Source organism: Hypanus sabinus, chromosome 5, assembly GCF_030144855.1.
Source record: "Hypanus sabinus isolate sHypSab1 chromosome 5, sHypSab1.hap1, whole genome shotgun sequence".
Classification (NCBI taxonomy): domain Eukaryota; kingdom Metazoa; phylum Chordata; class Chondrichthyes; order Myliobatiformes; family Dasyatidae; genus Hypanus; species Hypanus sabinus.
In genome coordinates, this window is record NC_082710.1 from 91,240,189 (window position 1) to 91,384,367 (window position 144,179).

Here is a 144,179-nt window from a genome sequence, read left to right on the forward strand (position 1 = left end):
GTGAGCAGGTGCTCATGTTGACATTTAAAAGGTATTTGGACAGGCATGTGGATTGAAAGGTTTAGAGGGATATGGGTTACACATAGGCAAATAGGCCAAGCCTAGATGGAAATATTGGCCAGCATGGACTAGTTGGGGCAAAGAGCCTGTTGCTGTGCTGTACGACCCATTCCTGTTGAAGTATGAGTCATCTTGTTGACATGATATGAGAAGCAAATAGATTATCCATTACTCAGTTGAATGCCGTTTTACTGGATATAATCTTTTTCTATATCTTATGTGTTTATAACTGATAAAAGGACTCAAAGAAAATGAGGGTGGGATAAAGTTTCTGCTAGGTGTTCAAGGCATTGAAGGAATCAACTTTAATTACTGTTGATATCAGGATAATGCTGGAAGGTTGACAACCCTGTATTATCTGCTGTGTTTAAAATGAAAATATAAAATCAATAACTTAAAGATCAATGCTGAAGCTCATCCATTTACATTTCTGTATGGGTTTTCCCTCTGTCTCAAAGCCTTTCAATGGAATTGCCAAAGAAACAGCTTAAACCACCATTCCACCTGAGCCTTCATTTACTAAAATATAAAGCTAAACAAAATCATCGAGTTTTATTTTGTATGTATGATTAGTAACATACAAAAATAAATCATGCATAATCATAACAGTATTTTAATGCTGAGATTATGGTGTGAAATGGGGAAACCCCATAGAAATCCTTCATCAAGATTACTTCAAATCTTAGTGTTTTGATTTTATGACAATGAAATTGTGTCTGAGTTTGATTCCAGTTGTCTTGATTTTCTAGTTTTCAGAATTTGATATGCAAAGATAACCAATAAAACAACAGCGATTATTGAAACAACAAACAAAGCATACAGAGCACTTGCTGCGTCCACACTAGAGATTTCTAATCCCAGGAAATAAACTTGCCCTCCTTCGGTATTTGTTGTCAGGGTTGGTGTGGTTTTCACTGTTGGAGGTTCTACGGTGGTGGCTAACAAAAAAAAACAAGCAATTTATACACGAAGAGCTATTCCCAAGCTTTTTCCCCATTTACTAATACTAAAAAGTGCTGAATTTTGCTTTGCATTTATTGAATTATGACTGGAAACAACTAATAAGTATGGAATCCAAAAAAAATGTAGTCGGAATTTTAAAGAGAGTTTAAAAAGATTATTTGTTCAGACACCAAGGAAACAATATAAAGTGGTGCTCAGATATTTAAGTGAGTTTCACTTGTCACACATTCCTCTAGACAGCTAGTAAAGTCTACTTGGAAATACTACACCCAGTTTCAGAAGTGCACCGGTGTTTGTTGTGTAGTTCCAATTACAAAGACATTGGCCAGCAGCACAAACTGAAAAGCTGTGCTGAGGAGAAACTGCAAAGTGATGAGTTTTTGATGTATTATCACAAGTATATTTAAAGTGAAGGTTTATAGATTTGATTAGTAAAGGCATGATGGGACAAATGCCCTAATTAGGTTCCTGTGTCGATTGTCTTATGGAAGGGCTATTTAGGTCCATGGATGGTAGTAAAGGAAGAGATGTCAGACCAAGTGTGGCACATCTAAAGGCTGCAGGGGACATTACCAATGGATGGAAAAGTGTGGGTGGGGACGACAGATGAGTGAAGAGAGTCGTCTCTGCAGTAAGAAGAAGGTGGTGCAGAAGCAGTGGCTGGCAGAAATGATGAACCCTACCACTTGGGTTGGGATCCTCGGCTGTGATTTTATTGAATGGCAATGTATATGTGAAGATTGACATAGCTAATTACTGCTTCTGTTCTTTTGGGCACATCTGCCAGAATATGAAGGAGCAGGAAGGATTGCAGCAGAGCAAAGAGAGGACTCACTGCCATGTTCTCAATAAACAGTGTGGGTGATCCCATCAGTGGCACCCTCCACTACAGCACAAATAAAAATGAAAGATTACCCTTTATTTAATCTCTACCAGTTTAGATTGTCAGATCTTGCAACCTTTTCAAGAACTGTTGTCTCAATACCAACTTCTTCAGTAAATCAATCCTTACTTTATGAAGTCCAAGTGTAAGGTTTGTCAGCCGTACGAAGCCGGTTAATAAAACAACCTTCGCAGTTAACCAATGTTGGTAGATATTAGAAAATGATCACAAACATTACAAATGTATTTCCTTCAAATGTTATTATGCAGAAAGATATTGACCTACCTTCTGACTGCAGGCACTTGTGTGGCCCTAAAGCAGGATCAGGAAAGCCATTGCAGCGAATAATTGTAGAATAAAACTTGGCTGAAGCTTTGGGAATGCGAGGCAAAGAAGGGTCTGTGTGATTTACATAGAATAATCCAAATCTGTCAGCGTATCCCACAGCCCATTCAAAGTTGTCCATCAGTGACCATGCTGTGTAGCCACGGATATCAACTCCATCGAGTTTGATAGCTATGGGGTCACAATAAAAGATAGTTTGAATTTTATTACACCCCTGTAAGTATCATTCAACAAGGTCTAACTGAAAAGTAATAACAAGTAATAAGAATCTGTAATTGGCCACACATAGGACAGAGAGAGGATGTGAGTGCAAGGGACCAGCATTGGCCTGGGTCTTTTGTAGAGTTAGTGTCATCAGCTCCTGCATGTAAATTCCAAATATTGAATCACTTGGTCTGCTGCCTGTAATTCAGAGAGAAATCCAAGGAATGGATTTAGAGTGAACAATGGGTGTAAGAGGTAGCTTAAAATATATTTTAAATCATCCTATTATATCCTAGTATTTTAATATGTCACTAACAAGTCACAATATTCCAATGAATAAACATCTGTCATTACCACTGTGGCCACTAGACTCAAGAATGTTTTCCACTCCACTGTTATCGGACTCCTGAAAGGATCTTTCATGTGTTAAAAGATGAAGTCTTGATCTCCCAGTCTACCCTGTTGTGGACTTTGCACTTTAGTTGTCTATCTACACTGCACAATCTTTCTAAAGGCAAGACAATATTCTTTTTACTTTGGTGTAATGATGTATGGAATGATCCGTCTGGGTATCATACAAAGCTTCTCACTGTATCTCAGTACACCTGAAAATAAAGATCAAATAATAATAAATCAACTTGGAATTTATTCTACTAGCTGCAATCAAACAGTTCAGTGAAGATTGTTAACAAATATGAATGTATTAATTTCTTAAAATGGGATAAAATCAGAACAAACGATGATGGTTATTTAACTGCAATGCATGTGCTGAAAAAATAATCTTTGAAACTTGCAGATATGAAAGCAAAGGCAATAATTCACATTGAGTGTGAAGCAGAAATAACAAATACATTCAATCTGCCAGGAATGTGCTAATGAAGTATGGTATTTAAAACGTAGAGCCAGAACATTGATTCAGAGAGAGCGAAAAGAAAGGAAATGTTGAAACATGCAAGGAACCATTGTGCAGTTGTTTTGGCAGTGTTTGCGTGCTTAGAGATATGGGCAAGAGGCTTGGACTATTTTGAAGAGTGAGGGCATGGTGGAACATGTGAATATTAGATATTAGTGTTGGATATTAGTGTGGGGAGGGTTTTATCTATGATGGACTGGGCCGTATCCACTACTTATTGTATGATCTTCCATTCAAAGGCATTGGTGTTTCCATACCAGACTGTGATGCAGCCCGTCAATAGGCTTTCCACCACACGTCTGTAAAGTTTGTCTAAGTTTCTGTTGACATGCTGAATCTTCGCGAATCCCTAAGGAAGTAGAGGTGCTGCTGTACTTTCTTTGTAATTGTACCTATGTGCTGGGCCCAGGACAGGTCCTCTGAAATAATAACACGGAGGAATTTAAAGTTGCTGACCCACTCCACCTCTGAGCCTCTGATGAAGACTGGCTCATGGACCTCCAGTTTACTCTTCCTGAAGTCAATAGTAAGCTTCTTGGCCTTGCTGATATTGAATAAGAGGTTGTTGTTATAGCACCACAAAGCTAGATTTTCAGTCTCCCTCTTATGTGCTGAATCATCCCCTCTTTTAGACCATAAGGCATAGGAACAGAGTCAGGCCATTCAGCCCATTGAGTCTGCTCCAGCTGATCCCATATCCCAGTCAACCCTATGCACCTTCCCTCTCCCCCTTGATGTCCCGACCAATCAGGACTCTATCAACCTCCGTTTTGTTTATATCCATGACTTGGCCTCCACAGCAGTCTGTGGCAGAGCATTCCACAGATTCACCACTCTTTGGCTAAAAAAGTTCCTCCTTACTTCTGTTTTAAAAGGTCACCCCTCAAATTTGAGGCTGTGCCCTCTAGTTCTGGATACCCCCACCAACGAAAACATGCTCTCCACATTTCCCCTATCTAGTCCTTTCAACATTTGGTAGGTTTCAATGAGATCCCCCCCACATTCTTCTAAATTGCAGTGAGTACAGGCCCAAAGCTGCCAAATGCTCCTCGTATGTTAACCCCTTCGTTCCCAGAATCCTCCTTGTGAACTTCCTCCGGACTCTCTCCAATATCCTTTCAAAGATAAGGGGCCCCAAACTGTTGACAATACTCCAAGTGCAGCCTGACTAGTGTCTTATAAAGCTTCAGCATTATCTTCTTGCTTTTATATTCTATTCCCCTTGAAATAAATGCCAGCATTGCACTTACCACAAACTCAACCTTCTGGGAGTCTTGCACAAGGACTCCTAAGTCCCTTTGCATATCTGATGTTTAATTTTTCTCCCCATTTAGATAATAGTCTGCACTATTGTTCCTTTTACCAAAATGCATTATCATACATTTCCCAACACTATATTCCATTTGCCACATTTTTGCCCATTCTTCCAATTTATCCAAGTCCTGCTGGCATCTCATTGCTTCCTCAGAACTACCTACCCCTCCACCTATCCTCATATCATTCACAAACTGCCACAAAACCATCAATTCCACTAAATAAATCAATGTGGAAAGTAGCAATCCCAATACTGACTGCTTAGGAACACCACTAGTCACCGATAGCCAACCAGAAAAGTTCCCCTTTATTCCCACTCACTGCCATCTGCCTGTCATCCAATCCACTATCCATGCCAGTATCTTTACTGTAACACCATAGGATTTCATCTTGTGTGTGGCACCTTATCAAATGCCTTCTGAAAATCCAAGTACATGGCATCCGCTATCTCTCCTTTGTCCACCCTGCTTATTACATCCTCAAAGACGTTACTCCCAGAAACTTCAGTCACCTCTGCTCTGCCGTCATCCCCACCAGTATCTTGCTCCAATCCACCTGGGCAAGCTCCTCTCTCATGCCTCTGGAATTCTGTTTATTCCATTGCAATACTGATGTGACTTGTGCTTCTCCCTGTAAAATTACAGTATGTATTCAATCATATTATGATCACTTTCTCCCAAGGGTTCCTTTACATTAAGCTCCCTAATAAGATCTGAGTTATTACACAACACCCAATCTAAGATAGCTTTTCCACGAGTAGGTTCGAGCACAAGCTTCTCTGAAAAGCTATCTCATAGTCATTCAACAAATTCCCCCTCTTGTGAAATGGAGTACCTGTTGTTGAAGTGGATGGCCACTATCTGACGTTCTCCCTTCCCTCTCCTGACAGTCACCCATTTATCTGTCTCCTGTGGCCCCAGGGTGACTGCCTCCCTGTAGCTTCTGTCTATCACTGCTTCACTTTCTCTAACCAGCTGATGGTCATCGAGTTGCAGCTCCAGTTCCTGAACACGGTCTCTAAGGAGCTGCATCTCTGATTCAGCCTATGGCAGTGGTGGCATCAGCAAACTTGTGCATGGCATTAGAGCTGTGCTTAGGCACACAGTCATAAGTATAAGGCCAGTTAACAGGGGGCTAAGCACGCAGCCTTGTGGTGCATCTGTGCTGATGGAGATTGTGGAAGAGTTGTTGTTGCCAATCCAAACTGACTGGGGTCTGCAAGCTAGGAAATTGAGGCCAAGATCTTGAAGCTTATTGATTAGTTTTGAGGGGATGATGGTACCTGTACTAAATTCCAAGCTGTAGTCAATAAAGAGCATCTTGATGTTTGCATCTTTGCTGTCCAGATATTCCAAAGTTGAGGTGGTATCTGCTGTGGACCTGTTGTGCCAATAGGCAAATTGGCGTGGATTTAAGTCCCTTCTCAGGCAGGGGTTGATATGTTTCATCACCAGCTTCATAAAATACTTCATCACTGTGGATGTAAGTGCTACTGGATGATAGACATTGACGCAGTTACCTCATTCTTCTTAGGCTCCGGTATAAGTGAAGCCTGCTTGAAGCAGCTGGGTACCTCACACTGCCAAAGCGAGAGGTTAAAGATCTCATTGAGCATTCCACCCAGCTGACCAGCACAGGTCTTTTGCATTCGGCCAGTTACCCTGCTTGGGCAGGTTACTTTTTGAGGATTTACACTCTTGAAGGATGCTCGCATGGCTGACCTCAGAGGATCATTGGGACACGTCCAGAAGCATGATTGAAAATCTGAAGTTGCTCACATCAGTAATCAGTAATGGGCAATGAACACCTTTTATTTAATTTGCGCAGCATGTATTCAGCTACCTGTTCACGAAACTGTATCTCTGTACTGTTGTCGTCCACCGTCTGCAGAAGTGGTCACAATGTGGTGCAGGCATTCCATTTGTCTGTGTTCTCTACTGGAACAAATGGTTATTTATGCACTGCTGTCACAGAATCTGCTTTTGCACTTCCCTCTGTCTCCTCTTATCCACAAAGGGGAACTAGTATGGAGTACACAGGTACACAAAGTGTGTGAACAGACTGTACAATAAACACCAACATCCAGCATCAGATAGTTTGGAAACTCTGTGTTTGGCATCTGGCCGGCTCTTAGTGGGGCTCCAGAATGCAAATGAGGCATACAGCCAGGGTCAGTATTCATCAGTCTCACTGTAAGTGGATTATATCACTGCATGGCATGTGAAAATAGTGAACTATTATATTTAGTCAGAGAATGATCCATTGTCCAGAATATTTGCTAGTCAAATATGATGTAGTTTACATATGATATGAACATAGGTAGGTCAAGTAGAGTTGAGGAAGCAGGGAATCTCCAGAAGGGCTTAGAAAGAATTGGGCAAAGAAGTTGCAGATGTAGGAAATGTATGATCATATACATTGGTCGAAGACTATTGGTGTAGACTATTTTCTAAATGCGGAACAAATTCAAAATTAAAGGTGCAGAGGGACTGGTGAGTCCTTGTGTAGGATTCCGTACAAGTTAACTTGCAGGTTGAGTCGGAGGTAAGGAAGGTAAGATGCAATGTTAGCATGCATTTCAAGAGGACTATTATATAAAAGCAAGGAGGTGATGCCGAGGCTTGATAAGGATTTGGACAGTCCACACGTGGTGTTGTGAGCAGTTTTGGGCCCCTTACCTCGGGAAGGATGTGCTGGCATTGGAGAAGGACCAACAGAGGGTCATGAGAATGATTCTGGAAATGAAAGTTTTAATGTATGAAAAGCATTGGATGGCTCTGAACTGGAGTTTAGAGAATGAGACGGGTGAGGGGGTGAAGTATCTCATTGAATATTGAAAGATAGAGTGGAGGTGGAGAGGAAGGCTTCCAAAAGTGGGAGATTCTGGGACAAGGTGGCACAGCCCAAGAATAAAAAGATGTCCCTTTAGAACAGAGATGAGGATGAATTTCCTAGCAAGAGGGCAGCAGACCTGTGGAATTCATTGCCACAAGTGGCTGTGAAGGCAAAATAATTGGATTATGGTGGCTGATCGGCTCTTGATTAGTAAGTGTGTCAAAGATTACAGGGAGAAGGCAGGAGAATGGGGTTGAAAGGGATAATAAATCAGCCACGATGGAATGGAGCAAATGTCCCAATTCTACTCCTATGTTTTTTGGTCTTCGGGTCTTAGATGTGTTCAAAATTATCAAAATTTTACTGTGTATAGATGTGAGTTAGTTTTAAATCCAGATCTTCATTTTGTATTATCCTCTAGCAATAAAGGTTCTTATATGAGGCATGGCTGACTTGAATTGATATGCAGGATATTTCTTTTAATATATGAAAACGTTCATCCCATTTTGCCTGAGAATTCTTTTGGCTGGTTTAAAAGTGCAATGGCTGTTGATAAACAGGGAAGCCCAGTGGATCAGCAGGCTCTGATTTTGAAGAGTTTATTATGCTAATCAGCAGTGATTTACAATAAAGAGTGGATTAGAGTTTGGGTTAGTGGACTCTACGGGGTGTGGCAAAGGGCTTTGTTATCATCCAGACTTCACTTACAATTAAGATGTTGTTGCCAACCAAGTCTATTTGTCACTATTATGAAACTGCAACAAGTCCGCAAAATTAGCAGAAAAATTAGAAATAGGAGCCATCTACCTTTTAAAACTTCATTAATGTAACCCCGATAATAATTGATCCTCCAGGTATCATTGAGACCTTGATATCCATGCTCTGAAATACCATTTTCTGTTAGGTAAATTGGAGGATTGTTGAACTCTTTTTTGATCCAGTTAAGAATTTTCCGATAGCCCCATGGGGTTACTTTCAGCCAAAAAGACCCAGAGCTAAGCCAAGTGCGGTCGACAGTTGTCCCAGTTCCCCTAAAAATAGAGAAGGAATTATTTCATAAAATAGACATTTTTGGCAGAAATTGTTAGAAGAGAAATCTAACTTTGAATATATTTTCTAATCTATCTGTCACTACATATTACAGTCAAACCCAATTTAAAATTTACTGTCTTTACTCTTTTGGGATAAATGAACTGGGTCCTCTGAGGCTCTGTGCTCATTTATATGGAAATGTCCTGATGTAATTGCCATGAATTATGCTAACTCAAGGTATTGTACTAACAGCAAAGATCAATATAATGAAGACTGCCAAGAAAGGTCAAAGCCCTCTCAGTAAGAAAAGTACTGGAAGAACTCGGTCAGTCATGCAGCATCTGTGGAAAAAGGAAAAAGTTTAGGTTGCAGTGTAATGCAGGGTCTCAGATATGAAATGTTCACTGATTTCCCTTTTGACAGCAAATAAAATCTGTCATTTTATTTATTTTGCCAGATGGAAGCCCTGCATGAGAGCAGCTGATAACATTGCCCTCAACTGCAAAAAATCTCCAAAGTAGTTACAGCAATTTCAATATGCAACATTGACACAGATTCCAGAAAGTTCAAATTGACGTTTATAAATGCTGTCTTCTTTCCTGAAGGAAATTATTAAAATATGTTTTTCTACTTTGCAAAGGAAACATAGACTTTTACTTCCAATATTTCTCCAGGATATCAGCTGTAGTTTCAGCAAGACGTATCTAGAAAACCTAATATAAATTACTCCAATATTTCATGCATCTATATAGATAATTTAAAAGGTCTTTATAAATATGAGATTCCCAACGGGTCATCAAGAAACTCAGGAGTGCTCATTGAAGTATTCAACAAAGGGAACGTTTTGTGGAGTTCAGGAAGAGATGTTAGAAAATCTAGATGACTGGAAGTCTATTGTTGATGGAATTACGGAGCCAAGAGAACAGCTTGATTGAAACCTGGACAGGAAGTAAGATGGGGTAAAGGAGGATCAGAAGTTTGAATTTTGTACTTTGCAAATGGAGCCAATATAAATCAATGAGGATTAAAAGGCGATATGAAAGCTAGCAACCCAGATTCAATTCCATCGCTGTCTGTAAGTAGCTTATACCCTGTGACCATGTGGGTTTCCTCCGGCTGCTCCGGTTTCCTCCCACATTCCAAAGGCCAGTAGGTTATTTGTTTAGAGATACAGCACAGAACAGGCCCTTCTGGCTCTTCGAACAGCACTGTCCAGCAACCCACCCATTTAACCCTAGTCTAATCATGGGACGATTTACAATGATCAATGAACCTGCTAACTGGTATGACTTTGGACTGTGGGAGAACACCAGAGCACCCAGAGGAAACCCACGTGGTCGTGGGGAGAACATACGAACTCCTCAGAGTAGATGCTGGAAATGAAGTCTGTTGGTCAAGGGGGGTAACCTGGGTGGTGTGGTTCATTGAGCCGAGGGACCTGTTATCATACTGTATCTCCAAATAAAAGAAAATACAAAAAAGGCAAAAAAGTTTTAGTTGAATGAAGCCAATCAATAGTGAATGAGTGGAGTTTGTGCTGGTTATGACCATGGTGTCTTGGATTCAGGGACGGAGGAGTTTATTATTGACTCTCCACTGACAAGACAGAGAAAACAAGACCAAATAATTGACATGACTGATTGTGGGTGGAGGCAAGTATTGGTGATGCATGATTGATAATAAAAGCCAAGTTTTGCATTGACAGCATGTAGATAAAAGGAGGGGAGGGCAAAGGTTGCTGAGGGAGACCAAAGGGTAGAGTTAGGGCAGGCAAAAGCAGCCAGTGATGTAGATTCACCAAATGGATATGTAGCAGGAAAAGCATGTGAGGACTGTTCATTAGGAATTAGTGATGGAGTAGAGGCATTGGACGTGGTATTGTAAAGTAACTACAGTCTAGCAAATATTTAACTCAAATAACATTATGTACTATTTTTTTATTTAAAATCTTACCTGTCAGCATCATACAGTGGGATAAGGTTTCCAAGATTGGCATTGAAAGCCAAAACGGTGGTGTAGTGATTAAATCCCATATAATCGTAGGTTCCTTTAATTCTTCTTTTTTCAGATTCTGAAAACTCTGGGAGCCTGAGAATGTTATTTGATAGACAGTCAAGTACCTCAAACAACATTTTTCTTGCCAAGTTCTACCACTCATGCCTGCTATCCTCAGATTTCTTTCTGACAGATGTTTAAAATGATTTTGGTTTGTTTAAGTAAGCAAAAATGACTCACATCCTGTTAATGGTTCCAAGTGGACCAGGATCAGGGTTATTAGCACAGACATACGTCATGAAATTTGTTGCTTTGAGGCAGCAATACCATGTCAGACTTAAAATTTACTATGAGTTACATTTTTAAAAAGTGCAAATGAGGAAAAGTGAGGTTGTGTTCATGCGTTCATGGACCTGAAAAAGGCAGTAACTTCCAAGTAGACAAGGCAAGCTAAACCCGTTCTGTAGTCATGTGATGCTATCCTGACATCAAAAGCAACTTTGGAACTCCACTCTTTTCCTGGCTCTTCAAATGCTCTTCCTTACTAAACCTTTTTTCAAGCAATTGTACAAAATAATGGATTTTGGACTTGTATTCTATTTTTTAAATTGTTGGCAATGTTGTTAATATATTGCTGTTGTAGTATCAATGATAAACTAGTGGAGTTCCTCCCCAGAGGACACCCAGCAGGTGGCATTGCATAGTGATGAGAGAAAAGAGCCAATTCCTGCAAAATGAGGCAAAAACCGAGGAATATTTATTCATGGCTTCAAAATTACTAAACAATTACCATATATAATATGTGTGTGTGTTTGCGTGTGTGCGCGTGTGCATGCGTGCTTATCTTGTATAATGCAGTTAGAATTATTGGTCATGGATGTATTTCCAGGCAATAAGCACCTTTGTCTAAGTGACTTTATTTTTTTTCAATACTCACATTGAATCATTTTATTGATTCAATGTGTAATTACAGCCATGGCAATACATGCTCAAAGCAACTTTAATCCTTATTACAGGCTTTGGGTTGTTTTCCAAAGCCCAGATTAATACAACACTGCAGATCACAGGAAAAATGAGTGTCAATACCTAGCAGTATATCACACTTTATATAATTTCAATCATTAAAATGGCTTACTTCTTACCGGGACTTGGGCAATCCTTGAGCCAAGCTCTTCTCCCTCACACGAGTTTTCATTATCTCATTGTAGTCACCATCTTTAAAGATTGGATATGCAAACCAACCACCATAAAACTAAAGGAGAAAAATATTAGATTACACATTGGCAGTGGCCAGATTATTTCTGGGGGCTAGCCTTTTTGAAAATTAATTATGGAATCACAATTGCTCTGTTCCCATTCTTTCTAAAGCAGATTGCAAACATTTCCATGTGTTGAAGATCTGTTGTTATGATTATTCCTGTCACTGTAATTAATGCATGCCTTTTCTTCCAGTTCTTGTCATTAATGTCTGAAGTTGCCAGCATTTGAGGGGACATTTCAGAATACACAGAGTAGAACATATTTCAACAAGAAAGGAAAATTCAAAGTAGTTAACATCTGTGGTTAACATAAAAACAACAATACTTTAAGAAAAAGAATGTATAAATATGCACAGGCACATAGCAGATCCCAAGATGGAAAATAAAACAAAGCAGTAAGAAAGCACAAGCTTACAAAACTAAGAGATTAATATGGAAGAAACATTTAGAGTATCAGGTGCAGCTACCTGAATAAAAGGTAGTAAGAGTTTCTATAGCTATTTTTAAAAATAAAATAGTTAACAAAATGAACATTGGCCCAATAGAACATGAGAAAGCAATAGGCCACTGGTTTCTTCAGTCCTGCTCTAAAACACTGTCATTTTCCTGCTATCTCAGGCAGAGAATTTCACTCATTTGTTACCCTCACATGTTATGAAATTTCTCCATATTTCAGTCCTAAACTTATTCTGAGAGTATGAGCTCTCAGAGGAAGCATCCTCCCTGAACTCAGCATGTAGAAATCTTGCTTCAATGAGATTCTTTGTCTAAGTAAAATATGGATCTGGTCTCGTTCATCTTTCATTGTGTAGTAAAGCAGCCATTCTTTAAACTAGCCCAATGAACCTTGGTGCATTCCCTCTGACAAGTATACTCACTACTAAGTTGAGACCAGCTGTTTATGCCCTACTACCAGGTACGAGTTCACCTGGACCTTGTATCATTGAATCAGGGAATTAGTAATGAAATGAAGGAGACTACTGATAAATTAAACAAGTGCTTTCAGCTGCCTTCTCAAGAGAATGTAGAGAGGGAGGAGCTCTGGAGAGCTATGTTCTCTAGTTAAGCAAATTGATGAAGCTACAACTGATGAATTCCTGGATTTTGATGAGGTTCATCCTAGAGTCTTAAAAAATGTGGCTAGTGAGAAAGCTAGTCCCAGTCCTGAAGCAACTCGAGTGATTCTGCAGATGCTGGAAATAAATAAAAACACAAAATGCTAGCAGAACTCAGCAGGCCAGACAGCATCTAAGGGAGGAAGTAGTGACGACGTTTCGGCCTGTCTGGGACTACCTCCTCCCATAGATGCTGTCTGGTCTGCTGAGTTCTGCCAGCATTTTGTGTTTTTATCCCAGTCCTGAAGGTGGGTCTCGGCTCAAAACGTCAACTGTTTATTCATTTCCATAGATGCTGCCTGACCTGCTGAGCTCCTCCAGCATTTTGTGTGCATTACTCCAGATTTCCAGCAACTACAGAATCTCCTGTGTTAGTGAGAAAGCTGACGTGTTGGGTTTAACTTTTCAAACTTCCTTAGATTTGGGCAAAAGTACTATTAGATTGGAAAATTTTTTAAATGGCAAAATTAAACTCAGTAATCAAAAAATGATGGAGATGGAAAGCAGGAAGGAAGTACTTTTCTAACTACATATCAAGAAGAAATTGTTAGAAGCTACTAAAAGGTGTTACAGAGCAACGTTTAGGAAAATCAGTTGGGCATAGTTAATATGGTTTTGTGAAAGGAAAATCACATGTGATTAATATTCTTTGAAGAAAGATGCATTGTAGACAAAGTGGATGCATTTGATAAGATACCACATTAAGGATTATTGCAGAAAATAAAATTTCACAGTGTAGGAGATAGTATGGATAAAAGAAATAGAAGACATAATAGAAGACATTTTACAGATTGGTTGGTTAGGATTGGGATTGGGCAAAGGTGGCACCAGTGAACAATGCAGCCAAGGGCAACATCCTCCAGACAGTTCACAAAACTACCTCCTTCACTTCTTTTTCTTTCAGATGTGTTTCTGCTGCTGTTGGAGACTGATCGACATGTGATCGGTATGTTTTCGGGTCAATTGAGCAATCTGGCACTTGGTTGTCGCTGAGAGGGTTCCATGAGGTTTCGAGTGAGGTGTGCAACCTGGAGAGGCCATGATTGATGCCATTTCTCACCGATCTTGGCGATTAAAGCATTGAGAACGATTGAAATCATTGAGGCAAGAGCAGAAGGTGTGCAAGTGTTCAGTGGTGTCTACCAGCCTCTCGCTCATTGCTACAGGAGGAAGTGTCTGGGTGTGAGTGGTCTCTCTCTTCCTCTCGTCCACTGCTCCCAGAGGAAGGTCCCTTCAATCGAATGCTCTCTCTCTCTCTCTCTCTCTCTCTGTCCCCCTCACTCGATACTGCTGGAGTCCTGGGTCTTGGGTAAGGTTTAATCAACATGGTTTGTGTATTGGACTCTACAGTTCACATTATGGTGTGTTTGTGGTCGCTCCTTTTTTGTTGCTATTTTGTGCGATTTTGCTCAGGCGGACTGGCTCCTTGGCCTGAAGTTAATGAACGACACAGAGCTAGATTGAACTGAACTGAGTGGAAGTGAATAAGCCAGGACTGGTTCAATGATTTGTGGTCTGGTGTTTGTATTCTGTGCTTTTCACTTTTTTGTTGTTGTTAGCAGAATTTGTTCTTTTTTTGTGCATTCGCGGTTTGATGTTTTTCTTTGAATGGGTTCCATGCTGTTACTTTGTCTTGAGGCTGTCTGTGGGAAAATGAATCTCAGGGCTATATACTGCATACAGACTTTGATGATAAATGTTACTTGAAATTTTGAACTTTTTAACAATTTATGTAAATGACTGATGAAAAGGACAGAAGTTATGGTTGTAAAATATGCTGAGAGCGACCACAAAGTTAACTGGGAAATTAGGTTTTGAAGAGGAGGTAAGGACGTATTTCAAAAGGAGTGAACAGAGGTCAGGCAAATGGAGTTATAATGTTGGAAAACATGGAATTGATTTTGTCAAGAAACATTAAAGAGCATATCATCCAAAAGCTGAGAATTAGCACGTAATAAGGAAGCTAACAATGTCATTGTTTGCTGTGGGAAATTAAAGTATCCTTGTAACCTCTCAGGGCAGGTTCCAGTCATTCATGAAGGCAGCTTACATCTGCCTTTAGAAATTCTGGTCCTGCCAGCATCACCCATATTGTATAATTGAAATGGGGGGCGGGGAAGTTGTGACACATCTCCTTCCTTCAATTTCCATTACTGTTAGAGATTTGTTAAGCCAACATTTATATGTTTTTCATTTTCTTTTTATCTAATTTTTTCTTACGATCCCATACTTTGGTTTCCGTACCTAATTTTACCTTAAATTTGTTCTGCGCCAACCCAACCTCCCTGGTTTAGACACTGCTGCTCTTTGACCCTTCTTATGACTGGTCAAGCAGATACACTATTGCTGACATGGGCTCCAAACCCCTCGGTCAAGGATCTGTTACTTTCTGCGTAGCTGAATTTTAGAAGCAAAGGCTCATAAATGCCTGAGGATGATCACAAGCATTTGACCCAAACATGTGGTCCATCACTCAACAGTGATTAGGAACAGAAGGAGTTTATTTCCTCCTGTTAATTAAGTCCAACGTATTTATCTGCAAGTAAGAGGCAAACAAATAGTATTCTTGCTTTCTCACCATCAGATGTCTATTTGCTGCATCCACATCTTCTTGTTTGTACGGATTTCTTGGTTCAACCCAGTCAGAGTTTATTGTTATGGAAATGAGACCATGCTGCTGCGATCTGTAAGTGTCATTGTACAAATGCCAAACTTCAGCATGAGCTTTGATTAGATTGTGAGCAACAACATACGGAGCTGTGCCCAGTCTTGTGGCAATACCTACAAGCATAAGAAAGAATGATTTATTAAACCAAAGTCACTTAATACTTTTAGGAATAATTAGGAAAGAGATTAATGTCTGTTAATAACTGCATGTTGTACTGACTAGAAATTTAGTTCTATTGACTTAAGAGGGTTGAATTACAGAAGCAGAATATATTTTATTCCCAATCCAAAATACTGTATGTTCATTATGTGATGATGAATTTGAGACTGAAACTGCATGTGATGGGGTTTGAGAATCATTAACAGAATTTTTATATTTAAAATGACTATTGTAATTAAGGCAGTTGGTAATGTTACAGAAAATTAAAAACACAGCATTTGCTTACTGAAGTTTTAAAAGCAATCAAATCGGTGAGAGCTCAAGTGTTGCCTTTACACCCCTCCTAATTTTATTTGTACTGAGGTCAATAAGAAATGAAATTTAGTATGTAGGTGTGAAAATTCTATGGGTTTCATACATGAGGAGTGAAGTTCAAGCTGCCTTATTAGATTTAGAGATATAGTGTGGTTACAGGCCCTTACAGCCAAATGAGCCCGTACCTTCCAATTACACCCATGTGACCAATTAAGCTGCTAACCCATGTGTATTTGGAATGTGGGAGGAAACCAGAGCACCTGGAGGAAACCCAAGTGGTCATGGGGAGAAACCCCTTAAAAAACAGGGACAGAATCAAACCTGAGTCACTGGTACTGTAATAGTTTTGCCCCTAACTTCTATAACTTTTTATTTAGAATCATGTTGCTGGTAAGGCTAGCATTTTTATTGCCAGTCCCAATTACCATTACCATTGACAATGTGGTAGGGAGCTACTCCCTTCAGGTTTTTCCATTTCTCTGTTGGAGCACTGGTACTTGAGCATGGCACAATTGAAGGCCATTCCAGAAGCTCCCACATTGAGCCTGGAGTTAGACTGGGTTAATAAAGCAGATGGCTGTTTCCAACCCTGATGTACCTTAGTATACATAAGTTCAAAGTAAATTTATTATCCAAGTACATTTGTGTCATCATATACAATCCTGAGATTCATTTTCTTGCAGGCATACTCAATAAATCCATAATAACCATAGTAGAATCAATGAAAGACCGCATTAACTTGAGTGTTCAACCAGTGTGCAAAATACAACAAACTGTAAATAACAAAAAGAAAGAGAAAAAAGAAATAATAATAATCATCATCATAAATAAATAAACAATAAATATCAAGAACATGAGATGAGAATTCCTTGAAAGTGAGACCACAGGATGTGGGAACATTTCAATGATGGGGTAAATGAAGTTGAGTGAAGTTATTTCCTTTGGCTCAGGAGCCTGGTGGCTGACTGGCAATAACTGTTCCTGAACCCGGTGTTGTGTGTCATGAGGCTCCTGTACCTTCTTCCTGATGGCAGCAGTGAGAAGAGAACATGTCCAGTGTGGTGGAGATCGTTGATGACGGATGCTGCTTTCCCGTGACAACGTTCCATGTAGCTGTGCTCAATGGTGGGAGGGCTTTAGCCGTGATGGACTGGGCGTATCCATTATTTTTTGTATGATTTTCTGTTCAAGGGCATTGTTGTTTCCATACCATGCTGAGATGCAGCCATTGAATATACTTTCCATCACGCATCTATAGAAGTTTGTCAAAGTATTAGATGCCATGCCAAATCTTTGCAGTCTCCTAAGGAAGTAGAGGTGCTAACCCTCTCCACCTCTGATGAGAACTTGTGGATGGAAGTCTGGTTTCTTCCTCCTGAATTCAATAATCAGCTCCTTTGTTTTGCTGACAATGAATAAGAATGCCTGGCACCACTCAGCCAGAATTTCAGTCTCCTTCCTGTATGCTGATTCGACACCATCTTTGATTCAGCCTACGCCATTTTCAAACTTGAATATGGCACTGAAGCTGTGCTCAGCCACACAGTCATAGGTGTGAAGTGAGTAGAGCAGGGGGTGAAGCACTCAGCCTTGTGGTTCTCCTGTGCTAATGGAGATCGTGGAGGAGATGTTGTTGCATATCTGAACTGTCTGGGGAGTGAGGAAATTGAGGGTCCAATTGTATTGAGGCCAAGGTCTTGATGATTATTGATTAGCTTTGAGGGGATGATGGTATTGAATGCCGCACTGTAGTCGATAAGGAGCACCCTGATGTTCAGATGTTCCAGTGTTTAGTGAAGAGCCAATGAGACCTGCTTTGCCGGTAGCCAAATTGGAGTGGATCTAAGTCACTCCTCATGCAGGAGTTGATATGTTTCATCACCAACCTCTCAAAACACTTCATCATAGTGGATGTAGGTACTACTGGATGACTGTCATTGGGGCAGGTTAACCAGTTCTTCTTAGGCATCTGTTTGAAGCAGGTGGGCACCTCAGACTGCTGAAGCGAGAGGTTAAAGATCTCAGTGAACACTCCAGAAAGCTGATCAGCACAGGTCTTTAGTACCTGGCCAGGTGCCCCGTCTAGGCTGGATGTTTCTCATGGGTTTTCCCTCCTGAAGGGTGCTTGCATATCGGCCTTGGAGAGCGATATCACAGGATTGTCGGGGGGCTGTGGCAGTTCATGGTTTTGATGGTCCACGTTTTGATGGTCAAAGTGAGCATAGAAGGCATTGAACTCATCTGGAAGCGAAGCCCTAGTGTTGCCTACGTTGCTTGATTTTGTTTTATAAGAGGTGACGGTATTCAAGCACTGCCACAACTGTTCAGCATCCTTCATTGATTCCAGAATTGCCACTTCACTTGTGACATACATTCCGGAGATGGTACCTGGATCTCTTGTAACTTTCTTAGTCACCAGACTTAAATGCCTCAGATCTGGCCCTCAGCAGATTGCAAATCTCATGGTTGTGGGAGACTGAATGATTTAATGGCAACCCATGAATGATGTACTTAATCAGATCCCCAGTTGAGTCCTTCAACACAACCCAGCTCACCATCTTGAAGCAATCCCATAGCTGCTTCGTTGCCTCCCCTGACCGCCTCTTTGTTGGCCTAATCTCTACAGTTGGGTTTCTTCCAAATCCAGTTGCTTCTGAAGTCATTAGTAATAAGATATGTTGTACTTAAAAAGGTCCATGGATTGTTAGTCCTGGTCTATGGATTGCTAAATACCTGCTAAGTTCTTTAAAGTCTAACTTTATGTATAAAATTGCTTTGGGAGATTTGATTTTCCAGTGGTGTCAGGTATGATGCAATCAAAATGAATGAACTATTAAGTATTCATTAGCTACACTGTCTGTTCTGGAGAAATTAAGTAAACTACTTAGTTATTTGGAAATTTGAGTTGACATGAGAATTTGACTCTTTTAGATGTGTATTTTCCTTTTACTCAGCTCCATCTATCAGTGTTTTTGTTATTACTGTTTCAGGTGGGCACCTCGATAGAGCTAATTACATTAACGTCATCCACATGAATCACAACCACGATCTCCATAAACTCAGAGATAACAAATCTCCCAGCTCATTACTCTGTATCTGGAAATCCTGTGTAGAAATGTGTCCCAAGTCCTTTAAAAAAAACTCATCAGCACCAAACTGAAACAAACTGTAGAACTATTTGAACTTAACCTGCTATAGCTTCAATTAAAATATACACTTGTGCCAATGTTGCTTAATATGCAAATGAGAAATGGGGAAGTCTGCAGAGTTTCTGTAACAACCCTGATCAATCGAAGCATTAGATTCCACAACAATATTCTACTCTTCTATAAACGTGAGGGTGGCAGAACAGGGAAACACTTCAGTTTTTTTCCAACAGCTTTAGAACGATTAGTGAATTGTACACTGAATAACTGAGCAATGAGTCAGGGAGTTCGGGAAGAGGCTGAGGAGCAGGATCTCCAAGGTAGCAATCTCTGGATTACTCCTAGTGCCACATGCTAGACAGGGCAGGAATAGGATGATGGTACAGATGGATGAGTGGCTGAGGAAGTGGTGCAGGAGGCAGGGTTTCAGATTCCTGGATCATTGGGAACTCTTCTGGGGAAAATATGACCTGTACAGAAAGGACAAGTTAGAGCTGAATATTGTAGTGGGGGACAATATCCTTGCAGGCAGGTCTTTACTAGATACGTTGGGGAGGGATTAAACCAGTGGTTCCCAAACTTTTCTATGCCCCACACCCCTAGGAAATGTTTGATTAATGTTCACACCCCCTACAAAAGTAATATCACATTTGAAGATGAAGTCTAATTTCTAATTTTTGAACCACAAATTGAACCACATACAATACTGCGGGTGAACAAATTGAACTTAAAAAAATAAGCTTTTAACTCAGTGCATAAAATGCAAATATAAATTGAGCAATTAGATTCTAATTTATTCAGAAAAAATTGTAAACAGTAAAATCAATCCCAATTGTGAACATAAAATTCAATGACTTCTTTGCTCCTGCTTCTCATTCATGATTTTGTCAAAACGTGGAACTTTCTTGCTGACTGCGATCCACAGGTCTGCCTGTGGATTCAGGCAATTCCTAGATTTTGTCTTGATTGACAAAAGAGAACTGAATCCAGATTCACACAAGTAGGTTGTTGAAAAAAGATTGAGGACACGGAGTGCTTTTCCACCAGGTCTTGGGAACATAACCAGTGCTGCACACCAAAACTCCTCCAAAGTCTTGCTTTCAAATTGCATTTCAAGAGCTTGATTTGTCCACAAGTCAATAAGATCTTCCTTCAGCTCTTCATCATCTGACATTATCTCCAAATTGTAGGAATATGGATTCATGATCCATTCTTCTGAAATCTTCAGGTCTCCAGCAGCAAAATATCCATCAAACGATTCTGACAGCATTTCCAAATGAGCCACAATTTCTTCACGCACAGTAGGAGTTATGGATCCAGCATCATCAACCATCTCTTCTAGTGAAGGAAAATTTGAGAGACTGCCCCTTTCCATCTTTTGATGTCAAAGACGTAACTCTTCTTTGAAGGCATTCAACTTTTCACAAGCCTTCAATATGTTTATCCCTTTTCCTTGAAGAGAAACACTCAGGTCATTCATACGAGTGAAAATATCAGCTAAGCCAGCATTTGGGTGAATTCCATTGCCCCAACTAGATCACATTCACGCTCCTTCAGAAAAACTTTGATTTCTTCCCGCAGCTCAGAGAAGTGGGTTAAAGCTTGTCCTTGTGACAACCAACGGACTTCTGTGTGGAAAAGCAAAACTGAATGCTCACTTCCCAGATCCTCACAAAATGATTTGAAGATGCGATGGTTCAAAGCAAGCCCCCGATCCAGTTGATGATCTTCACACAAGTATCAAGGATTTTCTTCAAATTTGGAGGCAATGTTTTTAATGCCAAAGCATGTGGATGAAGAAAACAATGGGTAACTTGCAGGTCTGGAATCTCCTTTTTCATCAACACAAAAAAGCCAGATTTATTTCCAAACATTGCAGGTGCCCTGTCAGTGCACACAGAACCAATGACTTTGATATCTAAATCATATTTGGCAAAGAAGTCTTTCACCAGCTGCTTCACATCCTTTGCAGTTGTGTTTGTTTATCTTAAAAAAACAGGTGATCTTCCTTCACAGCACCATCATTGACATACCTCACTAATGTGATGAGTTGGAGTGTGCTTGGGACAAACTTTACTACCACTTCTCAAGGCACACTGGCAGCTGGCTGAGTGATGACTCGTGACTCGTCACTCAAGCACACAAGCCACTCTTTGTCGTACCCCCTGAAATTTCATCTCGCACCCCAGGTTGGGAACCCCTGGTTTAAACAAATTTGGGGAGGGGGTGGGAAATGGAGTGATAGGGCTGAAGATGGGACAATTGGTATACGAGGCGGTGCAGTGTGTGGCGAGACTGTGAGGAAGGACAGGCAGATGATGGGGCAAAGCTGCAGTCAGTGGGATGAGTTGAAGAGTAAGATGGGGCAAGATTGAAACAGGTGACGTAGACAGCTCTGTAGATGTTATATCGGAATGCACGCGATGTACGGAATAAGGTCAATGATCTTGCAGAGCAGTTAGAGATGGGCAGGTGATGTGTGGGCATTACTGAGCTGAAAGAAGATCATAGCTTTACATCCAAGGGTACACCTTGTACCAATAGGACAGGCAGGTAGGCAGAGAAGGTGGCGTGGGTCAGTTAGTAAAAATTGAAGTAAAATTCTTAGAAAGTGGTGACATAGGATCAAAAGATGTAAAATCCCTGTGGATAGAGATAAGAAACTGTTAAGGAAAAGCACCTTGAAGGGAGTTACATTCAGGCACCCAAACAGTAAGATATGAGAAAGAGGATTTGGCCAAAGTTGATTGGAAGGGGACAATAGCAGGGATGATGGCAGAACAGCAATGAGTTTCTGGCAGTAATTTGGAAGGCAAGATAAGGATACATAGAGTTGGGGGTGATTCATTAGCATAGATAGAAGATTGGTTAACCAGTAGAAAGCAGAGAGTGAGGATACATGGTTGTTTCTCTGGTCATCAATCAACGGTGAACAGTGTGCCCCAGGAGTCAGTGCTGGGCCTGCAACTGTTCACGATATACATTAACAATCTGGAATAGGGGACCGAGTGTAGAGTATCTAAGTTTGCTGATGACACTGAGTGGAAAAGCAAATTGTGCAGAGGATACAGAGTCTGCAGAAGGATATAGATAGGTTAAGTGAACGGATAAGGGTCTAGCAGATGGAGTACAATGTTGGTAAATACAATGTTATCCACTTTGGAAGGAAAGATGGAAGATCAGATTATTATTTAAATGGTAAAAGATTGCAGCATGCTGCTGTGCAGAAGGACTTGGGAGTGTTTGTGCATGAACTGCAAAAGGTTGGCTTGCAGATGGAGCAGGCCATCATTGCTAGATTTCTGAATCATTGGGAACTCTTCTGGGGAAGATATGACCTGTACAAAAAGGACAAGTTAGAGCTGAATTTGAGGGGGACCTTCACCAGATTGAATTTAAGAGCAGGGAGGTTATGCTGCAACTATACAGGGTACTGGTGAGGCCGCACCTGGAGTACTGTGTGGGGTTCTGGTCTCCTTACTTGAGGAAGGATATACTGGCTTTGGAGGCGGTGCAGAGGAGGCCCACCAGGTTGATCCCAGAGATGAGGGGTTTAGATGATGAGGAGAGATTGAGTTGCCTGGGTTTGTACTCACCGGAATTCAGAAGAACGAGAGGAGATCTTATAGAAATATATAAAATTATGAAAAGTGTAGGTAAGTTAAAGGCAGGAAAGTTGTTTCCACTGGTAGGTGAGACTAGAATGAGGGGACATAGCCTCAAGATTCAGGGGAGTAGATTTAGGATGGAGATGAGGAGGAACTGCTTTTCACAAAGGATGGTGAATCTGTGGAATTCTCTGCCCAATGAAGCAGTGGAGGCTACCTCGGTAAATGTATTTAAGACAAGGTTGGACAGATTTTTTGCGTAGAAGGTGAATTAAGGGTTATGGGGAAAAGGCAGATAGGTGGAGAGGAGTCCATGGAAAGATCATATTGTATGGTGGAGCACCCTCAACGGGCCAGATGGCTCCTGTTTCTTATGTTCTTATGTAAGGTGAGAGATAGACATATCCCAAAGGTGAAAAAGTGTTCTTAAGGGAGGATGAGGCAACTGTGGATGACAAGGCAAGTCAAAGAGAGCATAAAAGCAAAAGAAAGGGCATGTAGTATTGGAAAATTAGTGGGAGGTTAGTGATCGGGAAGCTGTCTGGTATAGGGGTTGTGGGGTTGGAGGTTTGGCTACTGCTCAGGACTGAAAGAAGCTACAGTAAGTTGTAGAATTTGTCAGCTCCATCTTTGTAGTACCAAAGACATTTCCAAGGAACGGTGCCTCAGAAAAGTGGCATCCATTATTAAGGACCCCAATCACCTGGGACATGCCCTCTTCTCACTGTTACCATCAGGAAACCTGAAGGCACATACTCAGCGAATGAGGAACAGCAACTATTTAATATACATATATATGCTTACTGTAATTGATTCACTTATTGATTTATTCTTTCTATAGTATCATCGTACTGCAGCAGCTAAGTTAACAACTTTCACAGCACATGCTGGTGATAATAAACCTGGTTCTGATTCTTTTAAAAACCAACAGAAGGCAACTAAAAACAAGGAGGTAGAGAAAAGATTAAATCTAAAGGTAAGCTGGTCAATAATATCACAGAGGATACCAAAACTTCTCAGAAATAAAATGAGTAAAGGGAGATGAGAACAGACATAGGACTGCTGGAAAATGACACTGGAGAGGTAATAGTAGACAGCAGCTGTCAATCCCAGGGGATCATGGGTTTGTGCCTCTGGTGGACTGTGTCCTCTCCAGGGTGCAAGCCTGGACGGGAAGATTTGAAGAACCGGCTGTTGCCCATGCAGCGGGCTCCCCCTCTCATGTCACTAATGTAGTCCAAGGGAAGGGCAAGCGCCGATACAGCTTGGCACCAGTGTTGTCGCAGAGGTTGCCAGAGTGAAATTGTAAACACATCAAACTGCCTTAGGGACCCCAGCCCTGGATTTCTTTCTCGGGGTTTACTCCTGAAGTCTTTCCCATGGGTGCGTATGGCTGCAAGGCAGCAGAGATTTAAAATCAGAGATTTCCTTCTCTTAGGTGGGCTGCCAGCTAAGGCTGATGAGCCCCACCTGTCCAAGGAGAGAGGTAGTAATGGGGTCAAAAAACTGATGGATAAACTGAATAAGTATTTTACATCTGTCGTCACTGTGGAAGACACGACCAGCATGCCAGAAATTTGAGACTGTCAAGGAGCAGATTGAGTGTAGTTGCTGTTACTAAGGAGAAGGTCTGAAGGTAGATAAGTTACCTCAGTCAGATGGACTACACCCCAGGGTTCTGAAAGAGGTGGCTGAAGAGATTGTGGAGGCATTAGTAATGATTTTCAAGAATAACTAGATTGTGGAATGGTTCCAGAGAATGGTAAGAATTCCAACTCTCACTCCACTCTTTAAGAAGGGTGGAAGGCAGAAGAAATTAAACTATAGGCCAGTTAGCCTGACTTCAGTGGTTGGGAAGATGTTGGAGTCAATTATTAAGGATGAGGTGTCAGGCGACTGAAGGCACATGTTAAAATAGGCCTTAGTCAACATGGTTTCCTCAGGGGAAAATCTTGCCTGACAGATTCGTTGGAATTCTCTGACGACGTGACAGAAAGGATAGACAAAAGGAAGTCAATGGAGGTCTCTTACTTGAATTTTCAGAAGACCTTTGACAATATGCCATGCAAGAGGCTGCTTAACAGCAATTCATAGAAGGTATAAAGGTGTTGACTATTTTCTAAATGGCAATAAAATTCAAAAATCACAGGTGCAAAGGAACTTGAGAATCCTCCTGCAGGATTCCCTAAAGGTTAGTTTGCAGGTTGAGTAGGTGGAAAGGAAGGCACTGATCAGACCACACTTGGAGTATTGTGAGCAGGTTCAGGCCCCTTTTCTAAAAAAAAACATGCTAGCTTTGGAGAGAGTTAAGAAGACATTTACAAGAATAATTCTGGGAATGAAAGGATTAACTAATGAGGAGCATTTGATGGCTCTGGGCCTGTACTCACTGGAATTTGGAAGAATTAGGATGGTGGTAGGGGGAAGGAATCTCATTGAAACCCATTGAATATTGAAAGGCCTAGATAGATTGGATGTGGAGAGGACATTTCCTATAGTGGGGGAGCCTAGGACCAGAGGGCATGTCCTCCGAATAGAGGGACGTTGATTTAGAACAGAGATGAGAAGTATTTTTTTAGCTACAGGGTTGGGAATCTGGAATTTATTGCACAGGTGGCTGTGGAGACCCAGACATTGAGTATATTTAAAGCGGAGGTTGAGAGTTAGTTATGGCATCAAGGTTCATGGGGAGAAGGCAGGAGAATGGGGTTGAGAGGGATAATAAATCAGCCATGATGGAATGGAAGAGCAGATTTGATGGGCTGGGTGGCCTAATTTTGTTCCTATATTTTATAGTCTAATGGTCTTAAGGAATAATTATACTTCAAAATTAACAATCATAAAGGTAGTAGATAATATCTATTAGAAATAAATACTTTAAATAACCCCACAATGGTGCTTGCAATCTTGCTACTTGAACTGTCTAACACAGTCTAAATGTTGTTGTGTTTGGATATATAAAACCCATATCCTACGTGGTTTAGAAGTGAATTATTCAAGAGGATTACTAGGTTCCCACACAATATGCCCAATGACATTATTGGCTACTGGCATCAATTGGAGACAAGAGTATTCAAAAACAGAAATACAGTTTGAGAAATTTATTGCTTAAGCTTATTTTTTTTGAGAAAGTGTGGTGTTTAGGCAGTAATGTGCATGTGTGTTTGTAAACACATTACCTGGCGCTGCAGTACCATAGCCATATCCCATAAGTGCTGTATTATATGGCTCATTTAATGTTATCCAAAACTTCACTTTATCGCCTAATCTTTGAAAACAGAAATCAGCATATTCGACAAATCGATCAATTGTGCTGCTATTTTCCCAACCACCAACATCTTGCAGTGCTTGGGGCAAATCCCAGTGATAAAGTGTAACCTGTGGATAAAAAAGGCAAATATCAGATTGAGTACCATTGTCTTTAACATTTTAACAGTCTTAAGCTAAATTTTATGTTGTCATTTTACTGCTAAAAATTTTCTCCATATTTTGTCATTATGAGTCAGGAGCAAACCATTATCACATACTGACAAACCCAGCAAATAAAATAACTTCTTTTGAGTAAGTTATTGAAATCAGATGATATTAATAGTCATTAGTATTGTTAGATTTTACTGAAACAAGGTTCTGTATATTAAAGGTCATCATTCATATCATAAAATAAATTTTTAAATTTGATTTTCTGTTTTATGCTTGTGTACCATGTTGTCAGTATGACTGAGTCACTCGACAGAGAATAATCACTTCGTATTTCACTTAAATGTCCATCCATTGCAGAGACAAGAAAAATGCACAGTTGCATCATTTACCAAGCAGCAATCAGTGGTTACATTCAACAGGACAGCACAGGAACAACCCATTCAGCCCACAATACTGTGCCGAGCTAGCTAAAGATCCAAATCACCTAAATACAAGTCCTGCCTACCTACACAATGTCCGTATCCCTCCATCTTCCTCACCTTCATGTGCTTACCTAAACCTCTTTTAAAAGCCTCAAATGTATTTGCCTCTACCACCACACCGGGCGTCCATCATTCTCTGAGTAAAAAACTTACCCCTCACATCCCCTTTGAACCTACCAGCTCTCACCTTCAATGCATGCCATCTGATATTAGACACTTTAACCCCGGGAAACAGCTACGCCCTGTCTACTCTCTACTCTACCAATAGATCACAAGATATACAAGAGCAGAATTAGGCCATTTGGCCCATCAAGTCTGCTTCGCCATTTCATCATGGCCAATCCAATTTTCCTCTCAGCCCCAAACTCCTGTCTTCCCCCCACAAATCCCTTCATGCCCTGACCGATCAAGAATCTATCAACCTCTGTCTTAAATATACATAGAGACTTGGCCTCCACAGGTACCTGTGGCAAAGAATTCCACAGATTTACTATTCTCTGGCGAAAGGAATTCCTCCTCATTTCCATCCTAAAAGGACCCCCCCCCCTATTCTGAGGATGTATCTCTGGTCATAGAACCCCTCCCTCCCCCCCTCCATCATCTAAACATCCACTGTATTGAGGCTTTTCATTTTAATAGGTTTCAATGAGGTCACCCCTCATTCTTCTGAATTCCAGAGAATGCAGACCCAAAGCGTTCCCACGTCCCACCAGAGGAGCATTACGCTATCCTGCCTGTCATCTTTAGCTGAGCAGAGAAAGAAAAGGGTTGAGTTTTTCTTTCCTTTGCTTTCTCCAAGTGAAGCCTCTCTTCACTGAAGCCTCGAAGATCTAAAGCCACTCTGACTCTGTCCACTCAGATGATGGCCATTGTGCATGCCCTTGCCTTCCTTTAATTTGCTCAGGCTAATCAGTCCCATACGGTGAATGGCCACTGGCCAAAGCTCTATTTCACTGCAGCGAACTGCTCCTGCTTTTTATCCTTGGGCAGTGGACCTGATTGAAGTCCCCTCCTCTCCAAACTTCCAGTATCCAGATTGGCCACTGGTCAAAGCTCTATGCCTCTCCATCATCCTATAAACCTCTATCAGATCTCCCTTCTGCCTCTGCCATTCCAAAGAAAACAACCCACGTTTAACCAGCTTCTCACAATAGAGCATGCTCTCTCAACAAAGCAGCATGCTGGTAAACCACTTCTGCATCCTCTCCAAAGCCTCAATGTCCTTCCTATTATGAGAGGATCAGGACTGTATGTTGCATTCAGTTTTATTTCTGTGAAACCAAAATGTGTTTTTCTTAGAATTAAATAAATGTTGCTCACTTTTCTTAATATGACCCAAATCATTGACTGTATATTCCTTTTGCTGCCTGATCTATTGAGTTCCTCCAGCATTTTGTATGTGGTTTTAAAGCAAAAATTGTCTATTCTGTTCCCAACAGAAACCCTTGTCTAGATTCTTCATGTGTGAGTCTAAATGGTAACCATTGGCAGACAGTTCTTGCTGGAATCCATACAGATGTAGTACACACCAGCTGTGTGGTGAAAAAAGCACAGCAGTGCCTCTTTCACCTCAGATGGTTGAAGAAGTTTGGTTTGGGCCCCCAAATCTTAAGAACTTTCTACAGGGGCACAATTGAGAGCATCCTGACTGGCTGCATCATTGCCTGGTATGGGGACTGTGCTTCCCTGAACCGCAGGACTCTGCAGAGAGTGGTGCAGACAGCTCAGTACACCTGTAGATGTGAACTTCCCACTATTCAGGACATTTACAAAGACAGGTGTGTAAAAAGAGCCTGAAGGATCATTGGGGATCTGAGTCACCCCAAACACAAACTGTCCCAGTTGCTAAAATCTGGGAAATGGTACCACAGCAATATAGCCAAGACCAACAGGCTCTGGGACAGCTTCTTCCACCAGGCCATCAGACTGATTAATTCATGCTGATACAATTGTATTTCCATGCTATATTGACTGACCTGTTGTACAGACTATTTATCAAAGGTCAACCACCTTTTTTTTTGCACCGCAGACCGGTTTAATATTGACAGTATTCTTATGGACCGTCTGACGGGGGTGGGGGTGGGGGTGGGGGAGGTGTTGATCTCGACCAGAATATAGGTGGTAAGTCAACCATAAATCACTTATAAATGGCTAATACACTCAATTTAGTTTCTAAAAGGGTTTATCGAACTAATTTAATATTAAACGTACAGCACATATTTTCCTTGCATGAACATAGTGATAAGTCAATTATAACTCACTTATAAGTTAATAGCATAACATTTTAAGTAATGTTTGGATATTAAACACACAGCGCATATTTTCCTCGTATGAACATGTAAAATCATTGCAACACACCAGTGAGAGGACGAGGTAAGAACCGGAGGACACCGTGCCAGGGCCACAGCGGTCACAGTCCGGAGAGAGGGGCCGACCGAGCGAGGGGTGCGACAGGACGTGTGCCCGCCATCCTTGTAGGATCTATCGGCAGACTAATGTTTGGCTCGAGGGATGACTTACAGTAGATCGCAGCGAGGTAGCTGCTCTGCTACTTATGAAACCCTGAGCCCAAATTAGGTTGTCTGCGAATATTTTAGCACCGGGTTCCCCATGAACATTCGGTGTGCTAAACAGGTTTAGAGGCGGCGCTGATCTGTCCGCGCTCCAGGCCAGTGGCAACGGCACTTCTCACCAACCGGTTACCCCAGGCCAGCCAGTGATCCCTGGCGCGAGGGTGTCACTGCATTTCGGCGACCGATGACCTCCCGTGGGTTCAAGTTCAACAGTGGGCGTGACAGGCAATGAGGAAAGGTGCAGCTGACTCATATCGTTTCCTCGTGGTCTGATGGTTGGGGATCACTGCTATTTATTATAAATTGCACATTTAGACAGAGACGTAATGTAAAGAGTTTTACTCCTCATGTATGTGAAGGATGTAAGAAATAAAGTCAATTCATTCAATTCAATTACTTAAGCTGGGGTACGGAGGTCACCACTTCTTCAGCCAGGTTTTGATCACTCAAACAAGAGCTTGAACCTGATGCTTTCTTGGTTTGAATAGCGATTCAGCTTAAAATGGTGAGCCCTAGCAAAACTTTCTTTCAGTCCCTTTTTTGGCTGAGCAAAGATCTCAGTATTTTTAGATTCCAGTAAGGGAGACAGCAAGATAAAAATATGAAACCGTATCAAAAACATAAGATGCTTTGATTTTGATATCCACAAGTAATGTTTAGCTCCATTTTTACAAGCCAGCCACGAAGGTTTTGTTAATTAGTGGTGCTTACCTGAGGTTTAATGTTAGCTTTAAGGAGGGCATCAATAAACTTTATATAGTAGCTTAATCCAGCCTCATTAACAAAACGTGTGGTACCATCTGGGAGAATACGAGCCCATGATAGGGAGAAACGGTAATGGTCAACTTTCAGCTCTTTAAGAATGGCCAAGTCTTCTTCAATCTTGTGATAGCTGTCACATGCAATATCCCCTGTATCACTGTTGCCAATTTTAAGGGGAGTATGAGAAAACGTGTCCCATATGCTTAATCCTTTGCCATCAGCTCTCCAACCTCCTTCAATCTGTAGATAACAGTAAAAATACATCTAACAGTTTTATCCACATTTATATCTCCTCTTTTTATCCTTCACAAATAAAAATGAAAACTGTATTTACTCAATCTATAGTTTTACAAATCCCTTTTTGATTCTTTACAAATCACCATTGAAAAGTGCATTTAAAAAATACTATCAAATAAACTACACCAAAGGGGAGCTGACACGATTTCTCACACTTGTTTCACACTTCCAATTCAGATTCATCTAGGTTACTTCCCCTCCCAAACATCTATGGTACATTTATTGGCAGATACAACCTGTTGGGACATGGCAACAGTTTCATGTACAGTAAAACTGCTGTAGTTAGCAGATATGGGACAGCAAGCACTGACATCCGGAATTGGACTCCACATAGCATTCATTCAGCAACAAATCATGAATTGTTGAATTTCATATTACTCAAGGAGCTGAATTTTCCCACTGAAGTTTTGCCAGATTAAATCTTAAACCAAAATATCAAACCCATTTATCTGAATGGAGAGAAAGGCTGCGAGGATATGTTAAAAATATAGGTGATCCCTGCGTTACAAGAAGTAGGGGGAGAGGTTGTGTTCCTAGAAAAGTGTCCATTTCATGATTGTCCATAACACTGTTCATCTGTCAAGAAATACAAGTTTAAAAAAAAATTTTCACATAACTTTTCGCATAAATTTTGTAAGAGTGAAATTTTATTCCAGGTTTCAGATTTTTAGTAGTGCATTATGAATTTCTTAATGGCAAATTACCATTACCTAAACTGCTGTAATGGGTAAGGCAAGTGATGAATATGATTAATGTCCCCAGATTAAGCTTTTGAGGTGTGTGTTCTAATTAATGAAAGTGGCCTTGCTAATGTGAGCTTGGATTATAATGAGATGCAAACATAAAGAAGCTTTCCCCACTATTTCTCGTCAAATGTTCATTTATAAAATATCCTCCCAAGATTACTATCCTCCCAGCAAATAACTATAGGTGTACATGCATTGAAGTGTACAGACAGTGAAAGAAATTTTACTTGTTTTGAAGGATTGTTTCAAAATGAAATTTAAAAAAAAATCTAAATTGAATCTACTCTTCTTGAGGGGTAATTGATAGAATGAAAAGGATTCAGAAACAAAGATACTAGGCATAAAGGAACAATGGCCATAAGATGCCTGAACCACCCTTATAAAGCAATAGCAAAATATCTGGCATGCAAATAATTATCAGATGCTTGATCAGTGGTTGTGAAAGTTACTCTTACACTTTATCACTAAAGTTTACATCCTTCCTCTCATGTCATTAAATGTGATACTTGTTGAAAGCATACCATACACATATGGGTCAATGTAAAACCAGGGAAAAAATCTAATTGAGGTGTGAAGGAAGTTATCTCAAGCTTCTAACTCAGATTCAACGAGGTTTCTTCAGTGCCAAATGAGTGACGTGATGCTGTAAAAGAACAAAGGGGAGAAATTGGATTGCTCAAACTACAGAGGTACCTTGCTCTCCACTGCTGGGAAGATCCTCGCCAGAATTCTCTTGGGACAGAATCATCCCTACCATTGCCGAAGGCAAACTCACAGAGAGTCAGTGCGGATTCCGAGTGAACAGAGGCACATCTGGCAGGATGTTCATCCTGCGCCAGATACTGGAGCAGTGTCTTGAACAGAACAGCGTTCACTGACCTGACTGAGGCTTTTGACACAGCCAGCTGTGATGATCTCTGGAAGATTCTGTCGAAGCTCCGCTCTTGCCCAGCATTCCTCGCCATCGTGCAGCAGCTCCATAAAGGCCAAAGTGGTCAGTTTAAATACAGTGGTGACCTGTCTGTCCCATTCCCCATCAGTACTGGTGTGAAACAAGGCTGTGTTTTAGCACCAACACTCTTTGCCATCTTTTTCAGCACGATGCAACAGGAAGTGAGAGCATCTTCTATTGGTTCTGCACTGACAGAACCTCCGCCGCCTTCTCGCCCAAACAAAAACTATGCAAAAGTCCATTCTCATGCTGCTACAGAGGACATGCTACAGGCTCCAGTTGCTCAATTCACCAAAGCTGCAAGGGCTTTTGGGTTAACGGTCAGTTTGAAGCAAACAATGATCTTCCATAAGTCCCCTCGTGACATTTACATCCCACCTCAGATCACTGTTGGCAACCACCCTCTCACCACGGTTGAACAGTTCACCTACCTGGGCAGTGTCATCTCCAACAACACTATGGTAGTAAAGGACGTTGACATTTGACTTGCCAGAGCCGGCAGTGCCTTTGCCCGCCTCCAGAAATGAGGTTGGACAAACTACCTGCTGCATCTCTGCACAAAAATCCAGGTGTACAGAGCTGCCATTGTCACAACACTGCCAGCCGGCTCCGAAGCCGGGGTCTTTTACCGCAAGCAAATCCGGTTACTCAGGTACTTTCATCAGCGCTGCCTCTGCTCCATCACGGGTATCAGCTGGCAGGATCGTGTCTCCAACAATGAGGTCCTGGAAAACGCTCAACTGCCAAGCATTGAAGCCACTTCACTGCTCAGGCAGCTCCACTGGCCAGGCCACGTGTCTCTCTTGGACAACTCCAAGTTAATGGAAGCAGTATTATATGGAGAACTCTCTCAGGGCACGAGAGATTGTGGTGCCCTGCGCAAGAGATACAAAGACCAACTTAAACAGCAGCTCACAGGCAAATACTGAGGTCAATGAGTGGCACAGCTGGCTTGTGACAGAGACTGCAGGAGAACCTGATCCATGGGGCAGCTAAGAAATCTGTGGAATTCAGAAGGGCGACTGCTGAAGAAAAGAGGAGGCAGAGGAAGGATCTTACTACCCAAGCACCCATATCCCGGCAGTTCCTGTGTCCGTATTGGCCTCAACAGTCACCAGCAATCTTGTCGTCGCTCCTGAGGAATCTTCCTCCCCCTTGATCTTTGCAAGTGAAGAACCAGCCAGCAAAGTTGACATCGGATTAATGCATGGAAAGGATATCATAGAACCTAAAGGTAAAGAATGCTCTTGACATTTTCTGTACCTATAAAGGAAAGTATTCATTCATCTATAACTTGCCTATGAATTGACTTCCTTTAATTTCCTGATTACTCTTTGTCCTTTTCTTCAGCCATGGTAATTGTTTATAATTCCCGTATAACTGTTTGTATCTTCCAATAAGACTTTGGTGTATTCAGTTGCAGCGGCCACTCCGGTCCAATCAAAGGTGGATTTGTTTGTCTTGTAAGTCTTCTTTACAATTGTAAGTCACAGCTGGACACTAAGAACACCAAGTACTGCAGGACGATCCATCAGCGAGTCGCTGGGTAAGACAGAGCTGGACTCATTGCCTACCGTTGCTGGGCTTATTGCAGACCATTGTGCAGTGTACAGTGCGAGTGAGTGGTTGTCTTGGATGTTCTTATTGTGATTACAAGACCCCGTTGGACTTGACTTAACTGATGCATAACAAGACATGTGGCATTTTAGAAGAAAGAAGGAGTCACAGGGTAATTTGTGCTTTTTTTCTGTTAGTAGAATACTGTTTTTATTGTCTAGCTTCCTAATTGTGCCACATGTTTCCAGAGAAATTGTGGCCACTTTATGACGCATAAAAATCAATGCTATAAACACTTAGAACTCCTCAGATTCAGAATCAGGTTTAACATCACTGGCACATGGTATGTGATATACAGGGGGCCACACCAAAGGTCTCTTCATCATTGCTTCCATTTCAGATGTGTCTGCTCTCATCTCATCCTCCCACCATCCCATCAGGGAAAAGGTTCCTCTTGTCCTCACCTACCATTCCACCAGCCTCTGCCTAGCACATAATTCTCAGAAACTTCCACCATCTCCAACACGATCCCACCACCAAGCACATCTTCCCCTCCCCCCCCCCCCCCCACTTTATGCTCTCCACAGGGATCGCTCCCTTGTCCATTCGTTCCTCCCCACTGATCTCCCTCCTGGCAGTAATCTCCTTGCAAATGGAACAAGTGCTATGCTTGCCGCTTCACCTCCTCGCTCACTACCATTAAAGGCCCCAATCAGAGGCGGCTCTTTACCTGTGAGTCTGTTGGGGTTATCTGCTGTATCCAGTGTGGACCACTTTGCTGAGCACCTATGCTCCAGCTTCCAGAAAAAGCGGAACCTCCCTGTGGTTACCCATTTTACTTACATTCCCATTCTCATTCTGACATGTCAATCCACGGCCTCCTCTACTGATACGATGAGGCCACGCTCAGGTTGGAGGAGCAACGCCTTATATTCTGTCTGGGTAGCCTCCAACCTGATGGCATGACCATCGATTTCTTGAACTTCCAGTAATGCCCCTGCCCCCCACCACCATTCCCATTTCTCACTTTCAACTTATCTCCTCACCTGCCATCAGCTCCCTCTGGTGTTCCTTCCCTTCCCTTTCTTCCATGGTCTTCTACCCTCTCCTATCAGATTCCCCTTTCTCCAGCCCTTTATCTCTTTCACCAATCGACTTCCCAGCTCTTTACTTCACCCCTCCCCCTCCCTATCACCTACTACCTTGTAATTCTTCCTCCCCTCCCCCCACCTTCTTGCTCTAATTTCTTATCCTTTATCTCCAGTCCTGATGAAGGGTCTCGGCCTGAAACGTCAGCTGTTTACTCTTTTCTATAGATGCTGCCTGGCCTGCTAAATTCCTCTGGCATTTAGTGTGTGTTGTGAAATTTGTTATTTTGTGGCAGCAGTACATTGCAATACGTAATAATATAATATAAATTGAATTAAGTAAGTAGTGCAAAGAGAGAGTAAAGAAAATGAAGAAAAGAAATATTGAGGTTCATGGGTTCATTGTCCATTCGGAAGTCTGATGTTGGAGGTGAAGAAGCTGTTCCTGAAATGTTGAGCGTATGTCTTCAGGCTCTTGTACTTCTTCCTTGTTGGTAGCAATGAGAAGTGGGCATGTCCTGGGTAATGGACGTCCTTAATGATGGATTTCACCAATGTTGATTGGGATGCACTAATGTTGATTGTCAGTGAAGGAGAGTTATTAATTCCAATCTTGTGAGGAAGTCAAGCATCCAGTTGCAGAGGGAGGTACAGAGGCCTGTGTTTTGGACCTAGTTGATTGGAATTGAGAATTTCATTATGTTGAACATTGAGCTGTTCAACAGCAGCCTGATGTAGGTATTGCTATTGTCCAGGAGATCCTGAACCAAGTGGAGAGCCAGTGAGATTGCATCAGCTCTAGACTTATTGTGGTAATAGGGAAATAGCAGCAGGTCCTGGTCTTTGCTTAGGCAAGAGTTGATTCTGGCCATGACCAATCCTTCAAAGCACTTCACAGTAGATGTGAGGGCAAATGGGCGATAGTCATTGAGGAATCTCACCCTGCTCTTCTTGGGCACTGATATGAATTTCAAGCAGGTGGGAATCTCCCTCTGCGCTAGTCAGAGATTGCAGATGTCCTTGATCAGTTGGTTGGCACAGCTTACCTTGCTCTTCCTGGGCAGTGGAATGATTGTCACCCTTTGAAGCTGTTGGAAACCTCTGACTGCAGAAGGAAGAGATTGAACATGTCCTTGAACATTTGGCTGGCACATGTTTTCAATGCCCTACCATCAGGGCTTGACAACTTGCGAGGGTTTAGCCTTTACAAAGATGTTCTGACATTGGCCTCCAAGATAGTGATCACAGGTATATCAGATGCTGGAGGATTTGTACAAGTGTAGTTTTATTCTCCCATTCAAAATATGCACAAAAGATGGTCAACTCATCAGGGCGTGAAGCTCACAGTCTTTATGATGTTAGGTTTTGCCTGGACTTCGTGTATAGCTCTGGATTGGTGTTGAATGCCACAGATCTAGCCCTTAACAGACTACAAATTTCCTGGTTGATCCATAGCTTTAGGTTTGGGTATGTCCAGTATGTTCTCAAAGACACATCCTCATCTACAAAGGTCTTGGTGAAATTGGTGACAACTGTGGAGACTTCATTCAGATTCAAAGTGAATCCCTGAATATTGAACAGTCCACTGTGTCAGAATAGTCCTATAAATGCTCATCTGCCTCCCTTTACTAGACCTTCTTGGTCCTTACCACTGGTGTTGCGGTCTTTAGTCTCTGCCTGTATGCCGTGAGTAGAAGTACAGTGAGGAGATTGGACTTTGTATGTGTGGGTGTGGGATGGCATGGTAAGCATTCTGATGGTGGTATAACAGTGGTCAAGTGTGTTGACTCCTCTGGTTCCACAGCTGATATGCTTGTACTTCTTCAAGCTGGCTGGCTTGAAATCCCCTGCAGTGATAGGAAAGGCATCTGGATGTGCCATTAAGAGACGGTGCTCAGCTCCTCCAGTGCCTGCCTGACATTGGCCTGAGGTGGAATGTACACCGCTATCAGGATAATGGTGGAAAATTCCCTCGGCAGATAAAAAAGGACATTTGACCAATTGATGTTCCAGGTCAGGTGAGCAGGATTGCGAAAGAACTACAATGTCTGTGCACAACGATGAATCAATGATAAAACATTCTCCAACTCTTCTAACATTAAAAGATTCAGTTGTCTTGTCTTTGCAAAGAATGGCAAAGCCACCTGGCTGCACTGCTGCATCTGAAATGCATTCGTGAGCCATGTTTCTATGAAGCAAAGTACTCAATGGTCCCTGATATCCCTCTGATACTGCAATCTTATTCTGAGATCTGTTATTTCCACAGGGGACCAATATATTTCATTAGGAGTTAGAGGGGACTTGAACATTTCTAGAGATGTTCTGTGGGGATGTTCTAACTGGTTGCATCTCTGTCTGGTGTAAAGGCACCAGTGCACAGGATTGTAAAGAGTTGCAGATGGTTGTAAACTCAGCCAACATGAGTGCCAGCCTCCTCACCATCGAGATCATCTTCAAAGGTGGCATTCATTATTAAGGACTGCCATCACCCAGGATGTGGCTTCTTGTTACATGGAGAAAACATTGATTATATGCCACAGAACTGTATACTCACCAAAAGCTATTCAATTAAAGACAAACCTGATAGGCAGCAGTAGCAGCACTCCATGCAAAGTTCTTTGGAAATTCACCATAGAAGAACTCATCATCTTTGTGTTGTGGGAAGCCATTGTCACGAATTATTTCTGCATAGTAGTGTGCTGACCGCTTAGGAGTTCTTTGCCTGTTAAGGTCTTTGAAGTTTACATGATGCAGTCCATATTGTGTGCTATATCCACTGATCCATTCAAAGCTATCCACGAGGGACCTCACACCATAACCTTTAAGATTAACGTGGTCCAGTTTGTAAGCTGCAAATATTTTTTAAAAAGCAAGTAATTAATTTCAGGTAATTCAAAATGTTCACTCACTGCATATTTAGCACACCATCAAGTAATTAAAATTTTATTGTTACAGACATTTTAAAAAGAGTAAATTCTAAGTCTACTAATCTATATGTATGTTCTGTATCAAACTGTATGTTCTACTGTTCATTAGAACATAAGAAATAGGAGCAATCTGGTCCATTGAGGCCACTCCGCCATTCAATAAGATCTTGGCTGATCTGACCATGGACTCACCTCCAGCTACTTGCCTTTCCCCAATAACCCTTAATCCTCCAACTGTGCAAAAATCCATTCAATCCTGTCTGAAATATATTTACTGAGGTATCCACCACTGCTTCATTGGGCAGAGAATTCCATAGATTTACCACTCATCTTCCATGAGGAGGAAGCAGTTCCTCCTCATCTCTGTCCTAAATTTACTCCCCCAAAACTCCCCTAGTTCTAGTCTCACCTACCAGTGAAAACCACTTTCTTGCCTCTTTCTTATCTGTCCCTTTCATAATTTTATATGTCTCTATACAATCTCTCTCATTCTTCTGAATTCCAGCAAGTACAGTCCCAGGCAATTCAATCTCTCCTCATAGTCTAACCCCTCATCTCTGGAATCAACCTGGTGAGCCTCTTCTGTACTGTCTCCAAAGCTAGTATACCCTTCCTCAAGTAAGGAGACCAGAACCCCACACAGTACTCCAGATGCAGGTTCACCAGTACCCTGTATAGTTGCAGCATGACCTGCCTGCTCTTAGATTCGATCCCTCGAGCAATGAAGGCCAACATTCCATTTGCCTGATTGATAGCCTGCTGCACCTGCAAACCAATCTTTTGTGATTCATGCACAAGCACTCCCATCCTTTTGCACAGCAGCATGCTGCAATCTCTTACTATGTAAATAATAATCTAATCTTCCATTTTTCCTTCCAAAATGAATGACCTCACATTTACCAACATCATACTCCATCTGCAAGACCATTACCCACTTAACCTATCTATATCTCTCTGCAGACTCTCCACATCCTCTGTACAATTTACTTTTCCACAAATTAGTGTCATGAGCAAACTTAGATACACTACGCTTGGTCCCCTCTTCCAAATTGTTAATGTATATTGTGAACCCAGCACCGACCCCTGTGGCACACCGCTCACCACTGATTGCCAACCAGAGAAACACCCTTGTAACCCAACCCTCTGCTTTTGATTAGTTAACCATGCTAATACATCACCCCCAGCTCTATGCATCGGATAAGTCTTTTATGTGGCACCTTATCGAAGCCTTCTGGAAATCCAAGTAAATAACGTCCATCTGTTCCCCTCTACCTACTGCGCACATTATATCCTCAAAGATCTCCAATAAATTTGTCAAACAGGACCTGCCTTTGCAGAATCCATGCTGGGTCTGCCTTACGGATCCATTTCTTTCCAGATGCCTCACTATTTCTTCTTTAATGATAGCTTCAAGCATTTTCCCAACTACAGATGATAAACATACTGGCCTATAATTACCCTGCCTTTTGCCACATCCTTTTTGGAACAGTGGCATGACATTTGCCTTCTTCCAATCCACCGGGACCTGCCCAGAGTCCAGAGCATTTTGGTAAATCATCACCAAAGCCTCTACTATAACAGGTGACTTGTCTATCTTTAGGCCCACAAGTTTGCTCAGCACTACCTCTTTAGTGACAGCTATTGTATCGAGGTCCTCACCTCTCATCACATTTATATAATCTCTTTTTGGCATGCTAGACATGTCCTCCACTGTGAAGACTGACACAAAATAGTCATTCAAAGCCTCAGTCATTTCCTCATTACCCAATGTCAACCTCCAAGGGATGTACATTCACTTTGGCTGCCCTTTTCCACTTTACACAATTATAAAAGCTTTTATTATCTGTTTTTATATTTTGTGCTAGTTTATTTTCATTATCTATCTTCCCTTTCTTTATTGCTCACTTAGTGGTTCTTCGTTGCTTTTTAAAGTTTTCCCAGCCTTCCAGTTTCATGCTACTCTCGGCACGAGGTTTTAGTTTGATTTAGTTTGTTTTATTCCTTTGGTTATCCAAGGCTGGCTCTCCGCACCCTTACTGTTCGGATGTTTCTCTTTTTTTTTTGCTTTCTGCAGTTTATGGTTCCATAATCTGTATAATTCACTCAGAATATATGAAGGGATTTTAATTAAATTTTAGAAGAACTTTGAGAGAATCAAATTATGTAGAACAGCAATTGCTTGCTATATACTGTAGACACACACGCACATGCACACATATTGCATATAGTTAGACAGTTAAGAAACTAGAAGCAATCAGTATAAAAATTGGAACTTGCTCCACACATGCCAAATGTCATATGGCCAAAAGCATCCATTACTGTATTTAGCAGAGAAGCAGAAACTAAGTAACCTTTCAGTGCTTCGTTGATGTATGTTTTGTAGTAGAATATTCTGTCCGTGTCATCCACGCCAGCAGAAGGTTTAGTGGCTACTCCATTTTCTGTTATGTAAATTGGTGGATTATTATATTCTTCTTTAATCCAGTTCAGCAGTCTCCTTAGACCCCAAGCTACAGCCCTAGCATTCCTGGCAGCCGAAGTTGGCCAACTTGGGTCAACCTCTTCTGCTGTGTCCCTGTCATATTCATAAGAAAGAGTTTTAAATTTGTTGATCGCATGACTGATAATTTTTGTCGTGTGCATATTGAGACAAAAGACATCTGCGGAGCCACGGATATAAGACTTTTCCTTTTCCGTAAACTGAGGAAGCCTTGAGGATGATAAACGCTGTAGTTCACTCTTGTTTCCAACCTGCCATTTCATTGCTTCAGGATAATCACCATTTTTAAAAATGGGATGTGCAAACCATCCCAGTGTAAACTGCAGGTAGCGATCCGCTGCAGCCACTTCTCTGAGTTCACTCAGCACCTTCGGTTCCACCCAATCTGCATTAAGACTTATAGAAATTAAGCCATTCTGCTTGCTCCTGTACTTATCATCGTAGGTGTGAAACACTTTGGCATGAGATTTCAGCAATATGTGCGCCACTCTGTATGGAGCATCACCAGGCTCTTTTAAGGATGGAGGAAAGGCACCTGTGCCATATCCTTCCCAGCTAAATACAGAAGGTTCACTAAATGTTATCCAGAACTTAACCCTATCTCCGAAAGTACTGAAACAATAATCAGCATATGCATTAAACAAGTCAATCAGTGTTTCATTCTCCCAGCCTCCAATATCTTGAAGTGCTTGAGGCAGATCCCAGTGGTAAAGGGTCACCACCGGTGTTATGTTGCTTGCAAGAAGACCATCAATTAGTTTATTGTAATAGTTAACACCCAAAGGATTCAAGGGCTCAAGTTGCCCATTGGGGAAAATTCGAGACCATGAGATAGAAAAGTGGTAGTTTTTAGCTCTCAATGCTCGAAGCATGTAAAGATCTTCATCAATTTTGTTGTAACTGTCGCATGAAATATCACCATTCTGGATGTTAGAGCTGTGGGTGAAATTGTCCCAGATACTAGGTCCTTTCCCATCGGCATTCCACCCTCCTTCGATTTGGTAAGCTGAAGTGGCTACACTCCATCCAAACCCTTCTGGGAATGTGCCATATAAAAAGTTGTCCCTTTCCATTTCATCCTGATTTGAAAACTTCTCCCACACAATCTTAGCCTTTGAAGGCACTTCTGATGCTGCTAAATTTGTCAGTCTTTTAATATTGTTGGCAGTAAAGCTCTGAGTTATTTTTTTTGAAGAACTATTAACAAAGCCATTATTCTCAATGATCTTTGTGTAAGAATATGCAGATTCCTTCGGAGTTCTAGGTCTGTTAGAATCTTCAAAATCGACATAATGAAGTCCAAATCTAAGACTGTATCCTTGTGGACCTTCAAAGTTGTCCATTAGTGACCATATTGTAAATGCTCTTACATCGATCCCATCCACACTGGAAGCTGGTTGGGGTGGGTGAGGGAAGAAATAAAAGTGATGTTAATCATGCTAATCAGTGATTTCATGGAACAAAGCAATTTGAGGCCATCTGTCAAGTGCGTAAAAGACAGTAACTATTGCTTGTCTTTAAATTTTAAATAATTTTTAGCAAAACTAATCTATCACAATTGTAGATTCATAAAGAAGAAACTGATCAAAAATAAACAATTTTATTCTTGTATGATTAATGCTGTAATCTCACCAAACTCCATCTCCATAGCTCTTGGTTCATAAGAAATTTGTGAGTAGATGATCTGAAAACTTATCACCTTTCCAACAGTTTTTTCCAAGAAACATATTTTTCTTCATTTTCTCTTGAAATGTATTATAACAGCAAATGTAATTACTTTTTTGTTGAAAACATGCATTTTTCCAAAAAGGAAAAAATTTGGAGCAGTAGAATTATATTAAGGGAATAGATTAAATTTCCAGTGGAGTAAACCACAAACCAAAATCATAGTTCTCAGAGGCATTAATAATCTGGTAAACTAGATCGTATGCTCTCTGGTTCTTCACTGTAATTGATTCTTGTGATGTAACTTTCATGGCGATCTCTGCCTTTATAGCTTTCATGGAATTGATTTCCATAAATGCTTCAGGCTGCAAGTAACATCTGGACCTTAATTTAATTTGTTAAATTAATATTGGCAAAGGTCTTCTTAAAAATGTTGTTATCTTTGATGATCACCTGGCCCTTGGCTTAGAAAGTTGATGTTGTACCTCTGGGCTTAATGCTGAGCCCAGTGGCTGAGTGAGGGGTCAGATCTGCTGCCAACTGATTTCCTGTCACTTTTCTTCTGCAGTTCAATGCACAGACCAGAATTTTACTCCAGCAATCTGACAGTTCTTAATTACACACCAAATAATGATCAGTATCCCGCATGAGGACCACAGCCTAGTCATAGGGTTTGGAGGGTTGCGTGTCTCAATGACCCAGAGAGCAATACTGGCTGGAATCAGGGCTTTATGCTTTCACTCATAGGGTTACTCATGCCAAACAGATCAAAGGGTAATAGTGGTCCACCTGTCTTCCAGGTTTGGGGAGTTCAGTTCAGGGCTAACAACCCTGACTAATAAAACAAAATTGTTACAGAAGCAGCAATGAAGAATCATTCTACATCTGAGTATGAAGGTATTCCTGAGTCTCCACCCGGGACTCGCATGACTGATAGTAGTGAAAACCGAAGAAGCAACTGGCATAATGAAGGAAGACCTGAACACCACCAGGAAGGGAGGACCTTCATTGCTGCCCAAAACACCAGTGGTGCAGCGGGCAGTAAGTTAGTAGTGATCAGTATACGCTGGCCTATTGAAACCTTGCTAATGGAAACTTAAAGTGTGAAGCTTCAATTGCCATTATTGGCAATCCTATTCCTTCATGTGTACAATATAATGCTTTGAGTGTGGATGGTTGAGAAGTCTGATTTATTTTCGGTACAACGTACTATCGTTGTCTGTGAGCACCATCTGATTGGTTAGAAACCTGCAAGGTGCAGAAACTGAACTATGTAGTTTCATGATTGTAGCCATTGCCATCTGCAGACAATTGAATGGGTGGCTTTGCACTTCTTTGTGGGGGCAAAATGAGATTTACGACACATTTATAATGAGACTAACACAGGTAAATTATTTGTATATTGCCCACATTACAGTATGAGGCCCCAAATCTTCTTTTAATTAGCATTTACATTTGTCAATAATATGTATTATTATATCAGCAATACTATTTGTAACTTGTTATAAAAACAGAGAATGCAGGAAATACTCAACAGTTCAGAGAGCTGGAAGGAAAAACAGTGATAATGGTTTTTAACTCTGTATCAGAAAGATGACCCATGTGTTGGTATCAGAAATTATTATGACAAGAACTTCTGTAACAAGAAACTTACCCTTCAATGCCTCGTTAATATAGGCAGCAGATGCCTCTGTCCTTAAGGTATCATTTATAGAGTCAGTGCCGTTAGTTGGCACTCCATGTCCTGTTATATAAATTGGAATGTTGGTACCTGTATATTCAAGTGCAATAAAATTTAGCAGTCTTCGCAGTCCCCATGGGACAATATATATCCATGGAGATGCAGTTGGGGGCCATGATGGGTGCACCTGAGGGGAAAAGTCCCCAATACTGTTGTAGTTTAAACCACACGTTTTATTTGTGGTAGAATTGATTAGCCAGGAGGTATAGTGACTAAGACCAAAGAAATCTGAAGTTCCCTTTATGTATTTTTTCTCCTCTTCTGTAAATGAAGGTAGCTGGACAGGAGTAACTGAGCATTCCTGATTATATTTTTCTATCTGCTTTTTTAACACTGCTGGATAATCACCATTAACGAAGATAGGATGTGCAAACCAGCCCAGCATAAACTGCAGGTAGCGATCAGCAGTAGAAACATCCGCATTTTCAGAGGAAGGTTCAGCCCAGTCTGAGTTTAATGCTATTCCTAATTGACCACGTTGCTGAGAGCGGTAGTTTTTGTCATATATGTGCCAAGCTTTGGCATGGGCCTTGATTATGGTATGGCCAACCTTGTAGACTGCAGTATTTACATCACTGATTCCTGGTGCATGCTGCCCTGTGCCATACCCAGCGTAACTAATAACCCAGGGCTCATTAAATGTGATCCAGTATTTCACACGGTTGCCAAACGCAGCAAAGCAAAAATCTGCATAGTCAGCAAAAATCGGTATTATACTCTCATTCTGCCATCCACCTCTATCTTGCAAAGACTGAGGAAGATCCCAGTGATATAGTGTCACAATTGGTTGAATGTTGGACTCCAGTAAAGTGTCAATCAGTTTATTGTAATAGTCTACTCCCTCTTGGTTCAGCTTAGCACGATAGCCAGTTGGAAAAATTCTTGGCCACGACAAAGAGAACTTGTAAGAGTTTGATTGTAAACCTCTCATCAAATAAACATCATAGTCAATCTTATGGAAGCTATCACAGGCAACATCTGCTGTCTGGTTTTGTTTGATTTGTCCCTGATGGGCAAACCTGTCCCATATACTTTCTCCTTTCCCCTGTTCTGCCCAGCCTCCTTCAATTTTAAATGAGGCAGTAGCTGTGCCCCAGAGAAAGCCACTGGGGAAAGTGCCATTTACAAAGGCGTCTCTCTCTTCTGATGATTGATTAGAAAACTTCTTCCATATGGTTTGATAAGATGTCGGAGCATTTGCTGTGGCAAGTTGGACTTTACTGGAATGCTCCATGATCTTAAGTTTATTTCCACCATCCAATAGAGAAGAGGTACTGAAAGCATTAAATAAAAATGTTTAAATATTTAATTCCACATCGCTTAAGGATATTGAATATAAATTTATTTATCTGAACGTCAATAAAATACTTGTAAATAAAACTCCACCAGCAAACTAAGACTTATGCATTAAGTTGTGTGGTTGTTGCTCGAGAACAACTAGGCGGGGAAGATAATAAAGTTAGAATTATAAGCATAGGAAATTAAGAAACTTTCGAGATCAGAATCAGAATCAGGTTTAATACCATTGGCATATGTCATGAAATTTGTTCACTTTACAGCAGCACATAATAAAGTACATGACAAATAAATATAGAAAAATAAAATGAATCACAGTAATTATATAGTATAAAGGTCTATTAAATAATTAAGTTAAAGTAAGTAGTGCAAAAAAACAGAAATTAAAAAACGTAGTGAGTTAGTGTTCATGGGTTCAATGTTTGTTCAAAAGTCAGTTAGCAGAGTGGAAGAAACTGTTCCTGCATTGAAGTTTCTGCAACATACTTCAATCTTGTTCAGTTGCCCTGCACCCCCACCAGAACCCACCTCCCCCCATAACAATGGAGATGCAGCCTGTCAGAATGCTCTTCAAGGTACATTTGTAGAAGTTTTCAAATGTTTTTAATGACAAACCAAATCTGCTCAAACTCTGAATAAAATATAATGCTAACTTGCCCTCTTTATAGCTGCATCAATATGTTGTGTCCAGGTTAGGTCCTCAAAGATAGTGACAGCCAGGAGCTTGAAGCTGCTCACTCTCTCCACTTCTGATCCCTCCATGAGGATTGGTTTATGTTCCCTCCTCCTACTCTTTCTGAAGTCCACAATCAGTTCTTTGATCTTGCTGACGTTGAGTGCAAGGTTGTTACTGCGACACCACTCAACTAAATGGTATATTTTGCTCCCGTATGCCCTTCCACCACCATCTGAAATCCTGCCAACAGTGGTTGCATCATCAAATTTATAGTCAACATTTGATCTGTGCCTAGCCACACAGTAATGGGTGAAGAGAGAGTGGAGCAGTGGGCTAAGCTCACTCCCTTGTGCTGCATCAGTGTTGATTGTCAGTAAGATGGAAATATTATTTCTGGTACAAACAAATTACTGCTTCTCGAAAACTACTGTCTAGTGACAAGAAGAAATATTGATCCAATCACAAACTGAATATCTTTATTTGTTTCTTGAAAAAATGTTGTCTACAGAGGATATACTATGAAGAAAGCTGTTAAGGAAGTGTAAAACCTAAGTCTTGGTCAGAGTTCTACTTAGGAGAGGTATTGCAAAATTACAGAAGTTGAAGAGGTGCTGGAGGCTATTGAAAAAGGATTGTGAGAGGCATAGCTCCCTGAAAATGGTGAAAGGCTGTGAAAAAGGATTATTGCATCCCTTCACTCGTTGGTTATGACACTGAGGACAGAGGTTGGCAAGTCAAGCTATAGCTGTACAAAATATTGACACCACACGGGGTATAATGAACAACTGTCATTTGAATGTCAAAGAGGGTGAAGAAAAGATGCGTATGGATACTACTGAAACTATATGGCTCTGTGAAATGGAGAGGCACAATCAACTGAGAATGGGGCTGTTATATGGAGAGCCTCAATAGGCTGGGTTGTTACTTATATGGAGAGACTTAATAAGCTGGGGCTATTTTATGGAAAGACACAATAGACTGGGGCTGTGATATGGAGAGACTCAATTGACTGGGGCTGTTAAATGCAGATAGTCAACAGACTGGGGCTGTTAAATGGAGACAGTCAACAGACTGGGGCAGTTTGTTCTATGGAGAGACACAACAGAATGGGGCTGCTGTATGGTGAGACAACGGGCTGGGTCTGTTTGTTACATGGAGAGACACAATAAACTAGGCCATTTTTCTTACATGGAGTGACTCAATAGACTGGGGCTGTTTGTAAAATGGGAAGACTCAGACTGGGGCTGTTATATGCAAAGACAAAAAAGACGTAGATTTTAATTTTCCACATATTGATTGGGACTCCCACACTGTTAAAGGTCTAGATGGGTTAGAGTTTGTAAAATTGTTCATGAAAGTTTTCTATATCGATATATAGAAGTACCAACTAGAGAGGATGCAATATTAGATCTCCTATTAGGAAATGAGTTAGGACAGGTGACAGAAGTCTATGTAGGGGAACACTTTGGTTCCAGTGATCATAATGTGGTAAACTATGTATACCTGACTGGACACGCCCCTCTGCTGACTGCTCCTGTGGCTCCTCCCACTGACCCCTGTATAATGGCGATTGGAGGCACTGCTCTCCCCTCAGTCTCCAAGATGTTGTGGTCATGTTTGCAGCTAATAAAAGCCTATCGTTCGCCTCCCGTCTCCGAGAGTTATTGATGGTGCATCAATTTTATTAGCTGCAATTTTAAAACGTGGAGAGCATTTTACGACCGGACAGATTGGACATTGATCCACAAGCTCCCGAAGCAGCCATTGCCTTTGAACTCTGGCTTGCATGCTTCCAATCGTACCTGAAAGAGATTCCCGTGACTGAGCCTGCTATCATGAACAGAGTTCTGCTCTCCAGAGTCAGTCCCCGGGTGTACTCCCTCATCAGAGACCTGCCGACCTACCAGGGGGCACTGGATGCCCTCAAAAGACAGTACTTGTGGCCGGTGAACACCATCTACGCAAGACATCACTTAGTGACATGGCAGCAGCAGGCTGGCAAGCTGAGCACTGAGTTTGTCCGGGCCCTGCAGACACTCGTGCGGGCCTGCGACTGCAGGAGACTGATGGCGGAACAGCATGCGGAGCTGCTAGTAAGAGACCCCTTCATTACAGGGATCAGGTCAGTGTACGTGCGCCAGCGGCTGCTGGAAAACGCCAATCTTACATTCAGTGATCGAGCTGGCTGATATGCTGGAGGCTCCTCTGCACAACACTGATGCTGTTCAACCGCCTGATCTCCCACTGGCCCCATGGACACTGCAGACTCCACCACCCAACGGCGAATCGACCTCGGCTGCTGTCACGCGCGAGTCCGTGAACTCCCCGCAATCGACCACGGCTCCTGCCAGTCAAAGTCCACGCAGTGTTACATCTGCAGACTCGAAAAGCACCCCCAAAATTGCTGCCCGGCCTGAAAAGCTACCTGCTCCAGCTGTGGAAAGAAGGGCCACTTCGCCAAGGCCTGTAAGTCTAAACCACGAGCGGGGTTGAGCAGCGCCGTGTGCGAGGCATGGGGGTGGCCATCTTGGTCACCACCATCTTGCCTGCCCACCTCGTGTGAGGCATGGGGGCAGCCATCTTTGTCGGCGCCAACTCGCCCCGCCTCCGACCCACGGGTGCTTACCGGGCACCAAGACGGCGGTTCAACTCTGGCCTCCGTAACCCTCGACCAAAGCGCCCCACACCAGCTTGCAAGGTCAATGATGGACATCCTGGTGGAGAGGCACAGGACTAGCTGCCTGTTTGACACAGGCAGCACTGAGAGTTTTATTCACCCGGACACTGTGCAATGCTGCGGACTTGTGACACAGCCAGTAAGCCAGAGGGTTGCCATGGCTTCTGGGTCGCATTCCACAGACATCCGGGTGGGTTGTGTAGCAACACTGGTGGTGCAGGGCACAGAAAATCGGAACTTTGCGTTACTGGTCATGCCTCAACTGTGTGCCCCTGTGCTATTGGGGCTCGACTTCCAGACTGTGACAATGGAGTATGACGGGCCCCTCCCACTAATCCCTGTCAGAAATCCTCAGTTCTGTGGGACTTCGTCATACACCCTGCTACTGACCACACACACACACACACTGACCCGCACATCCCACCCAGCACCATGCCAACAGCCGCACTACTGACACCACTTGCAGCCTCTCCACCCTCAAGATCTCTCCCCCACCGCTGTTCGCCAACCTGACCCCCGACTGTAAACCTGTGGCAACCAAAAGCAGGAGGTACAGCGCGGGGGACAGGGCCTTCATTAAGTCAGAGGTGCAGCGGCTGCTCAGGGAGGGGATCATTGAGCCAAGCTCAACACCTTGGAGGGCCCAGGTGGTCATTGTTCGGCAGAAAAATAGGATTGTCGTGGACTACAGCCAGACCATCAATAGGTTCACGCAGCTTGACACGTACCCCCTACCCCGCATCACGAATATGGTCAATCAGATAGCTCAGTACAAGGTGTACTCGACCATAGACCTGAAATCCGCTTGCCATCAGATTCCCATCCGCCCGGAGGACCACCCCTACACCGCCTTTGAGGCGGGCGGCAGGCTCTATCACTTCCTGCGTGTCCCCTTCGGTGTCACGAATGGTGTCTCTGTCTTCCAGAGGGAAATGGACCAGATGGTGGACCAGTGCCAACTGAAGGCCACATTCCCATATTTGGATAACATCACCATCTGTGGTCACGACTGGCAGGATCACGACACTAACCTCCAATGATTTTTCCAAGCGGCCAAAACTCTTAACCACCTGACTTGTTATCCTTGGGTACGTCGTGGAGAACGGGGTCATTGGCCCTGATCCCAACTGTATGCACCCCCTATTGGAACTCCCTCTCCCCACCACCCTCAGAGCCCTCAAACGGTGCCTGGGCTTCTTTTCCTATTACGCCCAATGGGTCCCTCACTATGCAGACAAGGCCCACCTCCTGGTCAAGTCCACCACATTTCCCCTCTCAGCCGAGGCCCGCACGGCCTTCAGCCGCATTAAAGGGGACATTGCCAAAGCAACGATGCATGCGGTGGACGAGACCATTCCCTTCCAAGTAGGGTGACGCCTCCGATTTTGCGCTGGCTGCTACCCTCAATCAGGCAGGCAGGCCAGTAGCATTCTTCTCTCGTACCCTTCAGGGCCCTGAAATTCGGCACTCCGCGGTGGAGAAAGAAGCCCAGGCCATAGTGGAGGCTGTTAGGCACTGGAGGCACTATCTCGCCGGCAAAAAGTTCACCTTGCTGACTGACCAGCGCTCAGTTGCGTTCATGTTCAGCAACCAACAGCGGGGCAAAATCAAAAATGATAAAATTTTGAGGTGGAGAATAGAACTCTCCACCTACAACTATGACATCCTGTACCGGCCTGGAAGGCTCAATGAGCCCCCTGATGCCCTATCCCGGGGAGCGTGTGCCAGTGCGCAGCTCGACAGGCTATATGCCCTCCATGCAGATCTTTGCCCACCCGGGGGTCACCCGACTTTACCATTTCGTGAAAGCCTGGAACCTGCCGTACTCCCTTGAGGAAATCAGGACGATGACCAGGGACTGTCAAGTCTGCGCTGAGTGCAAACCGCACTTCTACGGTCCTGAAAAGGCACAAGTTATCGAGGCCACCCACCCCTTTGAGCAACTGAGTGTGAACTTTAAGGGTCCCTTTCCCTCCACCAAGTGCAATGTCTACTTTCTCAACATAATCGATGAGTACTTGCGGTTCCCCTTTGCCATCCCCTGCCCCGATACCACTGCCATGTCTGTCATAAAAGCCCTGCGCCAGCTCTTCATTCTTCAGATATCCCTGCTATATCCACAGTGATAGAGGGTCCTCGTTTATGAGTGACAAGCTGTGCCTGTACCTGCTGGCTAGGGGCATTGCTCCTCGTGGGACCACGAGTTATAATCCCCGGGGAAATGGACAGGTGGAGAGGGAGAATGCCACAGTGTGGAAGGCCACACTTTTAGCCCTTAGGTCAAAGGGATTGTCAGTCTCTCGCTGGCAGGAGGTCCTCCCCGAGGCACTCCACTCCATCCGCTCCCTGCTATGTACATCCACCAATGCCACCCCTCGTGAGCGACTCTTTTCTTTTCCCAGGAAGTCTGCCACTGGGACCACCCTACTGGCTTGGCTGACATCCCCAGGGCCAGTGCTGCTCCGGAAACATGTGAGGAGTAATAAATACTCCCCACTGGTCGAGAGGGTTCACCTACTTCATGTGAACCCTCAGTATGCCTACATGGTCTTACCTGATGGGCGGGAGGACACGGCCTCCGTCTGTGACCTGGCGCCCGCAGGAGTACCAGACCCCTACCCTGAACACTCCACGGTGACTATGAGCCCCGTACCCACCGGTGTATATACCCACGAGACACCGCGCACACTCCCCTCTCAGCCGAGGCCCATGCGCACACCAAGCCCTCCGCAGACTCCTCACTCCCATACCGGGTGCCAGGCACACACATGAGGGATTACTGACGCCTAACGGGCTGGCACCTCAAGTCAGGCTGGAGCCAGCAAAACCACCATCACTGGTGCAATCACCACCGGTGCTACGTAGATTGCAGCGACAGACTCAACCACCTGATAGACTTGACCCGCAAATATACTTGTGAGAAACTTTGCCCCATGGGGACTCTCTTTTAAAACAAAGGGGGGGGGGGGGTGAATGAGGTAAACTATGTATACCTGTCTGAACACGCCCCTCTGCTGACTGCTCCTGTGGCTCCTCCCACAGACCCCTGTATAAAGGTGATTGGAGGCACTGCTCCTCCCTCAGTCTCCAAGATGTTGTGGTCATGTTTGCAGCTAATAAAAGCCTATCTTTTGCCTCCCATCTCCGAGAGTTATTGATGGTGCATCACATAACACCATCAGTTTCAACTTGATCATGGATAAAGATAGATCTGGTCCTAGGGTTGAGGTGCTAAACTGCAAAGGGCCAAATCTGAAGAAATGAGAAAGGATATAAAAAGTGTGGATTGGGACAGGTTTTTCTCTGGCAAGGATGTGATTGGTAAGTGGGAGGCCATCAAAAGAGAAATTTTGAGAGTGCAGAGTTTGTATGTTCCTGTCAGGATTAAAGGCAAAGTGAATAAGAATAAGGAACCTTGGTTCTCTAGGGATATTGGAACTCTGATAAAGAAGAAGAGAGAGATGTATGACATGTATTGGAAACAGGGAGCAAATAAGGTGCTTGAGGAGTATAAAAAGTGCAAAAAAAAACTCAAGAAAGAAATCAGGAGGGCTAAAAGAAGACATGAGGTAGCTTTGGCAGTCAAGGTGAAGGATAATCCCAAGAGCTTCTACAGGTATATTAAGAGCAAAAGGATAGTAAGGGATACAATTGGTCCTTTTGAAGATCAGAGTGGTCGGGTATGTATGGAACCACAAGAAATGGGGGAGATCTTAAATGGGTTTTTTGTGGTTGTACTTACTAAGGAAACTGGCATGGAGTCAATGGAAATTAGACAAACAAGAAGTGAGGTTATGGAACCTATACAGATTGAAGAGGAGGAGGTGCTTGCTACCTTGAGGCAAATCAGGATCAGACAGGATATTCCCTCAGACCTTGAAGGGGACTAGTATTTCAGGAGCCCTGGCAGATACTGTATTTTTAAAATGTCGGTATCTACAGGTGAGGTGCCAGAGGATTGGAGGTATACATCTCTCTCTTCTTCTTTATCAGAGTTCCAATATCCCTAAAGAACCAAGGTTCCTTATTCTTATTTACTTTGCCTTTAATCCTAATGCTCCTTTAACTAATGCACTGTTTTTTAAAAAAGGCTCTAAAAGTAATCCGGGAAATCATAGGCTGGTAAATTTGACATCGGTAGTAGGTAAATTATGAAAAGGATACTAAGAGATAGAATCTACAAGTATTTGGATAGACAGGGACTTATTAGGGAGAGTCAACACGGTTTTGTGTGTGGTAGTTTGTGTTTAACAAATCTATTAGATTTTTTTGAGGACGTTACCAGGAAAGTGGATGAAAAGAAGGCAGTGGATGTTATCTACATGGACTTCAGTAAGGCCTTTGACAAGGTCCTGCATGGGAGGTTAGTAAGGAAGATTCAGTCACTAGGTATACGTGGTGAGGTAGTAAATTGGATTAGACATTGGCTCACTGGGAGAAGTCAGAGAGTGGTAGTGGAGGATTGCTTCTCTGAGTGGAGGCCTGTGACTAGTGGTGTGCTACAGGGATCAGTGCTGGGTCCATTGTTATTTGTTATCTATATCAATGATCTGGATGATAATGTGGTAAATTGGATCAGCAAATTTGCTGATGATACAAAGATTGGAGGTGTAGTGGACAGTGAGGAAGGTTTTCAAAGCTTGCAGAGGGATTTGGACCAGCTGGAAAAATGGGTTGACAAATGGCAGATGGAGTTTAATACAGACGAGTGTGAGGTATTGCACTTTGGAAGGACAATCCAAGATAGGGCATATAAGGTAGGGCACTGAGGAGTGCAGTAGAACAGAGGGATCTAGGAATATAGATACAAACTTCCCTAAAAGTGGCATCACAGGTAGATAGGGTCGTAAAAAGACCTTTTGGTACATTGGCCTTTATAAATCAAAGTATTGAGTATAAGAGTTGGAATGTTATGGTGAGGTTGTATAAGGCATTGGTGAGGCCGAATTTGGAGTATTGTGTGCAGTTTTGGTCACCTAATTACAGGAAGGATATTAATAAGGTTGAAAGTGTGCAGAGAAGGTTTACAAGGATATTGCCGGGACTTGAGAAACTGAGTTACAGAGAAAGGTTAAATAGATTAGAACTTTATCCCCGGAGCATAGAAGAATGAGGGGAGATTTGATAGAGATATATAAAATTATGATGGGTATAGATAGAATGAATGCAAGCAGGCTTTTTCCACTGAGGCTAAGGGGAAAAAAACAAGAGGACATGGGTTAAGGGGTAAAAGTTTAAAGGGAACTTTGGGGAGGCTTCTTCACACAGAGAGTGGTGGGAGTGTGGAATGAGCTGCCAGATGAAGTGGTAAATGCAGGCTCACGTTTAACATTTAAAAAAACTTGGACAGGTACATGGACTCGAGGGGTTTGGAGGGATATGGTCCAGGGGCATGTCAGTGGGACTAGGCAGAAAAATGGTTCGGCACAGCCAAGAATGGCCAAAAGTCCTGTTTCTATGCTGTAATGTTCTTTGGTTCTATGGACTCAATAGACTGAGGCTGTTATATGGAGAGACTGAATAGACTGCTGGTTGTTATACAGAGAGTCTCAATAACTGTGGCAGTTTGTTAAATGGAGAGACTCAGAGTGGGACTGTTATATGGAGAGATTCTATATGCTGGGACTTTAAAATGTAGAGACTCAATGCACTGGGACTTATATGGAGAGACTCAGTAGACTGGGCTTTTTGCAATATGGAGAGACTGTATATGCTTGTGCTGTTAAATGGAGCAACTCAGTAGACTGGTGCCGTTATTTGGATTGACAATAGAGTAGGGCTGTTATATGGGGAGATACCATAGACTGGGGCTGTTAAATAGAGAGACACAAATGTCTGGGTCTGTTTCTTTGCAGTGTCTGAAAGGACTGGGGAAGAGACTCAGAATTATACTATTATATGGAGAGTCTCAAAAGTCTGGGTCTGTTCGTTAAATGGAGACACTGAATAGAATGGGGCATTTTGTTATGTGGAGAGACTGAACAGACTGGGTTTGTTTCTTATATGAAGAGACTCAATAGTCTGAGTCTGTTTCTTATATGGAGAGACTCAATAGTCTGGGCCTCGACTAGAGAAGGGGCAGTGTTGGATTTCCTGTTAGGGAATGAGATAGGTCAGGTGACGGACGCATGTGTTGGGGAGCACTTCGGGTCCAGTGATCACAATACCATTAGTTTCAAAATAATTATGGAGAAGGATTGGACCGGACCCAGGGTTGAGATTTTTGATTGGAGAAAGGCTAACTTTGAGGAGATGCGAAAGGACTTAGAAGGAGTGGATTGGGACAATTTGTTTTATGGGAAGGATGTAATAGAGAAATGGAGGTCATTTAAAGGTGAAATTTTAAGGGAACAGAATCTTTATGTCCCTGTCAGGTTGAAAGGAAAGGTTAAAAGTTTGAGAGCGTCATGGCTTTCAAGGGATGCTGGAAACTTGATTCAGAGAAAGAGGGAGATCTATAATAAATATAGGCAGCACAGAGTAAATGAGGTGCTTGAGGAATATAAAGAATGTAAAAAGAATCTTAAGAAAGAAATTAGAAAAGCTAAAAGAAGATACGAGGTTGCTTTGGCAAGTAAGGTGAAAATAGATCCAAAGGGTTTCTACAGTTATATTAATAGCAAAAGGATAGTGAAGGATAAAATTAGTCCCTTAGAGAATCAGAGTGGACAGCTATGTGTGGAGCTGAAAGAGATGGGGGAGATTTTGAACAATTTCTTTTCTTCGGTATTCACTAAGGAGAAGGATATTGAATTGTGTAAGGTAAGGGAAACAAGTAGGGAAGTTATGGAAACTATGACAATTAAAGAGGAAGAAGTACTGGCACTTTTAAGGAATATAAAAGTGGATAAATCTCCAGTTCCTGACAGGATATTCCCTAAGACCTTGAGGGAAGTTGGTGTAGAAATAGCAGGGGCTCTGACAGAAATATTTCAAATGTCATTAGAAACTGGGGTGGTGCCGGAGGACTGGCGTATTGCTCATGTTGTTCCATTGTTTAAAAAGGTTTCTAATAGTAAACCTAGCAATTATAGGCCTGTCAGTTTGACGTCAGTGGTGGGTAAATTAATGGAAAGTATTCTTAGAGATGGTATATATAATTATCTGGATAGACAGGGTCTGATTAGGAATAGTCAGCATGGATTTGTGCATGGAAGGTCATGTTTAATAAATCTTATTGAATTTTTTGAAAAGGTTACTAGGAAAGTTGACGAGGGTAAAGCAGTGGATGTTGTCTATATGGACTTCAGTAAGGCCTTTGACAAGGTTCTGCTCGGAAGTTTAGTTAGGAAGGTTCAATCATTAGGTATTAATATTGAAGTAGTAAAATGGATTCAACAGTGACTAGATGGGGGGACGTCACGTGATGACGTAGGGTCGAGACATTGGGAATCCAGCTCCCTCGTAAAAAGTAATGAAATAGGGTTTAAATGAAGAAGAGTTAACAAATATCTATTAGAAACTATTTATAAGCAACTCAGGATTATCTTTTGATATGGCTCCTAAACTGAAACAGAAGAAAGCTACTACTTCGAAGACTGTGCAAATCAGCGGGGGAAAAGGCCTAACCGTCCCGGCGAAGCCTCGGACTCAAGTTGGATCTCCTCCCGGTGAAGTGCATGGCACTTCTGATGATGAGGGAAAGGAAGTTGCAGCAATGTCGGCGGTCTCTAAGAAGAAACGGCAAGAACAACGCATGCGCGAAAGTATGCATGAACAGATATTAACAAAACTACAAATCCCAACTGCGGCTGGAAGTGAAATTGGAAGTGGATCGGAAGTAGAAACAGACTCTTTGGGAAGTTCAGAGGAAGAAGAAGAGGAAAAGAAGGAAGGCATTAAAGGAGACATAAAAGATATCCTGATATATATAACAAATGAATTAATAGCTGTAAGAATAGATATAAGAAGGATGTAGAATACACTTGATAATGTGGTGGAAAAACAAAAGAAGATGGATAATAAAGTTAAAGAGATGGAAGTAAAAGTGGAAGAAAACACTGAAAGAATAGAAAAGATAGAAGACAATAATCTTGCCTGGACAATAGAAAGAAAACGGATGTTGGAAAAAATGGACGCGCTTGAGAACTCTAGTAGACAAAATAACATTAAAATTGATGGTTTTATGGAAGGTACAGAGGGAGAAAATCCAATAAAATTCTTTCAAGAGTGGATTCCGAAAATTTTGGAAATGAAAGAAGGAAGCCAAGTAATTAAAATTGAAAGAGCACACAGAGCTTTAAGACCAAGATCTCAACAAGATCAAAATCCAAGATCAATTTTGATAAAATGCTTAAGGTACCAAGATAAAGAAATGATCTTGAAGGCAGCTACTCAAGGTGCTAAAAAGAGAAATGGGCCATTGATAATAGAAGGGAAAAGAGTTTTTTTTTATCCAGACATAAGTTACGATCTTCTGAAGAGGTGGAAGGAATTTAATCCAGTGAAAAAATCTTTATGGGAAAAGGGCTATGAATTTTTATTGAGCTACCCAGCAAAATTGATAATTTTCTTGGATAATGGAGAAAGAAGTTTTTTTGTTGACAACCGGAAAGCGGAGAAATTTGTACAAGAATTACCTGATGTCCATGAAGAGGAGTAAAGAATTATAGAAATGAAATGGACTAATGATGAAGACTGAAACAAGGTTGGACTTGTTGGACATTTATAAGGGAAAAAATAGTCGAGGAGTATTAATTGGGAGTAGAGACATTAATTATTTGCTTTTTTTTCTTCACTAATATATTTTCTTTTTTTTTGCGGGGGAGCTGGAGGAGCTCCTGATCGATGGCTGCGAGTTTCACATGTACAATCATGGTGATTGCCATGACCCGTAAAATGGGGGAGGGGGTAATGTTGTGTTCTTTTTATTCACAACATTAGTGGGAGGGGGGTATTTTGTTTTTTTTCTTATATATTAGTTATCTTTCTATTTTTCTTCTTTTTTGCCTGGATGGTTGGGGAAAGACTCTTAGAAACATGGAGAATTTTAAAGAGTTCCCAAGGTATTATGAATGATTAATTTACTTAATTTATTAAGTTTTAACGTTAATGGAATTAATGGACCTGTGAAAAGAAAAAGAGTTTTAACATATATTAAGAAAATGAAAGGAGATATAGCTTTTTTTACAAGAAACACATTTAACAGAAACAGAACATAAGAAATTAAAGAGAGATTGGGTTGGAAATGTTATTGCAGCTTCATTTAATTCAAAATCGAGAGGAGTTGCAACTTTGGTTAATAAATCTTTACCAATTAAAATACAAATTGAAATAATTGATTCTGGGGGGAGATATGTGATTATACATTGTCAAATTTTTTCAGAATTATGGACTCTTATGAACATTTATGCACCAAATGAAAATGATGCAAAATTCATACAAGAAGTTTTTTTTGAAATTGGCTGATGCACATGATAAAATATTAATAGGTGGAGATTTTAATTTTTGTTTAGATCCAGTTTTAGATAGGTCAAATAAAGTCGTTACAAAATCAAAAGTAACAAAACTAACTTTATCATTAATGAAAGATATAAACCTGATTGATATATGGAGAAAAGTTAATCCAAGAGAAAGAGATTATTCATTTTATTCAAATAGACATAAAACTTACTCAAGAATTGACTTTTTTTTATTATCAAAAAATATTCAAGATAGGGTGAAAAGTGTGGAATATAAAGCAAGAATACTGTCAGATCATTCCCCCTTGATAAGGACAATGATAATAATGGATAAGGAGGAATCGATCTATAGATGGAGATTTAATTCAATTCTATTAAAACGTCAAGATTTTTGTGATTTTATGAAAAAACAAATTCAATTTTTTTTGGATACAAATCTACATTCAGTTGAGAATAAAATTGTATTATGGGAAGCGATGAAAGCATATTTAAGGGGTCAGATTATAAGTTATACATCTAAAATTAAGAAGGAATACGCAGCAGAAATAGATCAATTGGAAAAAGATATCATAAAGTTAGAAAAAGAATCTCAAAGCTATATGACAGAAGAAAAACGAAGACAACTTGTTGATAAAAAACTACAATATAATACAGTCCAGACATATCTTACAGAAAAAGTAATTATGAGAACTAAACAGAAATATTACGAATTAGGTGAAAGATCACATAAAATACTTGCTTGGCAGTTGAAAACAGAACAGGTTTCTAAAACAATAAATGCAATCAGAACAAGTGTAAATAAGGTTACTTATAAGCCTTTAGAAATTAATGAAACTTAAAAAAAAATTTACACTGAACTATATCAATCAGAATCAAAAAATAAGATTGCTGAGATAGGTAAATTTTTATCACAAATAACTCTTCCAAAATTAAATTTGGAAGAACAGAAAGGATTAGATATGCCCTTTACATTAAAAGAGGTTGAAGAAGCTTTAGGATCACTTCAGAGTAATAAATCACCAGGAGAAGATGGTTTTCCTCCTGAGTGTTATAAAAAATTTAAAGATTTATTAATTCCTCCTTTTATGGAATTAATACACCAAGTGGAAAGAATGCATAAACTCCCACAATCTTTTTTAACAGCAATCATAACTGTATTGCCAAAAAAAGATAGAGATCCTTTAAAACCAACATCATATAGGCCTATTACTTTGTTGAATACAGATTATAAAACACTAGCAAAATTTTATCTAATAGAATATCTAAATATTTACCAAAATTAATACATATGGATCAAACAGGTTTTATTAAAAATAGACAATCAATGGATAATATAACCCGGTTACTTAGTATAACTCATTTGGCACAATAAAGAGAGGAAATGAGTGTGGCAGTTGCTTTGGATGCAGAAAAAGCATTTGATAGATTGGAATGGGATTTTTTATTTAAGGTATTGGAAAAATATGAGTTATGAAAATCTTTTATACAATGGATTGAAACTTTAAATACTAATCCTCAAGCTAAAGTAGTTACAAATGGTCTGATTTCAACAGGATTTTGCTTAATGAGGTCAACTAGACAAGGCTGCCCATTATCACCTGCTTTATTTGTATTGGCAATAGAACCATTAGCTGAATTAATTAGAACAGATTCAGATATTAGGGGTTTTAGAGTTAATCAAAAAGAATATAAGATTAATTTATTTGCTGATGATGTTTTGATTTATTTAACAAACCCATTGCAATCTTTGCAAAGATTATCTTTTAGATTGGAAGAATATGGGAAAGTATCAGGCTATAAAGTAAATTGGGATAAAAGTGAAATTTTACCCCTTACCAAAGGAAATTATAATCAATGTCGATTAGCAACTCAATTTTGATAGTCAATAAATGGGATAAAATATTTAGGTATTAGAGTTGATAATGATGTAAAAAATTTATATAAACAAAATTATTTGCCATTATTAAAAAAAATAAAAGAGGATCTTGATAAATGGATGATGTTACCAATAAGATTAATAGGTAGAGTTAATGCTGTAAAAATGAATATATTTCCTAGATTGCAATACTTCTTTCAAACTTTACCAATACAATTACCTCAGAAGTTTTTTCAAGAACTGAATAAATATGTAAGGAAATTTCTTTGGAAAGGAAAGATGTCAAGAATATCATTGGAAAAATTGACATATAAATTTGATTTAGGAGGGTTACAACTTCCAAATTTTAAGAATTATTATAAAGCAAATCAACTTAGATTTATTGCGTCTTTTTTTGATGAAGAAAAACCAGCATGGATTAGAATAGAATTAGATAAGATAGGAGAAAATATACCAGAAGATTTTATATATAAATGGGAATCCAAATGGATATGGGAAAAAAAAGAATCTCCTATATTAAGACACTTGATTGATTTATGGAATAAGGTAAATATGGACGATGAGATAAAGAAATCTTTATTAGCAAAAAGAACTTTAATTCAAAATAGGCTTATTCCTTTTACAATGGATAATAAACTTTTACATAATTGGTTTCAAAAGGGGATTAAATATATAGGTGATTGTTTTGAAGGAGGTATATTGATGTCATTTGATCAATTAAAAATAAATATAAAATATCAAATAACACTCTTTGCTGTTATTTTCAATTAAAAGCCTATTTATGAGAAAAGTTGGGACAAACAATGTTGATGCCAAAACCTAGTGAAATAGAAATATTAATTCAGAAAGGAAAAATTAAAAAAAATTACATCTTGTATGTATAATTTGATTCAAAAGCAGACAAATAAATTAGGAATTCATAAATCAAGACAAAAATGGGAATCTGATCTGAATGTTAAAATTGATGGAAAAACTGGTCAAGATTATGTTCTGATAGTATGAGAAATACAATAAATGTTCAACTTAGATTAATACAATATAATTTTTTACATCAATTATATATAACACCACAGAAAATAAATAGATTAAATTCAAATATGTCTGACCAATGCTTTCGATGTAATCAAGAAATTGGTACTTTTTTACATTCTACTTGGTCTTGTTTTAAAATTCAACCATTTTGGACAAATTTAAGGCTTTTATTGGAACAAATTATTGGAGTACAACTCCCACATAGTCCACTATTATTTTTATTAGGAGATATTGAAGGGACAATAACGAAATTTAAATTGAATAAGTATCAGAAAAAAATTATAAAAATTGCATTGGCAGTAGCCAAAAAAGTTAACTCAGTTACTTGGAAATCTGATTTATATTTAACTATGGATCATTGGAATAATGAAATACATGGTTGTATTCCACTTGAAAAAATTACATATTATCTAAGAAATGAATATGACAAATTTTTGAAAATTTGGTTCCCATACTTACAAAAAATAGGATTAAATACATAGGTCCTTTGAAGATAAAATTATAGTAATTGGGGAAAGTAAAATTAAATATCAAAATTATTTTGAACTCCATGGAGCATGTGGGGATCCTCTGATATCCAGGCAATCTTTCTCTTCTTTCCTTTTTTTTTCTTTCTTTAGATAAGGGTTGGGAGGGGGGAGGGTTAATATTATTTTTCTTACTATTTTATTACCACATTTATTCTTTGTAATTTCTAAAATTTAATAAATAAATAATATTTAAAAAAACAGTGGCTAGATGGGAGATACCAGAGAGTAGTGTGGATAACTGTTTGTCAGGTTGGAGGCCGGTGACTAGTGGCGTGCCTCAGGGATCTGTATTGGGTCCAATGTTGTGTGTTATATACATTAATGATCTGGATGATGGGTGGTAAATTGGATTAGTAAGTATGATACTAAGATAGGTGGTGTTGTGAATAATGAAGTAGGTTTTCAAAGCTTGCAGAGAGATTTAGGCCAGTTAGAAGAGTGGGCTGAACGATGGCAGATGGAGTTTAATGCTGATAAGTGTGAGGTGCTACATTTTGGTAGGATTAATCCAAATAGGACATACATGGTGAGTGGTAGGGCATTGAAGTATGCAGTAGAACAGAGTGATCTAGGAATAATGGTGCATAGTTCCCTGAAGGTGTAATCTCATATGGATAGGGGTGGTGAAGAAAGCTTTTGGTATGCTGGCCTTTATAAATCAGAGCATTGAGTATAGGAGTTGGGATGTAATGTTAATATTGTACAAGGCATTGGTAAGGCCGAATTTGGAGTATTGTGTACAGTTCTGGTCACCAAGTTATAGGAAAGATATCAACAAAGTAGAGAAAGTACAGAGAAGATTTACTAGAATGTTACCTGGGTTTCAGCACCTAAGTTACAGGGAAAGGCTGAACAAGTTAGGTCTTTATTCTTTGGAGCATAGAAGATTGAGGCGGGACTTGATAGAGATATTTAAAATAATGAAGGGGATAGATCGAGTTGACGTGGATAGGCTTTTTCCATTGAGAGTAGGGGAGATTCAAACAAGAGGACATGATTTGAGATTTAGGGGGCAAAAGTTTAAGGGTAATATGAGGGGGAATTTCTTTACTCAGAGAGTGGTAGCTGTGTGGAATGAGCTTCCAGTAGAAGTGGTAGAGGCAGGTTCGGTATTGTCATTTAAAGTAAAATTGGATAGTTATATGGACAGGAAAGGAATGGAGGGTTATGGGCTGAATGTGGGTCAGTGGGACTAGGTGAGAGTAAGCGTTCGGCACAGACTAGAAGGGCCAAGATGGCCTGTTTCCGTGCTGTAATTGTTATATGGTTATATGTTTCTTATACAAAGAGATTCAATAGGCTGGGTCAGTTTCTTAGTGGAGAGACACAATAGATAGAGGCTGTTAAGTGGAGAGAGACAGACTGGGACTGCACATGGAGAGGCTCAATAGACTGGGACTGTTTCTTAATGGAGAGACTCAATAGACGTGGGCAGTTTGTTATATGGAGAGACTCTATATGCTGGGACTATTTAATGTAGAGATTCAATAGACTGGGGCAATTTGTTCTATGGAGAGACTCAATAGACTGGGGCTGTTATATGGAGAGGCTTAATAGGCTCAGTCTGTTTCTTATATGGAGAGTCTCTATATGCTGAGACTGTTAAATGGAGAGACCCAATGGACTGGGGCTGTTTATTATAACGAGAGACTCAACAGCCTCTGGCTGTTTGTTATAAGGAGAGACTCAGACTGGGACAGTTATATGGAGAGACTCAAAAGACGGGCAGTTTTCTTTATGAAGAGACTCGATAGACTGGGGCTGTTATATGGGGAGGCTCAATCGGCTGTGTCTGTTTCTTATATGGAGAGACTCAATAGATTGGGGCTCTTACATCGAGAAACTTAATAGACAAGGGCTGTTATAGAAACATAGAAAACCTACAGCACAATACATGCCCTTCGGCCCACAAAGTTGTGCCGAACATGTCCCTATCTTAGAAATTACTAGTGTTACACATAGCCCTCTAGTTTTCTAAGCTCCATGTACCTATCCAAAAGTCTTTCAACCCTATTGTATTCACCTCAACCTTCGTTGCTGGCAGCCCATTCCACTCACCCACCACTCTCCGAGTAAAAAACTTACACCTGACATCTCCTCTGTACCTACTTCCCAGCACCTTAAACCTGTGCTGTCTTGTGACAGCCATTTCAGCCCTGGGAAAAAGCCTCTGACTATCCACACGATCAATGCCTCCCATCATCTTATACACCTCTATCAGGTTACCTCTCATCCTCTGTTGCTCCAAGAGAAAACTCAACCTGTTCTCCTAAGGTATGCTCCCCATTCCAGGCAACATCCTTGTAAATCTCCTCAGCACCCTTTTTATGGTTTCCACATCCTTCCTGTAGTGAGGCAATCAGAACTGATCACAGTACTCCAAGTGGGGTCTGACCAGGGTCCTACATAGCTGCAACATTACCTCTCGGCTCCTAAATTCAATCCCATGATTGATGAAGGACAATATACCGTATGCCTTCTTATCCACAGAGCCAACCTGCACAGCTGCTTTCAGTGTCCAATGAACTCGGACCCCAAGATCCCTCTGATCCTCCACACTGCCAAGAGTCTTACCATTAGTGCTGTTTTCTGCCATCATATTTGACCTACCAAAATGAACCACTTCATACTTACCTGGTTAGAACTCCATCTGCTACTTCTCAGCCCAGTTTTGCATCCTATCAATGTCCCGCTGTAACCTCTGACAGCCCTCCACACTATCCACAACCACACCCAACCTTTATGTCATCAGCAAACTTACTAACCCATCCCTCCACTTCCTTATCCAGGTCATTTATAAAAATCATGAAGAGTATGGGTCCTAGAACAGATCCCTGAGGCACACCACTGGTCACCAACCTCCATGCAGAATATGACCCGTCTACAACCACTCTTTGCCTTCTGTGGGCAAGCCAGTTCTGGATCCACAAAGCAATGTCCCCTTGAATTCCATGCCTCCTTAATAAGCCTTGCATGGGATATCTTGTCAAATGCACGCTGAAATCCATATACACTACATCTACTGCTCTTCCTTCATCAACGTGTTTAGTCAGATCCTCAAAAAATTCAATCAGGCTCGTAAGGCATGATCTGCCCTTGACAGAGCCATGCTGACTATTCCTATTCCTATTATACCTCTCCAAATGTTCATAAATCCTGCCTCTCAGGATCTTCTCCATCAGCTTACCAACCACTGAAGTAAGACTCACTGGTGTATAATTTCTCGGGCTACCTCTACTCCCTTTCTTTAATAATGGAACAACATTCGCAACCCTTCAATCCTCTGGAACCTCTCCCATCGCCATTGCTGATGCAAAGATCATTGCCAGAGGTTCAGCAATCTCATCCCTTGCCTCCCACAGTAGCCTGGGGTACATCTCATCTGGATCCGGCAACTTATCCATCTTGATGCTTTCCAAAAGCCCTCTTTCTTAATATCCTCTTAAAAATCCTCTTTCTTAATATCTACATGCTCAAGCTTTTCAGTCCACTGCAAGTCATCACTACAATCGCCAAGATCCTTTTCCATGGTGAATACTGAAGTAAAGTATTCATTAAGTACCTCTGCTACTTCCTCCAGTTCCATACACACTTTCCCACTGTCACATTTGATAGGTCCTATTCTTTTACATCTTATCCTCTTGCTCTTCACGTACTTGTAGAATGCTTTGGGGTTTTCCTTAATCCTGGCTGCCAGGGCCTTCTCATGGCCCCTTCTGGCTCTCCTAATTTCCTTCTTAAGCTCCTTCCTGTTAGCCTTATAATCTTCTAGATCTCTAACATTACCATGCTCTCTGAACCTTTCGCAAGCTTTTCTTTTCTTCTTGACTAGATTTACTACAGCCTTTGTACACACAGTTCCTGTACCCTACCATAACTTCCCTGTCTCGTTGAAATGTACCTATGCAGAACTGCACACAAATATCCCCTGAACATATGCCACATTTCTTCTTTACCTTTCCCTGAGAACATCTGTTTCCCAATTTAAGCTTCCAAGTTCCTGCCTGATAGCCTCATAATTCCCCTTACTCCAATTAACACTTTTCTAACTTGTCTGTTCCTATCTCTCTCCAATGCTGTTGTAAAGGAGATAGAATTATGACGACTATCTCCAAAATGCTCTCCCACTGAGAAATCTGACACCTGACCAGGTTCATTTCCCAATACCAGATCCAGTACAGTCTCTCCTCTTGTAGGCTTATCTGCATATTGTGTCAAGAAACCTTCCTGAACACACCTAACAAACTCCACCCCATCTAAACTGCTCACTCTAGGGAGATGTCAATTGATATTTGGGAAATTAAAATCTCCCATGATGACATCTCTGTTATTATTACACCTTTCCAGGATCTGTTTCCCTATCTGCTCCTTGATATCCCTGTTACTATTGGGCGGCATATAAAAGACACCCTGTAGAGTTATTGACCCCTTCCTGTGCCTAACCTCCACCCACAGAGACTCTGCAGACAATCCCTCCATGATGTCCACCTTTTCTACAGCCGTGACACTATCTCTGATCAACAGTGCCACACCCCCACCTGTTTTGCCTCCCTCCCTGTGCTTTCTGAAACATCTCAAACCCGGCACCTGAAGTAACCATTCCTGTCCCTGAGCCATCCAAGTCTTTTAATGGCCACCACATAGCAGCTCCAAGTACTGATCCACGCTCATCCGCTTTGTTCACAATGCTCATTGCGTTAAAATAGACACATCTCAAACCGTCGGTCTGAGCGTGTCCCTTCTCTATCACCTGCCTATCCTCCCTCTCACACTGTCTCCAAGCTTTCTCTATTTGTGAACCAACTGCCTCTTCTCCAGTCTCTTCAGTTTGGTTCCCACCTCCCAACAATTCTAGTTTAAACTCTCCCCAGTAGCCTTAGCAAACCTCCCCGCCAGGATATTGGTGTCCCTGGGATTCAAGTGCAACCCATCCTTTTTGTACAGGTCATGCCTGCCCCAATAGAGGTCCCAATGATCCAGAAATCTGAATCCCTGCCCCCTGCTCCAATCCCTCAGCCACGCATTTATCCTCCACCTCATTCTATTCGTATACTCACTGTCATGTGGCACAGCCAGTAATCCTGAGATTACTACCCTTATGGTCCTGCTTCTCAACTTCCTTCCTAACTCACTGTAGTGTTTTTTTAGCACCTCTTGCCTTTTCTTACCAGTCATTAGTACCAATATGAACCACTGGCTGTTCTCCCTCCCACTGCAGGATATCGTGAACGTGATCTGAAACATCCCAGACCCTGGCACGTGGGAGGCAAACTACCATCCGAGTTTCTTTCCTGTGTCCACAGAATTGCCTGTCTGACCCCCTGACTATAGAGTCCCCTATCACTGCTGCCTGCCTCTTCCTTTCCCTACCCTTCTGAGCCACAGGGCCGGACTCTGAGACAGAGGCACAGCCACTGTTGCTTCCCCCAGGTAGGCTGTCTCCCCCAACAGTACTCAAACAGGAGTACTTATTGTCAAATGGTACAGCCACAGGGGTACTCTCTAGTACCTGACTCTTCCCCTTCCCCCTCCTGACTGTGACCCACTTGTCTGTCTCCTGTGGTCCCGGTGTGACCACCTGCCTATAATTCCCTTCTATCACCTCCTCGCTCTCCCTGACCAGATAAAGGTCATCGAGCTACATCTCCAGTTCCCTGACGCGATCCCTTATGAGCTTCAGCTCGACACACCTGGTGCAGATGTGGCCATCCAGGAGGCTGGGAGACTCCAGGACTTCCCACATCTGACAACAAGCACAGAACACCTCCTCACACACATACTTCCTTTCCGCAATTAACACGGGTAAACCTACCTCGCCTCGTCCTGTTACTGCCAAAGCCCTATCACTCTGCTACCCTCTCACTCTGCTGCCCGCTGGATATGGCGGTCTCCTTTTCAATCTTTTCCCACTCTACTGGCTGATGTCACGCGCCTACGCAATCTTGCCTCTCTTTATCCCGAGTGGTAAAATGCCTTTACTCCAGAAATCCTTAGTCATTCCACTCTCAGCCTTCTTGCTTCATTACATGGAGAGACAATAGAGTAGGGCTGTTATATGGGGAGATGCAATGGACTGGGGCTGTTTATTACATGGAGAGACTAAATAGCCTTGGGCTGTAGGCTAAATATAGAAACTCAGTTTGACTCTTATATGGAGAGACTCAATAGACTGGGGCTGTTTGTTAAATAGAGAGTTATAAAAGACCAGGGCTGTTTGTTATATGGAAAGACTAAATAGACTGGGGCTGTTATATGTAGAGACACAATAATCTGGGACTGTTTGTGGAGAGACTCAATAGATTGGGGCTGTTATATGTAGAGACAGAATAGACTAAGGCTGTTATATCAAAACGCAATAGACTGGGACAGTTTGTTATATGGAAAGACTCAATAGACTGCGGCTGTTAAATGCAGAGACTCAATAGACTGCGGCTGTTATATGGAGAGAATAAATAGACTGGGGCTGTATGTTATATAGAGAGACTCTGTAGACTGGGGCTGTTAAATGGAGAGGCAATAAACTAGTACTGTTATATGGAAAGACACAATGGACTGCGGCTGTTATATGGAGAGAATAAATAGACTGGGGCTGTATGTTATATAGAGAGACTCTGTAGACTGGGGCTGTTAAATGGAGAGGCAATAAACTAGTACTGTTATATGGAAAGACACAATGGACTGGGGCTGTTATATGGAGAGGCTCAATAGACTGGGGCTGTTTGTTACATGGAGAGATTCAATAGACAAGGGCTGTAATATGGAGAGGCAAAACAGACTGGGGCTGTTATATGGAGAGACAAAACAGACTGGGGCTGTTATATGGAGAGACAAAACAGACTGGGGCTGTTATATGGAGAGACAAAACAGACTGGGGCTGTTTGTTATATGAAGAACCACAATAGACTGGGATGGTTAGAGGGAGAGACTCAATAGACTGGGGCTCTTGTATGGAGAGTCTTAATAAGTGGAGACTGTTTATTATATGCAGACACTCAATAGACTGGGGCTTTTATATGGATTGACCATAAACTAGGGCTGTTATATGAAGAGACTCAATAGACTGTGGAACTTTGTTCTATGGAGAGACTCAATAGACTAGGACAGTTATATGGAGAGACTATATGCTGGGACTGTTAAATGAAGGGTCTTAATGGACTGGGACTGTTTGTTATATGGAGAGATACAACAGGCTGGAGCTGTTTGTTATATTGAGAGACACAATAGACCTGGGCTGTTTAATGGAGAGACTCAATAGACTGGTTCTCTTATATGGAGACTCAATAGATTGAGACTGTTATATGGAGAGACTCAATAGACTGGGGCTGTGTATTATATGGAGAGACTCAGTTGACTGAGGCTGTTTGTTATACGGATAGGCTCAATAGACTGGGGCTCTGATATCAAAAGACTCAATAGACTGGAGCTGTTTATTATATGGAGAGACACAATAGACTCGGGCTGTTAAATGGAGAGGCTCAATAGTCTGGTTCTCTTATCTGGAGAGACTCGATAGACTGTAGCTGGTATATCGAAAGACTTGATAGACTGGGGCTGCTTTTTTATATGGAGAGACTCAGTTGACTGGGGCTTTTATAGAACCATGGAACCATTGAACACTACAGCACAGAAAACAGGCCATTCAGCCCTTCTAGTCTGTGCCAAATCTTTATTCCGTTAGTCCCATTGACTTGCACCCAGTCCGTAACCCTCCAGACCTCTCCCATCCATGTATCTATCCAATTTATTCTTCAAACTTAAGAATGAGCTATGTCAGATGGCAGCTCGTTCCACACTTTCACCACTCTTTGAGTGAAGAAGTTCCCTTAATGTTCCCCCTAAAACTTTCCCCTTTCACCCTAAAGCCATGTCCTGTCATATTTATCTCTCCTAATCTAAGTGGAGAGAGTCTACTCGCATTTACTCTGTCAATACCCCTCATAATTTTGTAAACCTCTATCAAATTCCCCCCTCATTCTTCTACTCGCCAAGGAATAAAGTCCTAACCTGTTCAATCTTAACTGTAGCTCAACTCCTGAAGACCCGGCAACATCCTAGTAAATCTTCTCTGCACTGTTTCAATCTTACTGATATCCTTCCTATAGTTAGGTGACCAGAACTGCACACAATACTCCAAATTTGGCCTCACCAGTGTCTTATACAACCTCACCATAACATCCCAATAGGTTCTGGCTGTTTGTTATATGTAGAGACTTAACAGACAGAGACACAATCGACTGAGGCTTTTATATGGATAGACAATAAACTAGGGCTGTTTAATGTAGAGTCTCAATATTCTGGGGCTCTTATATCAAAAGACTTTCGTCAGACTGGGAAAGTTAAATGGAGAGGCTCAATAGTCTGGGGCTGTTGTACAGAGAGACTAAAGACGCTGGGGCTGTTTCTTTTATGCAGAGACTCAATAGACTAGGACTGTTATAGGGAGACTCAATAGACTGGGGCTGCTATATTGAAAGACTCCATAGACTGGGGCTGCTATTTTAAATGGAGAGACTCCATAGACTGGGGCTTTTATATGCAGACACTCAATAGACTGGGGCTTTTATATGGATAGACAATAAACTAGGGCTGTTAAATTAGAGATTCAATAGACTGGGGCTGTTTGTTATATGGAGAGACAAAATAGACTGGGGCTTTTATATGGAGAGACTACAGACTGGGGATGTTTCTTATATTCAGAGACTAAGTAGACTGGGACTGTTATATGGAGAGACTCAACAGACTAGGGTTGTTGGTTATATGAAGAGACTCAATATACAGGGCTGGTATATTGAAAGACTCGATGGACCAGAGCTGTATTTTTTATGTGGTGAAACCCAATAGACCGGGGCTCTTATATGGAGAGACAGACTGGGACTGCTATAGGGAGAAGTTCAATGGACTGGGGCTCTTATATGGAGAGACTCAGACTGGGACTGCTACAGGGCGAAGTTCAATGGACTGGGGCGGTTAAATGGAGAGACTCAGACTGGGACTGCTACAGGGAGAAGTTCAATGGACTGGGGCGGTTAAATGGAGAGACTCAGACTGGGACTGCTACAGGGAGAAGTTCAATGGGCTGGGGCTCTTATATGGAGAGACTCAGACTGGGACTGCTACAGGGTGAAGTTCAATGGGCTGGGGCTCTTATATGGAGAGACTCAGACTGGGACTGCTACAGGGAGAAGTTCAATGGACTGGGGTGGTTAAATGGAGAGACTCAGACTGGGACTGCTAAAGGGTGAAGTTCAATGGACTGGGGCTCTTATATGGAGAGACTCAGACTGGGACTGCTATAGGGAGAAGTTCAATGGACTGGGGCGGTTAAATGGAGAGACTCAGACTGGGACTGCGACAGGGAGAAGTTCAATGGACTGGGGCGGTTAAATGGAGAGACTCAGACTGGGACTGCTACAGGGAGAAGTTCAATAGACCGGGGCTCTTATATGGAGAGACTCAGACTGGGACTGCTACAGGGAGAAGTTCAATGGATTGGGGCTCTTATACGGAGAGACTCAGACTGGGACTGCTACAGGGTGAAGTTCAATGGGCTGGGGCGGTTATATGGAGAGACTCAGACTGGGACTGCTACAGGGAGAAGTTCAATGGACTGGGGCGGTTATATGGAGAGACTCAGACTGGGACCGCTACAGGGTGAAGTTCAATGGGCTGGGGCGGTTATATGGAGAGACTCAGACTGGGACTGCTACAGGGTGAAGTTCAATGGGCGGGGGCGGTTATATGGAGAGACTCAGACTGGGACTGCTACAGGGAGAAGTTCAATGGACTGGGGTGGTTATATGGAGAGACTCAGACTGGGACTGCTACAGGGAGAAGTTCAATGGGCTGGGGCGGTTATATGGAGAGACTCAGACTGGGACTGCTACAGGGAGAAGTTCAATGGACTGGGGCGGTTATATGGAGAGACTCAGACTGGGACTGCTACAGGGAGAAGTTCAATGGACTGGGGCGGTTATATGGAGAGACTCAGACTGGGACTGCTACAGGGAGAAGTTCAATGGGCTGGGGCGGTTATATGGAGAGACTCAGACTGGGACTGCTACAGGGAGAAGTTCAATGGACTGGGGCGGTTATATGGAGAGACTCAGACTGGGACTGCTACAGGGAGAAGTTCAATGGGCTGGGGTGGTTAAATGGAGAGACTCAGACTGGGACTGCTACAGGGAGAAGTTCAATGGACTGGGGCGGTTATGTGGAGAGACTCAGACTGGGACTGCTACAGGGAGAAGTTCAATGGATTGGGGCTCTTATACGGAGAGACTCAGACTGGGACTGCTACAGGGAGAAGTTCAATGGATTGGGGCTCTTATACGGAGAGACTCAGACTGGGACTGCTACAGGGTGAAGTTCAATGGGCTGGGGCGGTTATATGGAGAGACTCAGACTGGGACTGCTACAGGGAGAAGTTCAATGGACTGGGGCGGTTATATGGAGAGACTCAGACTGGGACCGCTACAGGGTGAAGTTCAATGGGCTGGGGCGGTTATATGGAGAGACTCAGACTGGGACTGCTACAGGGTGAAGTTCAATGGGCTGGGGCGGTTATATGGAGAGACTCAGACTGGGACTGCTACAGGGAGAAGTTCAATGGGCTGGGGCGGTTATATGAAGAGACTCAGACTGGGACTGCTACAGGGAGAAGTTCAATGGACTGGGGTGGTTATATGGAGAGACTCAGACTGGGACTGCTACAGGGAGAAGTTCAATGGGCTGGGGCGGTTATATGGAGAGACTCAGACTGGGACTGCTACAGGGAGAAGTTCAATGGACTGGGGCGGTTATATGGAGAGACTCAGACTGGGACTGCTACAGGGAGAAGTTCAATGGACTGGGGCGGTTATATGGAGAGACTCAGACTGGGACTGCTACAGGGAGAAGTTCAATGGGCTGGGGCGGTTATATGGAGAGACTCAGACTGGGACTGCTACAGGGAGAAGTTCAATGGACTGGGGTGGTTATATGGAGAGACTCAGACTGGGACTGCTACAGGGAGAAGTTCAATGGGCTGGGGTGGTTAAATGGAGAGACTCAGACTGGGACTGCTACAGGGCGAAGTTCAATGGACTGGGGCGGTTATATGGAGAGACTCAGACTGGGACTGCTACAGGGAGAAGTTCAATGGATTGGGGCTCTTATACGGAGAGACTCAGACTGGGACTGCTACAGGGAGAAGTTCAATGGATTGGGGCTCTTATATGGAGAGACTCAGACTGGGACTGCTACAGGGCGAAGTTCAATGGGCTGGGGTGGTTAAATGGAGAGACTCAGACTGGGACTGCTACAGGGTGAAGTTCAATGGACTGGGGCAGTTATATGGAGAGACTCAGACTGGGACTGCTACAGGGAGAAGTTCAATGGACTGGGGCGGTTATATGGAGAGACTCAGACTGGGACTGCTACAGGGAGAAGTTCAATGGACTGGGGCGGTTATACGGAGAGACTCAGACTGGGACTGCTACAGGGAGAAGTTCAATGGATTGGGGCTCTTATATGGAGAGACTCAGACTGGGACTGCTACAGGGTGAAGTTCAATGGACTGGGGTGATTAATTGGAGAGACTCAGACTGGGACTGCTACAGGGTGAAGTTCAATGGACTGGGGCGGTTATATGGAGAGACTCAGACTGGGACTGCTACAGGGAGAAGTTCAATGGACTGGGGTGGTTAAATGGAGAGACTCAATAGGCTGCCGTTGTTTTCCCTGGAACCGAAGGATACTGAGGGTTTAACAGCCTTTCTAAATTTATGATTTGCAAAGATAGGATAGAGATTCATTGTATCTTTCCAGTTTAGGGGATTTTACAATGAGATTAGTATAGTACACTGGCTAAAGGAGAGAATGAGAAGGTTTAAATGGCAAGTTTTTCACATAGTTGTTAGTAATTTATTTAGAGATACAGTAGTGTTACAAGCCCCTGCTACCCACTTACACCCAATAGACCAATTAACCTACTGACACTTACATCTTTGGAATAGGGAGGAAACCAGAGCACTCAGTGAAAACCCATGCGGTCATGGGGAGAATGTACAAACCTTACAGACATTGGTGGCAAGTGAACTGGGTGACTGGCGTGACATTTACCGCTGCACTTCCATGCTGATGTGTATATGGAATTAATTTGTCATGGAACTGGTGAGGCAGGTAGAATTACAACAGCTAGAAGGCATTTGGGTGGCTTCATGGAAAGGGAACCTTTAGTGTGATATTGGCCAAACATGAGAAGGTTGGACCAGCTCGGGCGGGCAGCTTGGTCAGCAAGCTGTCACTCTGTGGAATGGACACATTGAAACAAAAGGGACAGAATTGTAAAGGTGGAATGCTGAGTACAGGTCAGGATCAACCTGCTGAAGTGTGAGTGAGGCAGTGAATGATAGGGTAAGCAGAGTCGTGGTTTGGATTGGTTGTGTAGGATGGCCAGTATGGAACCTTTGCAGTCTGAAACTGGTATGGATACTGTGCAGGGTTTCAGCAGCAAGAAGCTAAAGCAGAGATGGATGCGATGTGTATGTTAAGTTCAATTTTTAGGACAACTGGCTTTCACTACGTTCTGTTTCTTTGATTGATTGACTGCATTCCTGGGGCAGGAATAGTTCTCTTTCACAAATCATATAATGAGAAATGCATCTTTAATGAAACCTTCATGCAGTTCAGATTTTTTTTTCAAAATTTCACACAGCCACACCGTATTTATCTAGAAAGGGCAGTTTAAGTATTTTACAATTTAAATACCTTTCTGTTTCTGAATTGTATGTTTGATAATACGGAGATAAATCATCCAGAAAGCGACTGGCATCACAGCCAACAATGGGAACCTTATTCACAGTCACAGCTGCCAAAGAGAAAAATCAATAGAGCAAAATTACTCAGAACTCTGAACAAAAACACACAATATAGTAATAAAAAGGCAAAATTGAAATACATTTATCAAGATTAAGTTTATTGGATTTTTACATTACATAGTGGGTCAAGCTGCCTGGATGCAAAAGGTGGGGGGCAGGATTGTGGGTGGTGGTGGGCTTGTCAAATTTGCCAGAAAATGTAAAACATCATTTAGCCACTGGGTAGTTTTAATTACCTCAAAATGTTTGAGGTAAGTGTTGAACAGGGTAAATTGGGATTGACAGGATGAGGGTGGTTTACATCGGACATGGAGAAACCCTGAATGGCATTGGTGCACAGCATTCAAAGATTCTTCACATACCTTTAACAATTTCATTTAATGCCGTTCTGTAATGCATTGTGTTGCTTGAAGTACTGCATTGTGAAAAATCTATGTTATAGATAACAATCTGTAAAATGTTCTCGATGTTCTGCAAAATATAAACAAACCAACTTTATTTCTTTAACTTTAAAGAATTGAGTTTAATTTCAAATAATAAAATGTTTGCAAAGACTATGAAGCCAAAAGTAGGAATGAAAATAATAATCAGTATCCATTAATTTTTGCCTCAGTTTATTTTGACTCCAGTTCATGGCATGTGATTTACAACCTACTCAGATAATTTTATGCCATTATCCCACTTGTCTAGAGTTGGACTTTGAACTTAGACCACAAAGATTAATAAAAATGAAGAATGACTTCATCTGTCATTTTTTTTGGGTGATTGAGGAAAGATTTAATTAAGGCTGCAAGACTGAGAGGATAATAAAAAGACTGCTCGATAGCATAGCAGTTAGCACACAATATTTCAGTCCCAGTGACCTGGGTTCAATTCCGGTTTCTGTCTGTGAGAAATTTATATGTTCCCCCATGATTGTGTAGGCTTCCTCTGGGTGATCTGGTTTCCTCCCACATTCCAAAGATGTATGGATTGGTAGGTTAATTGGTCACATGGGTGTAATTGGGAAGTGTGATCTCATTGGCCCAGAGGGCCTGATACAGTGCTATATTTCCAAATAAAAATAAAAAAAATAGATTATTAGTCTGTAAAATTCCACTTGTGTGCAGATAGTCTGTATGAAGAGGGGAGGGGTTGACAACAAAATATGAGAAATGGAGGAAATATATGTGAGCCCTCCTTAAGACCATGAGTCATAGGAGCAGAATTAGGCCATTTGGCCCATCGAGCCTGCTCTGCCAATTCATCATGGCTGATCCATTTCCCTCTCTGTCCCAGTCTCCTGCTTTCTCCCGTATCCCTTCCTGCCCTGACTAATCAAGAACCTATCAATCTATCAACTTCTGCCTTAAATATACCCAATGACTTAGCCTCCAAGCACCCCACAACCACATCCTTAACAATCGACTCCAACATCTTCCCAATCACTGAAGTCAGGCTAACTGGTTTATAATTTCCTTTCTTCTGCCTTCTTCCTATCTGGAACAGTGAAGGGACATTTGCAAATTCACAGTCCTCTGGAACCATTCCAGAATCGATTCATTCTTTAAAGATTATTATTAATGCCTCTACAATCTTTCAGCAACCTCTTTCAGAAACCTAGGATGCAGTCCAGCTGGTCTAGGTGACTTCAGACCTTTTAGTTTTCCTAGCACCTTCTACCTAGTAATAGCATCTTCATTCACGTCTGCCCCTGATACTCTCGACCTTCCTCCATACCGCTAGTGTCTTCCACAGTGAAGACCGATACAAAATATTTATTCAGTTTGTCCTCCATTACTGCCTCTCCAGTGTCATTTTCCAGCAGTCCAATATCTACTCCCTCTTCTCTCTACTCCTGGTATATCTGAAAAAGGTTTGGTATCCTCTTTAATTTTGCTGGCTCGCTTACAATAATATTTCATCTTTTCCATCCCCTTATATTTTTTTTTAGTTGCTTTCTATTGGTGTTTAATAGTTATCCAATCCTCTAACTTCCCACTAATTCTTGCTCAATTGTAATTCTTGCTCTTTTGCTTTTATATTGGCTTTGATTTCCCTTGTCAGCCATGGCTGCCTCTTTCTCCCCTTAGAATACTCCATCTTTGGGTTGTATCTATACTGCACCTTCCGAATATTTCATCTCTGCTGCATCTGTTCTCAAGGTGAGGCCATCTGCTCTAGGGCTTCTGCAACATCCTCCTTCTACCCAAAATGTGGCCACAGGGGTCTGTGTTAGGACCACTTCTTATTATGTTGTATATCAATGGCTTGGATGATGGATCTTGGCCAAGTTTGTGAACTATACAAAGGTTGGCAGAGGGACAGGCAGTGTTGAGGAAGTAGGGAGACTGGAGGAGGACTTTAAACAGATTAGGAAAATAGACAAAAAGTGGCAAATGCAATACTGTGACAGGAAGTTTATGGTCTCACACTTTGGTAGAAGGAATAAAAACATAGACTATCTTCTAAATGGAGAAAATTCAAAAATCCGAGGTACAAAGGGACTTGGAAGTCCTCGTGTAAGATTCACTAAGGGTTCATCTGCAGGTTGAGTCAGTGGTGAGGAAGGCAGATGCAGTGTTAGCGTTCATTTCGAGAGGACTAGAATATAAAAAGATGTAATGCTGAGGCTTTTAAAAGCCCTGGTGAGATCTCACTTGGAGTATTGTGAACAGTTTTGGGCCCCTTATTTAAGAAAGGCTGTGCTGACATTGGAGGAAGTTCATGAGAATGATTCCAGGAATGAAAGGCTTCTCATATGAGGAGCAATTGATGGCTCTGGGCCTTTACTTGCTGGAATTTAGAAGAACGATGGGGGGATCTCAATAAACCAGTCAAATGTTGAAAGGCCTAGATAGAGTGGATGTGGAGAGAATATTTGCTATGGAACAAAGGGCACAGCCTCAGAATATAGGGATGTCCATTTAGAACGAAGATGAGGAGGAATTTCTTTAGGCAGACGCTGGTGAATCTGTGGAATTTGTTGCTATACTGTAGGTGGCCGTGGAGGCCAGGCCTTTGGGTATATTTAAGACAGATATTGATAGGTTCTAGCTTACTCAGGGCGCGATAGGTTATGGGAAGAAGGCAGGAGAATGGATTTGAGAGGGAAATGGATGTCATAATGAAATGGTAGCATAGACTCAATTGTCCGAATGGCCTAATTCTGTTCCTATGTCTTATGTTCATATGGTCTAAACTGAGAAAAGAAATGTCATCTTTACAGGAGGCAGAGTGGAGGGAGGTGTAATTGAAGTAGTTGTGGGAGTTGATGGATTTACAAGGTGTCAGACCCAGGGATAATATTCACCAAAGTTTGCTAGGCTATGGGAGGCACTGGGTGATGGTTGAAGATGATTTTTTTCATAATTGTTTATGTGATTTTAAGCCTGTATACCACGCTGGGGGGAAGGTAGTCTTTAAGCTACAGTTAAGTTGTTAGCATGAATGGGATCCAATCTGTGTGTCTGTGATACATTTTGAACTTCGTGAAGATGGCACTAAGTGGCGACTCCTTAGCTTGCAACTTCGGAGACAGTTCTATTTCCATCTTTAGTGTCTCCATTTCTCTGTTTCAGGGTTCTTTTGAAGACCCTGACCTGGAGTTACATGCTGACTTCCGTTCTTTGCTCTCGGGGTTTCACCACTGGCCGTTATCTGACATACCAAGGGCGCGTCCTAAGAGTTCGGCTCGCCTTTGGGGGCTTGAAATCTCGGGGCTCTGGAGACGGGCAGAACGAAGGTTGGTGTCCGGACAAACTGGTGTGTGGTGGGAATTGGAAGATCTCTGGCTGTGTGCCCAGAAACCTGAGATCTTTGGGCACAAAGCTCGGAAAAAGCGATGCAGCGGACTTTTAACATCATAAGCCAGTGAGTTGTTTATTATGTCTCCCCTCTCGCTGTGAAACCGAGACATCTCTTTTTCCCTTGAGAGGAAGAAAGAGCTCCTGTGGTATGTCGAATACTGGGTGAACGAGTAGTCTTTGAGGTAACTGCAAGTCTGTGTCTTTGCTGTTGCTTTGCTCACAGTTGAGTGCTCGGTGGCGGGTGCCAATGATTTTTTTTGCCGGTGGGGGAGGGGGTATAGTTGTTTGCTGCCGCTTATGTGTGGGAGGGAGGGGAGCTGGGGGGGACTTCGGGGTTCTAACATTTAACTGTCATTCATTCATTGGGCCACTCCTCTGCTTTCATGGATGATTGGGAAGAAAAAGCATTTCAGGATGTGTATTGTATACATTTCTCTGACATTAAATGTACCTTCAAAACCTTGAAAACTAATAAAGGTAAAGCATACACAGTGAATAGTAGGGCCCTGTTGAGGAACAGAGAGATCTTGATGTATGTCCAGATGTATGCCCTGAAGACAGCAGCATAAACAGCTGAGATGGAGAAGAAGGTCTTCATTAGTTGGGTACTGACTATAAGCAGGGAGAATATGGTATGACTTTGCGCAGTATTATTAGGCGACAGCTAGAATATGCTCTGCAAATTAGGTTATCAGACTATAGGAGAGATAGGATTGTACCAATAATGATGGAATGGTGGTCAATCGAACAGAAGATAAAAGGGAATTCAGCCAATACAAAGGATACGAGACTTTCAGGAATGAAGGAGTGTAAATATTTGGAATGAAGAGGTGGAACTGCCCCTGGTGCCATAAGATTCCATGATCTAAACGTGACTGATATATTGGTCAATAATACACCAGCACAATAGTGGACCCAGTGATGACAGGATCCACAGCTGAGGTTCCCAAAGGAGGTGACTGAAGTTAATGTTTCAGTAGATGTTGGATTAGTTATAACTGAAAGGAGTTACTAAATAGATGTTATGACTCAAAATGGACAAGTTGTTAATCCATATCGGACGCTAGAATGGAAAAAGAAACTCCAATCAATCTTTCACCCATCCAATCCTGCAGGACTGAAGGATTTCAAATATCAAAAGGAAGCTAAACTTGGTCTTATGCCCGTAATGGGGAAAACTGTCGTAGACCCTTATACCATATCGACTTGGTGATGCAGGATCAGTTTGTGATAATCAGCAAATTTCTTGCCAAAAAATGGTGTTCATTTTTAAGGTACTTATTTTAAGTTCAATATCAATATGAGAACATTCACAGCTCACTTCTGAAAAATAATAAGTTTACCTTTATTTTCACTAGATTTTCCAGGAAGAAATCTTCTTTTGTTTTTGAACCTCCACTTCCTGAGGGGTCCATCTGAAAGAGCAAATCTGTTTGATCTGTTACAGATATTAAGCGATATAATCCACAGGTTGAAATTGGTCTTGAATCCCAGCTTGGCTTTGAAACACCTAACCTTCAAAAATACTCATTTTAAATCTAAATCTCAATTGATATTAGAACTAGATTGTTTGCATAAACTTCAAAGTTCAAAGTAAATTTATTATGAAGTATATATGTTACTATATACAACCCCGAGATTTAGGTTCTCTTGGACATACTCAATAAATCCAATGACCATAATAGAATCAATGAAAGATTGTACCAACAGGGCGGACAGCCAGTGTGCAAAAGATAACAAATTGCACAAATACAATTTAAGAGAAAAAAGGAAATAATAATAATTAAGAAATAAGTGTGCTTGGCTAATCCAGGTTTTGCCATTCCAGGCTAATCCTGTGCCTCAGGTTTCACCAGCTTGAGCTGAGGAAAATAAAAATACAATAATAATAATAATAAAATAAGCAATAAATATCAAGAACATGAGTTGAGGAGTCCTTGAAAGTGAGTCCATAGATTGTGGGAACAGTTCAGTGATGGGGCAAGTGAAGTTTTCCCCTCTGGTTAAAGAGCCTGATGGTTGAGGGGTAGTAACTGTTCCTGAACCTGGTGGTGCGAGTCCTGAGGCTGCTGTACCTTCTTCCTGTTGGCAGCAGTGAGACGAGAGCATGGCCTGGATGGTGGGGGTCCCTGATGATGGATGCTGCTGTGCTATGACAATGCTGTGTGTACATTGAACGTATAACATAGGACTGTACATCTCAGGAACAAGCCCTTCGATGCACAACATTGTGCCAAACCAGCTAAAGAGTAAATCAAAAAACCCCAAAAATTAATACCTCCTACCTACACAAAGTCCATATCCCTCCATCTTCCTCATATTCATAAGCCTATCTAAACATCTCTTAAAAGCCTCTAATGTATTTGCCTCTCTCACCAAATGAGGTAGCACTTTCCAACCATCCATGACACTCTGAGTAAAAAACTTACCCCTCACATCTCCCTTGAACCTACCCCCTCTCACCTTCACTGTTTGCCCTCTGGTATTAGATATAACTACCCTTGGAAAAAGATACTCCCTGTCTACTCCATCTATGACCTCTCATAATCTTATAGACCTCTGTCAGATCTCCCCTCAGCCTCCACTGCTCCAGAGAAAACAACCCAAGTTTATCCAGCCTCCCATGATTGCACATCCCCTCCAAACCAGGCAGCGTCCTGGTAAACCTCTCCAGAGCTTCAACATCCTCCCTGTAGTGGAGCAACCAGAACTGTATGCAATACTCCAGAAGTGGCTTAACACGAGTTTTATAAGATTGCAACACAACATTTTGACTCTTGAACCCAATGCCTAGACTAATAAAAGCAAACATTAAATAACCTTTCTTAACCACCTTATCAACCTGTGTAGCCACTTTCAAGGAGCTATGAACTTGGATCCCAAGATCTCTCTGCTCAGCAACACTGTTGAGGACTTTGCCCTTTAACAGTGCACTGTCCCCTGGTTTTTTCCCTATCAAGGTAATCACCTCATATTTATCTGGGTTAAACTCCACCTGCCACTATCTGCAACTGATCTATATCACACTGTATTCTTTGCCATTCGTCTACACTATCCACAACACCACCAATCTTGGTATCATCCCCAAACTTACTAACACACCCATCTACATCTTAATCCCAGTCATTTATATACGGTACATTACAAACGGCAGAGGTCCCAGCACAGATCACTGTGGAACACCACTAGTTACAGTCTTCCAGCTTGAATAAGTCCCTTCAGCCACTACCCCCTGTATTCTATGCACAAACCAGTTCTGAATCCAAGCTGTCAATTCACTGCAGGCCTCATACATCTTATCTACTGCTTGAGCCTCCCATGAACGACTTTGTCCAAGCACCATACGAAAATCCACCTAAACAACAGCCACTGCCCTCCCCTCATCAATCTCTCTCATCACCAGTCTATAGTTCCCAGGATTTTCCCTTGTTCCCTTTGTAAATAGAGGTACAATATTAGCCCCTAGCCAGTCCACCCGGGATATCACCTGTGCCTAAAGAGGACACCAAGATACTGATCAAGGCCCCAGCAATCTTGTCTCTTACCTCTTTCATTAATCTGGGGTAACTGCCATCAGGTCCTGGGGACTTATCCACTTTAATACTCATTAGAAGGCCCAACACTTCCTCTTCCTTGACCACCAAACACCCTAACGTCTTTATGCACTTAGCACTGATCTCCTGATTGTCCACGTCCTTTTCCTTGGTAGATACTGAAGCAAAGTACTCATTAAGTACCTCATTCACTTCCTTCACATCCAAGCAAATATTCCCCTCTTTATCCTTGGGTGGTCCCACCCTCTCCCCAGTTATCCTCTTGATCTTAATGTATGTATAGAATGCCTCCTCATGCAACTTAATCCTACTTGTCAAATGAACTAGGCTCAATTTAATAAGTTTTGCAGCCAATCGTTCTCTAGTTGACATAAGTGTAGAGAACCCATTCCAATGAATGGAGAGTTTAGTAGGAGGAGGTGCATGCTGTAGAAACACAGTCAACTAACTGGCTGGTAGTGGATTGACCTGTCCCACATATTAACCAACCATCAAAGAGGAGAACAACATCCTGAGAAAAAAAAACTTAAAGCAAATTTCTTTCAGTCAAAATTGTCCTTTTCTGTTTAGGTACAGTTTACTATGTGCCTTCCCCAAATACACAATGCTTGGTTCTCAAGTCAAAAGCTTAGTTTGTCCATTTCTACTTGAAAGGGAAAATGTAGATGTGAAAATCTGAAATAAGAATCCCAGGAACACTAATCTGCAAAGAGAGAAATGGTGTTAACAATTTTGTGTTATCAGAACTATCTTCTTTCTATCTATGTTTTAAATAAATAGGCATCCATTAGTCTCTGAGACCATGGATTTGGGCCTTGGGAGGTTTCCAGGGCGCAGGCTTGGGCAGGGTTGTATGGGAGACCGGCAGTTGCCCAAGCTGCAAGCCTTCCCCTCTCCATGCCACCGATGTTGTCCAAGGGAAGGGCACTAGGACCCAAGCAGCTTGGCACCGGTGTTGTCGCAGAGCAATGTGTGGTTAAGTGCCTTGCTCAAGGACGCAACATGTTGCCTCAGTTGAGGCTCGAACTAGTGACCTTCAGATCACGAGACCGATGCCTTATCCACTACCCCACACGCCAAGACAATCTATGCTTATTAAGTTACTTTCTCTGGAGCAAATTGAAGGCTGGGAGGGGAAGAGCTGATGGATAAGATCATAGGGGGAGTAGACAGGTGGTACCTCTCTCTCGAGGTCGAAATGTCTAATAACACAGGGCATGTATTTAAGGTGGAAGGAGCAAGTTCACAGGAGATGTGTGGGGCAGGTTTTTCTTTATACAGAGAGTGGCGTGTGATTGCAATGCAGTGTCAGGATGGTGGCAGAGATAAATAGGAAGTGTTAAAGAGGCTCATGAATGTGCAGAGTGGAAGGAGATGGACGTTGTGTAGGCAGAGGAGATTAGTTAGCAATTTAATTGGCTCAGCATAAGAATATGGACAGAAGAGACTGTTCCTCGAACATGCTCTAGGTCGGGGGTCGGCAACCCGCGGCTCTGGAGCCACATGTGGCTCTTTTACGTCTGTGCTGCGGCTCCCTGTTGCTTTGGGAAATAATTGGTCAGTATTTAATTAAAATGTATTTTATGTTAGTTTGTTAGTTTTTGAAATGTAATTCTAAATTTGAAGATTATGGTGATCTTGTACAATCTAAATAAGACATTGTGGCGACCCATTTCCTGACACATCCGAACCGGCTCACAATTAGCCAGCGTTCAGGCTAAGGGAGATAGCCTACGGGGGGTTTGTGAGTACGTGTCTTTTGCAGCATCCACGCCCATGGGGGGCGGGTTGAGGGAGGCTTAAAAGCAAGGCTGTTTAGTTCGAATAAAGCTATCTTTGACTGCAGTTTACTGACTGCGTGTAGCAACCGCTACAACGTGTTTTTATCGCTGGCTGTCCAGAGGGGAGGTGCTGAAACGCTTTGTCGCGTGTCTGGAAGAAGTGAAAACTTTCCTGGGCAGCAAAGGGCTCACCTTTCCTGAGCTGGAACAGCCAGAGTGGCTGGAAAAGCTACACTTCATGGTAGACATGACAGCGCACCTGAACACGCTGAACACAGCTCTTCAGGGGAAAGGACGTACAGCTCTGCACATGTTGGAGGATGTTTTGGCATTCGAGCGCAAGTTGACAGTGCTTGCCAGAGATTTACAGAAAGGCATATTGTCTCACTTCCCCAATTTGAGAGAGTTCAAACAAGGTCACGACATGATAAATTCGGAGTATTTACATTCTGCAATCATCGCAATGCAAACATTGTTTGGGAAACGCTTCTGTGAGTTCAGAGAGGAAAAAAAACACATTATCCTTCCCGGTCACTCCCCTAAGCATCGATCCATCCCTACTGAATACAACTGCATTGTCAGGTGTGAGTCAACCTGACCAAGTATGATAAATATTTTAATTGCCTATTATTTTACGTACATTCATATGTTTTCATTGTTCAGTGAAATAGTCCTTTTATTTTTCAGGTTGACAGCTGGCTGACGTTATTTTTGGTTTGCTGCTGGCGGCAAATTTAAATTTGGCGTTTTTCATAAATACAAGAAGGACTCAAATAGACGTTGAGTATTTTACTTCAAAGTAACCTTCAACCCAACGTCTTTTTTTTGGAGTTCAAAATGTTTTTGTTGCATGCAGAAATGTGATTTCGTTTTCTCTGCAGGAGTTCATCAATTTCATAAATGCAACACATTATAGGTTGTTTATACATAGCATAAAGGCAAAACAAAACGTTGTATGCAGTGTTATTTCATTTTAAATGTCAAACAGGTTTTGCGGCTCCCAGTGTTTTCTTTTCTGTGGGAAACGGGTCCAAGTGGCTCTTTCAGTGGTAAAGGTTGCTGACCCCTGCTCTAGGTGATCCCATCCAGGCACATAAAGATATAAGTACATACATTCTTATCAATAAAACCAGCTGAGGTTTATCCTGGAGGTTGAGTGCCACTCTATGTTCATATATAATCAACACTTGAGATTTAGTGTCATTATAGCATTTTACTTACCTTCTGATTTGGTTCACAATCATATGGTACGGTTAGAGCAATCAAGTCTGCCATTCCCTGTAAAAATATGGAACTATTTTATAAAAGGAAATTTATCAAATTTCAAAAAAACAACTTATAATATTTTCTGCAGCTTCTCAAAAGCATTTACTTGAGCCTTCTAAACGTATAATGTTCAGTGTCATATTAAATTCAGCAAAGACCAATGAGTTGAACATTAGTATCATTAGTCATGATTCTGATCACTGATTTCTCTGTTCAACACCACCCTCTTTTGATGCAAGAGCTTCTACTGACCTGATTTTACTCCGGGTAATTTGTCTGAAATCACACAAATCAGATCAAAGCAATATGAAATTTTCATGTGAAAATGATATATGTGCTGTGCTGTAAGATCATGGTCAATCCAGCTTCGGCCCCAACACCATTTTCTGCTCTTTTCCCACATCCTTGTAGTTGAAATGTCTGTCAATCCCTCTTGTGAGTATATTTTCTGCAGTTCTCTTGGACAAAGAATTCCAAAGATCTCATAAAGTAGGTTTTCGTCATCACCGCTCTCAGAAATCAGTGACCCCTTATTTGGATCTGTGTCCAGGAACATTCTAAATACTTTTTTTTTAGGGGAAACAACATCTCAATAAATAAAATAAATAAATCTTAGCGACTATCAAGTCAGTTCCTTTCAGAATGGGGGAATTTGATCTCCATTCATCCTTCTGAGTCCACACTAACTGCCTAAACTTTCCTCCGTCAACCCCTGCATCCGAGGAATCGACTTGGTGAACTTTCTCTCTGCTGTCTCCAGTGTAAGCACATGCTTGGAGCACATTGGGTTTCTGCAATCTTTTGTGTATGTTTAACATAAACCTAACTGGAATTAGATTCTGCCCAGAAAGCTGAACAGATTAAATGAATGACAGTTGAAGTTTTGGCTGTTAGTGAGCATCAGAGAACTTCTTAAGAATAATTTTAAACACGAGAACGTTTACAGACACTGGAAATCTAAAGCAACACGCACAAAATGCTGGAGGAACACGAGGTCAGGCAGCATCTTTAGGACAAGAAGGGTCTCAGCTCAAAACGCTGACTGTTTAGAGGCTGCCTGACCTGCTGAGTTCCTCCAGCATGTTGTGTGCATTGCTTAAGGATATTACATTCTTTTTAAAATACTAAAACAAAATGGCAATTTTTAAAAGTTCTTGAATATTGTTTTATTTCTTAATTTACTCAGTAACTGACTTAGGTAACACAAACTTACTGCACAGAAACAAATCAGTGGACAGTTAAAGCTTCTCATTCTGTCAATGAGAAGACTAATTTTTCTGACCAGGCTCGCTTACCCAAAAACATCACCTGCCTACGCACATTCACATTTGCTTAGCCCAGGTAGCCTATCTTGCTGGCTCTCTGCACTTGTGGTGTGGTCCAGATCAGCACCTGGGCCCTGGGCAGCTGCACATGGACATCATGCTCTCTAAACTGCCAGTTTGACAGCTGCAGTGCTAGATGTTGAGCAGTAAAACCTGCCTCTGATTTTAATTGTTTCTGATAAAGATACTTAGGATTTACTAAAATCAAAACCAGTAAGATATGATTAAACATTTAAGTTTAAAAGGTTGGTAGTTAAAATATAATTAATGTAAAAGACTTACTAGAAATTCAGAATCAGGCTTGTTATCACTGAAATGCATTGTTTTGTGACAGCAGAATAGGACAAGACATAAAGAGGATTAATTACTGAGCTACAATGAAAATAAATAAATAGTGTAAATGAAGAACAGTGTTCATGGACAAACAAGAGCAAATCTGCAGATACTGGAAATCCGCGTAACACCACAAAATGCTGGAGGAACTGAGCAGGCCAGGCAGCATCAATGGAAAAGAATACAGTTGACGTTTTGGGTCGAGACCCTTTGGCAGGACTATCCATCATAAGTTTATAATAGTGTTCATGAATTCATGAACTGTTGAGAAGTCTGACGGTAGATGAGAAGAAGCTGTTCCTAAAGCAATGAACATGAGGCTCCTGTTCCTCAACCCTGATGCTAGCAATGAGAAGAGGGCATGTTCTGGGTGATGAGGGGCCTTAATAATGGATACTGCCTTTTTGAGGCATCACCCTTGAAGATGATGCCAATGGCAGGAAGGCTGGTGCCCATGATGGTGCTGGTTGAAGCTGAAAATGTTTTTCTGTTTCAGTTGCTATTCTTCTTCCTGTACTCCCCTTTGAAGTAATCTGGTCTCAGATCCTCATCAGGTCTAAGCTGGTACAGAAGTGAGTGACTCTACTCCCCAATGCTGTGCTGAGAAGTCCCAGCAAGACCAGGTCCTGCTGCTGGACAATGAGCAGATCAGTGGCTGAATCTCCCAGGGTTTTATTTATGTGCTGTGGTATGTACCAGGAGGACCAGGGCTTAACTCAATTTGAGCAGTTGAATGCTAACAGCTCCCTGTTGTACCTGCTTCCACTATCACCCCTGGCATCTATCACTCTCTGAGTTATAAAAGTATATTGTGCATCTCCTTTAAACTTACCCTCTCTCACATCTTGTATTTGGCATTTCCACCCAGAGAAAATGACTCACTTTCTTCCCTGTTTATCTGTCATAACTTTATAAACTTTAGCACAGTGCACCTGTAGATGTGAACTTCCCACTATTCAGGACATTAACAAAGAAAGGTGTGTAAGAGGGGCCCAAAGGTTCATTGGGGACCTGAATCACCCCAACCACAAACTGTTCCAGCTGCTACCATCTGGGAAACAATACCACAGCATAAAAGCCAGGATTCACAGGCTCCGGGAGGACAGCTTCTTCCACCAGGCCATCCGACATTAATTCATCCTGACACAACTGTATTTCTATGTAATATTGACTAACTTGTTGTACATACTATTCATTACAAATTACTATAAATTGCACATTGCATGTTTAGACGGAGATGTAACTTAAAGATCTTTCCTCCTCCTCTATGTGAAGGGTGTAAGTAATAAAGTCAATTCAAGTTCAATTTATGAGGTCTTCACTCAGCCTGCACCATGATCCTGTCCATCCTCTCCTTATATCTCATGCCCTCTAATTCAGGCTGCCTCTAGGTAAACCAAAGCCTCCAGATTCTTTCTGCAATCGGATGACCTGAACTGCATACAAAATTCAAAGTGTGGGCTAACCAGAGTTTTATACAACTGTTGCATGTTTCCTGACTCTTGTACTCAATGTCCCAATGGAAAAGGACAAGCATACCAAACACCTTTACCTTTCCGTCTATTTCTTCTGCTACTTTCATGAAGCTATAGACTTGGAGCCCATGAATCAACTGTGAATCAAAGGTGTTAAGGTCTGTGCGATTAACTACATAGCTTCCTCCTACATTTAACTTCCTAATGTGCAAATATCAGTTAACCACGAGTGAAGAAGCCCAAATTTTTCAAGTGTTTTTAGAATGAGTTTACACAATGGCAATGATCTCTGTGTACATTCCACTAACAAAAGGGGCATTAACATATCACATCCCTTCATAAAATGGCAAGCATTTAAGGTGGGGCAGCATTAACTCAATTGGGCCGTGGGTTTGAGAAATGTTGTTAGGACCATTTGACAGGACAGACCCTGAACTTAACCGCACTGAATGCTGTACCCTAATTCACAGGCTTTGTGTCTCTGCGTGATTAGAGAATGGGAATTGTATTAGCTAACACTTTATCACAGTAGGGAATGATAATAATGTGTGGGCCAGGCCTGGAAATAACACGATTTCCTCGTCCAGATTTCTCATGATGTCAAATACAGGAGTGTCGTTTCGCTTTTCAACAATTGTAGTTTGTTTCAAGCAAAGTTTCAGAGAATGGTGGGCTAGCAAGAGATGAGGTGATTATGTGATCAATTATGAGGCACTGAGGATCAAATACTCATTATTCATTGGTTAAATTAAGCCTGTAATGTCTCTGATGTCCATTTGCTACCAAGCATTGCTCCACTGTCCCCTTTATCTTTATCACCCCCTCAGAAACTCCCACTGCCCCCCCCCAATCCGGAGTCAATATTGTTAACTTTGGGATTGAGCCAGAGAGCATTTGATAAGTAACTGTACATGCCCAGCTCAGCCTAGGCATAACAATTGGAAAATGATCAGTCTCTTACTAATACTGAGGAGAGATGCTGAAAAAAAGAACATTACTTATTGTGGGAAAGAAATCCTTGGGACTGGTTATTACAGGTTCCTCCTCTGGGAAGCTCAGGCAAGAACACTGCAGACTTGCAGATAAATTGGGAGTTACAGCAAAAATGGAACTGCTGGAGGAACTCAGCAGGGCAGGCAATGTCTGTGGAGGCATCGGGACCCCGGCATTTCAACTGGAAACGTCAAACTATCCTCTTGCCTTTGCAGATGCTGCTTGATTTGCTGAGTTCCTCCAGCATGTTGTTTGTTCATTGCTGCAGATTCCAGCATCTGCAGCCTCTTGTAACCCTGGATATCGGTCACATGTTGCTTTACCTATAGAAGGACAGGTATTCAGGTTGGGGGAGGGCGGCATTCTCACCAAAAATAAACTATTTGAGTTTAAATCCCAAATGAGTATTTTCCTCTTTTTACCTATGAGTACAATGTAGTTCCAGAGTGTCTCCTTTCAGAGAAGACAAGGTAGTGTCCTCCCTCTCCTGTGGACATCGTAGGCCTCTGGGACTCAGATCAGAGAAGAGAATGACAGTTTCCCTGTGACTTGACCAATGGTTATTCCTCAACCAACACACAAGACCAATTTATATTGGGAATTTATTTCACTGTCTTCTGGGGAATTAGCTGTGTTTAAAGGGACATTAGAACAGTGATGACATCTCAAAAGTTCTATTAAGGGAAGTCCTTTTTAATGCCGGGTTCTGACAGAAGTTTGATGCATACACACAGACTTTTTGAATTAAAGATAATTTGTTAACATCTTTCCTGCTGGCATATTTAGTAGAATTTTATTTGTGAAAAATGACATAACATTTTGTTCATTGACGAAAGATGGATACAAGCTGATATTGTTTAATTCTGTTTGTCTTACACTTCCGTCATTTGAATTACATTGTGCAATAACTGATATGCATTGTACATTCCTTCAACGGAGATCTTGTAATTATATAACTTACAATCGTCACAGTATAATTTAACTGGCATTTGTCAGGAGCAGAATTGCTGATAATTGAATAGTACTGTAACTTTTTTTTGACAGATAAACAATTAAGGTACCAAACTTAAAAATCCAAAAACTTACTGTTTTGATAACTTGCTGGAATATAACGCCTGTAGAAATCACGTCATTAATATTCAAAACAAGAGACAATCTTCCTCCTGTTGGGTGGAAGGGAGGAAAGAATAATTTTATCATGACTTCCATTTCAACATGTAGCAATTTCTACCAAGCCTGGATCAAGGATTTTTAAAGCAGAGCTTTTAATTTGTGATTAAAGACACAATGCTAGGAATTATACCATGAAGTTACCACCTGATTTATTTATGCTTTTACAATAAATTTAACAGAAAATAGAGTAAATATTTAATAGCTCAAATGCTTGTGTGGAAACAGAAGAAGCCTTAATATTTCAGGAAAATATACACAAGTAGCCACTTTATTGGGTGCCCAATAAAGGGGCCACTGAGTGTACTTTTATCACTGGTTTCAGAAGAAGGCTTCTCATTTTCTGCTACTAGATTTTGAGCATCTGTGGTTTTTTGTAATTTATGTTTGTTTTTAACGGATTTAACCTGTCCCGGTCCTATTGCCAGCTTCTTTCCAGATCTCCTGTCTGGTATAGGGTATTGATAATAGATAGTATAGGGTAGCCTTACAATTGAACCCACTATTTCAAATCCCCAGCAAACAAAATATGTCATTCTTATTTTTCACAAACTGAATTAAATTATTTAGTTTAAAATGTGAAATGGTTGAAGCATAGCAACTTAGCTCATTTTGATCATTTTAATCCTTTTGAGCCTAAGTGACAGATCTGTACTGAAATACTGGAATGTTTGCATCTAGGCACTGACAATGTCTTTTCATTCCATAGTTTTCTTGAACACTGGTAGAACATTAGTGATTGTAAACTGCATAATCTAACACTTAATTCTAAAACATTTTGCTGTAATTTTTAAAAGCCTGTTCTTTTCTACGTTGATTTGGTTGGAATGGATTTTGAAAATTTCAGCCGATAAATTGGATGGAAGTTGGAAGCAAAGTTGATGAGCACAGCCTGGGTGCAGGAAGCAGCCACAATAAAGCTGGGGAGTGACACCCAAATTGGAACATAGACTGTTCTGCATAGCCAACAAAACGCCAGGCACAGCCAGGACCCAGGCCTCGAGTGCCCATGGCTACACACTCAGTTTGAAGGAAGTGGGTGGAACTCATTGAGAGTGAGGACTGGACCTGCCAGACGGAGGAGAGTGCTGGTGGAGGGGAACAGGTTGGGCCTGTTGTCTAGAAAGGAGCAGAAAGCTTTAGAGCCCTTCTGATGGGGGATGGAGATGTACAGGGACTGGATGTCTATGGTGTTTGTGTTAATTTGTATACTTAACTATGTTGTATGTGTTCTTATGTCAACTTATTTTTTCTCAGCTTAATATTATTGTGTTCATATTATTTTATGTGCTGTATATGATATGTGTGCTGTGTTTTGCACCTTGGTCCCAGAGGAATGTTGGTTTGTTTGGCTGTATACTGTACGGTTGAATGACAATAAACTTGACCTTAAACTTGAACTTCAGCAATTGGATTTTAGTAAGACTATATTTGGAGTACTTTATGAAGATTTGATCTCTATCAAAAAATACTTTCTGGACTTTCAATGAGTGATAAGTGATCTCAAAATATATAAAATTCAGGGAGTTCAATGCGTCGATTATGTGAAGCTATTTATCCGATCTGTGGAATTGACAAACTGGGGAGCTTAGATCTGCCATAGTTCCATTTCGGCCCAAGATGTGGAAAAATCCCTCCACTCAGAGCATATTTTCAATTGTTTACTCCCAAAAACTACAAAAATGTCATGGTTAATTACGTAGGTTCAAGGCTGAGATTTTTGAAAAAGATTTATTTAGTGATATGAGGGACAGTGAAGAATGTTGCAAATTCCAGAATCAATTGCTAACTTATGAATGGCAAAGAACTGCAATTATAGGCATCATAATTAGACATTAATAAATCAGTTTGGTAGGAAAGTAAACAATTACTTTCTACTTGGGGCATTCACCCATTTCCTCATTGTTAGTGCAGTACGAGCACTTACCATCTCAATGAACCCTAGCAAAACCTACTAATCTTGAAATGACCATTCTCCTTACTAGTCTTTTCTCTATTAACCAATCTATTATCCATGATAAAATATTATTCACAATGAGTTTTTTTGCATGCTTTTCGAACATCCAGACACACATCCGCTAAATGTTTTTCTCCACCTTTCTAGAGTATCAAATTCTTGGATTTATCAATTTCCTTTAAAAAATGATACCAATTTGCCTTGTGATATACTCATTTAAGTGCCTTGCTTGTTTACAGATTCCAGCATTTTCCCAGCAACTTATGTTTGGCTTGTACTTCCATCATGTGTCAATAACTTCAGTTTACTTTTGGTATCTTCCAATATCCTGAGATTATTTTAAAAAATAGAAAATTATGGAAGATATTTCTGTAGCCATCTCTTCTACAACCCGTTTGTGTTTTAATACTTGCAGATGATTTAGTAATCACTTTTTATATTTTTGGCAAGTTTATTTTTATATTCTAGTTCTGTTATTTTGGGCCATATTTTATTTTAAAAACTCTTTTACAGTATTGTCTTTATTTAGTTTGCACAGTTGTTCTCCATTGGTATATGTTTACTTTGAAAATTTAACTTATACAATGCTTATTAGACAATTATTTCTATTTCAGTAATTTATCAATGTCATTATGAATGCATAGAATATTGCAGATGAAGTGTGTTGAATTCAAACTTCCATTTCCAATTTTTCTTTTTCCATTTTTCCACTAGTCCACAAACCCCATTGGTCCTTTCTATCACACACTGCAGATTGTCACTCCTTGCTTTTATATTTTCACAACTTTCACTATTCTATTCAATTTTATAAACCTTCTTCTCTTCCATGTATCCTCTTACCCCCTTTTTTCCTTCCAAGTAAATAGAAACCTCAAAATCATAACTGAACTTGGTCATCATAATTTCGTCATTAGTGCCATGAAATATGCAAACTTTAGGAATTGTTTTACACTAGTTGCACATTTTGTACCTTGTGAAACAAATAAAATACTAACAAACTGTTTAACTATACTAACTGTTGTTCTGTTGTTTAAAAAAGGCTATAAAAATAATCCGGGAAATTATAGGCCGGTAAGTTTGATATCGGTAGTAGGTAAATTACTGGAAGGAATACTGAGAGATAGGATCTACATGTATTTAGATAGACAGGGTCTTATTAGGGAGAGTCAACATGGCTTTGTGCATGGTAGGTCATGTTTAACAAATCTATTAGAGTTTATTGAGGAGATTATGAGGAAGGTGGATGAAGGGAAGGCTGTGGATGTTGTCTACATGGACTTCAGACCTTTGACAAGGTCCTGCATGGGAGGTTAGTTAGGAAGATTCAGTCACTAAGTATACGTGGTGAGGTAGTAAATTGGATTAGATGTTGGCTCAATGGGAAAAGCCAGAGAGTGGTAGTGGAGAATTGCTTCTCTGAGTGGAGGCCTGTGACTAGTGGTGTGCCACAGGGATCAGTGCTGGGTCCATTGTTATTTGTCATCTATATCAATGATCTGGATGATAATGTGGCAAATTGGATCAGCAAATTTGCTGATGATACAAAGATTGGAGGTGTAGTGGACAGTGAGGAAGGTTTTCAAAGCTTGCAGGGGGATTTGGACCAGCTGGAAAAATGGGCTGAAAAATGGCAGATGGAGTTTAATACAGACGAGTGTGAGGTATTGCACTTTGGAAGGAAAAACCAAGGTAGAACATAGAAGGTAAATGGTAGGGCACTGAGGAGTGCATTAGAACGGAGAGATCTGGGAATACAGATACAAAATTCCCTAAAAGTGGTGTCACAGGTAGATAGGGTAGTAAAGGGAGCTTTTGGTACATTGGCCATTATAAATCACAGTATTGAGTAAAAGAGTTGGAATGTTATGGTGAGGTTGTATAAGGCATTGGTGAGGCTGAATTTGGAGTATTGTGTGCAGTTTTGGTCTCTGAATTACAGGAAGGATATTTATAAGGTTGAAAGAGTGCAGAGAAGGTTTACAAGGATGTTGCTGGGACTTGAGAAACTGAGTTACAGAGAAAGGTTGAATAGGTTAGGATATTCCCTGGAGCGTAGAAGAATGAGGGGAGATTTGATAGAGGTATATAAAATTATGATGGGTATAGATAGAGTGAATGCAAGCAAGCTTTTTCCACTGAGGCTAGGGGAGAAAAAGAAACAGAGGACATGGGTTAAGGGTGAAGGGGGAAAAGTTTAAAGGGAACATTAGAGGAGGCTTCTTCACACAGAGAGTGGTGGGAGTGTGGAACCAGCTGCCAGATGAAGTGGTAAATGTGGGCTCACTTTTAACATTTAAGAAAAACTTGGACAGGTACATGGATGAGAGGTGTATGGAGGGATATGGTCCAGGTGCAGGTCAGTGGGACTAGGCAGAAAAATGGTTCAGCACAGCCGAGAAGGGTCAAAAGGCCTGTTTCTGTGCTGTAATGTTCTATGGTTCTAAATCCAAAATGTTAGACTATCTATAAAAGTCTCTATATGTCATCTACAAACACCTCATGAGCAAAAATAATCCTGTCTATGTGCAATTGAATACCTGATACATGAAGTTGGGCAGTGAAATAGGACAAGAGTTTGTGGCAGGATTAGGCCTGCAGAACATGCAGAACTGTCCTACTATCTAATAAATTAAATGCCAAAACTCAAGGGAAATTAAATAAATTTGGAATTATTTAGATCGGTTAGTGTATCCTTCATCAACTGTAAAGCCGTAAAAGGAATTATAGGTTGTTGAAGTTTCAAAGCATACACTTAATTTGTTGACTTTAGACTTTGATTAAAAGATGGTTTTTATTATCTTATGTTTGCATAATAAAGGTTAAGAATTGAACAAATAGTATTTCACAAAGCAGATAAATGTGGATAAGGTTATCACTTGGCTCAACTTTATCTCTTTCACCCATACTCTTTGCACTCTTGCAGCACGGATATTTTCCTTGATACTTAACTTCAATACAGAAAATTTATTTTGTATATTGATCATTCATTGTAGATTTGAGAACCAGCATTGAATTCTAACACCTTACTTATGCAATTTATAAAGACTTACCCATAGGCGCCGCTTCATTGTGATAAATTTTGTATGCCTTTTTATGGGCAAGCATTATATTCCTGATTGCTGAAGATTCAGTGTTTAGTTTTTTGTGTTGGGATATTATCTTTGAAGAATCATCAAATGTTATCCAAGTTTTAACTTTTTCTCCAAATGTTACGAAAGCAAATCGTGCATAGTTTGCAAAGGATTCAATAAGTGCTTCATTCTCCCAGTTGCTATACTTCGCGGTCAGATGTTGAGGGATGTTACTGATGTTCAGAACCATTATAGGCTTGAGATTTGCAATTATTAATTCATTTAGGAAGTTTGAATAGCACTTCACTTGCTTATGATCCACTTTCTCAGCAATATCTTGGGACAGAATACCAGCCCAAGGAAGAATTACTTTGTAATGGGAAAGTCCTTTTTGATGATGAGCTTTAAAGTGATTTTTCACGTATCTTGGCAGAGGGTCCAAGCAAATAGAATCGGTGCCTTCCACATTGATATCAATTATCTGGTGCTTGTCTTCATTTTTTGCCAAAGTATTCACCAGAGTATTTGTTAAAGGACCACCAATTACCATAAAACCCGGTGGTAATTTTATTTCTGCACTAGTCAAACTTGTGAAAATTAAGATGACAACAACCGTGGTCTGTAGCTCCATTTTATAGGTCTAGTGTAAAGAGCAGGTCCAGCTCTTTATATATTAGCTCGAATTACTTAATTGCTGTTAAGCACCACCCTCTTAAACGGCTCCGCTTGTGATAAAATTATGGTCCGAATTTAAACAACAAAAGCTAAATTTAGGAGTTATAATGAATTCCACTGGTACATTTCAGGTATCCAATGGTTCATAGTTCTTTCTTAGAGCTTTTTAAGTAATTTAATAGCCATTTATTTAAATAAAGTAGTTTGATTGGATACACAGATGAAATGCAATATGGTGTCTAAACCAATCAGTTTTCCAGTTTAGATTACTCCAATGTTAAAAGGTATCAAACGTGACTACCTTCTCCTTTGTCCCTTTTGTACTTTGATATCAATCAAATTTACCAGTATAGGGGATAAAATATGGAACTTTTATAAATATGCGGTCCATATACTGTATTAAATTAATTTACATCAAACACCCTTGAGACATGGTAAATGTTTTTATGATGATATACAAAAGAATAATTCTAAATGTAACCATGGAAGGTCCAGATTTGGCTCTAAATTCCAATCATAAAAATTTAAGATCTTTAACACATGCACAAATGAGTGTATATTGCTGTAGTTTTACAAACAAGCTGGGTAATGGAGAATAATATATAGTTAAGATCAATCTGAACAGGAGATTGCAGATAAAATTATGTTAGGCTTGATAATTTAAAGTTGTGTCAATATTCAGGACAGTCCCAATATTCTTGCCATCTTCCCTCTCCACTGCACCCATAAGAGTGTGTACCTGCCCAAGTACAAGGGTCATCATATTGCTGATGTTCAAACAACACCTTTGTTCACTGAGGTGTTTTGACTTAGATGAGCAGTGGCATTACAGATTTACCATGATAGAAACCTAGTGGAAACATTGTCCTTACAATATTGACAGATCAGGTAGGAAGCCAGTGAAAAACTAACAGACTACCTTAGGAGTAATGGTGACGGGTAATGCAAACATGACTAAATGTCAGGATATTACCAAATGAAGTAAGTACATAATTCTGTGGAATGATAGGATTAACATCTTGTTTTTAAATGGTTTTCTTATGGCACACCATCTAAATGTGTAATGAGAATAAGGTTCAAAGGCTTAAGTCATGTAAACCTAGAGATCTGACGTAAAATTAACTTCTACACTTTGGTCAGTTTGTGCTGGTAACCACTAGAGAGTGATATATCACTATTTGAATGAAATATCAGTTTACAGCAATTTACTTTTCTTTGTAACCAACAAAACTAAAATGTATTAATGGTATGTAAAATATGGACTTAAGTTTCATCTAGCGTAACAGCCATCGTCAGAGCTTGAGAGGAGAGGATTCGCGGGCTTTTTCAGTTTTTTAAATGGCCAACCAATTGGCAGTGGAGGAGCTGAAGACAGCCAGTCAGCTAGCACACTATAAAGGAAGTTTCGTCTAGTGAAGTGGCGATCGTCGGAGTGGACTGAGTCAGAGTGGGACAGCTTTGGCTCAACAGGCTTCAGCATGAACAGGCAGAGGCAAGGATAGGTTCCAGTAAGGGGTTGTTGTTTTGTTTTTTTTTCTCATTCGACTTCTTTTTCAACTAGTAAGTTTAGAGAATATGCCAGGCAGGATGTTGGAATGCTCCTCTTGCAGGATGTGGGAAGTCAGGGAGACCTCCAGTGTCCCTGACAACGATACCTGCAAGAAGTGCATCCAGCTGCAGCTCCTAACAGACCGCGTTAGGGAACTGGAGCAGGAGCTGGATGACCTTTATTTCATTCGGGAGACTGAGGAGTTTATAGATATAGTTTCAGGAAAGTAGCTATGCCAAAGAAGCAGGGTACAGGTAATTGGGTTACTTTCAGGTGAAGGAAGAGGAAAAGACAGGCAGAGCAGGGCTCCCCTGTGTCCATTCCCCTCAACAACAAGCATACTGATTTGGATACTGTTGGGGGGGATGACTTACCTGGGACAAGCTGCGGCAGCCGGATCTCTGGCACCAAGTCTGGTTCTGCAGTGCAGAAGGGAGGGTGGAAGAAGAGGAGAGCGGTAGTGATAGGGGACTCGATAGTTAGAGGTACAGACAGGAGGTTCTGTGGTCGTGACAGAGACTCCCGGATGGTTTGTTGCCTCCCGGGTGCCAGAGTCAAGGATGTCTCTGATCTCGTGCACAGCATTCTGAAGTGGGAGGGTGAGCAGCCAGATGTCATGGTACACATCGGTACCAATGACGGAGGAAGAAAGAGTGAGGAAGTCCTGAAGAGTGAGTATAGAGCTTGGTAGGAAGTTAAAAAGCAGGACCTCGAGGGTAGTAATCTCAGGATTGCTACCTGTGCCACGTGCCAGTGAGGGTAAGAGTAGGATGCTCTGGAGGATGAACAAGTGGCTGAGGAACTGATGTAGGGGGCAGGGTTTCAGATTTCTAGATCATTGGGACCTCTTCTGGGTCAGGTGGGAACTGTACAAGAGAAACGGGTTATACCTGAACTACAGGGGAGCAATATCCTTGCAGTGAGGTTTGCTAGTGCTATTGGGGAGGGTTTAAACTACAAATAATTTGCAGGGTGATGGGAACCAGAGTGCCAGAGCAGATAGTGGAGAAATAAATGATGTTAAAAGTTCATGAAAAGTCAGAAATAGAAGTGGTAAAAATCTTCTGAGGTATGTCTATTTCAATGTGAGGAGTATTGTGGGGAAGGCTGACGAGCTGAGGGCGTGGATTGACACGTGGAATTATGACATTGTAGCCAGTAGTGAAACTTGTCTACAGGAGGGACGGGACTGGCAGCTCAATGTTCCAGGGTTCTGATGGTTCAGACAGGATAGAGGCAGAGGGATGAAGGGTGGGTGGGGAAGGGTGGCATTGCTAGTCAGGGAAAATATTACAGCAGTGCTCAGGCAGGACAATTAGAGGGCTTGTCTACTGAGGCCATATGGGTGGAGCTGAGAAACAGGAAAGGTATGACCACATTAATAGGGTTGTATTATAGACCACCCAATAGTCAGCGAGAATTGGAGGAGCAAATCTGCAAAGAGATAGCAGACAACTACAGAGAACATAAAGTTGTGATTGTAGGGGATTTTAATTCTCCACACATTGATTGGGACTCCCATACTGTTAAAGGTCTAGATGGGTTAGAGTTTGTAAAATGTCCCCAGGAAAGTTTTATAAATCAATATATAGAGGTACCAACCAGAAAGGATGCAATATTAGATCTCCTATTAGGAAACAAGTTAGGACAAGTGACGGAAGTGTGTGTAGGGGAACACTTTGGGTCTAGTGTTTATAATGCCATTAGTTTCAACTTGGTTATTGATAAAGATAGATCTGGACCTCGGGTTGAGGTTCTAAACTGGAAAAAGGCCAAATTTGAAGAAATGAGAAAGGATCTAAAAAGTGTAGATTGGGACAGGTTGTTCTCTGGCAAGGATATTATTGGTAAGTGGGAGGCCTTCAAAGGAGAAATTTTGAGAGTGCAGTGTTTGTATGTTCCTGCCAGGATTTAAAGGCAAAGTGAAAAAGAATAAGGGACCAGGAGGAAATCTGCAGGTGCTGGAAATTCAAGCAACACACACAAAATGCTGGTGGAACACAGCAGGCCAGCCAGCATCTATAGGAAGAAGTGCTGTTGACGTTTCAGGCCAAGGCTCTTCGTCAGGTCTCGGCCCAAAGCGTCGACAGTGCTTCTTCCTAAGAATAAGGAACCTTGGTTTTCGAGGGATATTGGAAATCTGATAAAGAAGAAGAGAGAGATGTATGACAGGTATAGGCAACAAGGAGCAAATAAGGTGCTTGAGGAGTATAAAAAGTGCAAGGAAATACTTAAGAAAGAAATCAGGAGGACTAAAAGAAGACATGAGGTTGCTTTGGCAGTCAAGGTGAAGGATAATCCCAAGAACTTCTACAGGTATATTAAGAGCAAGAGGATAGTAAGGGATAAAATTGGTCCTCTTGAAGATCAGAGTGGTCGGGTATGTATGGAACCAAAGGAAATGGGGGAGATCTTAAATGGGTTTTTTCCCTCTGTATTTATAAGGAAACTGGCATGGAGTCTATGGAAATAAGGCAAACAAGTAGTGAGGTCATAGAACCTATACAGATTAAAGAGGAGGAGGTGCTTGCTGTTTTGAGGCAAATCAGAGTAGATAAATCCTCAGGACCTGACAGAGTATTCCCTCAAATCTTGAAGGAGACTAGTGTTGAAATTTCAGGGGCCCTTGTAGATACTGTATATTTAAAATGTCGGTATCCAGGAGTGAGGTGCTGGGAGATTGGAGGATAGCTCATGTAGTTCCGTTGTTTAAAAAAAGACTCTAAAAGTAATAAGGGAAATTATAGGCCGATAACTTTGACATCAGTAGTAGGTAAATTTTGGAAGGAATACTAAGAGATAGGATCTATAGGTATTTGGATAGACAGGGACTTACTTGGGAGAGTCAACATGGCTTTGTGCATGGTAGGTCATGTTTAACAAATCTATTAGATTTTTTCGAGGAGGTTACCAGGGAAGTGGATGAAGGGAAAGCAGTGGATGTTGTCTACATGGACTTCAGTAAGACCTTTGACAAGGTCCCACATGGGAGGTTTGTTAAGAAGATTCAGTCGCTAGGCATACATGGAGAGGTAGTAAATTGGATTAGACATTGGCTCAATGGGAAAAGCCAGAGAGTGGTAGTGGAGGATTGCTTCTCTGAGTGGAGGCCTGTGACTAGTGGTGTGCCACAGGGATCAGTGCTGGGTCCATTGTTATTTGTTATCTATATCAATGATCTGGATGATAATGTGGTAAATTGGATCAGCAAATTTGCTGATGATATAAAGTTGGAAGTGTAGTGACAGTGAGGAAGGTTTTCAAAGCTTGCATAGGGATTTAGACCAGCTGGAAAAATGGGCTGAAAAATGGCAGATGGAGTTTAATACAGACGAGTGTGAGGTATTGCACTTTGGAAGGAAAAACCAAGGTAGAACATAGAAGGTAAATGGTAGGGCACTGAGGAGTGCATTAGAACGGAGAGATCTGGGAATACAGATACAAAATTCCCTAAAAGTGGTGTCACAGGTAGATAGGGTAGTAAAGGGAGCTTTTGGTACATTGGCCATTATAAATCACAGTATTGAGTAAAAGAGTTGGAATGTTATGGTGAGGTTGTATAAGGCATTGGTGAGGCTGAATTTGGAGTATTGTGTGCAGTTTTGGTCTCTGAATTACAGGAAGGATATTTATAAGGTTGAAAGAGTGCAGAGAAGGTTTACAAGGATGTTGCTGGGACTTGAGAAACTGAGTTACAGAGAAAGGTTGAATAGGTTAGGATATTCCCTGGAGCGTAGAAGAATGAGGGGAGATTTGATAGAGGTATATAAAATTATGATGGGTATAGATAGAGTGAATGCAAGCAAGCTTTTTCCACTGAGGCTAGGGGAGAAAAAGAAACAGAGGACATGGGTTAAGGGTGAAGGGGGAAAAGTTTAAAGGGAACATTAGAGGAGGCTTCTTCACACAGAGAGTGGTGGGAGTGTGGAACCAGCTGCCAGATGAAGTGGTAAATGTGGGCTCACTTTTAACATTTAAGAAAAACTTGGACAGGTACATGGATGAGAGGTGTATGGAGGGATATGGTCCAGGTGCAGGTCAGTGGGACTAGGCAGAAAAATGGTTCAGCACAGCCGAGAAGGGTCAAAAGGCCTGTTTCTGTGCTGTAATGTTCTATGGTTCTAAATCCAAAATGTTAGACTATCTATAAAAGTCTCTATATGTCATCTACAAACACCTCATGAGCAAAAATAATCCTGTCTATGTGCAATTGAATACCTGATACATGAAGTTGGGCAGTGAAATAGGACAAGAGTTTGTGGCAGGATTAGGCCTGCAGAACATGCAGAACTGTCCTACTATCTAATAAATTAAATGCCAAAACTCAAGGGAAATTAAATAAATTTGGAATTATTTAGATCGGTTAGTGTATCCTTCATCAACTGTAAAGCCGTAAAAGGAATTATAGGTTGTTGAAGTTTCAAAGCATACACTTAATTTGTTGACTTTAGACTTTGATTAAAAGATGGTTTTTATTATCTTATGTTTGCATAATAAAGGTTAAGAATTGAACAAATAGTATTTCACAAAGCAGATAAATGTGGATAAGGTTATCACTTGGCTCAACTTTATCTCTTTCACCCATACTCTTTGCACTCTTGCAGCACGGATATTTTCCTTGATACTTAACTTCAATACAGAAAATTTATTTTGTATATTGATCATTCATTGTAGATTTGAGAACCAGCATTGAATTCTAACACCTTACTTATGCAATTTATAAAGACTTACCCATAGGCGCCGCTTCATTGTGATAAATTTTGTATGCCTTTTTATGGGCAAGCATTATATTCCTGATTGCTGAAGATTCAGTGTTTAGTTTTTTGTGTTGGGATATTATCTTTGAAGAATCATCAAATGTTATCCAAGTTTTAACTTTTTCTCCAAATGTTACGAAAGCAAATCGTGCATAGTTTGCAAAGGATTCAATAAGTGCTTCATTCTCCCAGTTGCTATACTTCGCGGTCAGATGTTGAGGGATGTTACTGATGTTCAGAACCATTATAGGCTTGAGATTTGCAATTATTAATTCATTTAGGAAGTTTGAATAGCACTTCACTTGCTTATGATCCACTTTCTCAGCAATATCTTGGGACAGAATACCAGCCCAAGGAAGAATTACTTTGTAATGGGAAAGTCCTTTTTGATGTTGAGCTTTAAAGTGATTTTTCACGTATCTTGGCAGAGGGTCCAAGCAAATAGAATCGGTGCCTTCCACATTGATATCAATTATCTGGTGCTTGTCTTCATTTTTTGCCAAAGTATTCACCAGAGTATTTGTTAAAGGACCACCAATTACCATAAAACCCGGTGGTAATTTTATTTCTGCACTAGTCAAACTTGTGAAAATTAAGATGACAACAACCGTGGTCTGTAGCTCCATTTTATAGGTCTAGTGTAAAGAGCAGGTCCAGCTCTTTATATATTAGCTCGAATTACTTAATTGCTGTTAAGCACCACCCTCTTAAACGGCTCCGCTTGTGATAAAATTATGGTCCGAATTTAAACAACAAAAGCTAAATTTAGGAGTTATAATGAATTCCACTGGTACATTTCAGGTATCCAATGGTTCATAGTTCTTTCTTAGAGCTTTTTAAGTAATTTAATAGCCATTTATTTAAATAAAGTAGTTTGATTGGATACACAGATGAAATGCAATATGGTGTCTAAACCAATCAGTTTTCCAGTTTAGATTACTCCAATGTTAAAAGGTATCAAACGTGACTACCTTCTCCTTTGTCCCTTTTGTACTTTGATATCAATCAAATTTACCAGTATAGGGGATAAAATATGGAACTTTTATAAATATGCGGTCCATATACTGTATTAAATTAATTTACATCAAACACCCTTGAGACATGGTAAATGTTTTTATGATGATATACAAAAGAATAATTCTAAATGTAACCATGGAAGGTCCAGATTTGGCTCTAAATTCCAATCATAAAAATTTAAGATCTTTAACACATGCACAAATGAGTGTATATTGCTGTAGTTTTACAAACAAGCTGGGTAATGGAGAATAATATATAGTTAAGATCAATCTGAACAGGAGATTGCAGATAAAATTATGTTAGGCTTGATAATTTAAAGTTGTGTCAATATTCAGGACAGTCCCAATATTCTTGCCATCTTCCCTCTCCACTGCACCCATAAGAGTGTGTACCTGCCCAAGTACAAGGGTCATCATATTGCTGATGTTCAAACAACACCTTTGTTCACTGAGGTGTTTTGACTTAGATGAGCAGTGGCATTACAGATTTACCATGATAGAAACCTAGTGGAAACATTGTCCTTACAATATTGACAGATCAGGTAGGAAGCCAGTGAAAAACTAACAGACTACCTTAGGAGTAATGGTGACGGGTAATGCAAACATGACTAAATGTCAGGATATTACCAAATGAAGTAAGTACATAATTCTGTGGAATGATAGGATTAACATCTTGTTTTTAAATGGTTTTCTTATGGAACTGGAGCAGGAGCTGGATGACCTTTATTTCATTCGGGAGACTGAGGAGTTTATAGATATAGTTTCAGGAAAGTAGCTATGCCAAAGAAGCAGGGTACAGGTAATTGGGTTACTTTCAGGTGAAGGAAGAGGAAAAGACAGGCAGAGCAGGGCTCCCCTGTGTCCATTCCCTCAACAACAAGCATACTGATTTGGATACTGTTGGGGGGGATGACTTACCTGGGACAAGCTGCGGCAGCCGGATCTCTGGCACCAAGTCTGGTTCTGCAGTGCAGAAGGGAAGGTGGAAGAAGAGGAGAGCGGTAGTGATAGGGGACTCGATAGTTAGAGGTACAGACAGGAGGTTCTGTGGTCGTGACAGAGACTCCCGGATGGTTTGTTGCCTCCCGGGTGCCAGAGTCAAGGATGTCTCTGATCTCGTGCACAGCATTCTGAAGTGGGAGGGTGAGCAGCCAGATGTCATGGTACACATCGGTACCAATGACGGAGGAAGAAAGAGTGAGGAAGTCCTGAAGAGTGAGTATAGAGCTTGGTAGGAAGTTAAAAAGCAGGACCTCGAGGGTAGTAATCTCAGGATTGCTACCTGTGCCACGTGCCAGTGAGGGTAAGAGTAGGATGCTCTGGAGGATGAACAAGTGGCTGAGGAACTGATGTAGGGGGCAGGGTTTCAGATTTCTAGATCATTGGGACCTCTTCTGGGTCAGGTGGGAACTGTACAAGAGAAACGGGTTATACCTGAACTACAGGGGAGCAATATCCTTGCAGTGAGGTTTGCTAGTGCTATTGGGGAGGGTTTAAACTACAAATAATTTGCAGGGTGATGGGAACCAGAGTGCCAGAGCAGATAGTGGAGAAATAAATGATGTTAAAAGTTCATGAAAAGTCAGAAATAGAAGTGGTAAAAATCTTCTGAGGTATGTCTATTTCAATGTGAGGAGTATTGTGGGGAAGGCTGACGAGCTGAGGGCGTGGATTGACACGTGGAATTATGACATTGTAGCCAGTAGTGAAACTTGTCTACAGGAGGGACGGGACTGGCAGCTCAATGTTCCAGGGTTCTGATGGTTCAGACAGGATAGAGGCAGAGGGATGAAGGGTGGGTGGGGAAGGGTGGCATTGCTAGTCAGGGAAAATATTACAGCAGTGCTCAGGCAGGACAATTAGAGGGCTTGTCTACTGAGGCCATATGGGTGGAGCTGAGAAACAGGAAAGGTATGACCACATTAATAGGGTTGTATTATAGACCACCCAATAGTCAGCGAGAATTGGAGGAGCAAATCTGCAAAGAGATAGCAGACAACTACAGAGAACATAAAGTTGTGATTGTAGGGGATTTTAATTCTCCACACATTGATTGGGACTCCCATACTGTTAAAGGTCTAGATGGGTTAGAGTTTGTAAAATGTCCCCAGGAAAGTTTTATAAATCAATATATAGAGGTACCAACCAGAAAGGATGCAATATTAGATCTCCTATTAGGAAACAAGTTAGGACAAGTGACGGAAGTGTGTGTAGGGGAACACTTTGGGTCTAGTGTTTATAATGCCATTAGTTTCAACTTGGTTATTGATAAAGATAGATCTGGACCTCGGGTTGAGGTTCTAAACTGGAAAAAGGCCAAATTTGAAGAAATGAGAAAGGATCTAAAAAGTGTAGATTGGGACAGGTTGTTCTCTGGCAAGGATATTATTGGTAAGTGGGAGGCCTTCAAAGGAGAAATTTTGAGAGTGCAGTGTTTGTATGTTCCTGCCAGGATTTAAAGGCAAAGTGAAAAAGAATAAGGGACCAGGAGGAAATCTGCAGGTGCTGGAAATTCAAGCAACACACACAAAATGCTGGTGGAACACAGCAGGCCAGCCAGCATCTATAGGAAGAAGTGCTGTTGACGTTTCAGGCCAAGGCTCTTCGTCAGGTCTCGGCCCAAAGCGTCGACAGTGCTTCTTCCTAAGAATAAGGAACCTTGGTTTTCGAGGGATATTGGAAATCTGATAAAGAAGAAGAGAGAGATGTATGACAGGTATAGGCAACAAGGAGCAAATAAGGTGCTTGAGGAGTATAAAAAGTGCAAGGAAATACTTAAGAAAGAAATCAGGAGGACTAAAAGAAGACATGAGGTTGCTTTGGCAGTCAAGGTGAAGGATAATCCCAAGAACTTCTACAGGTATATTAAGAGCAAGAGGATAGTAAGGGATAAAATTGGTCCTCTTGAAGATCAGAGTGGTCGGGTATGTATGGAACCAAAGGAAATGGGGGAGATCTTAAATGGGTTTTTTCCCTCTGTATTTATAAGGAAACTGGCATGGAGTCTATGGAAATAAGGCAAACAAGTAGTGAGGTCATAGAACCTATACAGATTAAAGAGGAGGAGGTGCTTGCTGTTTTGAGGCAAATCAGAGTAGATAAATCCTCAGGACCTGACAGAGTATTCCCTCAAATCTTGAAGGAGACTAGTGTTGAAATTTCAGGGGCCCTTGTAGATACTGTATATTTAAAATGTCGGTATCCAGGAGTGAGGTGCTGGGAGATTGGAGGATAGCTCATGTAGTTCCGTTGTTTAAAAAAAGACTCTAAAAGTAATAAGGGAAATTATAGGCCGATAACTTTGACATCAGTAGTAGGTAAATTTTGGAAGGAATACTAAGAGATAGGATCTATAGGTATTTGGATAGACAGGGACTTACTTGGGAGAGTCAACATGGCTTTGTGCATGGTAGGTCATGTTTAACAAATCTATTAGATTTTTTCGAGGAGGTTACCAGGGAAGTGGATGAAGGGAAAGCAGTGGATGTTGTCTACATGGACTTCAGTAAGACCTTTGACAAGGTCCCACATGGGAGGTTTGTTAAGAAGATTCAGTCGCTAGGCATACATGGAGAGGTAGTAAATTGGATTAGACATTGGCTCAATGGGAAAAGCCAGAGAGTGGTAGTGGAGGATTGCTTCTCTGAGTGGAGGCCTGTGACTAGTGGTGTGCCACAGGGATCAGTGCTGGGTCCATTGTTATTTGTTATCTATATCAATGATCTGGATGATAATGTGGTAAATTGGATCAGCAAATTTGCTGATGATATAAAGTTGGAAGTGTAGTGACAGTGAGGAAGGTTTTCAAAGCTTGCATAGGGATTTAGACCAGCTGGAAAAATGGGCTGAAAAATGGCAGATGGAGTTTAATACAGACGAGTGTGAGGTATTGCACTTTGGAAGGAAAAACCAAGGTAGAACATAGAAGGTAAATGGTAGGGCACTGAGGAGTGCATTAGAACGGAGAGATCTGGGAATACAGATACAAAATTCCCTAAAAGTGGTGTCACAGGTAGATAGGGTAGTAAAGGGAGCTTTTGGTACATTGGCCATTATAAATCACAGTATTGAGTAAAAGAGTTGGAATGTTATGGTGAGGTTGTATAAGGCATTGGTGAGGCTGAATTTGGAGTATTGTGTGCAGTTTTGGTCACCGAAATACAGGAAGGATATTAATAAGATTGAAAGAGTGCAGAGAAGGTTTACAAGGATGTTGCCGGGACTTGGGGAACGTCAGGGTCCAGAAGAACAAATATAGGGAGTTAGGAAGGAAGCTAAAATGAATGATATATCAATCTCTAGATTACTACCTAAACCATGTGCCAACGAGGGTAAAAATAGGACAAGGCTAGTGCCCATGATGGAACTGGCTGAGTTTACAAGTTTCTGCAGTTTTGTCTGATCCTGTGCAGTGGACCCTCCATAAATGGTGATAAAACCAGTTAGACTGTTCTCCACAGTACATCTGTAGAAACTTGCAATAGTCTTTGGTGACTATCAAGTCTCCTCAAACTCCTAATGAAATATTGCTGTTGTTGTGCCTTTTTGTAATTGCATCAATATATTGGACCCAGGAAAGATCTTCAGAGATGTTGATACCCCAGAATATGAAACTGCTCACCATTTGCACTGCTGATCCCTCAACTTCCATTTCCTGAAGCCCACAATCAACTCCATGGCCTTAGTGACGTTGAGTGCAGGGTTGTTACATTCAACCAGCTGATCTATCTCGCTCCTGTACGCCTCCTCATCATCAAATGAAATTCTGCTGACATTAGTCGTCAACAGATTTATAGATGATGTTTGAACTGTGCTTGGCTGTACAATTGTGGGTGTGGAGAGAGTATCGCAGTGGGCTAAGCACACTACCTTGAGGTGCGCAAGTAGTGATGTGCCAGTGAGGAGATGTTATTTCCAAACCACACAGACTGGTCTCCAGCGGGAAGTCAAAGACCCAGTTGCAAAGGAATGTAGATGACCAGGTTGTGCAGCTTGTTGTTTAGAACTGAGGGTTTGATGTTGTTGAATGCTGAGATGTAGTCAAAAAGCAGCAGCCTGACATAGTTATTGCTAGTTTTGAGGATGTGACTAAACACGTTGATGAAGGTAGATCCGTAGATGTAGGGTATATGGATTTCAGCAAGGCATTTGATAAGGAACTCGTTGCAAGGCTGATTGAGAAAGTAAGGAGGTATGGGATCCAAGGGGACATTGCTTTGTGGATCCAGAACTGGCTTGCCCACAGAAGGCAAAGAGTGGTTGTAGACAGGTCATATTCTGCATGGAAGTTGGTGACAAGTGGTGTGCCTCAGGGATCTGTTCTGGGACCCATACTGAGGAAGTGGAGGAATGGGTTAGTAAATTTGCTGATGACACAAAGGTTGGGGGTGTTGTGGATAGTGTGGACGGCTGTCAGAGGTTACAGCGGGACATTGATAGGATGCAAAACTGGGCTGAAAAGTGGCAGATGGAGTTCAACCCAGATATATGTGAGGTGATTCATTTTGGTAGGTCAAATATGATGGCAGAATATAGCATTAACTCTTGGCAGTGTGGAGGATCAAAGGGACCTTGGGGTCCCAGTCCAAAGGACACTCAAAGCTGCTACACAGGTTGATTCCGTGGTTAAGAAGGCATACAGTGTATTGGCCTTCATCAATTGTGGGATTGAGTTTAAGAGCCGAGAGGTAATGTTGCAGCTATAAAATAGCCCTGGTCAGACCCCACTTGGAGTACTATGCTCAGTTCTGGTCGGCTCACTATAGGAAGGATGTGGAAACCATAGAAAGGGTGCAGAGGAGATTTACAAGGATGTTGCCTGAATTGGAGAGCATGCCTTATGAGAATAGGTTGAGTGAACTCGGCCTTTTCTCCTTGGAGCAACAGAGGATCAGAGGTGACCTGATAGAGCTGTACAAGATAGTGGGAGGCATTGACCATGTCGATAATCAGAGGCTTTTCCCCAGGGCTAGAATGGCTAGCATAAGAGGGCATAGTGTTAAGGTGCTTGGAAGTAGGTACAGAGGAGATATCTGGGGTAAGTTTTTTATGCAGAGAGTGGTGTGTGTGGAATGGGCTGCCAGCAGCGGTGGTGGAGGAGGAAACGATAGGGTCTTTTAAGAGACTCCTGGATGGAAACATGGAGTTTAGAAAATTAGAGGGCAATGGGTAAAGCCTAGGTAGTTCTAAGGTAGGGACATGTTCAGCACAGCTTTGTGGGCCGATGGGCCTGTATTGTGCTGTATGTTTTCTATGTTTCTATCCAAGGCTGAGTGGAGAGCTAGTATGATTGCATCCACTTAGACCCGTTGTGACAATAGACAAATTGCATAGGATCCAGGAATTTGCTTAGCCAAGAATTGATTCTAGCGAAAACCAATCTCTCAATGCATTTCATCACAGTAGATATGAGTGTCACTGGGTGAGAGTCATTGAGGCAGCTCACCCTGCTCTTCTTGGGCACTGGTATGATTGTTGTCCTTTTGAAGCAGGTGGGAAGCTCTCAATGTGGTAGTGAAAGATTGAAAATGTTCTTGAACACAGTTGGCAAAGTGCACTACCAGGTACACCATCGGAGCTTGACACTTTGCAAGGCTGACACTCTTGAAAGGTGTTGTGATGTTAGCCTCCGAGGCAGATCACATGGTCACCCGATGCTGTTGTGATTCACACTGGTGTATTTTTATTTTCCCTTTCAAAGTGTGCATATCTCCTTTTATACCAGTGGTTCCCAACCTTTTCTATGCCCCACACCCCTAGGAAATGTTTGATTAATGTTCACATCCCCTACAAAAGTAATATCACATTTGAAGATGAAGAAGTCTAATTTCTAATTTTTGAACCACATACAATACTGCAGGTGAACAAATTGAACTCAAAAAAATAAGCTTTTAACTCAGTGCATAAAATGCAAATATAAATTGAGCAATTAGATTCTAATTTATTTAGAAAAAATTGTAAACAGTAAGATCAATCCCAATTGTGAACATGAAATTCAATGACTTCTTTGCTCCTGCTTCTCATTCATGATTTTGTCAAAACGTGGAACTTCCTTGCTGACTGCGACCCGCAGGTCTGCCTGTGGATTCAGGGGATTCCTAGATTTTGTCTTGATTGACAAAAGAGAACTGAATCCAGATTCACACAAGTAGGTTGTTGCAAATAGATTAAGGACACAGAGTGCTTTTCCACCAGGTCTTGGGAACATATCCAGTGCTGCACACCAAAACTCCTCCAAAATCTTGCTTTCAAATTGCATTTCAAGAGCTCGATTTGTCTGCAAATCAATAAGATCTTCCTTCAGCTCTTCATCATCTGACATTTTCTCCAAATTGTAGGAATATGGATTCATGATCCATTCTTCTGAAATCTTCGGGTCTCCAGCAGCAAAATATCCACCAAACGATTCTGACAGTATTTCCAAATGAGCCACAATTCTTCACGCACAGTAGGAGTTATGGATGCAGCATCATCAACCATCTCTTCTAGTAAAGGAAAATTTGAGAGACTGCCCCGTTCCATCTTTTGACGCCAAAGACGTAACTTTTCTTTGAAGGCATTCAACTTTTCAGAAGCCTTCAATATGTTTATCCCTTTTCCTTGAAGAGAAACACTCAGGTCATTCATACAAGTGAAAATGTCAGATAAGTAAGCCAGCATTTGGGCGAATTCCTGTGATTCCATTGCCCCAACCAGATCACATTCACGTTCCTCCAGAAAAACTTTGATTTCTTCCCGCAGTTCAAAGAAGCGGGTTAAAGCTTGTCCTTGTGACAACCAACGGACTTCTGTGTGGAAAAGCAAAACTGAATGCTCACTTCCCAGATCCTCAAAATGATTTGAAGATGCGATGATTCAAAGCACGCCCCCTGATCCAGTTGACTTTCTTCAAATTTGGAGGCAATGATTTTGATGCCAAAGCATGTGGATGAAGAAAACAATGGGTAAGTCTGGAATCTCCTTTTTCATCAATGCAGAAAAAAGCCAATTTTATTTCCAAGCATTGCAGATGCCCCCTCAGTGCAAACAGAACCAATGACTTTGATATCTAAATCATGTTTGGCAAAGAAGTCTTTCACCAGCTGTATCACATCCTTTGCAGTTGTGTTTGTTTTCAGATCTTTACAAACCAGGAAAAATTCATTCACAGCACCATCATTGACATACCTCACTAATGTGGTGAGTTGACTACAACTGGAGACATCAGTTGACTCATCCAACTGAATAGAGATTTTAAGAGGAATAGCCCTGACATCTGAGATGACTTGGTCCAAAATATCTTCACTCAAATCACTGATTCGGTTGTGAATGACATTATTTGATAGGGGCACCTGTTCAAATATTTTTCTTGCTTCTTTGCCCTGGATAATTGTTGCCATTTCCAGTGCACACAGCTTAATGAGATCTTCCGCAATTGTTTGGGGCTTCTTGGATTTGGCCGCTTTATATGCCACTTGAAGCAAGAAGTAGTGGTTTTTCAACAGAAACAAAACCTAACTTTGGAAGAGTTCCTTGTGAATCAAAACTAGCTCTTTAAGCTTGGACGGCTTCAGATTTGAGTTGGAAAACACAACGCTACAAAGAATGAACTGGGGTTTTTGCAAGCCATCATTTCCTGTTGTGCAAGTGAAACCAAACGTTACATAGTCATCATTCCATTTCCTTCTTTTTGACATGATGGTTAATGAAGGGTTAAGGGTAAAGAGAAAAATATGAGCTAAAACGAGAAAAACTATCTGACTAAGTCAGGGATGACCGCTTTACTCAACCAGACACGCCTATACCAAAGTATCGCGAGAAATACGCTTTTGAATATTATATTACGATATTATCTGTGGTTATGCCAAGATAAATCGTCAGATGAAAATGCTAGGAGAACGTGACGCGACTTATTAGGCTCCTCTCTACTGAATTTACACATCTATTTTTGATGATTACTGGAGGTATGAACTATCATCACACAATTCAAAGTCCTCGCTGCTAACCATGATACCTCCTCAACTAACACAATTCAAAATTATCAACAATTCAAGAAAAAAACATTTTAAGAGAAAAAAAACCTTTGAAATTCAAAAACCTCTTTAATGCATTGAGCCAAATACGAATGAATCAGTTCAACTGCTTTTTATCAAAATGCGGCTTTTAAAAATTTTATAATTGAATAATTTACCTACTGTCTACAGGTTTGGTTTTAACACAATGTCGTTACTCAATGGTTGATTCAGGATGTATAAAGATTTTGGCATTATGAGATGATTTTTTACTCTGAGATGTAACCTTCTGGCTAACATTGATGAGACTCCTCAACTCTGAGATGTAACTTCCCAGGTAACACTGATGAGAATCCTCTACGCTGACTCAGGCAGCGGGAGACTGGAGTGTGCTTGGGACAAACGTTACCACCACTTCTCAAGGTACACTGGCAGCTGGCTGAGTGATGACTCGTGACTCGTCACTCAAGGACACAAGCCACTCTTTGTCTCACCCCCTGAAATTCCATCTCGCCCCCCAGGTTGGAAACCCGTTTTATACGTTGAACTCATGTGGGAGTGAAGCTATCACATCCACTCAAGATATTACATTTCTCTTTGTAGGAAATATTGGCCTGCAAACCAGAGCTGATGTGCATCCATCAGCCTCAATCCTCCAACCTCAATCGGAATTGTTTCTCACCCTTAAAATAGTCTTCTGTAGGTCATACGTGGCCACAGATCTAGCCCTCTGCAGAATACAAATCACCTGGTTCATCCATGGCTTTTGATTTGGGCATGACCAGTGTGTTCTCAAAGGCTCATACTTACCCACACAGGTCTTGAAGCCAGTGACAATTGTGGCGTATTCATTCAGACTCAAAAGATGAATCTCTGAATATTCTCCAGTCTGACTCAAAGCAGTCCTGAAAGCATTCTTCTGTTTCCCTTGGTCACACTTTCTTGATCCTTAACACTGGTGCTGTGATCTTTAGTTTCTGTGAGTTAAAGTACAGCAAGGTGATTGAACTTTTTGAAGTTGAATGTGGAATGGCACAATAAGCATTCTTAATGGTAAAGTCCTAATAACAGTGGCACCTCTGTTCCATAGGTATTTCTGTGGTTTAGAGAGGGACAAGGAAGGAGGTAAAAGAGCTGTTGGGGGAGGGGGGGGATAGTAAATGACAATGTTAATCAGGGTTAGTATCAGCAGCTGCAGAAAGGGGGGACTTTGTGGAGGGATTGTCCACTGAGTCACACTATGTCAGAAAAATGAAGGGAGCAATCATTCTTATTGGGAATATTCTATAGGCCTCCCAATAGCAACAAAGACATTGAAGAGTGGATATTTTGGAAAGGCACAAAAAGAACAGGGTCATTGTCATTCAGCTTCCCTAAGTGACTGGCATCTTCTTAGTGCAAAATGATGAGATGTTAGGTGTGTCCAGGGAGGATTCCTGATACAATATGTGCACAGGCCCACTACAGAAGCCCTACTGGATCTAATAACTAAGTAATTAACCTGGTTAGGTGCCAGATCTCAAAATGGGTGTACATTTCATCAGAGATGGTTACCACAGCTCTCTGGCCTTTAGCATAGCCATGGACAGAGATGGGTGCAGATGGTATCAATAAGTATGTAATTGTGGGATGGAGAGGTAATTACAATGGTTCTAGTCAAGGACGTGGGACCAGATGTTCTAAGAAAAATGCACAGCAGAAATGTAGAGGTTGTTCAAGGAGAGCATGGTAGAGTGATGGATATGGTGTACGAGTTTTGGTATTGTATGTGACAGGATTGGTTTCTTAAGGTTGCCATAGCCAGGGTGAGGGGGGAGGTGGTGGGACAGTTTCAGTTGACAGGAGCAAAGGCATCTTGAAACCAGTATCTTCAGGCAGATGGGGCTTGTCAGCCATGGTAGGCAGTCTTCTAGAAGGATCTCAAACCTCTGCTGACTTGTGGCTATATGGACTCTTAAGGCAGGCTTCGGGAGTAATCCCCAAAGAAAAATCAGAGCTGGGGTCCCCAAGGCAGTCCTATGTGGAGTTCAATGCTGGCAGGCAATTCTAGTGACAAATCTGGTGCCAAACTGTATTGGTCTCTGCCATTTCTTTGAGCTCATCAGCTACGTGGAAAGTCAAAGCCCACTGCATGGACAACACCTTGTGCTCCATATCATACTCCACTGGTTTGCATATCACCAACACCTAGGACACATTAACCATGGTCAACCCTGAACAACGGAGGAGGTCCTCAGTGGCAAGATTCCACATAGGCTGCTTACCCAGAAGTCATTAAGGCAAAGGATCCTGGAAAGCTCGCCAATGTGGGCTCAGAATTGGCTAGTCCACATAAGACGAGGGAGGAAGTTGATGCCAGGAGGTTGGTTCAACTACGCTTGGATTAGTGTTCAGTTCTGGTTGCCTCATTATAGGATGGATGTAGAAACTTTAGAGGTGGTGCAGAGGAGATTTACCAGGATGCTGCCTAGATTAGGGAACATGACTTATGAGGAATTATTGAGCGAGCTAGGGCTTAAATAACCCAAATACTCTTGCTACTTCATTTTTACCCATACAAGGTTATTAAAAGTTTTTAAAATCTTGATTGTTTTAATTAGCAAAATGACAAAGCAAACTGAGCAACTACAATTTTTTTTTATTTAAGCACTCAATTTCAACACAAGGGTTGCTTTCTGCAATATTTACAACTTCCAGAATTCCACAGCTAGCTCTGAATTAATATCATGGTCACTCCAAAATCTATCAAGAGAAAAGTACGTACAATTTCACCTTACTTTGGAATTAAAATACAACTCCTCTTAGTTACAGATACAGATTTTATTATCAATGCAAGCCATTCTACAAATTTATATAAACTATTTGCATAAATCAGCAAACATTCCACAATATTGTGAATACAAATGTTTTGCAGTTGGCTTTGAGCTTTTATTTTGAAGCTCACTGGTACGCTGTATTTTTAAAAAAAGCTCAAACATCTTAAAATGTAACAGGCACCATTTGTTTCAATTCTTGATTATACTGGAATGGAATTAACAGGTAAAAAAATGATTTGGAAAGGAGTATATTTAAAAAAAAATAAATTGGTTTTAGGACATTCTAGGTTGCTCCAATTTAACGCAAGGTACTTAATCTTCCAAAGTATAATTAGGATTAACCACAAGGTAGGGATCCTGTTCCAAGACTTCTTCACCTTCTCCTTTTCGACTTTTCAGACTAGTTTCTTTCAGTTCAATCAAGATATGATCCTTTAAAGAAATTCAAATACAAGGTTTATAAACACACTAGTTTTAGACTTAGATACTTCCTGTGTAATAGTAAAAAAAAGTCTAATGTTTAAATACAATATAGCCATAGAGTAAAACTGCCTCCAGTTAAATGCTTCTTCAAAAACAAATAATTTTTCTGCCATTACTTGTTAACTCTGGTCTTTTTTCCCCAAACCAGGAACAGAATTTTCAGCCATTGAGTATTTCTGCACATTCAATTCTAATTATGGAAGTGTAGGACACATGACTATATTTGTTTCTATTATATGTCTATACAAAGGGAAGTCCCTTAAGTGTTGATAAGCAGAGGGATCTTGGAGTCCAAGTTTACAGCTCCCCTGAAAGTGGCCTCATCAAGTTGGTATGCTTTCCTTTGTTTAAAAAAAAATATCAGAAAATTATATTGCATCTCTAGTTAGGACACACCTGCAGCACTGCATTCAGTTCTGGTTGCTCCATTATAGGGAGACATAGCTAAGAAGAGCCCTTGGAGAAGATGTATCAAAGGTTTACCAGGACACTGTTGAGGGCATGTACTGGAAGAATGGAAGATCTGATAGAAGCTTATAAGAATGAGAAGCACAGACAGAGTAGACAGCCAGTATCTGTTTTCCATGGTTGAAATGTCTCATACCAGAAGGCATGCAATTAACAAGGGATGAGATCAAAGGAAGTGTGCAGGCCATTTTTTTTTTAAATACAGAGTGGTGGATGCCTGGAATGTGCTGCCTGGGTGATAGTGTAGGTAAATGTGAGGGGTGTTCAAGAAGCTCTTGGGCATATGTGCAGGAATTGGAAGGATTACGGACACTGTGTAGGCATAAGTGATTAGTTGATTCATTTGATTAATAATTACATTAGTTTGGCACAATGTTGTGGAAGAAAGGGTCTGTTCCCATGGTGTACTGTCGACTGTAAGCCTTGTGTTGTGCTATGATTGTAGGTTTAATAACCAGCTCATTTCAATGGTGATTGCTGGGTGCAGATGGGATCTCAACCAGGATCCAGTAAAAGCAGATTCAACATTTAGAGGCTGAGAAGTGGTTCATTTTGGTAGGTCAAATATGATGGCAGAATATAGTATTAATGGTAAGACTCTTGGCAATGTGGAGGATCAGAGAGATCTTGGGGTCCGAGTCTGTAGGACACTCAAAGCAACTGCATAGGTTGACTCTGTGGTTAAGGTGTCTACGGTGTATTGGCCTTCGTTAATCATGGAATTGAGTTTAGGAGCAGAGAGGTAATGTTGCAGCTATATAGGACCCTGGTCAGACCCCACTTGGAGTACTGTGCTTAGTTCTGGTCGCCTCACTACAGGAAGGAATTGGAAGCCATAGAAATGGTACAGAGGAGATTTACGAGGATGTTGCCTGGATTGGGGAGCATACCTTATGAGAATAGGTTGAGTGGACTCTGCCTTTTCAGCTTGGAGCAACAGAGGATGAGAGGTGACCTGATAGAGGTGTACAAGATGATGAGAGGCATTGATCGTGTGGATAGTCAGAAGCTTTTTCCCCAGGGCTGAAATGGGTGCCACAAGAGGACACAGGTTTAAGGTGCTGGGGAGTAGGTACAGAGGAGATATCAAGAGTAAGTTTTTAAACTCAGAGTGGTGAGTGCGTGTAATGAGCTGCTGGCAATGGTGGTGGAGGTGGATACGATAGGGTCTTTTTAGAGACTTTCGGATAGGTACATAGAGCTTAGTAAAATAGAGGGCTATGGGTAAGCCTAGAAATTTCTAAGGTAGGGACATGTTCGGTACAGCTTTGTGGGCTGAAGGGCCTGTATTGTGCTGTATATTTTCTATGTTTCTATGAAACGCCAGTAACGGTATTTTCTAATGTTTCTCTGAAACCTACTCAACAAGACTTTACATACATAGATCTAGATACTAATGAGCTTATCATATATTAGCTCTGTTAGATTTACTACCTAAATCAGCTATTTAGGTTAAAGCCATACTCAAGTTATAAACACGAGATTCTGCAGATGCTGGAAATGAACAGTCGACACTTTGGGCTGAGACCCTTCTTCAGGATTGAAGAGGAAATGTGAAGATGCCACAATAAAAAGGTGGGGAGGGAGGTAAAGGAGGACTAGCTAGAGGACAATAGGTGAAGATGAAGGGAAGGAGGAAAGGCACCAGAGAGAGGGGAAAAAACTGGAATGAGAAAGATTCCAGACGGAATCCTGCCATCTGCAAGGGTTCATGCCACATGGTTGGAGGCTAACCAGGCAAAAGATGTCGCTTCTTCACCCCGAGAGCAGCCTCATTGTGGCAAAGGAGGAGAGGCCATGGACTGACTTGTCGGAACAGGAATGGAGATGGGAATTAAAATTAAAATGGTTGGCCACTAGGAAATTTCATTCTTGGCAGATGGAGTGGAGGGGCTCGATAAAGCGGCCCCTATTTTTATGTCTGGTTTCACCAATGTAGAGGAAGCCACTGGGAGAGCACTGGATACAATAGATGATCCCAACAGATTTGCAGGGGAAGTACTGGCTCACCTGGAAGGACTGTTTGGGACCCTGAATGGTGGAAAGGCAGGAGGTAAATGGGCAAGTGTAGTATTTCGGTCACTTTCAGGAGAATGTGGAAGGAGGAACAAATGGATAAGGGAATCAGAGAGGGAGCGATCTGTGTGGAAAGTGGAGAGTGACGGGGGGGGGGTGGGGGGTGGAAGACTACAGATGTGTTTGGTGGTAGGATCCTACTGAAGGTGGTGGAAAACGCAGGGAACAATGTGTTTAATGCTGAGGTTAGACGAGAACAAGAGGAACTCTATCCCTGTTAAGGTGGTGGAAAGATGAGGTAAGTTTGTGAAATGACCAACTCAAGAGTTAGATATTTTATGTAATATCCTGGTTAAGATTTCTACTACCATGCTGTGAGTAGTTTATAGTAGCAGCTTTCTGTAAAAGTAGTGTGCCATGTGTGTCTTAGCTCTAGCTAAAGATAAGGACACATATTGTACAACTTGGGAAAGTGAGTCAGCCAATCAGGTTTGTGGGATGTGAACGAAGGTCCTAGAGAGCTGTGGGGAAGGGTTTTCTGAAGGACAGTAGTCGGTTTCAGGCTTCTGGTGGGAGCTGCATGGAAGGGAAGATGCCGCAGAATGTCATTGGAAGGCAAATTCCCATTGCACGAAGTGCTTGTGCAGATGAATGGCTCCAAGGTGCAAGGGTTAGTATTCCCAAGAGAGTTTGTACAAGATAGATTTCAAGCAAAGTTCTGAATGTGGTGTGTGCTTTCATGCAGAGGGTGGGGCCAGTGTTTGAATAGAGGCAAAGCTCATCCTGGAGTTTTGTGCACATTGGACTGGTTTATCTGTAATGGGCCATTTTAGTTTATTTTTTATTTTCTCTTTCCTATTGACCGTTTGATAAAGCTGAAATTCGTAAATATACTTGCTTTACAATTTCATGCAGTGTACCATCTGTTATTTCTTGCTGACAATTGTGTATGAGCAGTATTTATGCAGCATTCGCTCAGATCAAGGTTTCTTTAATCGGAAAACTACGACATTCTCGTTTTGTTGAACCCATAAATCATAGTGACCCTACTGTTCGTGAAAGGTGACCTTCTCACTGCTGAGTCACACAGCTGTTAGCAGAGCTGGCTAACGAGCCGAGCACAAGCCGAGCACAAGCACAGTGCGAGGGTTACGTTTGATATATCAATATCTAAATGGAAGTGATTCCAAATCATGTCGTCCAGTGACTAACAAAAACCACTCTCATCTTAAACATCCTTTAATAAATCTTCACTGAAAAGTCAACCATTTGTCTCATTTCCATTAGCTGCATCATACCGTATATTGGAGTTCTATTATGACTTCTTCACTGCCTCAAATGTACTAAGTGCAAATTCTATCGGCAAAATGAAAATCAAACTGATCAGACTGAAATGGACAAGAAAATACTTTTTAAACTTACATAGTGAATAAGCCTGTAAATGACTTTCTCAATTAACTTCTTTTTGTTAATTAGTTCTTCTTCTGATTCAATTTCTGATTCAACTTCCTTTAGGTACCAGTTAACAAGTTCACTCTTCTTCGGGGAAGCATCTTCATCCTCTAAAAATTGAAATAGAAAGTTCAGCTATGTAGTGCAGGCTTAGGTGAAGTCAGTAGCATATACAACATCAAATGGATCATCATCTTCCTCACTACATTATCGTTGTCTTACTTTATTATTAATAAATCCTTTTTCTAATCGTTTTTGACTAAACGGTTTATAAAACCCATTCAAGAAAGCCGACCAGTGCTGGGAAGCTTAGAGATTGCCAGAGTACACAGACCACTCAGCTGAGAAAACAAGTGAAACTGCACTGTGTTTCCATCACGCCTTTTCTATTTTCACATGTAACTAGCGTGATGTTAATGAATTTGTTTGGTGTGAGCAGTGTATGAATTGGTGTGATTTGATTTCCTGGTTGCCTTTACCCAAATACAGTAGAGAACTGTGCAATCAGGCTTGAGTTTATGGTAAGGGAATTCTATGAAGTCATCATTCCTACTGAACTGATGTTTAGACTCCATATTTAGGGTTTTACCTACCTCAATCCTGCTCTGCCATAAACATCACGCTTGGATTCACTGACAGCATTATAACTGGTGCAATTATAAGAAGGCTGAAGGATGCTGAATGAGGGAATGTATTCACTGTGTGCTGGAATTAGGATAGGTTAAGTCCCTGGGTCGCATGGGAAGGCTGCGCCTTTGGGATCATCTTTGCATCCTCATGGGCCACAGCAATTAGACGGTGGCAAATGCTATTCCTTTTTCCAAGAGATAGTCTGGAAATTATAGACCAGCAAATCGTACTTCACGTGAGGGCAATTATCTGGAGAAGTGTAGTCTGATTAGAAATGGTCACAATTGGCTTATCCTAGAGGAGGAGGCAGGTGGTAGTTGTTGATGTAGTGTATTCTGCCTGGAGGTCACTGATGTTCCATGGGGATCTGTTCCGAGACTCCTGCTCTTTGTGATTTCTACAAGTGACCTAGATGAACAAGTGCAAGGGTGGGTTAGTAAGTACGTAGGTGACATGAAGTTTGGAGTTGTGGATAGTGTGGACGGTCGTCATGGGTGAGAAGGGGACACTGACAGGAATGCAAATCTGGTTAAGTAGCAGATGGTGTTCAACCTGGAAAAGCATGAAGACAGTTGAATTTGAAGGCAGAGCACAGGGTTAATGGAAGGATTCTGAGTGTGGAGGAACAGATGAATCCTGGGGACAATATGAATAGTTGCCAAGTTAACAACCCAGTCAACTTTGTGGCAAGAAGGGGCTTTATAAGAAGGACAGGCAAGCTTCAGTGATAGTGCAGAGGTTTGCCAGGAGGGTGCCTGTGTGTCTTAAAAGGATAGGGTGTGTGGCTTTTCTCTTTGGATCAGAGGATGAGAGTAGGGGGAATAATTTTGAGGAGGAAAGAATCAAGGCAAGTTTCTCCCCCTCCCTACAGAGCTTCTGTGGAACGCTTTGCCAAGGGTGGTGGTAGAGGTAGATGCATTAGGGGGCATTTAATGTCTGAAGACTAATGACAATACATGGATGACTGAAAATGGAGGGCTCCAAGTTAAAAAGGCCTGCACAACATTGTGGGCTAAAGGGTCTGTACTGTGCTGTATATAGACTTGAGTTCTGAATTGAGCCAAGGCAACTTTAAAACAGTATTAGACAGCTTTCAAAAGTTGATTGGTCTGGGTTGTTTGTGGGCAATAGGACCTCTGGGTAGTGGGATTTAAAAAAAATAAGATGGTAGGACTTCAAAAACTACATGTTCCTGTTCAAAAAGGCAAAGCTGCCATGGGTTGCAAACCCTGAATGTCAAATGATGTTGTAACTCTGACCAAGAAAGGCTGCCCGTGTCAGATACAAGGAGCTGGGATCAATTGAATCACTGAATTATATGTGATGATGTATTATAGACAGGTAAAAATCAGGAGGGCAAGGAGGAGGACAAGGTCGCATTGGCAGATAACATTAAGGAGATGCTAATTATTATTATTGTTATTATTTTTTTTAAAAGGATACAAGGGAAGAAGTGTGACCAGAGCAAAAACTAGAGCACAAAGACCAAGATGGAAATCTGTGGAACTGTTGGGTAGGATTCTCAATGATTTATTTCTCCTGTTTTTACTGAGGACAAAGATGCCAGGGCTTCAGAACCATGCAAAGTTAAAGGAGATGTTTTGGGACTTGTGCATATAACAATAGATCAGGTTTTGCATGATATAGCGTATGAAGGTAGACAAGTATTCAGGCCAGGCTGAGGCATTTCCAAGAATAACATGGAAAGCAAAAGAAATTGTGGAACTCCCACTGAGATATTTATAACATTGCTAACCTCTAGTGAGGTACCAGCAGACTGGAGGATAACAAATGTTGTGCCTTTAAAAAAAAGCCTGAAAGGAAAGACCCAGAGATATACAAAATCATGACGGGCCTAGATAGGGCAAGTGGTCTTTTTTTTCCTAGAGTTGGCGAAATGAAACTAGAGGTAATTATTTTAAAGGTTAGAGGTAAAGGGTTTAATACAGTCCCATAAAAAAGTACCCACACCCCACAACTACTTCCACATTTTACAGTCTCATTTTCTAAATTTATAATATACTGGAGTAGGATCCGGTCTAAAAAAATTACTATGCATCATGTCAAAAGAAAAATTACAAAACCTGTCAACTTACTAAAAATTAACAACCAACCATGGTGAGGCTGAAGTATTCATCCCTTTTGTAGTTGTTACACTAACTTTCCTCAAGTGCAATATTATATATTACCTTACCAATTAACCCAATTTGATGATGTAGAGAAATTGGAGGATCACCTGTTGTCAATGAATTCATAAGAATACCCCCTTTTCTGTAAGCTTCAACAGTCATGCAGATTTTCAACAGACCAAACCAAAGTGAAGACAGAAGAGCATTCGAGGCAAATCAGGGAAATGATAATAGAAAAGCACAATTCTGGGGAAGGGTACAAGACCCTTTGTTCAAAGGCACTAAACAAACTCTGGAGCTCGGTGTGGTCCATTGTGAAACAGTGGGAAAAAAAATGAAACTAGTCACACTGCCTAGGTCAACACACCACCACCAAACTTAGACACCAGAGAAAACTGGCACTTGTAAGAAAGTCTACTGAGACATCAAGTCACTCTGAGGGAGCTGCAGTAGTCAGTGGCTACAACTGGAGATGAAGTTCATGGCTCCACAATCTTAAGGATTTGCACAAAAAGGGTACTTATGGAAGAGTGGCAAGGAAGAAGCTCTGGGAAAATAAAAATTAACAAAGCGCCATGTAGAATATAAAGATGTGGAAGATGGTCTTGTGATTGGATGAGACTGGAGGACCTCATCAAGCTCAACAGTAAGCAGTATGCGTGGCTTAAATCTAATACTGTGCATCAGCCAACACCATTGCAACTGTAAAGTATGGTAGAGGTAGCATCATGCTATGGAGATGCTTTTCAGCTGCAAGGACTAGAAAACCAGTCAGAATTGATGGGAAGGTGAATGCTGCTAAATACAGACGTGTCCTGGATAATAACTTGCTAGCCTCTGCTAGAAAGTTTAAACTAGGAAGGAAGTTTATCTTTCAGTACAACAATGACACAAAGCACACTGCCAAAGGCTTCAAATGTAGAAAACTGATGTCCTTGAGTGGCCCAGTCAGATTTCTGAACTTTACCTGATCGAACATCTCTGGCAAGATTGCAAGACTATTGCCTACTGCCACACCCCAACTAACCCTTTGACCTTGGCCAAGTGTCAGTGGTCATTGACCTACTGCGGAATGAAGTTGGCAATAACTGAAACGCCTCCCTGATATGGATGAGAATATGTTTGTACTTCTCAGCATTGAGGTTTCCATTAATTCTGACCAGAGCCAGTTCCATTTTCAGAAATGCAGACTCAAACCAACAGTGAACGTCCACAGTCCTTCACTGTTGACTGCAGACACTCATCCATGTAGAGCTCTTCTACAGGCAAGCTGACTCCTGCTCGAGCCAAATTTTCAAATTTTGATTTGTCAGTCCAGAGCACTTGCTGCCATCAATCAGCACCCAGTTCTTACTTAAGAGCATAGGACAGCTCTTGGCATTGTTTCCACTTCAGAAGGAGGGTCTTTTCATCAGCAACTCTTCCATAAAGACCACTTCTAACAAGACTTTACCAGACTGTACAGGGGAGTATTCAGGTTCCAGTGGTTTTTGTGAGTAGAGCTGATAACAGTGTTGGACTTCTTCCAATTTAGAAGGGACATCAGTTTGACGTACATCTTGTCTGCTGCACTTCCTGTGGCCAGCCACTGCATTTCTAGTCCTTAACCTTGCCCATTTCTTTGTGCTTCTTCAGAAGATATTAGCCAGCTCATCTTGAAACTCTTGTCTGCTGTAAAATTTCTGCTTGGAGACACATTGCTGATGCATAATGACAACCTTGTGTCTTGTTGCTATGCTCACTCTTTGCCATGCTGTAAGAATTGATGATTTAAAGGCTAAACTGTCCCATCTGCTACACCCTCACCTTCTAACTTGGAAGTCCTTCCAGTCTGATTCCTTCTACATGTTTCAATTAATCAATTTAGTTCATTCAACTTATTTTGTCATTGATCATTAGCATCTGGGCTATATTAAGTTTATAAAGTAATTAAGTTTTTAATATAAACAGTCTAACTTAATGTGTTACTTCCATTAAAGAAACAAACAATATTACTGCAACATTTGTTTTTGGAAAACAAATGTTTGGAAATCTAAAATTTGCTCTTTTCTACTGACACTAATACTGAAGATAAAAACTAAACAAAAATGTATATAAAATATTAGTGTCCATGGCTTTTGCACTGTACTGTAAGTACACTTTGCAATTTAGTAATGACAAGTATCCATTACTACTAATCTTATGTGAAACATAAGATGGCTTCAACCTCTCTGAGATACTGTCACCTTGTTGTGGTGGAGGCTTGTGATTCTGAGAACCTGAGACCTCACATTAAACATAACATGATTGTCAAGCTATGATTTTAAGTATCAAATGCTGCTATTCACCTTATAATTTCAGATTAAATGGGTCTTGCTGAAAAGACATTTGACTGGGTAAAATGGGACTTTTTCTATACTCTCCAAAAATATGATTTTGGTTCTACATTCAACTCATGGATTGAAGTACTTTACTCGTCCCCACCGGTAGCAGTGTGTACTAATAACTGTATATCCTCCTTTTTTGAACTGCAAAGTGGCACAAGACAGGGATGCCCTTTATCTCCACTCCCTTTGGCTGTGGCAATTGAACTACTCACCATAGCCCTGAGAACATCACTTAGTATCAAAGGCATCCAGAGGGGAGCTTTGGAATTGCTATTGTATATCCCAGATACAACTCAAAGTCTCCCAAATCTATCAATATTGCTCACTAAATTTGGTCAACTTTCTGCTTATAAAGTTAACTTTCAAAAGAGTGAACTAATGCCAATTGGGACCACATGTTTGGATATCTCTTTTTCTGTGACCCCCCTTTAGAATCCGCTATTGGAAATTTAAATACTTGGGGGTTTGGATAACATATAATTACAAGGACCTTTATTAAGCCAACTATCAACATCTCCTTTCCAATCTTAAACAGGAATTTGAACATCGGAATTCTTTATCTCTTTCCCTTAGCGGGAGGATTAATACAACTAAAATGACTGTCCTGCCCAAATTTTTATACATGTTCTGAAGCCTCTCAATCTTTCTAACAAAGACATTCTTCAATAACCTAAATAGTCAGATTTCAAGTTTTATTTGGAATAAAAAAAACAGCCCAGCATAAAGGAAAAAATACTAACTGAGGCCTCATAAGATGGTGGGTTTGGCACCTCCAAATTTTCTATATTACTACTGGTCAGCTAATATAAGAGCAATTTTTTTATTGGACAAGAGATGATATTGCTGCTCCTAGCTGGGTGATTATGGAGAAGTCATCCTCACAATTTACCCCTTCGTTGGTAACATATGCTCAAAACTACCACTGTCACAACCTGCATCTAGTTTCACACTGAATCCAGTTGCGCTGTACAGGTAATCCCCGAGTTATGAATGTCCGATTTACGGACAACTCGTACTTACGAACCGAGGGAGGAGAACGCCGTCTGCCATTTTAAGTCATTGTCATTGACACTGTATTGAGTGTTTAACTTTGTATTTGGCTTAAATTTTTCTTAGTAAGATTCACCCTGACCCTGTCCCCTGTTCCGGTCAGTTGGTAGCACAGTGAGATCAGCGCCGGGCTGGAGAATGGAGGTTTCCGAGTTCAATTTAGTGACAGACCACTCCCGTGCTGGGTTGATGTTGAGCTCGCAACTCGACCTCGTTAAAAAAAAACACACTGCCACCTCCAGTTTAAATTCCCACACAGAATGTTGTGGATGATCAAATACCCAAACCCAGCACAGCCCCCACTTGTCCCATTTAGCCTGTTTCAGTGCAGTGGTCCTTAGGAGTCAGCGGAGATCGGGACCCACCGCCCACAGTGCTTCTGTTCCATTGACAGGAAGCGATCACGATTGAAAATAAAATGGAAATAATAAAGCGTTTGGAAAGAGGTGAAACACCATTGGTCATTAGAAAAGCATTGGGCTATGGTTGGTCAACGATCGGAACAATTTTAAAGGATAATGGATAAAGTGAGAATAATGGAGCATGTGAAAAGCCCTGCCCCGATGAAAGCTACAATTATTACTAAGCAACGCAGTGGTTTAATTATTGGAATACACATGTTTCTTAAGTGTTTTAAATGCATAGAAAGATAAAATATATACTATATACTGACAAACGTTTAACTGACGCTAAATAATACCGGATGTACTTGTTCTGACTTACGTACAAATCCGACTTAAAGACGGACTCAGGAATGGAACTTGTACATAACCTAGGGACGGCCTGTACTCCATTAAAATTTGGTTCCAATTTAGACGTCATTTTACACTCTCTTTCACTGCACCAGTACAAAAAAATTACATGTTCACCCCACCAAAAATGGATGCAGCGTTTGATATTTGGTCTAAACATGGTATCACTTCAGTGTATGATCATTACATTGACAGCAATTTTGCCTCTTTTGAACAGCTAGTTAAGAAATTTGATATACCAGGACACACTTCTATAGATATTTAGAACTCAGAAACTTTATGGCCTCTCATTTCCCTGCTGCCCCCTTCATCCTTCTTAGATTCAATCCTTAAATGCAAAATTGATGTGAAACAATCTATAAGCAAAATCTGAACTACTTAATGTAGTTAATCCTGAGAATTTGGATTTATTAAAACATAAATGGGAAGAGGATATTGAGGAACAAATTCCAGATGACATATGGCAAAAAAAACTATTCATCAAATTTATTCATCCTGAGTCTCAGACATGTTGTTCAGTTTAAAATTGTGCACTGTTGTCATTGGTCTAAAGTTAGATTGGCTAAGGTTAATAAAGATCTTGACCCAATGTGTGACAGATGTAAACAATCCCGGCTGCACTACATATGTTTTGGTCATGTCCAAAATTAGTACATTTCTGAGGTTTGATTTTTGAAACTTTTTCAAAAACTTTTGGACAATTAATTACACCACCTTGGGCAATAGCACTATTTGGAGTGCCTTCTCAGTATGTTAACCTCAGCAAATTCCAAACCGATCTCATCACTTTTTGTTCACTTCTTGCCAGAAAGCTCATCTTGTGCAAATGGAAAGACTCTCCCCCTCCAAAATATGGACATTGGATCAAAGATATCATGTACTTTATTAAAAATTTGAGGAGATCTGCTATTCAGCCAGGGGGCAGTCTGCAAGATTTAACACCACTTGGCAATCTTTTTTAAAGTTTTGTCAAAAACATGGATGCAGAAAAAATTATTTGAATGTGTAAGGTGCTCTATCTTTAATGAATACTAGGCCTTTATCCATTTTTGATTGATCTGGCTGGCTCTATTTGTTCTTGTTTATTGAGGGGTGGGGGGGGGTTCTTTTTGCAACAGGTATAAAATGGTTGGTTGTATTATAACGTAAGTTCTGCTATTTTTCTTTGTTAATAAATATTTCAATAAAAAATGGGTCTTAAGCTTTCTTTAAGTGATTTGTTCTAAAAAAAAAGGTATATTCAAGAAGAAAATGACAGATCGTTCGTATTTAATGAATAGCAATTTTAAGTTTGACATGGAGTTGATGCTCCTTGTTGGTATCAAAGCAAGTTCCTGTGATCTGAATTCAAGACGGTGATCAAATGACTCTTCTGAAGCAATGTTTTAGCTACATGATGCAATGCATGTCAGAATTATCTACATTCTTACCTTCTTCTAATTTGCGGAGATGAATGACCAGAAGATTTGAGATCTTGCGATACTCTACAAAAGACAGTCTCATTGTGGATTTTGGCATGTCCTCCTTGGTACTGTCTTCAGAATGGCCATCAATACCATTTATCCCATTTGGAATACTGGCATGTCCTGTCAAAATCATTTATTAGAATGGTTTTATGCCAACTTCAACCACACAATGGCAAAATAAAGTTAATGTTTGCTAGAATACCACTGCCATATCGAATTACTGAAGTCTGAGCAACATTTTCAGGTTGCAAGGAAAATACTTAAACATCTCATCTCCATGAGAGAACCCAGAGAAAACAGGCGGTGCTAGAAGTGAGATGAGCTGTTCTTTGGCGTTAACGTGTAAATGCACAATTACAAAGTATAAATACCAACTGTGTTGGCTAAATCATATGTACCTCCTGCTGGTAATCAGCAAAATTACAGTACCGGGAAAGCAAGTAACTGGCCACATTTCAATTAACCAAACTCATTGAGAAATCAACTGAACATAACCAACACTATATCAGAATGTTCTCAGAACATTTATCAGAGGATTATTTATCAGAAGACAGTATCTTCAAAGCAGATGATATCTGAAGTTTTGGAGGATGCCAGTTTTATAGGAATCATAGTTCTGAGACTGTCTGGACTAGTGGGATAAATGTTTTATCTCTCCATACCTCAAATCAGTGGTTCCCAACGTGAGGCGTACGCCCCACAGGGGGGGGTAATTTGATTTTTAAGGGGGGCAATTCGAGAATGAGTTATTAACAGTGAATTTTTTCTAGTAAATCTGTGTGAGTATGAGTGTGTGTGCGAGTTAATACATGTGTATATACAGTATGCATACATAAAAATACTTGTATGTACATGTGTAATTGCATATGTACTGTATATATAGTGTATCACCATTACAACCATCAAATGGCTTTCATAATTAAATTAATGAATTGACTGATGTAGGAAGGAACGAATGAACAACGTGTAAGAACGTTTAAGAAACTCGTACAAGGTCGCACCAATGCTGCTTTTTGCAGTAGCTTTCGGTTCTTGGTGGTGTGAAGGTGTGTACATTGCGTCATCTCTTTTAAATGGTGTATCTGTCTTTGTATGCTGTAGAAACGAATCGGCATTGTTTTATTTATTTATTATTATTATTCTAATATCACTTAATGTTCTTTTTTCACAATTTCTTAGTAAATTCTTCCTCAGAACTTTAACAGTCCTTTGGTTCTTTTATTTTTCTCTTTCATGAATGCCATGTTCTTTGGAAGCTTGTTTAAACCAAGTTAATGGTCTTTTAGGCTTCCTCCAGGTGAATAGGAGTTCACTTTTTGATAATAAGAATTATGTATCACTACAGGGGGCATCAGGATTTTAGAGGTGATTAGGTGGGGCATGGCCAAAAAAAGGTTGGGAACCACTGCCTCAAAACCACAGGAATAGGCACCAGGTCTCTCAAGCTGCCCACACCGAACAAGATCATTGCCGGCTTCAACTCTCTGTGCCAGTTCTTTTTTTAAAAAAAGTCCTCTAACCTCTTGATTTTTCAAATATCTAACTCCATGTCAAATATTTCCAATCATGCCCCAACCAACCTCTGGAGTGGAAAACTCCAACGGGTTACTACTATCACTGAAGATTTCCATACAATAACTGATTTGTTTGGCAGCTAGAAAACACTAATCCCAGGAGTTAACCCGGCAAATCTAGTTTGGACTGTCTTCAACGCTACTACTTATTTTTAAAGTTGAGGTCACCAGACTGTTCAAACTATTTCAGGAGTGGCCTTGCCAAAATCCTCCTGTTTTAAACTACTTGCAAACTCCAAATACTTCAAAATAAAAGGTTAAATTATAGTTTGCCTTAATTATGTGTTGGACCGGCTGGCTATTTTTTTTGCAATTTATGCAACAGCTAGATCCCTATCATTCACTCAATTGCCTTCTCTCTCCATTTAGATCATCTGCCTTTTTTATTCTACTCGATAACCCACAATTTTGAGGGTTTTTTTGAACAAACTATTTACATGCACATATTTAAGAACCAATCACTGTATAAATATGATCAGTAGATGTGCCAACATTTAAAGGCTTTTAATACAAATGAAAGCAGAGATTAAAAAGAAAATGTTGGCCTTCTGCATAATGTTGCACAGATTGAAAGAAAAAAACTTGAATGGATAAAAACATTAAATCTATTGTATTCATCAGTTACTGAAGGAGACTGATATAGAGCCTTTTAAAATGTAAAACTGCAAAAAAAACTCACATTCATTTAGATCTACATCAAGTTTCAGTCCTACTACAATTAAAATAGCATACCATTAATTCCTTCCTGGTTTTCCTGTTCCATCTCTTCCACTCCCTCATCATCATGGTCAAAATTTACATCTGGAGTTTCCACTCTAATAATTGATTTGTTTAGTAACCGGAAAGCTTCTTTGACATGCTTGGGTTGAACCTATAAAGCCACAAGTAAAAATATACACAAAAGAATCTAGTTGAAACTGATTGATTGTTCTGTCACATGGGCATCAAAACATAGTGAAATGTGTCTTTCTGCATCAGATCAAATTTGCAAAGCTTGTGCTGGGCAGCCCCACAAGTGCTGCCACACTTCTGGTCCTAACATAACATGCTTTCAACTAACCCTAACTGTACGTCTTTGGTATCTGTAGAGGGTGGAGGCAGAGAACCGGATCCCCCATAGGAAAACCTTGAGAACACACAAATAACTTATGGATAGCGGACAGAATTGAACCCCAAAAAGGTGATCGCTGGCATTGTAAGCACTACGCTATACTACCTTGCTATCTAACAATTTACTGTTGGTGAATATGCAATCTAGGGATTTCTCTGCAAATGTATTATTTAGATGCACATAGAATTACTGTCTGTACAAATATTGTGATTTATTTCCAGACCACTTGTGGCAAGTGGCTCCTTGCTATGCCCTCGGCTTAGAGAGCCTCCTTTACTTACATAACTGCACCTTGTCATTTTTAAATCAGTCACTGCCTCTAAATTTCAATAGAACAAGCTTTGAATATTGAATGGTGCATGAACAAATGCTTTAGGAGTTACTTTTTTTTAATGCCATGGGCCACTATCACTAACCGAGGAGGGTCTGTGGATGCCAGGTTGGAAACCCTTTTAGCAAATGTCTACAACAATCACGATGCCAAACCAATGAAATCCTTTTGCAAATGTTCTATATTCCCCTACTCCCTGCCTGTCTTTGCAATCAGGATCTATTTTCCAGTGCCATGTCAAATGGGCTGTACATGATAACAACACACACAAAATGCTGGTGGAACGCAGCATTTATGGGAATAAGCACAGTTGACATTTCGAGTCGAGACCCTTCGTTAGGACTAACGGGAAAAAAGAGATAGTATGAGATTTGAAAGTGGGAGGGGGAGTGGGAGACCTGAAATGATAGGAGAAGACAGGAGGGGAGGGATTGATTGGCATAAGGGATACAAGGCTAGAGAAGCCACACTGAGATTGGAGGAACACCACCTTATATTCTGTCTGGGTAGCCTCTAACCTGATGGCATGAACATTGATTTCTCCAACTTTCATTAATGCCCCTCCTCCCCCTTTCTTTCTTCCAAGGCCTATGATACTCCCACTTCTCTAGCCTTGTATCCCTTTTGCCTAATCAACTTCCCAGCTCTTAGCTTCATACCTCCCCCTCCTGTCTTCTATCATTTCAGGTCTCCCCCTCCCACTTTCAAATCTCTATCTCTTCTTTCAGTTAGTCCTGATGAAGGGTCTGAACCCCAAATGTCGACACTGCTTCTCCCTATTGCAGTGCTTCTCCTATTGCAGTACTGCCTGGCCTGCTGCATTCCACCAGCATTTTGTGTGTATTGTTTGAATTTCCAGCATCTGCAGATTTCCTCGTGTGTACATGATAACAGATAGATTATTAATCTTGCTCTGACAGCAGAATGATTGGACAATAGTAACCAAAATGATAAGACATGCTTTTCCGGCCTGACGCAAGAGCAGGCTTGGGAATTAGTGTGGCTAATGGGTCCTCTCAGACAATAACTCGTTATATGAAAATCAGTATTACCTCATCACAGCAATGCATTCTAGCCATGGATTCAGAAAGTCGAATCATGCTCTCCAGCTGACGTACTGTGATTCTCCATGCTGATTTAGTTATTCCAGATCCATCCCTTTGACGGAGTCGTCGGTACTGTTCCACTATGAAGTCTTCTGATTCCTTTGAGATCTACAGTTATACAGGGCTTGATGAGACACACCTTGAGCTAGATACATTTGATCTCCTTACCCAAGTGTATACTTATGTAGAGGGAACACAACAAAGGCTCACTAGGATGGTTCCCAGCATGGCAGGATTGTCTTAAGAGGAAATCAGGCCCATATTCATTCATGTTTAGAAACAACAGAAGACACCCAAATTAGTAAAATTTCCAACAGGGTGCATGGCACGAGACCCAAATGTCACACTTTCACGTTGCAGATAAATTTCATCTCAGGATGAGGAAATCCTGTTTTCTTCAGATCCTGGATCACCTATAGAATTTTCTACCACCAATAACTGGAGGCCAAGTCACTAAACATATTTATGGACAGTTTTGGGGAGATAATGGAAACATGATATTGAGACAGATGATCAATCACATCACATTGATGCAGAACAGATTCAAAGGATTGACTAGACTACTGTTTTTTTGTGTACAAAGTAATACTGTCCTCATTAAATAACTAACCTTAGGCTTGAACTGTCTCGCAAAAAGCAGGTATCTCCTGATATCATCCAAAGAGTAGATTCGATCAATAGATTCTTGTATTCGAGAATGAAGGTCCACTATGCGCCTGGCAATTGCGTAATCTGTTACCTAGTTAGCAAATTATTCATTAGGTAAATTTCTTCATTTGCAATGTTTTTAAGAAAAATTAGCATAAAACCAGTCAATATTTATTCCCACCTCATTACACTCATCAACTAGAATGAAGAACAAATCAAATCGAGACATGATTGGAGCTGTGAGGTTTACATTTTGTTTGAGAGATTTTGAACGATCGTATCGTCCACCAACTGGGTTTGCAGCAGCCAAAATAGACGTTCGGGCATTCAAGGTTGCCTACATCAAGAGAATTTTAAAAAAACAATTAAAAAACCTTCCTTATAAAAACACTGTTTTTGGCTAAAGCTGTGTACTCATAAATTTTACCATTTCCATATTTAAAATGCAAGCACAGAATACCTTTCAGCAAAGAGTGACTGAGGATATTCTGCACTGAAATTTTAATATATTTTTTTTAAAAACAATGACGTTTTGAAATCTTGAATTGTCAAACCATCAAGTTTACTTTCCCCAGAAAATCCAGTATCACACCAGTAGTTTTCCCTGCGCTCAGTGTGGAGACAATAATTTCAAATATTGTTTTCAGAAAATTTAAATGCTAGATCCTTTATAGAAACATAGAAAATATACAGCACAATACAGGCCCTTCGGCCCACAAAGCTGTGCCAAACATATCCCTAACTTAGAACCACCAAGGATTTACCCATAGCCCTCTGTTCTTCTAAGCCCCACGTAGCCATCCAGGAGTCTCTTAAAAGACCCTATCCGTTTCTACCTCCATCACCGCTGCCAGCAGCCCATTCCACGCACTCACCACTTCGCATAAAAAACTTACTCCTGACATCTCCTCTGTACCTACTTCTAAGCACCTTAAAACTACGCCCTCTCATGCTAGCCATTTCAGCCCTGGGGAAAAGCCTCTGACTATCCACACAATCAATGCCTCTCATTATCTTGTACACCCCTATCAGGTCACCCCTCATCCTCCATCGCTCCAAGGAGAAAAGGCCGAGATCACTCAACCTATTCTCATAAGGCATGCTCCCCAATCCAGGCAACATCCTTGTAATTCTCCTCTGCATCCTTTCTACGGCTTACATTTGAGCAAAAGTTCTAAGGAAGATTAAATTATAAAGTTTTTCAATAAAGTACTTGAATGAGAAATGAATAGGAATAATCAACTTCTATCACGAACAGAAAAAATACCTATTTATAAAGAAATTTTATATGCTTTCCCTATCACCTGTTGATATAGAGCCAACTATTGTTCATTCTTTAAGAAATTCTGCTTACAGTAAAGTAGCAGAGTATGAATTAAACAACCTACTTTGACTCCAGCCTTTGTGATAGAAATGGTCTGCTGCTCCATGGCTTCATGGATAGCCACTTGATCTCTTGTATCCATTTTATCAAATTCATCAATACAGCAAACACCCTAATAGAAAGAAACGCTCAGGTGAGTTCAATGAATTTGCTCAGTGAAGACTACAATAATTTTCAGCAATTATGATCTATGTGTTTAGCAGTTGTACAAGCAATTCTAAAAGGGGGGAAAAAAAAAATCACATCTATGACCCAGAACAAGTTTAAGAGTACCAGGACATGCATCAAATCACAGGATTTGCCATTTTATGGAGGGACACTCAGTAGGTCACGCACCATCTACGGTAAACAAAATGGACAGTTACCACTTTGGGTTGAGACTCTTCATTTGGACTATCTAGTCCAGATAAAGGATCTCAACCAGAAATCTTGACTGTCAAATTTTCTCCATAGATGGTGCCTAAGCTACTGAGTTCCATCAGATTGCGTTGTTCTATACAGTCGGCCCTCCTTCTCCTCGGGGAATTGGTTCCAGGACACCCCCGGATACCAAAATTCGCGGATGCTCAAGTCCCTTATTTAACATGTATCAGTGCGGTGGTCTTTAGGACCCAGTGGAACCCCGGACTTTATTTAACACGTTTCAGTGCGGTGGACATTAGAACCTGGTGGTGCAGCTCTGAATCCGCAGTGTTTCGGTTCACGAAAATAATCACGATTGAAAATAAGGTGGAAGTAATAATGCGATCGGAAAGAGATGAAATGCCATCGGTCACTGGAAAAGCGTTAGGCTACAGTCAGTTAACGATCGGAACAATTTTAATGGAGCGTGTGAAAGGCCCTGCCCTGATGAAAGCTACAATTATTACTAAGCAACGCAGTGGTTAAATTATTAAAATACACGTTTCTTAAGTGTTTTATATGCATAGAAATGTAAAATATGTACTATATACTAAGAAAATGTTTGACTAACTGATGCTAAATAATACTGGATCTACCTGTTCCAACTTCAGGACGGACTCAGGAATGGAACTCATTCATAACCAGGGACTGCCTGTACTTATAAGTCATTTCTAGATTACTTATAATACCTAATACAATGTAAATAGTTGTTATACTGTATTGTTTAGGGAATAATGACAAGAAAAAATAGTCTGTACACGCTCAAGCAACGGGTGCTGGAGATAGAACTTCCGGGTTTTCCCAATCTGCGGTTGGTTGAATCCGCGCATACGGAATCTGCAGACTGTATTTCAGCATCTGCAGTCTCCTGGGTCTCCATTAATCATGTTATGCTGGTTTTACAATTTCAGTAACTGAGGACCTCTTGTGGCAAGTGCCTAGCATTGCATTATACTCTGGGCAAATAAATGCTTGAAGATACACATCAGGTGCAGGGACGACTAGGGTTACCTCCCCTTCCCCTCCTGTACAATTTCAAAATCCATCAAGATACCAAAATGTTTACTATAGGAAGTGGACTGCAGTAATAAAGGTGCCCTTACATTATCAGCAAGCATCAATGCTCCAGCTTCAATGACAAATTCGTGTGACTCTTCATCTCTAACAACCGCAGCTGTCAGACCTGCAGCAGTACTAGCCTTGCCACTTGTGTACACAGCCCGAGGACTGAATTCTTCCACATGCCTGTTTTACCCAGAACAACATATTGGTCATGCAATTATCTTTAATTCACATATAATAAAACAAAAATATAGTTATATGTCAATCTTACATAGCAAGATGCTATTTAGAAATATATTCATTCCAATTACCCCTGGTTACATTGGCAATATCTGTTTGGGAGCTTTTTGGCATTAAACCTTTCATGCTAGGTAACACTGACCATGGGTAAAATGGAACACCAGAATCACAGCTGCAAAAGCATATCTTACACTGCAGAGTGAAACTGCAAAAAAAAAGTGCAAACTGATTGTTGTACTCTCCATTCTTCTTCCCTATTTAATCAAAATACACAAAATTACAGCTGCATAGCCTGCGTGAAACCTGCTGACAGGGCACAGACGAAAAGTTTTCAAACTGCATTTATTTAGCACAACTTACTTAAGGAATTGGCTCTTGGCTGTGCTTGGATCACCCACAATACAGACATTAATATCACCACGCAAAGAAGTACCCTCCATAGTCGTCTTTGGAACTCCACCAAAAAGCATAAGCAGAACTCCACGTTTTACTTCATCATTACCTAAAACAAAAAGAGGTTAAAAGATTACACTGAAAAATAACACTGTCAAACATTTTAAAAGTCAAAGTTACAAATATCACAATACTTAAGTCTGCAGAACTGGTTTGATACTACATTTATTCAACTATCTTTGTAACAATTCCAAGACAATTTCTGAGACTCACTGACTGATGACCCAAGAAAAGCTCCATCCAAATCATGGTAATTTATTTTGCAAATAATTTTTGTGAAGTGTTCAAGATGATATTTCTTACCGTGAATCGTGGGGAAGAGGCTCGTACAGAGATTGTGATACAGGTTCTTATCCTGACTCATTTCAAACACCTTCTCCCATTCCTGAACAGTCATCTGATTTTTAATACTTTCTGCAGTCTGTTCTTCTTCCCTCATTTCTTTGCCACCAAACTGTTTTTTTTCCCCAGAAAAAAAAAGTAAGTTTTTAGTCAGAAAGAAGATAGACAGCCTACATTAAGGAGATAAATATTAGTAAAGCACTGGAACTAAGGTGACAAATAATCAAAGTTAATTTCTTAAATTCACATATAATTTTTTTTAAATAACCAAAACTTGGGTATTATTAAGAACTAATTTAATCTAATCCAATTTAATAAGGTCTAAAGTCACTATGTGGACAAAAAGTGGCATATAATTCTGGAAGCTATTTCTTACTTTTATTAACTATCACTCCCCTCTTCCCCAAACAAAACTATTAACTCCTATTAACTTTAGTGTATAGGGTTAGGAGCTCAGATCTGATCACGATCACAAATTAGATGTAGGAGAAAGAAATGAACACACTATCAAGTTTTGATTTCAAGGGAACTTTTAACCAGCTTACACCATTGAAATTCACACTTCCACACAACCATAACTTTGGTCAGGTTACCACTAGACTTTGGAATTTAGATATGTTAAAAAGATACAAGGACAACACCTTGCCCACTACCCAAAGCAAACATAGAATTAATATTTAAAACTTTGGTTTAATACAATCAGGCACTGTACCAACTGTACTCTTAAAAAATAACTTGTACCATTAAAACCAGGGTACCATAACTTATTCAATTTAAGTAAGTATATGTACCCGTGGATTTGTTTGTGCCACATGACATGCCAGAAAAGCCAGTTTGTAGGACAGGTCACGAACGCCTAAAGCACGAAGACCTCTAACTCCTTCTGTTTCGTACCCATCAGCTCCCTTGACCCGAGAGCCAGTTTCAGCACGGATACCTGATGAAACAAAACTATTAAATAACTATGTAAAAAGATCAATATTCTTGCACAATTACTGTTTTAGACTGCTGTTGCAGTGAATATTTTTTATTCACAGATTGTAAACAACCATAGGGACTGATAGGTAAAAAGGTGGAGATCAATGCATAGAACTACAAGTTTTGTAAAACTTACAAAACTGAGCTGCAACTTCATCATTACCATGTTGTTAATTCCAAGCACCATCTTTGGTAAAAAATTATAACCACAGTTAGAAGTTAGACAATCAAACATACACTGTGCCACCAGGAAGAAATTTAACGACTGCAAATTCATTACCAAGGGTTAATTGTCAATACATTTGTGCTATCTATCTTAAATGTTCAAGAAGATCAATAACAAGCTGAAATGTTTTGGTAGTAATGTTTTTACTTTGTAAATTTACTAATAAAAAATAGAAGCTGCAAAGCTTCTAACTTCTGAATAAGGTGACTTGTGGATAGGAACACTTCAAAAGATTTCTCCATTCATTACGGGGTTGGATCTTCTTGGATTTGCCACCACAGTGACTTGGGCTAGCTGTGCAGAGCTAGCTCTCTGCATTCTCTGGTTTGGGTGGCATACTGCAGAGATCCTGTCTCTGACAGACGGACTACTCAGTCTTTGACATTCTCGGAATCTTGCCTATCTGATTAGCCACACATGAAGTTCAGCCTCTAGGTTTTTTTCTACCTTCAGTGCAATTTCTGATCAAATTACACCAAACCTCATGCCACAAGATGAATTAGTAAAGAAGCCTTTTAGTTTTTAAATCCAGCTGATATCCAAACATTTAAAAATTAAAACTGACAATAGTTTTGAAATACATTTTCATAAAACAGAAATGAAATAAATGTTAAAGTAAACTTTCCTACTTCATCAGCTGAAAATTCCCAGTGAATAGGGGACTTTCTCCAATTCAACAGGTCAAAATTGAGCTTTGATCAGGGGGACAATTCTCCTGAAATAATCCAGCAAGATGGGACTCTAACTCCACTTCAAAAGCACACACACCTGTCACTTGGAAAATCCTTGACTCCCAAGTCTATTTCAATCCAGGAATTACTTTCAATCAAGTATTTTCTTTTAGTCTTCACTACACTTAATAATCAAGTTGTAACTAAAATTTTGTTATTCTGCCAATCTCATCTGCAAAACAGTAGAGCATTTAGTCTTAACCAAATTCCAAGTTACTGAATACCTGGTGTAGCCAGCTGAGATACATCAGGAACCACAATAAGCATCCCTGTGAAGTCACATCTGTCACCAGCCTGCGCAGATTCCACAGCTTCTGCACGCAAGATAACTTCCACACTACGGGGAATGCTACCGCGGGGTAGCTCAGCCTGGGTTTCTTGGATACGAACCTACAAAGCAAAGCAACTTAATTTTTTTTTAACCATTTATATTACAGTACACTTTGCAAATGTTTTAGGCACCATAGATTTTTTTTAGTACAAATTTTGTTTTAGATGTTTAGTTTTTGTCTGCTGCATTAGTGTGTCAGTGGAAAAGAGCAAATTTTACATTTTTGGCATTCTTGTTCCATAGGACTTCTATTACATTTTCAGTTTAAATTTTGGCCCCCTGTAGCCATAACAAACCAGACAGCAACAGCAAACTAGACAGTGCTGCCGAGAACTTCTTTAGAGTTGAACGTATGCAATAATTCGTGTACATTGTAATAGCAAGAGTGAGAAAAGCCAAGATAAGCAGAGGCAAGTCTGAAAAGGAAACAAGTACAGAGAGACGTGAGAATATATATTCACATTCACTGAAAGCACTTGGGATTCAGGGCTAAATGAATTGAGAGCTGGAATACAATAGCAAGGAGACAATAAATAACAGGTTCAGCCACAACTGGGTCGTTGCGTCATGTTCAGGACCATAAAATTCAAAAATGATCTGAAGCTTTGAGTAGGTGCACTAGTACTCCCATTAAAATTCTCCCATCTTAGCATCACAGGATTCCTTTCAAAGAAATCTGATCATTTTACCAAATAACAAGCAGGAAATTTAAACTGAAATTTCATCTCACCTTCTGAAAGTCAACAAATCGTGACTTATTAGTATCCAACATAAATCTCCTCCTATTGGCACACACTGGATTTCTGCAGATATTAGGCTGTGTATACTTGAACTGCTGCTCGACATCCTTAACCACCGTTTGACAATCGAGGCACATAAATGTCCCACTGACCAACTCCGGGTGAACAGGATGGGTCCGAACAACCTGTCCACTAATGCGTAGCAGAGTTCCAATCCTAGCTGATGTTAGTTCTCGTATTCTGGATTACATAAATTGGTTGTTTTAGTATTTCATTATCTTTCTGAATGATTTTCAGCATGATCACCTCTAAGCTGCTATTTGTTATATTTCCATGAATTAGGTAGGATTAACTTTGACTACAGTAACAATTAAATAACCACACAGCCTCTGAACTTTGGTGGTTCATAACTGGCAATTTTTTTGACATTGCATATTAATCCCAATGACATACCAACACAGTTATAATTCACTGTTTAAAATATTACACTACTATAATAAATTTTCCATTGAAAAGGTGTGTATGGAAACCCAGCATATTCCTCTTCCTCCCCCACTTAAAAGTCAGTGGAAATATTGATTAAAGAACAGGTATGTTACTAACAATGAAAGTAGCACATTAATATTCCTGGATTTTTTACTAGAAAGTGGACAACAGAAAATGTACCTGGTGATGTGAAAGTACTCCAAATTCAAATCCTACCAGTCCTTAAAACACCTGCTAGTTATATCTAGCCAATTAAGATTAAACAAAACTCATGAAAATTAAATAGGTAGCGCTGTTATCACATTTAAAAAAAGATTCAAATGCAAATTTAAAAGCTGCTTAATCTCACAGTCCACTCAATTCAACTTTCACTTAACATCAAAAAAACTAAACAATTTATCTTACTTATGTCTGGCTGGCAAATCCTGAATTGCTACATAAAACTCCTTGTTTTGTGGAATATTTCCATGGTCTCTGGCAAAATTCCGAACAGCACGGCATAGATGCGGGTAAACTCTGAAAAAGAAAAAAGATTTTTGACTACTGAGCAGAAATAAATCAGAACCTCTGCTACTGGTAAAATATTCAAGATGAGTACTTTGAATTGGAATTTGGCTTTGTGAATTTACCCATGGATTTCCCGAGAGGCGCATTAGCAGATAGCCAACTGGGCTTTCCTACTTCAACCCAGGAAGCTAATTATCTTGATTTCTAAGAGTTTAAAGTCTCCAACAAAGTGCAACATGAGAACCAGTATTTAAGTTTATATAAATTTTAATATGGATTAATTTATCTTACCTATAAAATTCCTCCTGAATGGTTGTAGCTAGTTGCTGGTTATATTGCTCTAGATCCACAAAGCTTACAACAAGCGTGTTCCTTTCAGGGCGGATTAACTCCTCAGCATCGTGCAAATATTTAACTTCTCCATCACTGTTTTGGAATCTGAAAGAGAGAACAGTTCATTATGAAATCAAAAACACAGATTGTTATGTTGTAGTCACTTCTGGAACAGTGGGCATTTTTTGCCAGTAAGATGTGCTATGCAAGATCCTTAACTCTACACATTATCAATTCCATGTGTCGCACAATTTCATTAACAATACAAAAACTATAATTACTCATAATAGCCTTGTGATTACAGGGGAATGAATACAACTTAAAATATTACCACCATTAAGTAAAGGTTCACCACGTGACGGAGCAGGATTTGGGCTGAAGCAAGTGGCCTCGAACTGTTGTCCCATTGAACCACGACCCATTGCATCATAACATCAGGTCAAATAAGAGCAAGAAATGTTCCAAGGGTGCCACAATAAACACCCTTGACAGAATTAGAAAAAAAACAAAAATAAATGCATTCCAGTTGAAGGAATTCGATATCCATCACAGCGGGTGGCTCCAAACATCACAAAGGAAAATCCAAAAGGTCATAGTTAGACCGACCGACGATATTTTGTATTCAACTCGGCACCAGAGAGACATGAAACTATTTGATATCCTCACCAGTCTGCTTGTACTTCCACCCATCCTCAACTGCATTGGTAGCAAGGTGTGCAAAGTAGCATTTTCAGATTTGAACTTGCAAATTTGAAAGCCAGTATACCTTCCCTAAACTACCTTGAAAGTCCCCATGTCCTTTCTGCTCTATCAGTCAATATGATCATGGTTGATCTAAGACGGCCTCAAATCCTGGAGTGTCAGTCAGTTCCCCATTCATCCCTAATTCCTTGATCTTTCAAATGTTTATCTGTCATCACATTTAATGTCTCCACTACCCTCTGGGCAGAGAACTCCAGGCATTTACAGCCCTCTGGGAAGCACCACAGCTCAGTCTTGTAACTATATTCCCTTGCTTATAACTCTCCCAGGAGCAAAAACATTCAAATATCTATCCTGACTAGACCCACTTACAATGTTTTTATTAAGGTCACCTCTCATTCTTCCAAATCCCAAGGAATACCGATGGGAAATTGTTGAGGCCTCAGCACAGGTCCAAAGTTTACTGACTGATGACCTGACAATGATCATCAGCTAACCAAAGTATTACCCCCAATTTCCTACACTACCATTTTGCACAGTATCTTTTTACGTGACACCTTATTCAAAGATTTCTGAAATCCAAACACACTGTATTTACTGGCTACACTTTATACAGCTTGTTACATCCACAGAATACCAGAAAATTGGACAAACGTAATTTTCACTTCACAAAAGCACTACTAAATATCTACTTTCTAGATATCCTGCTATCGCTGTCTTTATCATGGAATTCAGCACTTCCCCAGTTACAAAAGCTATGCCATGAGGCCCGTTACACCTGATCAAGGATAGTTTGGTATGTGTAATATCCTCACTCCCTCAGCTGGGTCCACTGCAACGTGCATCACTTAGCAACGCCCAACATGCTGGAGGAAACTCGGCTGTATCTACAAAGGGAAACTGGCCTTTTAGTTCGGACCCTTCATCTGGGGTCAGACTCCAGCATTTGCAGTTTCTGCTCCCAACTTTCACCCGTATAGTCTCACTGACAAACCAGTTTCTCTCTCCGTTCTCCCGGCAAATTAAAATGTGGCTATATTCTAACTTTTTCTGAAACCTGACTACAGGCTTCTCGCTTCACATAAGTTGCCGGCTGAGTATTTCAGCATTTCCTGTTTACTCTCCCCAGACAATAGAGTTGTGGGAATTATCTTCAGTGGGAAGACCCACAGCAATACAAGAGAGCAGCAGTAACGGTCAGCAAACTCCGGTTTATTCAGAGCTATTCATACGACACAAAACCAAAATATAACGGATACAAAATGTCACGAGTACGAGTAGAAGTTTTGATAACTTTATTTGTGCTCACACTGGTCGTCCGCCAGCATGAAGCACGAACCAGCCAGAGTCTCGGGACCAGGGGGAAAGGCACCGGCCTCACCAGTCCCGGGACACGGCCAACAACCCCGGCGTTAACCATCCAGCCCGGCCCCGGGGCCTCTGGCTGAGCGCACCGCCCGCCCGCTTAAACACTCACTCCTCTAGGAAGTCCTGGAAGAGCTTCTGACATTTCTCCGCTAGCTCGTCCTTGACCTGCTGCCCGGCAGCGGCGACCACAGCCTCCCCCAGATCCATCGGCCAGCACCCTGACAAGCGAACGCACTCGCCGAAAATGCCGGCTTTCGCGCCACTGCACGTCACGTGCCCTCGTTCCCGCCAGCAGGCGCCCAATCCCCACGGCCGGCTCCCGACATGTGACCGTCCGCAGAGCCGCGGGAGGCGGGGTTCGAACGATGCCGCCACTCCTGACAGCCAAGCGAGTGGCACCTGCGGCCCAGCCAAATAGATAAAAGTATGGTGGAGTGGGACACCAACTACTGTCATAAAATAATAAACAGGATACTGGGGGAACTCAGTGGGTCAGACAGCATCTGTCGACATTTATCTCCAAAGCTGCGGCGTGTAACACTGAGTTCCTGCAGGAGATATTTTATATTGCTCCAGAGTCCCAACATCTGCAGTCTTGTGTCCCAACTGCAACAGTATCAGAATCAGGTGTAATATCACCTGCACAAGAAAAAAAATTATTATCACCACATTACAAAACTTAAATTCTTCTTCTGGGGGCATCCTTAGCAAATATATAAAACACTAAGTAACTGTAAACAAACTGCAGATGCTTATAATAAATAGCAATAAACAATGAGCATGAAATAACAAGATAAATAAGAGTCCTTAAATGAGTGTAGCTAGCCCCTTTTGCTCAAAATCCTGATGGTTGAGGAGTAGTAACTATTCTTGAACCTGGTGGTGCAAGTCCTGATGACAGCAGTGAGAAAAGATTATCGCCTGGGTGGTGAGGATCTTTGATGCTGGATGCTGCTTTATAGGAGTTTCTGCTCAAAAGCATTGGTGTTCCCATACCAGGCTGTAATGCAGCCAGTCAGCACACTTTCCACCACACATCTATAGAAGTTTTCCAAGGTTTTCAATAACATTCTGATTCTCCACAGATTCCTGAGGAAATAGAGGGACTGTTGTGCTTTCTTTGTAATTATTTTTAAATGTTGGGTCCAGAACAGGTCCTCTGAGATAGTGTCACACAGGAACTTAAAGCTAATGATCACCTTCACCTCTGATGACTACTGCCCTCTGGACCCCTGGTTTCCCTCTCCTGAAATCTACAATAACTGCCCTCGTCTTATTGACATTGAGTGAGCCAAGTTTGCAATCTCACTCCTGTATTCTCATTCATCACCCCCTTGTATGACACCACAGCGGTGTCATTGACAAACAAGAATTTGTTGTTACGCAGCAGCAGTACATTGCAATACATAATAATAAACAGAATATTATATATAATAGTTTAAATAAATAGTGCAAAAAGATAGAGAAAAAAGTAAAAAGTAGTGAGGTAGTGTTCATGGATTCAATATCTGATGGCAGAGGGGAAGAAGCTGTTCCTGAATCATTCAGTGTGTGCCTTCTGGCTCTTGTAGTGTCTACAGGCAAGCACTGACAACTAATGTAAAGTGGTGCCTATGGACAAGCAGCAACAGCAATCTGCAAAGCAAACAGCATTATGAAGGACCTCACACACCCCTCATACAAACTCTTCTCCCTCCTGCCATCTGGGAAAAGGCACTGAAGCATTCGGGCTCTCACAACCAGATTATGTAACAGTTTCTTCCCCCAAACCATCAGACTCCTCAATACCCAGAGCCTGGACTGACACCAACTTACTGCCCTCTACTGTGCCTATTGTCTTGTAATGCCTGCACTGTTTGGTGCACTTTATGCAGTCTTGGGTAGGTCTGTAGTCTAGTGTAGCTTTTGTATTGTTTTACATAGTGTA

At 41.1% G+C, this 144,179-nt stretch overlaps 2 protein-coding genes across 2 annotated transcripts; both read right to left on the bottom strand.

Moving 5' to 3' along the window:
• Positions 1–754: 754 nt before the first annotated feature.
• LOC132394767 (lactase/phlorizin hydrolase-like) lies at positions 755–95,213 on the bottom strand. Its single transcript, XM_059971175.1, has 18 exons — positions 94,562–95,213; positions 89,471–89,547; positions 84,214–84,270; positions 81,203–81,637; positions 79,001–79,072; positions 74,232–74,340; positions 73,760–73,859; positions 43,438–44,798; positions 39,970–41,511; positions 37,272–37,540; positions 30,001–30,291; positions 25,994–26,192; positions 15,497–15,699; positions 11,687–11,796; positions 10,503–10,637; positions 8,325–8,548; positions 2,192–2,422; positions 755–998 (listed from the first exon to the last, which is right to left on the bottom strand). Exons 1-18 carry the CDS (start codon positions 95,211–95,213, stop codon positions 757–759), a joined length of 6,309 nt encoding a protein of 2,102 aa, XP_059827158.1. The 3' UTR covers positions 755–756.
• An 18,982-nt stretch (positions 95,214–114,195) lies between these two features.
• On the bottom strand, positions 114,196–142,535 carry LOC132394283 (DNA replication licensing factor MCM6-like). Its single transcript, XM_059970232.1, has 17 exons — positions 142,362–142,535; positions 140,141–140,287; positions 139,748–139,858; positions 138,847–139,096; positions 138,010–138,175; positions 136,642–136,787; positions 135,812–135,962; positions 135,416–135,557; positions 134,857–134,998; positions 133,356–133,463; positions 132,149–132,304; positions 131,930–132,058; positions 131,266–131,427; positions 129,504–129,642; positions 127,162–127,317; positions 118,775–118,914; positions 114,196–114,817 (listed from the first exon to the last, which is right to left on the bottom strand). Exons 1-17 carry the CDS (start codon positions 142,457–142,459, stop codon positions 114,698–114,700), a joined length of 2,463 nt encoding a protein of 820 aa, XP_059826215.1. The 5' UTR covers positions 142,460–142,535; the 3' UTR covers positions 114,196–114,697.
• Between the last annotated feature and the right edge of the window lie 1,644 nt (positions 142,536–144,179).

Bases quoted from the DNA above. Each gene is read 5' to 3' on its own strand.
- LOC132394283 (XM_059970232.1), bottom strand. From the start codon at position 142,459: ATGGATCTGGGGGAGGCTGTGGTCGCCGCTGCCGGGCAGCAGGTCAAG. The intron at 138,176-138,846 runs GTGAGATGAAAT...TTTGCTTTGTAG, and splicing joins GATTTGTTGACTTTCAGAAG to GTTCGTATCCAAGAAACCCA. The intron at 135,558-135,811 runs GTAAGAAATATC...TTTTTGTTTTAG, and splicing joins CCTCTTCCCCACGATTCACG to GTAATGATGAAGTAAAACGT.
- LOC132394767 (XM_059971175.1), bottom strand. From the start codon at position 95,213: ATGGAGCTACAGACCACGGTTGTTGTCATCTTAATTTTCACAAGTTTG. The intron at 74,341-79,000 runs GTAAACTTATTA...TATATTTTGCAG, and splicing joins AAAATCTAGTGAAAATAAAG to AACATCGAGAACATTTTACA. The intron at 44,799-73,759 runs GTATTTAAATTG...TAATGCTTTCAG, and splicing joins TACAATTCAGAAACAGAAAG to TACCTCTTCTCTATTGGATG.